At 56.2% G+C, this 117,944-nt stretch overlaps 5 protein-coding genes across 14 annotated transcripts; 4 read left to right on the forward strand and 1 right to left on the reverse strand.

The window, feature by feature from the left end:
• The first annotated feature begins 4,736 nt into the window (after positions 1–4,736).
• Positions 4,737–33,333, forward strand: CCDC136 (coiled-coil domain containing 136). 9 transcript variants are annotated; one of them, XR_009454699.1, is made up of 19 exons: positions 4,737–4,869; positions 5,526–5,633; positions 7,431–7,685; positions 7,809–7,883; positions 14,680–15,003; positions 17,871–17,982; positions 18,563–18,731; positions 18,949–19,089; positions 19,426–19,584; positions 19,836–20,006; positions 20,393–20,578; positions 22,142–22,336; positions 23,023–23,250; positions 24,585–25,037; positions 25,165–25,386; positions 26,535–26,798; positions 27,313–27,597; positions 29,417–29,477; positions 33,004–33,076. XR_009454699.1 is itself a non-coding variant. In XM_059711733.1 (19 exons), exons 1-18 carry the CDS (start codon positions 4,812–4,814, stop codon positions 29,470–29,472), a joined length of 3,507 nt encoding a protein of 1,168 aa, XP_059567716.1. In that variant the 5' UTR covers positions 4,737–4,811; the 3' UTR covers positions 29,473–29,477; positions 33,004–33,109. The 9 variants fall into 9 exon arrangements, 8 of the variants coding, with proteins under 8 accessions (XP_059567716.1, XP_059567715.1, XP_059567719.1 ...); XM_059711733.1 differs by having other exon boundaries at positions 29,371–29,477; positions 33,004–33,109; XM_059711732.1 differs by lacking the exon at positions 29,417–29,477 and having other exon boundaries at positions 33,004–33,333.
• A 6,750-nt stretch (positions 33,334–40,083) lies between these two features.
• On the forward strand, positions 40,084–68,018 carry FLNC (filamin C). Of its 2 annotated transcripts, XM_059711740.1 has the most exons (48): positions 40,084–40,729; positions 44,867–45,115; positions 46,621–46,718; positions 46,869–47,019; positions 47,114–47,232; positions 47,437–47,514; positions 47,670–47,832; positions 47,991–48,191; positions 49,573–49,710; positions 50,124–50,250; positions 50,393–50,529; positions 50,674–50,867; positions 50,959–51,072; positions 51,686–51,829; positions 52,037–52,160; positions 52,312–52,472; positions 52,702–52,792; positions 52,886–53,055; positions 53,593–53,710; positions 53,801–54,063; positions 54,444–55,041; positions 55,681–55,854; positions 55,960–56,122; positions 56,379–56,539; positions 57,294–57,461; positions 57,541–57,664; positions 58,153–58,309; positions 58,383–58,572; positions 58,751–58,774; positions 58,892–59,139; positions 59,585–59,665; positions 59,959–60,058; positions 60,364–60,504; positions 60,752–60,880; positions 60,975–61,148; positions 61,750–61,911; positions 62,002–62,205; positions 62,613–62,765; positions 62,854–62,976; positions 63,131–63,373; positions 63,541–63,810; positions 63,909–64,046; positions 64,330–64,445; positions 65,116–65,248; positions 65,343–65,519; positions 65,705–65,923; positions 66,812–67,021; positions 67,139–68,018. In XM_059711740.1, the coding sequence occupies exons 1-48, from the start codon at positions 40,375–40,377 to the stop codon at positions 67,324–67,326; spliced, it is 8,163 nt and encodes a 2,720-aa protein (XP_059567723.1). In that variant the 5' UTR covers positions 40,084–40,374; the 3' UTR covers positions 67,327–68,018. The 2 variants fall into 2 exon arrangements, with proteins under 2 accessions (XP_059567723.1, XP_059567725.1); XM_059711742.1 differs by lacking the exon at positions 59,585–59,665 and having other exon boundaries at positions 40,085–40,729.
• A 3,683-nt stretch (positions 68,019–71,701) lies between these two features.
• Positions 71,702–74,803, forward strand: ATP6V1F (ATPase H+ transporting V1 subunit F). The gene is made up of 2 exons (XM_059711744.1): positions 71,702–71,939; positions 74,338–74,803. The coding sequence occupies exons 1-2, from the start codon at positions 71,782–71,784 to the stop codon at positions 74,537–74,539; spliced, it is 360 nt and encodes a 119-aa protein (XP_059567727.1). The 5' UTR covers positions 71,702–71,781; the 3' UTR covers positions 74,540–74,803.
• Positions 74,804–74,946: 143 nt separating this feature from the next.
• Positions 74,947–77,912, forward strand: SPMIP1 (sperm microtubule inner protein 1). The gene is made up of 2 exons (XM_059711743.1): positions 74,947–75,776; positions 77,445–77,912. The coding sequence occupies exons 1-2, from the start codon at positions 75,356–75,358 to the stop codon at positions 77,552–77,554; spliced, it is 531 nt and encodes a 176-aa protein (XP_059567726.1). The 5' UTR covers positions 74,947–75,355; the 3' UTR covers positions 77,555–77,912.
• Positions 77,913–83,301: 5,389 nt separating this feature from the next.
• On the reverse strand, positions 83,302–109,500 carry KCP (kielin cysteine rich BMP regulator). The gene is made up of 42 exons (XM_059711745.1): positions 109,391–109,500; positions 107,059–107,225; positions 106,289–106,478; positions 106,124–106,200; positions 105,451–105,535; positions 102,926–102,993; positions 102,597–102,693; positions 102,380–102,462; positions 102,079–102,172; positions 101,229–101,317; positions 98,793–98,886; positions 98,583–98,662; positions 98,413–98,506; positions 97,993–98,078; positions 97,840–97,921; positions 97,472–97,624; positions 97,277–97,383; positions 97,108–97,201; positions 96,292–96,465; positions 96,086–96,168; positions 95,845–95,938; positions 95,564–95,752; positions 95,154–95,324; positions 93,731–93,907; positions 91,837–91,922; positions 91,485–91,575; positions 91,273–91,355; positions 91,076–91,169; positions 90,003–90,176; positions 89,687–89,769; positions 89,065–89,185; positions 87,870–87,949; positions 87,580–87,679; positions 87,081–87,169; positions 86,657–86,759; positions 86,422–86,573; positions 85,944–86,116; positions 85,756–85,867; positions 85,558–85,659; positions 84,714–84,878; positions 83,878–84,184; positions 83,302–83,746 (listed from the first exon to the last, which is right to left on the reverse strand). Exons 1-42 carry the CDS (start codon positions 109,467–109,469, stop codon positions 83,469–83,471), a joined length of 5,100 nt encoding a protein of 1,699 aa, XP_059567728.1. The 5' UTR covers positions 109,470–109,500; the 3' UTR covers positions 83,302–83,468.
• Positions 109,501–117,944: the final 8,444 nt, after the last annotated feature.

Raw genomic sequence — 117,944 nt, forward strand, 5'->3', positions numbered from 1 at the left:
GTTTCAGACAGGGACCTGGAGCTGCATTTCAATGCTCCTGGTTATGGGATATGTGGCCTCAGCCCACCAGAGATAAGGCGCTGGGGCTGGACCCCCTGCCTAAAGCTCAGAACATCAAAGATCCACCTTCTCCGTGGAAAGAAAACTAAAAACTACACACACCAGTCCACAGAAGCAGAGAAAAGAACCTAAGAGATTGAAGTCCCGAGTCTGAGCAAATGCTTGTATTGCATCCGGATTTACATTATCTGATTGATGCTGATTCTCAAGCAGAGAAGTTAAACAGAAATCTGGTTTTGGACCCTTGAAATCCCTAGGAATACCACACAGCCCCACAGAAGCAAGAAAGAGCTCTGTAAAAATGTTTTCATAGGCCAGAACATATGGGGGACTCTCTCTCTCTCTCTCTCTCTCTCTCTCTCTCTCTCTCTCTCTCTCTCTCACACACACACACACACACACACACACACACACCTGCTGTAGAAGAACTCACAATAAAATATTATAAACTAGACAAGGAAGTAATCAACCATAAGAAAGAGTCAGCAGACACAACAAACACGAATTAACACTCCCAGAACTGTGCTTAATAGAAAAACACTATATAATAAGTATACTTAAAAGCATTAAAAATTAAACACAAGAAAATAAACCACAATAAAAATATTGGACTATGAAAAAAGCAGCTTATTGAGAGGGAAAGGTAAAACATTAAGAAATGAAAGGCATATCATTGAAATTAAAGACTCAATGATGTATTAAACAGTAGACGAGACCCAGTTGGAAAGAGAATTAGTGAATTGGAAGACAGAGCTGATGAAATCATTAAAACTTTTGAGAGAAGGTGATAAGATAGAAAATATGAAAGAATAGTTAAAAGACAGGAGGGAAAGAATGAGATATATATTTATATACATGGCATATCACAACCCTATCTACATAAAAGCCTAATATGCAAAGTGTCCCCTCGGGAGTTCAATCACTCGCTATGACATGCGCTGACCACCAGGGGGTGGCGCGGAACAAAGGGAGGCCCTGGCCAGCAGCCGCTAGGGACCCTACCTGTGCACAAATTCCATGCACTGGGCCTCTAGTATAAAATAGGAGCTCCTGAAAGGGACAGGAAGAATGGGGGGGGAAGTACTATCCCAATAGATAATGGTTAAGAATTTTCCAAAATGGAAGAAAAACACAGGTCTCAGTTTGAAGAGCCCTGAGCTTATAAACACGTTGTGGCAAAACTGCAGAATACTGAGGAAAAGAAAAAAAAATCTTAAAAGTAACAAGAAAAAAAAAAAAGGCTTGTTTGCCTAGAAAAATAATAGTTATATTGGCTGACTTCTTTTTTTTTTAATTTTTGTATATTCCATTTTTATTCTTTTTAAAAAAATATATTTTATTGATTTTTTACAGAGAGGAAGGGAGAGGGATAGAGAGTTAGAAACATCAATGAGAGAGAAACATTGATCAGCTGCCTCTTGCACACCCCCCTATTGGGGATGTGCCCGCAACCTAGGTACATGCCCTTGGCCGGAATCGAACCTGGGACCCTTCAGTCCGCAGGCCGATGCTCTATCCAATGAGCCAAACCGGTCAGGGCTGGCTGACTTCTTATTAGCAACAAAATATTATAGAAAAAAATAAAATATGTTCAAAAGATCAAGAAAAACCTGGCAACCTCAAATTCTATGCCCACTAAGTTTCCATTGAAATGGTGTGAAGTAAGGAAGTTTTAAGACAGTGGCTGAGAATGTTTACGACTTGAAAACTTTCACTGAAATGCCACCAAAGGATATACTTAACAAGAAGGAAGGAGTGGAATGCAAGAAGGAATGGTGAGCAGAGAAATTTATGTTAGTGAATCTAATCAAGCACAGAAAGCCACTGGTAAGAGTGTAAATTGGTCAAACAGCTTTTTTTTTTTTTTTAAATACATTTTATTGATTTTTTACAGAGAGGATGGGAGAGGGATAGAGAGTTAGAAACATCAATCAGCTGCCTCCTGCACACCCCCCGCTAGGGATGTGTCTGCAACCAAGGTATGTGCCCTTAACCGGTGTCGAACCCAGGACCCCTCAGTTCTCAGGCCGATGCTCTATCCACTGAGCCAAACCAGCCAGGGCGGGCAAACAGCTTTTTAGAGCACTGTAGCAATAACTAGTAAAGTTTAACTAGTGAAGTTAAGCACATATTCTCTGACCTGGAAATTCTACCTCTAGGTATCTACCTTAGAGAAGTGCTTACATATATGCCAAGGAGGCATGCACAGCACTGTTCATGGCAGCATTGTTTATAACCCAGAAAACTGGAAACATTCTAAATGCCCCTTAGCAGAAAGAGGAATGAATAAATTGTGGTACCAGTATATTCAAACAATGAAATAGTATTCAGAAGTTAAAATTCATGAATAAATGTAAAACATTTTTGAGGAAAAAGAAAGTTTGCAGAATAATGTATGCAGTATGATACCATTTAGATAGATTTTAAACACAAGTCAATATTCTGTAGTGTTTGTGAATAAATACATAGAGAATAAAACTGTAAAACTATAACTAGAAGGGCTATCTCTGAATCAAATATGGCAAGAAATGAACAGAAATTGGATTTCAGTGGATATTTATTGTTATTCACTGTATCTCTGTATTTTTCTGCATGTTTAAAAGATTTACATTTTCCCCTTCTAACAAAGGGATCTAGGCATTTAGAAATAAGGGTAAAGGGGGATAAATGGCCGCATCAATCCTGAGAGGATGAGCGTTGGGATGGATTAGGAGGGAGGCTGAGTCCTGAGTCCCGGGATTACAAGGATTAATTTAGATCATCTCCCTCAGCTGATCACCTGACACCCCCACCTCTGCTGGCACTTGGGAGCTGCATCCTTGGGCCCTGGTCCACTTCCCCCATAGCTGCTGAGCCTTTCCCTCCTGCCCCCTAATCCTGCCCCTGCTCCCCCCCCCCCCCCGCCCCCATCCTCAATCCAGTGCTGGTCTGGCCAGGATTTGCCCACATTTGGGTCCTGAGAATAGATTGGTTCGGATCTCCCTGAATGCCCTCCTAATCGAGGGTGAAAGCTGACCTGCAGGCCAAGAGCCAGGGAGAAACTAGTCTTAATACTCAGGATCAGAGCTCCCTGAGGAGCGCTTGGACCCCTGCTGTCAGAGCCGGCAACGTCCTCCCTTGACCTTCCCTCCAGCCCAAAGGTCAGCAGTGAACACTAGCTGCTCACTGACCGCACTGGCTGAGGCAGAACGAGGAGCTGCACTATGGCAGACACACAGCCACGGGGCTTGCAGCACTGGCTGTCAGTCACCAGAGCTCTCTGCCGCCCACCCTCCCAATGCCAGCCCCTTCCTCCTCCCTGACAATTGTCCTGCTCCCCAAGTCTGGGCAGGTCTGATATCTGCAGCCGACCCTCCGGAAGGGTCTGGGTGGGCTACTTCAACAGCCTTTCCCGGACGGGATCACGTTGACCACAGGAATACTGATCTCTGGGGAGCAAATGAAACCTCCATCATCTCTCAGAGCACTCGGCTAGGGGGATGAGAGGGAGAAGGGAAGGAGAGGGAGAGAGAAGAGGAAGGGGAGGGGAGGGGAGGGGAGGGAAGAAGAGGGGAGGGGAGGGGGACTCTTATAGGACAACGTTATCGTTATTGGGCAACATTTAACTCCCTAAGCGTGAAATCATACTGGGAAGTCTTAGGAACCTCCAATACTTTTCTGGAGGCGCTGGGACGCCCCTGTTCCTATTGTGTGCCGCTCTGTCCCTGCTGGGACCGCAGAGACGCCTGAGGGACAGACAGTCCTTGGGTGAATAACTGAATCACTGGAACAAGCCCTTTGGGCTTCCACATCTACAAGAGGGAACATCAGCAGTTCCCACTCGAGGCGGCTACAGGGGTGGGTGCGTGCATCGGGGCTGGTGGCCCACGGGGTTGGGGCCAGGGCGGGAGGCCGGGCGGTGGGAGAGGAGGTCTTCGGGCAGCGCGGGCTGCGGGGCCACGGAGCGCTCCCTGGTTGGATTGGGCGGGGGCTCCGGGAAGGCAGAGACAGGGCCTGGCATTTCGCGTCCGTGGGCCTCGGCTTCCTTCCTCCAGCCTCGCAACTCCGGGGCGCGAGGAGCCGCTGCGGGGGCTCGGGCTGCAGCCCTGCGTGCGGAGTGAGTGTCTGCGCGCTTGGGGGGACAGGCGGGGAGGGTCTGCGCGCTTGGGGGGACAGGCGGGGAGGGTCTGCGCGCTTGGGGGGACAGGCGGGGGGGGGTCTGCGCGCTTGGGGGGACAGGAGGGGAGGGTCTGCGCGCTTGGGGGGACAGGCGGGGAGGGTCTGCGCGCTTGGGGGGACAGGAGGGGAGGGTCTGCGCGCTTGGGGGGACAGGCGGGGAGGGTCTGCGCGCTTGGGGGGACAGGCGGGAGGGCTGGTCCACCCTCGTCCTTCCCTCGCCGTCGCTGTGCGCCCTGAGGCCGGGCCCTGACCTGGCGCAGAGGGGTCCCCGCGCGCAGCCGACCCCGGCAGGACCCGGGCCAGACCAGGGCACCGTGCCGCTCCCTCGGGGCGCAGCCTCAGCCCGATTAGCCACGTCCGCCCGCCCGCCCGCTCCCCCGCCCTCCCCGCGCCCCGCCGGTTACCCAGCCGCGGTGCACGGAGGGCTTCCCGGCGGCGGCGGCGGCGGGCGGGGCGGTGTCAGGTGCCCGGCCAGGCCCCGCCCCTCGGCCCGCCCCCTCTCCCTCCCCCTCCCCGTCCCCTGCGCACGGGCGCCGGGTCCGGCCTCGCTGCTGCAGCGTCTGCTCCGGGGGACGGCGGCGGCGCGAGCGGCCATGGAGGCGGCTGCCGGGGCCGGCGCGGGCGCCGCGAGCTGGAGCTGCCCGGGCCCAGGTCAGAGCCGCCCCTTCCTCACTCTCCACCTCTGCTCCCTGCGGACCCAGGGTCCTCCTCCCCCCGTTCCCTCCGTAGTCCTCCTCCGTCCCACCCCCACCTGGCCGGGCTCCATCTTTCCTGGCTGGCTCTCCCGCCACCGCCACGCCTGCCGGGCGCCTCTCCCGCGCCCTCCCCGTCTCGTCTGTGCAGCCGGCGGTGCTTCCAGCCCTGGTGGCTCCGGACCCTGCACCCCGCCGGCCCGAAGGCTCCCGAGGGTGGGGCGCGCCAGGTCCCGCGGGAGAAGGGGGGCTGCAGGAGGGAGCAGCTCTGGCCTAGACCCCTTCCCACAGCCCCGCCCCCTGCACCTGCTCCCTCCGCGCACCACCGCACCCTTTCAGCCGCTCTTTTACTGGCTCCTGTCCTCCCTCCATCCTTGTCTCTCTCCTTTGGGCTGAAGAGACACACACCCTTTACGTGTGTGCAAGGGAGAGGAGGCTGGACCTGGGGGTGCCGAGGAGGGTGCAGGGCGGGGTCCCCGCAGGCGCAGCTCGAGAATTAAAACCCCGGGGCTCCAAAGGGCTAGAAGGCACGTCCCCTTCCGTCTCGGCCCTGCACCCAGCCCCCAGCCCAGCCGCCCCTGGCATCGACAGCGCCCCCTCTGTCCCTGCTGGCAGGCTCCACTGTGACCACTGTAGGCTCCTACGAGGGCTCTGAGGGATGTGAGAGGAAGAAAGGCCAGCGCTGGGGGTCCCTGGAGCGGCGGGGGATGCAAGCTATGGAGGGTGAGTTTTCCCAGGAAGCTTTATTTCTCTCTTCCCCTCGCCTCCTTCCGCCCTCTGACCCCAGAACTCTGAGCCAGGACACAGCTCCTTCCTCAGTTCACCTTAGCCCCCTCCAGCCCTCCTCGGGGCTCCGGCTTGGAGGGAGGTTCCAGGTGCGTCCCTTGGGGACCCTAATCCCCACCTAACCAGGCTGTGTGTCCCGAGGGAGCTGCCAGACAGCCAACAGGCCTCAGCTGGACAGAGCTTTTCAGCAGGGGTCTGTTCTTGCTGCCTCTCAACCCAGACCCCAAGCTGTCTTCTTGTTTTGAAAAGCTGGGAAGGGAGCATGTGAATTATGCTTCTCGTGCCACCATCAGGAACTTCATACGCCAGCCTTGTGGCTTTGGTTCTCTGGGATCGCTTACTGCCTGAAAGAGATGGCCTGGGAGGGGGCAGGCGGGAAGGCCAACCTCCCAACACTCTTGTGTTCCCACACACCCTGGGCCTTCGTGGGTGCTGCCGACACAGGCCCCTGAAGGGGTGCTGGTCCTTTTTCCGGGACGTCTGTGCACACTCAGTGTGGGCAACCCTGCGTCCCCAAGGGGGACAGATGACTCAAGGGACCTCAGATGAACCTTAGGCTGCTGTTATTGAAGAAAATAAGAGCAGGGATTCAGGTTTTAAAACGAAGCAAACAATCACAATCCAGATACGATGTTTGCTATTTAGAGGAACTGCATTGCAGCAAAGGAGAGGGTGCTCACCAACCAGAGGCTAGAGAGCAAGCACACCCCAGTTTCCAGTGCGTTAAAGGCTTTCTCTTACACACAAGCACACCCTCAGACTCCCCCCTGAAAAACTACACTGTGGTCACCAGGGGAGGAAGGGTCTCATTGCACTCAGGAGGGACAGGCAGGGAGGGCTGGGAGAGGGCCGACCCCCGCCCCCACCCCCGCAGACACTCAGCAGGGAAAAGGAAGGTGGACCTTGTAGAAAATTTCAAAAAGAGCACATTTGAAAGGGCCCGTGTTTGTCCAGTAAAACAATCAGAATCACTTCGTTTAAGTGTTTTCTTTCTCTGCCTGCAGACAGGCAATGCCTTTTTGTTACAGAAAGGCTAATTTCTCACAAGCGACCAGGATAATTTTTAACTTTCTACAAACCCCCAAACGGTAACTTGCCCCGTTTGGCCTGAGATATGCCCAGTGTCTGAATCCTTTCTTATTTTTTTTTTTTAAATATATTTTATTGAGTTTTTACAGAGAGGAAAGGAGAGAGATAGAGAGTTAGAAACATCGATGAGAGAGAAACATCGACCAGCTGCCTCCTGCACACCCCCCACTGGGGATGTGCCCGCAACCAAGGCACATGCCCTTGACCGGAATCGAACCTGGGACCTTTCAGTCCGCAGGCCGACGCTCTATCCACTGAGCCAAAACCGGTTTCGGCATGAATCCTTTCTTGACTACTTGTCCCACTACCCAGGGACCGGGACTGGAAGACGCAGGGGTCCTCATGCAAGCTTCACATGGCTGAGCCAGCGCCGGCTGCTCAGTTGGCCCAAAGGTGGTAATGGGAGGCTACCAGGTGCAGTAGGGGTCCAGAAAGGGCCCGGAAGGGGGATGGGCTACCTCCAAACTTGACCCTCACAACTGAAGACTCACGAGTGCCGGGCCTGCCCAGGGGGTCCTTGGGGGACACCAGGTGGCACTATTATAACATCTCTGCCCTGAGCCGGTGTGTTTGAGCGCCAGCCCTAGAAGGACCCTTGAAAGGAAATTGTCTCTGACTCCCTGGTGGGCTGGGTGTCCTCCCTAGGGGAAGTGTTACTCCCAGCGCTCTATGAGGAGGAAGAGGAGGAGGAGGAAGAGGTGGAAGAGGTGGAAGAAGAGGAAGAGCACGTGCAGAAAGGTGGTGGTATGGGCTCCCTGTCGTTGGGCAAGCACCGGGGCCTGAGCCTCACGGAGACGGAGCTCGAGGAGCTGAGGGCTCAGGTGCTGCAGCTGGTGGCAGAGCTGGAAGAGACCCGGGAGCTGGCAGGGCAGCACGAGGACGACTCCCTGGAGCTGCAGGGTGAGTGTCTGTGACTGAGGGCCTGGCACGAAGGCTCTGTGCTCACTGGATCCCAGGCCTGATGTAGGATCTCAGGCCTCATCCTGGATCCCAGGCCTGATGCTGGCCCCTGTCTCATTGCAGGGCTCCTGGAGGATGAACGGCTGGCCAGTGCCCAGCAGGCAGAGGTGTTCACCAAGCAGATCCAGCAGCTCCAAGGTAATTCCCAGAACTCAGGCTGGAGAGGAGGAGGTCTTCCAGGGACTTGTGTCTGGAGGGTTTGGCTGAAGCATAGCAGACAAACAACCTAATTCAGCACTTTCTCCTTTTTTTTTTTCCTCTACTAATCTCACCCTTTCTTCTCATCTCATCATTCCCCTCATTACCTAATTTTCTTTAAAAAAAATTTTTTTTAAATTGATTTCAGAGAGGAAGGGAGAGGGATAGAGAGATGGAAACATCAATTATGAGAGAGGATCATTGATTGGCTGCCTCCTGCAGGCCCCCTATTGGGGGCTGAGTCTGCAACCCAGGCATGTGCCCTGACCGGGAATTGAAACAGTGACCTCCTGGTTCCTGGTTTGATGCTCAACCACTGAGCCACACCCGGCTGGGCAATTTTCTTTCTTTTTGCATCTCTGCCTGGCACTTCTTTCTTCCTTTTCTCACCCTCCCATTTCACCCTTTCTCCGTGTGGTTAACTCTCTCCTTTTTCTCTCCTTCAGCCTCCTCCCTTCACACCTTCACCTCTTTTCCCTGGTTCTCCTGGTCAGTGCCAGGGGTAGGTGATCAGGACTGAATTCCGAACCAGATTGCTTTTCCTGGCCCTCAGAGGGCACCCTGGGAAAAGCAGTGAGCCCATGGGAAGTGGCTGGAGGGGACCCTAACATCTCTTTCTTTTAAGTGAAGCAGATGAAAACGCTTCTTTTGCTCCCTAGGACCAAACTGTGGCCCCCAAATCCCTTTCTTCTAACACCCACATTCCCTTTGTCTCTGGGAAGCAGCAGGGCAGGCGTCCCACATTCCACTGTACCACCGAATAAAGAGGCAGCTTTTGTTATTTCTGTGAGCTTCCGGAAGGTTTCGGGGGAGCTGCCCTAGAAAACAGCAGGGACTCTCCCAGGAGAAGGGAGATCAAGCCAAAAGAAGAGTATAAATGGAGAAAAAAGGAAGTCCAGGAAGCCGGCCTGGAGAGGACAAAGAAAGGGAGGGAGGCTGGGGGAGAGATGTAAGCAAAGGTAGATCCAGGAGAAGTCGACAGCTCACGGGGGAGGGGGGAGGAGAGAAATGGAGATGTGTCGCACAGGGCAGCGTGTGAGCAGTGGTCTCAGAGCACCTAGATTCTTGGGCTCAGCTCTGCCGCGAAACCAGCTTGGTGCTCTTGGGCAAGTCACTGTTATCTTTCTGACACTTGTTTCTTTATTTGTAAAAAGGGGCTAATTTATTTGTTTCTCAACCATTTCTGGAGTGCCTGTAGACCTGGAGGACCAGCTATGAACAAGACAGAGTAGATCCCTGCCCTAGTGAAGATGCATTCTAATAAGGAGAGGCAGAAAATAAACAACACATGTTCAAGTGGCAAGATGCTGTGAATGCAGTGTAACAATAGGATGGAGATGGGGTGAAAAGGGAGTTTATTTTTGATAGGGTAGTTAGGAAAATCCTCTTTGAGAAGGTGACATTTGAACTAAGACCTGAATAATGAGAAAGATCTGAGGAAAAGCAGTTGGGCAGAAGGAATAGCAACTGCAAAAGCCCAGAGGCAAGAATGAGCTTCCTGTGTTTGGAGGACAGTACAAAGGCCATTGTGGCTGTAACAGAGGGCATGTGGAGGACCCTGGTAAGAGAGTTCTGAGAGGCAGGCAGAGGCCAGCTTACAAAGGGCCTTGTAGGCCAGCTGAGAGGTTTGGCTTTTATCCTAAGTACAGCAGAAAGGTGTGGGAGGGTCTTAGCCAGGGCTGGGCTGATATACTGCTTTACATTAAAAAAAAAAGAAAAGAATAAAAAGCACTTTAGCCCTGGCTGGTGTGGTTCAGTTGTTTGAGCATTTTCCCGGTGCACCTGAAGGTTGCAGGTTTGATGCCCGGTCAGGGCACATGCCCAGATTGCCAGTTGAATCCTTTGTTGGGGTATGTGCAAGAGGCAACCGATTGATGTTACTCTCTCATATTTCTGTTTTTCTTTCTCTCCCCCTCTCCCTTCCTCTCTCTCTCAAAATCAATAAAATATTTTTTTAATTACATTTTTTTTTTTTTTTAAAAAGAACACTTTGTCCACTGTGTGGAAATTGGATGGAGGGAACAGAGTCAAAACAGTGAGTTTGGTCAGTAAGTTTTTGCAATCGTCCAGTCAGGAGGTGGTGATTACTGGGATTAGAGTAATAGAAATATAGATGATTCATAATAGATTTTGAAGGTCAAGCCCTCAGGATTTGTGATGAATTGGAAGGGGGATAAGAGATGACTGTTGGTTGGTGGTGTTATTTATTGGGATGGGAAGACGTGGGGGGGTTAGGGGAAGCATTTAAGACATGTTTTCTACATGTTGAGTTTGAAATGGGTAATGACATCCAAGTAAATATGTTGAATTGAATATATGAATCTAGAACCAGGGGAGAAATCAGAGATAAATTTGGGAGTCATTAGCATATAGATGACATTCAAGTCTATGGCAGAGCACCACGAAATCTCATGGAGCTACTGGAAGGGAAGAAAAAGGGTCCAATCCCAGGGTTACTCCAGTATTTAAAGGCCCAGTATAGAAGGAGAAATGAGCAAAAAGGGACTGAGGTAGGAGGAACTACTGGAGCCTTTCATGCCCTGAAAGCCAAGAGCAGAAAGTGCTTCGAGGAGATAACAACTGTGTCAAAAAGTTGCTTAGTCAAGGAAGATGGCCATTTAATTTTGCAAGATGGAGGGCTCTGAGCTATTTTATCAAAGATAGAACCTGATTGGGTTGGGACTGAAGAGGGAAGGGGAGGTGACATGGAGAAGGTGAGTACCGAGAATTCCAGCCGTCATGTTTTGAAGAGAGGCAGAGAAATAAAGGAATGAGACATAAAATCAAGGGAGAGTGTTTGGGGATATTTTATTTTTATTTCTTAGCTAGGACACACTAGATCATGTTTTTATGATGAAGGAAACGGTCCAGTACAGCATGAAAGGCCTTTGCTTAGATAAGGGACATTCCTTTCAAATAAGGGAGTCAGAATCTCAGTAGAGAGACAGGTAGGCAACAACGTGGGAGAATAAAGTTCTAGAGCAGTTTTGCTCAGTGGGACTGTCTCTAGGGTTAGATCTCAGCCAAGCGGGGACGGGGTGGGAGGCAGGGGCCGCAGGTCTGGTGCAGGCGCCCGTCTCCACCCGCGGGAACTAACAGACCGTCCTTGCGCACGCGCGCTGCCCGTTTCCGCCGAGAGGGGGCGCGCGCGGGCTCAGAGGTAGCTGGTGTTGGGAGGCCGTTCGGCCGCCACAGCCCCTCGGGGGCCGGGACCGGCCGGAGTCGGGAGGCCCCCCAGGGAGACCGCCTAAAAGGGGGGCCGGCGAGATGGAGGCCATAACCAGTAAGTGACCACCGACATCTCTGTGCCGCAGCCCGGACTCCCAGACGCTTGGCCTCGCCCCCAGCAGCCCCAGCCCCGCTGCCAGCCGGTGCCCCCTTGCTCCTCGGGCCAGGCCCGCCCAGCTTCTGGATAAGCCGCTCCCTCAGGCCGGCAAGCCCCGCCCCTCGGACCTTAGCGGGTCCTGCCCCTAACGAAGAGGTTTTTCAGGTGCGGGGAGACCGTCCTCGGTTCCCCCCGGACTGGAGCATGTCATGTTTGCGGGGCTAGACTCCAGAAGAGAATCTAAGGGAGATTGGACCCAAGCATCAAGGGCACAGTAGGGAAGTGGAGGTTGGTCAGCCTCCGCAGAAGTCCACCCCAGGCCGGAGGGCCTTTATCCTCATGGCCAGTTGACATGTATGTCTCCCCCACTAGATTCTAAGCTTCTGGGTCAGCTCCTCCCTCGGGCCTACAAGACCCGCCCCTGTGCTGTTCAACCGTGGTTAGAGCAAGGAATTTGTTCTTTCAAACTGGAAGGAGGTCAGAGAATCTCAGTGGAGAGAAGCTTGGGTGTGGCACAGAGGTGATGACCAATTAATACTTGAATAGACCAAGAAGAGGAGGCCGCTGGGGTCATTCTAGGGAAGGAACGACTGGCAAAGGATGTGCCGAGAGCTGCACGTGTGAGCTTGGGAGAGTGGGAATAGGGCAGGAGCCCGTTCCTCCTGCCCCTGAGACACCCTGTCCGTTCAGCATTTATATCTGCAGTATGTCTCCCATTTTTTCCTCTCGTAGTACTCAGTAAACGTTTGTTCAATAGATGACCCCCTGCCTCATTTATGCACGAATACAGCAAATACTGATCAAGCTGCATTACGCCAGGTACTGTGACAAATCCTGGAGCTCTAATGATGAGCAGAACAGACGTGTTCCCTGCCTTCATGAAGCTTATAGTCAAGGAAGTAGGAGAGCAAGGTTTTACACACACGCTCACACACACACACACACACACATACACGCTGCAAAACTACAAGGTGCTTTGAGAACATCTGATAGAGGACTTGCTTAGTTTTTTTGAGGAGGTGGGGGAGAGAGGCTAGAGAAAGTTGAAATCTGGTGAATAGAGTGAGCAGAGGACAGGGCAAGGGATAAGGACAGTGTAACTTGCAGTGTTTGTGGGAAGGTCCTGACCCTCCCAACCCAGTCCTCATTAATTCCATAATCCTGGCTCCCAAATTTTGAATTTTTTATTGGTATCAATGCCTTTTACTCTCTCTCCACGTTTAGGTTCTCCTAATCCCAGATTATCCATGTCCAACAACCCTGAGATGTGCCACAGATACTGAGAGCTCTGACACATTTCTTTTGTAAATTAAAAGCTATTATAAAATAGAGGCCAGTTGTGAAAATTCAAACAGCACCAATGTAGAAAGTAAAAGTCCCCATCATATGCTATCTTGTACTTCAGAAGGAACTGTTCTTTATGGCTGGCACACAGATCTTTCCAGACCTCTTTCTATGTCTTTGTATATTTGTGTTATATATTGTACATATAATTGGTTTTTTTAAAATGTATTTTATTGATTTTTTACAGACAGGAAGGGAGAGGGATAGAGAGTTAGAAACATCGATGAGGGAGAAACATCGATCAGCTGCCTCCTGCACACCCCCTACTGGGGATGTGCCCGCAACCAAGGTACATGCCCTTGACCAGAATCGAACCTGGGACCCTTCAGTCCGCAGGCTGACACTCTATCCACTGAGCCAAACCGGTTAGGGCCATACAATTGTTTTTTTGCAAAAATAAGGTAGTACAATATATTTTATAGCTGATTTTCCTTTCTAGTTAGTATGTATGGAAACCTTTTCATGCCTTTTCTATAAATCTGCCATTTTCTTTTTAATGGCTGCTGATATTCTATTTAACCATCACTAATTTAAACAATCTCTTATCAATCAACATGTAGGTTATTTTCCCATGTTTGGTTACCATGTGATGAACCTACATTTGAATTTCAGCTATGAACTCTAAATAGATATTATTTTAGGGCCAGTACTTACCACAGGCAGTTCATGGGGATTCTGAAGTTTTAATTGCTAAGCTCCCAGACTGAATACATGAGAATAGCCTGTGTAGATTTTTTTAGCCAGGGAATTTTTAACATATATATATATTTCAGAGATGAAGGGAAAAGAGGGAGGGAGATAGAAACATCAGCACAGTGGAAATAAATGCCTGTGTGCATTTACTGAGCCCATTTCCCCACTGGGGAATTGAGCCCGCAACCCAGGCGTGTGCCCTGACTGGTAATGGAACTGTGACCTCCTGGTTCATAGGTCAGTGCTCAACCCCTGTGCCATACTGGCCGGACTAGCCAGGGAATTTTTGAAACGACTCAGGACATAAGAAAAATATTGTAAGTTATGTTTGGCCTTTAATTCTTAGGCGATTCCATGGAAACACTAATAATACTTTCTTTTTGTTTTCATCCTTACCCGAGGAGTGAGGATTTTTTTTTCCCGTTGATATTTAGAGAGACTGGAAGGGAGAGGGGAGGAGGAGGAGAGAGAGAGAAACATGGATATGAGAGAGACACATCAATTAGTTTCCTCCCACACTCGCCCCCGATGACCGGGTGCAGGGATCATACCTACCCTTGACTGGGAATCGAACCCTCGGCGCTCTGGTGCACAGGCCAATGCTCTAACCACTGAAAACACTGGCCAGGGCACTGATAATACCTTTTGTTTTCAATAGCCTAAGTTGTTGCTTTTGGTGCCAACCCTCAAAAATCTACTTTTCTACTACCTTACTACATAGATTCACTCTCTGCTCCCTTCTTAGGTATTCTCTATTTCATACCAGATGAAACTATACTTCTCTGATGGGGTAGAGTCTAGGTCAGGGGTGGGCAAACTTTTTGACTCGAGGGCCACAATGGGTTCTTAAACTGGACCGGAGGGCCGGAACAAAAGCATGGATGGAGTGTTTGTGTGAACTAATATAAGTTCAAAGTAAACATCATTACATAAAAGGGTATGGTCTTTTTTTTCAATAGTTTCATTCATTTCAAATGGGCCGGATCCGGCCTGCGGGCCATAGTTTGCCCACGGCTGGTCTAGGTTGTCAGGGGTTTCTAGATAAGAAAGTGCCTCCCTTTACCTTTGTGCCTCTAGAGCAGGGGTGGGCAAACTACGGCCCGCAGGCCGGATCCGGCCCGTTTGAAATGAATAAAACTAAAAAAAAAAAAAAAGACCATACCCTTTTATGTAATGATGTTTACTTTGAATTTATATTAGTTCACACAAACACTCCATCCATGCTTTTGTTCCGGCCCTCAGGTCCAGTTTAAGAACCCATTGTGGCCCTCGAGTCAAAAAGTTTGCCCACCCCTGCTCTAGAGTCTAGATTAGAACGTGGTAGATTAATTCACTTCTCCTCTTGACCGTCCTAACCTTTGGGTTTTTTTGCAGGTGAGTTGCGGAATCTACGGGAGGAGATTTCCCTGTTAGAGCGTGAGAAAGAATGTGAACTTAAGGAAATAGAACGGGAGTTGCATTTGGCCCATGCGGAGATCAAGAATCTGCGACAAGCCGCAGATGATTCTGCGACTGAACATGAGAGTGACATAGCATCCCTGCAGGAGGACCTCTCCCGGATGCAAAGTGAACTTGATGAATTGGAGCGTGTTCGGAACGAGTATGAGCTGGAGATCACCTCCCTCCGTGCAGAAATGGAAATGAAGACCTCTGACTCATCTAATAGTTATACTCCCTCAGATTACTCTGAGTTGCAAGGTATGAGAGTGCAAGCCCTTCTCCTGGTCTGTCAGTAAAGTCAAGCGGAGGGAGATAGTGTGCAAGAAGATGTTGGAAGGTGGTCTTAGATAATGAATTGGGAAACTCTAGAAAAAACCTCCAGGTTGAATTCAAGACTATAAAGGGAGAAAAACTTACCCAGAATCCCACAGCCAGAGTCCATCATGGTGTGAGAAATAGCACCATGGAGATGTGCCCGGGGAACTCTTTCTCAGAGAGCCATCTGGTGTTTGTCGATTTGACTCGGCTAAAGACCTTCCTGGGGAGGACAGTTCTAGGTGGGAGTACGGGGCCGCCACCCTGGGAAACACTTCCTGCTGCTCCGGCATCATGGCGCTTTGCCTGGACTGCTTTCTGGGGGCCGGGGGGCGGGGCGGGGGGAGGGGGTCCTCCAGTCCTGCTCCCAGACCCTGAGATGCTAATTGTTAGGATCCTTTAGCCCTCCCCAGAGTAGAAGCTTTGGGGGCAAAAAGTCAGAGCACAAGCTGGAGACGAAGGGAGGTTATTTCTAATAAAACACGATGTACTCAGAAGCTCAGAGCTCAAAAGCTTTCAGACAGTGAGTCTCCCAGCTAGTTGCTAGGAGGCATGACATCAGAAAGTTTGCCTTTATTCTGAGGCTAGATTGATGATCTGGGTATAAGGGAGGCCTTATATTAGGCCAGGTCAAACAGAGGCAAATCAACAAGGAATCAAAGAAGTGCAAGGTTTCCCAGCTGTAACAAGCCTCTCAGAAGAGCCTTTGGATTGGTGATGCTGGGAGAGGCAGACAGCCCAGTGGGAAGGCCCGGGCTGGACCTACACAGACTTCAGTTCAGCATCTCAGCTCCACTGAGTAACAGAGTGAACTTAGTCTCATAATGATCTCTCTGAACCTCTGTTTCCATTTATATAAAAAGTGGTTAATAAAAAGAGGAGCTATTCAGTCGTCAGCTAGATGAGATCCTGAAACAGGAAAAGGACTTGAAGGAAAATGTAGATAAATATGAATAAAGTATAGAGTTTAGTTCATATACCAACCTTGATTTCTTAGTCATGACAAATGGACTCATTGTCCGATATTAACAGTAGGGAAACTAGATGAGAACTCTTCCAGGGAATTCTGCATTCTTTGCAACTTTTCTATAAGTCTAAAACTATTCTAAAATTTAAGGTTTATTTAGAAAAGAAAATTTACAGGGCTATTCTGGGGATTAAATGAAATGCCCAACATGTTGAAAGCACTCACATACTAACTAAACCCAAGGCTGAAACCATCAAGTCTATTGTTTAACACACGGTTGGTTTTCATTAAAGATTAGTTTCCTTCCTTCCTTCTGTGGTAATTTGCAGTATTTCAAGGACTTTGCTACATAGATCAGGACTTCTGATTGGAATAAACATTAGAAGTAAATTTCAGGGTGTTGAAGCTGACGGTAGTTAAGACACTTTTTAAATATCAGTAGAATTAATATTCTAAGAGAAATGATTTTTTTTTTAATTCTCACCTGAGGATTTTTTCCATTGATTTTTAGAGAGAGTGGAAGAGAAAGGGAAAGAGAGAAATGTCAACGTGAGAGAAACATCAATTGGTTGCCTCCTGCATGGGCTCTGGCCAGGGCCCCGGCCGGGGAGGAGCCTGCAACCAAGGTACGGGCCCTTGACCAGAATCGAGCCTGGGACCCTTCGATTCGCAGGCTGACGCTCTATCCACTGAGCCATATTGGCTAGGGCAAGAAATAATTCTTAATCATGAAGAAACAAAACAGATATGGGTATGTATCATAGCAGCATTGAGGGTGATATGTGGGTCTGGTTGGGATGTGTCCTTCTGATAGCAGATAAAAGATCATTAGAAAGAATTCTTGACCACATGCAGGCCAGAGTATTTGGTGTGGTGATAAAGGAAGTTAAAGGACCTTCAGGATGCCTGGATTGTCTCCAAAAGGCCAAGACTGGCAGTGTGACACCTGGCAGTTCACATCTCCCAGTGTTTTGTACTGAAAGTGAGGTAATCAAACAGTTCAATGGAAACTTAATTTTAAAAATTTTTTATTGATTTCAGAGAGGAAGGGAGAGGGAAAGAGATATAGAAACATCAATAATAAGAGAGAATTATTGATCAGCTGCCTCCTGCATGTCCCCTTCTGGGGATTGAGCCTGCAACCCAGGCATATGTCCTGATCGGGAATCGAACCGTGACCTCCTGGTTCATAGGTTAATGCTCAACCACTGAGCCATGTAAACTGGTCTCAATGGAAACTTTAAATACAAAAAAAAAAAACAAAAAAAAAGCCAAACAATTAAACCGTCACAGCCTAGCCAATTTGGCTTAATGGGTAGAGTGTCAACCTGAGGATGGAAGGGCCCCTGGTTCGATTCCGGTCAAGGGCACGTATCTTGGTTGCAGGCTCCTCCTCAGCCTGGGCCCTAGTCAGGGCTTGTGCAGGAGGCAACCAATCGATGTGTTGCTCTCACATAGATATTTCTCTCTGTCTTTCCCTCTCTCTTGCACTCTCTCTAAAAATCAGTGGAAAAATATCCTTGGGTGAGGATTTTTAAAAAATTAAAAAAACAAACCGTCATTCCTAAAATCTCAAGACCGTCTTGGTTGGGGTTTTGAAGGGGCACGCAGGACAAATCTGGGAAGATGAGAAGGAGCGCAGCTCTTGAAAGAGCACAGGGAGCCTTTGCAGGGTGGACTCCCTGGGCCCTGTCTTGGAAGCCTCTGCATGTGATATCTCTTCTGTCTCTAGAAAAAGGAGCTGATCAGCCTTCTGCTACCAGGTTTCCAGGCAGGAAAACGGGGGGCTGGTCATCAGTGTTTCCTCCCTAGGACCTCACCCCTCTCTCATCTTGTCCTGCAGAGGAATTGCAGCAACTGCGGGAACGCTACCGCTTCCTGAATGAGGAGTACCGGGTCCTGCAGGAGAGCAACAGCAGCCTCTCAGGGCAGCTGGCAGATCTGGAGAGTGAGAGGTACAGCCGGGAGGCGAGTGGGACCCTGTAGGACTGGGCTTCTCCCCGAGTAGAACTGCTGCTGAAGGCAGATGCCAGGCTCTCGCACGTCCCTCTCCTCCGGGAGGTCTGGTCTTTCCCGTGGTGTCCAAAGGATATGGACACCGCCTAGAAGAGGCATGGGGACCTAACTCAGTGTCTAGGACTAGAGTTGATTGACTTCAGAAGTTTAGTTTTCTTCTGTTCGGGGCATTAGGGGCTGGTTTGCCGTGCCCTACAGTAGCTCAGAAGTGATCCCTTTGTTGTCCACATGGACTTGATTCAGTCTGATGTCCTCTCTCTTGGAGCTGACTTGACATCAGAGCCAGCCTCAAGCTCAACTGGACTGGCACGCTTAGGGTCTCCCAGAGACAAACAGCTTTGAAGATTGAGGTGCTGGGGCCGTTGTGCCCTTCTAAGTGTGTTTTTTGAGAGGGAAATCTCAATAAGAGGCTCCTTACCATTTTTTGCCTAAAACAAAGACATCAGGACCAAGCACAGTTGGCAGGTGATTCTAGGCAGAGTTCTCTCCCAAACATGGCTCTGGGGTTCCTGATTGCAGGACACGAAGAGCAACAGAAAAGTGGCTGGAGTCCCAAACGCTAAGGAGTTTGATGTCAACAGAGTGTCAGACTGTAGAAATGGATTTCCTAGAGCCTCATCCGGAAACCCATTTGTTGCGACAGCAGCTGCTGGGAGCTGAGGAGCAGATATGTGACATGCAGAGCAAGGTAGGGGGATGCAGGCCCTTTTCGTTGTCCCTCTTGTACCTTCTCCTGGCCTGTGTGAGAAACATCTCCTTAGACACAGGACAGAGTTGACGAAGGCGGCGTGCGCTATGGCAGGAGATAGTACTCTGGGGTCTCGCTTGCCTGATGTAAATAGTCTTCCAAGCCTGCCCTTGGAGTGCACTTGTAGTAAGCCGCCTTCCTGTTTCGCTTCCCACAGTGTAAGGAATTGAGCTGTGAGTTGCAAGAACTACATCTTCATCGCCAGACCAGTGAGGAGGAGCAGAGGCGGCTGCAGAGGGAGCTCAAGTGCGCACAGAACGAGGTGCTTCGGTGTCAGACTTCCCAGCACGCCGCCCAGGTAAACACTGCCAGGAAGGGAGTTTGGGGAGGGCAGAAGGGCCTCCATGGAGTCGCCGCGTCCTTCCAGGAGGATGAACGCAGAGCAAGGCTGTGCTCTGCTGACTTGCCCTGCCACCAGGGGTAGAGTCTATCCCAGACCAACTGGAGAGGTCACCTAGCCTTGCATCCTAGAAATGGTAGTCGTCACTGAGTGTCGGCCTCAGAGAAGAAACCAGACCAGAGGCCTGCGGGAGCTCCTCAAGGTGTCTGCACCCGGAAAAGCGCCAGGCTGGTCTGGAGAGGGGCCTGCTGTTTCTTGAGAGTAACGGTTCCACCCGCATCCTTCCCACCACAGAACGAGGAGCTGAAGAACAGGCTCTGTGCCCTGCAGCACAAGTACGATGTTAGCCAGGATGAGCAGACTGAGCTCTTGAAGGAGCAGCTCCAACTTCAGGCTGAGCTCCGGCAGCTCAAAGTCACGAAACCCACATTTACAGAGAGCCAGAGTGAGAAGGTAACAGCAGCCAGAGGTGAGGGGCAGCCTAGGTGCTAGGAGGTTTGGGGAAGGTGGATACGAGTGGAGAGTTAAAATAACTCCAGCCGCCACCTGTGAGCACCGCAGGTGAACTCAGCCGCCCCAGCACTGTGCTAGATGAGAGGACAGCCAGTGAGTGGAGGGTAGGGAGGAGTCTGAGAGTGACGCGGGCAGAAGAGTGAGTGGGTTGAGGGTCCCGGGGGTACTGTCCAAAGGCCCCTCCACCGTAGGAGTTACGGTGCCGGCTGCATAGGCTGCAGCTCCAGTACGAGAACCTCTCGTGTGAGAAGGATCACCTGCTGGACGTGCAGCAGCAGCTGCGGGAGGACCTGCGGTACCAGGAGGCCGAGGTGCAGCGCCTCAGAGACATCGAGGGCTATTTCCAAGAGAGCAATGAGAAGGTAAAAGCAGCTCCAGGTGAGGGAGAAGGTGGCCCGGCCGAGGTGCCGGGCGAGGACGGGTGCAGAGGAGGAGCGGGGTGGCAGGAGGTCTGTGGAGGAGCCGCGGGTGAGGGCGGCCAGCGTTGCCCAGTAGGAAGGTGCTCTCAGCTTCCTTTGATTTTGAATCAGGAAACCAGCCTGTAAAAATGCACCCCTTTACTTTCACCACGCCCCCGATGGAAGCCCAGAGGTCTCTGCGTAGAGCCTGTTAGGGCCTTGTCCATCTCAGGAGCCTCAGTGGGATGGAATTGGGACTGGAAAGGACAGGTAGTACTCCCTGTGTCACTGCCTGAGAGGAGCGAGTGCAGCCGCTGCTCCGGGTGATGGCGGGCTGCTCCCTGCCCCAGAACGCAGAGATGCAGTCCCAGCTGCAGGAGATGAAGCAGCAGTACGAGAACAGCCAGGAGGAGCTGGAGCGGCGGAAGCACATGTACGATCGGCTGGAGCAGGACTTCCTGCTCTGCCAGCATGAGCTGGTGCAGCTCAGGACCACCCAGTCCATGCCGGAGGCCAAGAGAGAGTGTGCTAACAAGGTAATTGTGGTGCAGACAGGTGGGATCTCCTGGGCACTTCCTCTGGAGAAAGGAGGTTAGGGCGAAAGAGGAAGTCATCCATCCACCCAAGGGCGCGATGGGCTCTTGCCCATAGTTAGGAGACTAAGTACAGCTGAGTCCCATCACGGCGGAGTCCAGCGAGGCCGGGAATAGCGGCAGAGCCCCATGCTGTTCACTTTTAAAACAGTTCTCCTTGACCTGAGCCACAGCTTAGTAGGATCCGTGTATCTGGATCCAGTCTGAACACTGGGATGCTTGCACATAATTCCATGTGTAGTGGTATCTTGTCATTTGTGGAGAACATACGCATAGGCCCGTATATGTCACTTTTATCGTTAGAACTAGAAAGAGAAGGTCTCATTTTCTGAGGCAGATTGCAAATGCTCTTGTCAGATGGCATGGTCTTGTGCCCAGAACACTGCTTGGCTTTAGAAGGGCCGCGGCTTCAGAGTAGTTAAGTCCTCTGAACCCGACTCCTACTCTCTTTAAATTGAACAGAATACTACTCTTACCCACTTCCTTTCAGTGACAGATCCTGTAGTGATAAATAAAGCCTTCCTTACTCATTCTTTTCTTATCATAGTGTGTAAAATGCAAGTCACTATCAGTTACCCTGTGTTGAGCGCTTTAGGATCGCTGCTAGGAAGTGGAAGGGTGTTGAAGCATGACAGAGAACAGGCCCAAGATTCTCTAAAAGTAGTGTAACAAGTCACATTCAGCCAAAATGCTCATTAGCTCCTGCCACCGCCAACAGCCGGCTGTGTCCCCAGGGAAAGGCCTTCGGGAGACACAGAATTGGGGAGGTTATTTGTGTCACCACCACAGTCCACCTGCCTTTCTACTCCCAGGCTCACATTCCCCTCCCCCCATTCCCACTAAACTTAGGAGTGAGGCCATCTGTGCCTCCTCCCCTAAGGAAAGGAACCAAACGTATGCTGGCACACGGGGCCAGCTTTTCCTCTGATGATAAAACAGCATTGCGATTAGTCCGATATTAGAAGATTTAGGTTTTTGGAATCATAGGATGATTTTGTTTTCTTAACCCAAATTCAGCAATAGCACATACTTTTCTAAAGATTTTAAAAGATGATTACAAAAACAAAAATGGGGGGTGGGGGATTAGGGAGAAATGAAGTCTTTATTGGTAAGGAGCATACGTAGGAATAAAAGCAAATTGAGGATAATGAGAAGGATGGGGGTAGAATCCCCAGCAGGGTGAGAAAATGGCATCTACCAAAGGAAAGGGCCAGAAGAGAGGGAGGCGGCGGGGAATGAAAGGGGGGGTGGGTGGGTAACACTCCCGCTAAGAATGCTCTCAGAAGGGACTAATAGAAAAATTTCAGGCACAGCCTAACAGCCAGCCCAAGCAGCCTGCTGGCATTCCCAACTCGGCATCTAAAACTGGGCGCAGTGTGGCTTGGGATGATCAGTACAGGGTGGGCAACCCTGGTGAATCGGAAGAGGCAGGAGGACACAGAAATGCTCTGCTAGCCACACAGGCAGAGAACTACCTCAGGAGTAACCGCCCTGCCCCGCCCACAGTGTGATGCACTGCTGTCCAGACTGACAGAATTGCAGGAGAAGTACAAGGCCAGCCAGAAGGAGATGGGGCAGCTGCAAATGGAGCAGTGCGAACTCCTGGAGGACCAGAGGAGGTTGCAGGAGGAGCAGGGCCAGCTGCAAGAAGAGCTGCACAGGCTCACGTTCCCGATACCCAAATCTGGTCTCCTCCAGAAGGTAAAGGCAGCCAGCGAGTGGCTGCTCACTATGGAGAAGTGGCTTTGAGAAGCTTCCCAGGTGTGACTGTGCTTGAGAAAAAGGAAAGGTGGGGATTAAGATTTTTCTTTCCTTAACCAACCACTCCTTACTTTCTCACCAATTTCAAACCAAAGCATTCAATATAGCTGATTAGGGTTTTACTTTTTTTTTTCCCTCCTCACCTGAGGATATGTTGTTTTTTTATTGATGGAAGAGAGAGAGAGAAAGAGAAACACCGATCGGCTGCCTCCTAGATGCGCCCAAACTGAGGATTGAACCCGCAAGCCAGGTGCCCTGACCGAGAATCAAACCTGCCACTTTCCAGTGTAAGGGATGATGTTCCAACCAACTGAGCCACACCAGCCAGGGCTTGGGTTTTATATTTAAAATACATCTTATGCTCTGGGATCTGTCCTGCATTTTATATGTAGGTATTTAATCTGTCTGGAGAAAATATACTTGAAAGTACTTTGTAAACTACAAAATGCACCCAAACACAAGAGGTCAGTTCTACTCAACTGGCAGATCTCCACAGGACTCCCCCGTCCCAGATGGGGAAACTGCAGAGCCAATCAGGGATGCCTAAGGGGAGGGAGGGTCTCCAGCAGAGGGCTTTGCTGGTGACCACCACAGTCCCTGCCCCTTCCTTCCACTCTACCTCGCAGAGTTTCGAGCTACTTACAAAGTTACAAGACCTGTATGAACTACAGCTCCTCTACCAAAGCATGCAGGAAGAGCAGAAACAGCTGATACACAATCAAGAAAGTGTGTTAAAGGAACAATTAGAGCTGCACAAAGAGCTGCATGTTTTCAAAGACTCCCATTTCCAGGAAGTGTTGGAGAATCCAGAAGGTTCCAAATCACTTAAGTCCTCAAAATATGTCCAAGACAAGGTAACCATAGCTAGAGGCAGGGGAACGGTCTGGGGACAGGAGGGGAAGGGGCTGCACAGAAGGGACAGTGTTAGGAAGGCCTGTGAGGCCAGGAGTCAGGATGAGACTGAAGCCCTGACCTGCCCCAGCCATGACTGCCCATGGGCTGGCTCCTGGGGATGAGCCTTCAAACATGGCCTGAGGACCCACCACATGCATGCCCAGCCGCCATCCTGGGAGCACTTAGAACCGGGACGACCGACCCGGAAGTCTGTAATTGCCTGATAATTTGCCTCAATCCCTTTAGCGTCTCGTTTTCCAGATGTATAATATCATTTCAGTGTTTGGATTGCTTGGGACTGACTAAAGGTGTCATCCTTTTCTCATGAGATGGATTGAGAAGTACACTTTTCAGTGATAAAATCTATAACCTTTTGGTGTTCCACACGAGGCCAGTATGGGGCCATTCCTTTCCAAAGGAAGCGTCCTCGCATGGAGAGTTCTTGATACTGACCATGCTGTTTTCATCGCAACATTGGCCAGAACAGCAGCCAGGTCGGGGGGGTCAGACACCAGCAAGGTGTCTCTGAGGGCTCACTGGTGGAGATTTCCATTTAAGTCTCAGGTTTAGGGTGTGAATTTGGCCTGAGGGCTCAGTGAGAGCAAGGAGGAGCAGATAGACTGTTCCAGTTTGGGCAAAATGAAATGATTCAGATATTAGCCTGGACAGGGAGATCCAGGGGACAGCAGGAGTCCAAACTGAGATTTGGTCAGGTTCCAGGGCCAGCAGATTTCAGCCTAGATAACACAGAGACCAGGAACCAGGTATGAAATGTTTCCTCATTCAGGTCTCGTCCTGGGCATCAGTAGCCAAGAAGCCAGGCCCAGAGGGCCTGGGAAACATTCTCAGAGTCCAGATTCAGAATTGGGGCAGGGACTCATAGTGAGACCTTGATCCCCTCTTCTGAGGAATGCTCATATTCCAGATCAAGCTGGTTTTAGAGCTAGAGGTGGGTACAGAGTCCAAAGGTCAGGATGATGGTACACCTGACTGAGAAGAAGGCAGGTGTTCTCGAGCCCCCCTCAGCACTGCTCCAAGGAGAGAGGGATGAGTGCAGAAACAACAAAATCAGGAACCCGGAAACACTGGAGTATCTTTCCTGGGGACATTTTCCCCATGAGCAAGACACTGACCCATGCCAGTACCCGTAGGCTAAGTTGGCGGCCTACGCTGTCCTGAGACTGGAGTGAAGGTGTGCAGTTCTCTAAAGTGTGCTCAGACCTCTGCGCCAGGAGGGGCGCAGCTCGGACTGCAGTGCTAGAGTAACGATGTGTCTCCCACCCACTCCCGGCAGTCCAAGACGATCGCCTCCCACATGCAGACTCTGCAGGACCTATACGAGGCCAGCCAGACCGAGCAGGAGCTGCAGCAGCAGGAGCATGGCCGGCTCCTAGAGGAGCGGAAGAGGCTGCAGGCCGACTTGCAGCTCTGCCTGGAAGAAATGCAGTTGCTCCAAGCCCGGTCCCCTTCTATAAAAAGAAGCCTTGAGTCCTACAAGAAGAGTTATGGTAGCAGCATTGACTGCAGCGAGGGCCTCGGGAGCCCCCAGAGCAGTGAGGAGAACTTTCTCAGGAGCTATGATAGCGAAACCAGTACCAGTGAGACCTACCTGAAGAGTTACCGCACCAGCAGCAGCAGCAGCGTCGTCACCGTTACGAAGACCAGTGGCAATAGCTCGGACACCTGTTATCATAAGAGTTACGTCAGCAGCACTGACGACGAACCTGCTGAGCCGGAAGATCTAGAGGTACAAGTAGCCAGCTGGCACACAGGCGGGGAGAGAAGGCTCTGATCTTATTAAGGGAGGGCCTAGCAGAGCGGGGCGGAGGGCAGGGGCTCCCCAGGGTGCCGTCATTCCTCCCCGCCCTCCACAGAGCTTTGATGACATGGTTGCCGAGGTGCTGGTCAAGCTGCAGGGGGTGCAGGCCATGTACCAGCTCAGCCAGGAGGAGCACAGCCTGCTGCAGGAGCGGATGGGGACGCTCGTAGACCAGCAGAAGGAGCTGAAGGAAGAGCTGGATGCCTGTGAAAAGGAGTTCAAGGAGTGCTGTGAGGGCCTTGAGAAGCCTGCTGCCTCCCCCTGTGACAAGAATGAGGTAACTGCTCTCAGGGAGGCAGGGGTTCTTGGAGGAGTCCCTAGAGCCGAGGCGGTCGGAGCCATTTCAGAGAGGCTGAGGAGAGAGGGACGGGCTCGCTGCGGCTCTGTGTAGTTGCCGCCTTCCTGGTCAGACGGACACAGAGGGCACTGAGGTCCAGGAGGCCGGCAGTCTGCTGCGTCACGGATGGACATTTCTCAGGTACCCACCGTGCTGGACCGTGCTGGATTTACTGATCTTCAAGACTCGGAATTTTTTCCCCACTCTACCACTTCTGTTCTCTTGTTTGTACTATTCCCCAGAGCACTTCTGTCCAGTTGTATTTTTTCACCTGCCAATGTTCTTTAGTTAGTTTGTAAGCACCTCAAGGACAGGGCCCCGCCTCCTCCTGGATCTGTCCTAGTGCCAAGAAGAGTGCCCTGCATCCCCTGGCAATGGGACAGAAAGTGTTGTCTCTGAGCAAGAGCAGCCCGCAGTCCAGCAGGGTCGCTGGGTATGCAGGGGAGAGGGTCAGAGAGCAGACCCCTGGGCCTTGGTTGGCTAGTGTCGATGGCTACCAAGGAGACCCTGCTGTGCTGCCAGAAGTCAGGGAAGACAGGCCGGAGGTTAGGGAGCAGGATTGGGAATTGCCGCTCTTTCCATGGCCAAGTGCAGGTGCCCAGGTGCACTCCCAGGCGTCCAACACAGTTCCTTCGGTGATTGTACCAGTAGAGAGTTTGGGTGAAGTAGGAGTTCCCATCAAAAGTCATAATGGAATAGAATAAAGTCCGAGGTTCAGGAGGGGTAGCCCTATAGTTTATTCTCCAGACGGGTCACAGGAAAAATATTTAAATCATCTTTTGGTCATGTTAGATGTAAACCATCAGGCGCCTCCGGTGCGGGAAGAGTTCTTTGTAAAGCTGCTTTAGCGGCTCATTCCCCACAGTTTGAGGTTTTCTTTCTGTTTTAATAACTTGTCCCGTGTCATTAAATGGGGCTGAGATTTGAACCCAGGCAGCCTGGTTCCAGAGCCCACACTCTCTGTCATGATGTTCTGCCGCTAACTTCCCCACGTGCTCCCGCAGGGACAGCTCTGAGCCAGCGACCCCGGCAGGGCCCAGGTGGACTGCGTAGGCCAGGCTGTGGGTAACTGGCTCCACTGCCCACAGATCAAAGAGCTGCAGGCCAAGCTGCGGGAGCTGCAGCTGCAGTACCAGGCCAGCATGGATGAGCAGGGCCGGCTTTTGGCAGAGCAGGAGCAGTTGGAGGGGCAGCTGCAGTGCTGCCAGGAAGAGCTTCGCCAGCTCAGAGAGAAGCGGTCGTCCTCTGTTACCAACGGCAAGAATGCCAATAAGAACGTGAATAAGAATGCCAGTGGGGTTAAAATTAAAAAGGCGTCCAAGGCAAGCCTGGGGAGTTCTGAGAGCAGGCAGGTGAGTAGTAACCTATGAAACCAGAAGCAGAAAGGTAGATAAGATCCTGGGAAGAAAAATCACCTCCCACCATTCTGACCAAGTGAAGTATTAGCAGAGAGGTTTCTGGGGTCTCTAAGGTATTTAGAGCAGATCCATCATGGTGCCCATTTGATGTGCTCCCTTTTCCTGCGAAGTTAAGGGGAGAGTAGCGTGCAGACCACTCGTGTGGAGGTACAGCCAGCCCCAAAGGACCACAGCGGCCTCAGTTAACCCAGCCCACTCTCCTGGGGCCCTTGTGCTTCCTGGGTCACATGCTCAAAAGAAGAACCAAATGGATGAAAAGAGAGCAATTTATTCAGAGTAGTTGTACACACATCAGTGAAAGAGGAGTGGGTGAAATAGGAGTCACTGTGCAGGGGTAGAAAGAGCAGGCCAGGTGAGAGCTCAAGAATCTTTCGCGCTGGCAGCTGTCTAATGGCTGGTGGCCGGGCAGGTAACAGCATCCCCCATCCTGCCCCACCTCCGCCCGCAGAATGTGGACGTAGTGCTGTACTACAAGGCCAGCAACCCAGATGCAGTTAATCTACCAAAAGAGGAGAAGGAGAAAAGTGGAGAAGAACCAGAGGAGGAGGCCTGGGATGAACTAGTTTGTGAGCCCCCAGCTGCCATAGAAATGGAGCCCACAGAAGATGGGGAGGAGGGATTTGAAGAGTGCCCAGACCAGCAGGGTAAGGAAGAAGACAGACAAGATGAGGACAACAACCCTTGCCCGGAAGCGTCGGAGGAAAACCCCCTCAAAATTTCTGAGAGCAGAAAGGTAACCGCCGCCAAAGGCCGGATCGTGTGGGAAACGGGTCCTTGGGCTCAGATGCCCCTGTGTTCAGGGTGACCCAGCGTAGGATGGACTTCTACAGGAGTAGAGGCCAGTGAGCTCTGAGGCAGGGCACTCAGGGAAAGCGGAGATGGAGATGGAATTGGAGAGAATGGTCTCTCTGTGGGAAATGGCAGCTTAAACCAATTTGCTGCGGATCTGTATTGCAAAGACCACCTTTGCTGGGAACCAGGGTGGGGTTACTGGAATTCTATCTCTTCATTTATGTGGAAGCATGTTACTTATGTCCGAGGGTGCTCCCCCTGCCTCAGTGCATTAGTGCACTAGGGATGCTGACAGTGCAAGGCCTTCTGTCAGCAGGACAGTCATTCCGTCCCCATTTCCCATGGTGCCCTTTAAGTTTGACCTTTGCCGTTAGGAGAGGGTGGCGGGCTGGTGTCACCCACTGGGCTCTGTAGATTATAAGGTGTGAGGGTGGGGGCCTGGAGTGATCAGAAGTGACAGAATATTTCACTCTGGAGACCAAACAGTTCCCTAACCCTTTAGTTGCTGGATCTTAAGAGGTTGGAGTGGGAGTATCCTGAGTCATTTCCCAACAAAATAGAAAAGTATTTCTGTATGTTAATAACTAGTTCATCTGTACAGGTATGTACCCGCTGAACTCCTGCCCTGGTTGAGGTTAACTGGGGGCTCTGGCTCCCTGAAGAGTTTGAGTACTTCCTGAATAAGTCCAGGTTCTTTCCGTCCCTCGAAACACAGGGGAAGAAAACGAGTCTCTTGTGGTGGGGTGCCCCGTCCACTGGAAGGCTCTCTGGGATTTTCTGACAGGCCAGCCTGCAGCACGCACGGCTGAGGACCCAGCATACAGTCCTTGTTTCCGGGGGTAGCCCGTTGCTGAGGATGGGCAGTGGGAGAACTGCAGCCTCTATCCTGGTGTGGGTGTCGTATTTCTTTGAATTCATGGCATTCCACCAGGTGCTGGTTTAGAGCCTCAGAGATTTCCTGGCCTTGGGTGCCATATTTCTCAATGCCAGACCTGATATTTTCAAAGTCAAGCACTTGCTGTGGAGGTGGCCCTTTGGCCCAGGGGGTCCTGTCTCTTTTGCAGGCAGCTCTGTTGGCATCTGTGTTATCGCCTGCAAACACAGTTTGTCTCTGGAAGATGGTTGCCGGCAAAGAACTGGCCCTTCTCCATTTGCTGGCTTGTTTTAATGCATTTTGTCTCACAACCACAGCATTACACTCCTAGGGGATGCGAGGGACCAGAGCCCAGAGCACTTAGAGAGTTGGTGGAAAACAGCCAGAACAAGGGGCTGACAAAGGGACAGGTGGCCTGGCAAGAGACGGGCTCTTCCTAGGGTGACAAAGTATACATCCTTCTCATCTGGAGAGCCAGCTTTCCGCCTTGGAGCTTCACTTTTCCACAGTCACTGACCCGCAGGAAAGGTCAGGGCGCAGAGCACCCACTTGACTGGTTTAAGAGGGAAATGAAGCCGGAAAGCTGGATTCACCACCTGGTTGACACCTATCCGGATTGAACCTTCTGGAGGCTGCCGGTGGGAAGAACCAGGCCGGGTAGCAGAGAAGACACCCTGCTGCTCTCACTGACCAGTTATTTAATCTCTTGATCTCTCTCTCTCTTCCCTTTGTTTTCTCATCTTCGTTATCTGTTGAATTCATGTGTTTATGTCTTTTTATGCCACCTTTCTTTCACCTCCTGTCTCTTCTCGCGCTTCTTTCTCATTTGATATGTTACAGCCATCCCCTGCCCCCAACCCCCCCATCTTCTCCTTGCCTCTTGTAGGCCTGGTGATCATATCGGCTTTGCTCTGGTGCTGGTGGGCTGAGACATCGTCCTAACACAGGTACTGGTATTGTGTCTTCTTTGAGGGATCAAGGGAGGGTGCCCTGGCCTCCCCTCTTTTGCTTTTCTCTCAGCGGCTTGCTTCTTGCTTTTGGAAATCTGTGACTTCTTGGAGCATGTCTTTGTAACACATAGGGATCGGATGCCCACTGTGGACATGGTTTGAGCTTCTGTCTTCTGGGAAAAGTTTTGATGATCTCAGCACTGTTGCTACTTCCAAAGCTGCCCAGCTACCTCTGATGAGCTGATGTCTGTCAGTAAGGCTGGCCTGGGTGCTCTTTGTTAAGCCCCAGAGCCAAGCACTCACTGTTGTAACTGCCCAGGCTGGCAAAATAAAGACTCGCCACCGCCCCTGTTGGGTGAGAGAGGAGGTCTGAAGAGCTGTGACTCCTGTAGGGTCATGTGTACAAGGGTAGCCTCAATTCATCCTTCAACCTTGGTAAAAATGGAACTGAAACTCCTACCATATTATATACTTTCTACTGAGAAGTTCTCTGATTTGGGGCTTTTGGTCTTCAGAAAAGTCAGAATAGGAATGCCAGGGATTTTTTCCAGCTCTCTCTGTGGGGGCCAAATTCTTTCTCAGCTGGGCTTTCTGGAGAGAATGTGGTCCTATATTGGTGAAAAGTTTCCACCAACCAGAGATGCCAGTGTCTCAGGGAACCAAGGCTGGTATATTCTGGTTACCTTTCAGTTGGCCAGTCCATGTAATCTGGTACCAACAGGATACCAAATTCAGGAGGCAGAATGTGGCCCAAGGTAAAAACCCTAGGGTTCCCCCTGCCTTCGAGAACCATAAACTCTTCTCGACCTGTTTTAGCTCCTTTCTTATGCTCCCCCTGCTCTCTCGCACCCTCCTTCTCACTTCTCAGTTAGTGGAGTGTAGTTGGCTTAATGCATAGGTTCAGAGTGGCAGCTGAAGCATTTGCTGGTAGCTTTTATCACCATTTCCTTTTTTCTCTTCCCTCCCCACCCCCTCACTCTTCCCCCTCTTCAGCTCTTCTCCTTTTAGGCATTGCACTTACACCCCACAGACAGTCTTCAACTCCTTTAGTGACAAGTCTCTCCCTGTACCCGTTCTTCCCCTATATATGCCTCGATTTCTAAGTCCCTGGGATGAGGCCCAGAGCATTCAGCTATAACCTTTCTCCAGCTCAAACTCAGCCTGGCCCAAGCAGAGTGAGAGGAAGGAACTCCTGCTTTAGGGTCCTCTCAGGGGAGCTTGTTGTGCCCAGAGCCTGCTGCACCAAATATGCAGCTCCCCAACCAGGAATCGAGGTAGCATAGGTACAACCTGCCTGACAAAGTGGTCAGAGAACTTGGTTGCGTCTGTCTGTGCTTCTTGCAGCTTGGTCCCAGGGGGCAAAATGCATAATCTGAATGTTCGTTTCTTCAAATGTAAGCAAAAGATGGATGATAAAACCTCTGCCTTCCCCACTGAGGATCAGTTGAGTTCATATATGTAAAAGTACTTCACCATGATAAAACACCACATAAATAAAAAGAACATACACTTATATAATGCATACTACGTGCCACGGCTGTCCTAATCACTGTATCTATAGTTACTCATTTAAATCTTACAACAACCCTATTATTAATTTGGTATGTGATAAAACTAAGACACAGAGAGGCGTAGTTATAGAGCCAGGAAATTGTGAATCAGATTCTAAGGACTTAACATTAGCAACAGATAAAATTCCAATCCTGATTTCCCTTATCTCCTCATTTTGAGCCATTTTCCTTGGTTGCTTCCAGGTAATTAGGAAGATATCATACTTCTCTTTATGCAGCCTCCGATCGCATTGTTAATCTACTCCATGTATTATAAAACCCCTTTGCATGTTGCATATGCCAAGTGACATTCTCCCCCGCCCCCCTATTCTCTACCTGCAGTTGATTTTTGTGGATTCAAGACAGAAATTTTCATTTATCCCTATTAGAGATAATCCACTGATCTAACCTGTGGAGTTTGTTTTGTTTTTTCTAATCTCAACTCTGGTTTCAAAATATTTCCTTTCCCTACCAGCTTGTCATCCTCCAGGGTGACAAGGCCTCCCTCATATTCTCATTCACGTCACAGGTGAGGGCTGAGCCTCTCAAATGTCATCTCACCAGGCTTTTATCCAGCTCATTGGTCACATAACAAATGGTCACACAACAAGCCGTGCTGTCATCCTACTCACTACCTTCATGTTCTCTCCAAAGATATCATGGAAAACCTTGTCAAACACCTTGATTAAGTCCAGAACATGATTTTCTTGATCTGTGGATTTATTTTATTTTTTAAATTGAATTTATTGGGGTGACATTGGCTAATAAAAGTACACAGGTGTCAGGGGTACGATTCGTCTGTGGATCTGTGAATTTAGTGACCCAGTCTGAAAGGAAAGCCTGACATGACTTACCCCTTTGTGATACTCGAACCAGCCCTTTACTCAGCCAGCCTGGAATCTTGCCTGCGCCTGGTATAAAGGACGCCAGTTCCCATGCATGGGTTCAGCACTTTGCACCCTTAAAAACCCCAGACTGGCATTTTTAGCAATGCACATTAGGATGTAAGCATCTGAGCATGTCAGTATTTTTCCTAGCTCCCTTTATGAATTACTCTGTATACCCACCTCCAACACTGTTTTGCTTCTCACTTCATATCTTATGTTCTTTTTAGTAGCTGTTTTTACAAGTATACCAGTAGGCGGTTTTCTTTGCTCTTTATAGTTGGCTTAAAATCCTCTTTTTAGGTTCGTTATTCTCTGAGCAAATGCATTCTTAGCATTGATGGGCTATATTCGCCCTTTCCTAAAACTGTATTTCTGTTATGCCATAGCTTGCGACTTAAAACTCAAATTCTGTCTTTCAAGTAATACAGTAAAAAAGTAATAAAATTAGGAACTACTTCCCCGAGTATGTATTTTCTTATTCAGGATGTCATGTTCCCTAAATGAATCAGCAGGATTTACTGTGGTCAGCAGGGTCTGGCAGCCTCCCAGAGCCAGTGACCGGCTTCCTTGAATTTCCTTGAGCCACCATCATTCTCCACAAAGGTTTTTGGCTGCCTAGAACCTCATATTTGCCCACACTCCATGGTGTACTTCCTTCATTTCCTCTCAGTCTTCATATCCTCTTGACTCTGAGTTCATTCTCCAGGAACTAATGAGGTGCAGCTGCTTTTCTTAAAGGCCCACATTTACCCGCATATTTTTGCCATGGTAGCCAACCTCCCTCATTAGAACCATTTGGATACTCTAAAGTCTGGCTCCTGAACTTGCTCCTACACACAGGAACTGGTATTCTCATCCCATGGGGCATGCAAACAGGCAGTCACCTTAGGTGGGACACATAGGGTCGTTCAGGTGTCTAGTGGTGCCAGGACTCAGACCACATGGTCTCCAGCAGTTATCCAGGAGGTAAGGGGGAGTGGGCCATGGTGGTCCTGAGGTGTCTCCAGCACCAGTAGGCAGGGGATGTCTGGCTTAGGGAAGGGCTCAGGGGGCTGGGCACTCACCATTTGTCTTTGGTCCCCACAGAACATGCTTGGGATGTGGAAGCCTATGGTGTTCTTGGCTCTTGCAGCTGTGGCTCTGTATGTGTTACCCAACCTGCGACAGCAGGAGGCAGAGTTCTGCCTCTTGGAGTGATGGCAGACCTGACCTGGGCCAGCCGTGGGGGCAGATCCCCAATGGCTACTACCCTCGGCTTTGGGCAGGACACACTGTGCCGGAGCCCCACCCATCCACATGTCCCAGTGTCCCCATCTTTTTAGCCTCAGTCACTCAGGCTGAAAAGGCTGCTGGCACCCATCTCCTGCCTTGTGTAAGATCCTAGGTTCCTTGTAATTAAATGTCAACCTAACTACATGAGACTGTGTGGCTTCTGATTTGTTAAATACCTCACAACACAACCAGAACAGAGCTGTTTCCCTTAAACCAGGCAGCTCACACAAGGGTCTGACTCCTAACTATGATTTCTCACCCTAGAAATGACCTCAGAAATAAAGCTGGCTCCTGTGCTGCCAACCAAATCACAGATGGATTGGCCTGTACGCATCAACACACTCTCACGGAGCTCATCTGAGCATAGAGAAAGGGAGTGAACTGGGTACTTTGTGTGAGGGGGGCCCGGTGACCTGCCCTTAGGTTCTGTGCCCACACCCAGCTATTCGAGAAGAATGCCCTGAGAAGATCTGCCTGTGAGCCTTCGTGGCTTAGTCCTATGACTTCTCAAGGGGTTTGCTCTTAGAGAAAACTTTATTAACCACTCAGGGCCTGGCAGTAAACAGGCCACACACACAAAAGCTTTACTGAAAAGTTTAATGACGGGACAAGGTCCAGAAGGCAGAGTTGAAGAACTAGCAAGGAGTAGTGAAGTCCCCAGGCACCAGCCACAGTGGAAAGTGGCTACCATCCCAGGCCTGAAAAGGGGCCCAGACACACGTGGAGGCCACAGGGGGATGCGGTCCTTGTCAGAGCCACAAATAAAAGGGGGAGTTTATGTATCCCCACCTTCCTCCCACCCCCAGGCTCCTGTTGGTACCTCTCTTTGGCTGAGCCCTACTGGGAGCCAGAGAGCAGAGGCGCCCCATGTAATGTCATCTTTCAAGGTCAGCCTGGGATTCAGAGCAGAGCAAAGGATGGAGAATGGGCCTGAGTGGAGACAAGCAGAATGTGAGGATAATTTATGAGTGTCCTTGTTTAACGTTCATCCCCGTGGAATGCTTTGATTGGTGGTTCTCATCATGAAGTTTCCATATGAAAACCCTCAAGTGTATTCATAAGACCCCCATGACCACTGGTTTCCTGAGACCCCGCTCTACTTCCTTTTCACCTGATGCCAGAAGAGTCATTCACCCAAATATCCAAAGCAACCTATAGAGCATGTCTGGTGGTGGACACTGCTAGGCACTAAATGAATTCAGCAGTAAGGCCACTTAGAATTTGATTTTAAAATCGTGTGCAGCCCAGAGAAGGACAAGGCTGAACTGGGTGGGAGTCCATCCCAGCAGCCCTGAGGCCAATGCTGAAAACAAAACCAGCCCCTATAGACAGAGCTGCACCTAGGCAGACTGACGGCAGTGCCACGTGTCCCTTTTGCCTCCCTCTAAATGACTCTTTAAAGATAGCACTGATTTAGGGTGGCCTAGCTTCTAGCTACTCAAAGTGTGGTCCACAGATCAGCATTTTAGCTTGTTGGAAAGGCAGCATCTCAGGCCGCTTCAGACATGCAACATAGAACCTGCATTTAAACAAGATCCCCAGTTGATTAGTAGGCACAATAAAATTTAAGAAGCACTGCCCTCCGTTGTATTAGACTGTGTGTCCTCAGTTGTAACCTAATTGAAATTCCTTCACAACTCACTGTTGCCATTGGTCCCTGGCTCCTGGTTGTTTAGTGCAGCGAAGCCCTGCTGTTTATTGACTTTATTCTAGTCACCAGTTGGCTGGAGAACATATATGGTGGAAAGGACTGGAGGTTACCTACCACCGTGGATCACTGATTTACCTTGGAATTAATCAGAAGTCAAGATGGAGGTCATGACCTGGTAGGCAATCGGCCCCAGTCAGGACGTTACTGGCCCTTCCCAGGCCCGAATCCAAGCCTGAGCAATGACAGGAAAATGATCCTGCTTTTCCCCAGCCTTTTTGCTTAGAATACAGAGCTCATTTTTTAAAAAATATATTTTTGTTGATTTCAGAGAGGAAGGGAGAGGGAGAGAGATAGAAACAATGATGATGAGAGAGAATCATTGATTGGCTGCCTCCTGCATGTCCCCCACTGGAGATCAAGCCTGCAACCCAGGCATGTGCCCTGACTGGAAATGGAACCGTGACTTCCTGGTTCCCAGGTAGGTGCTCAACCACTGAGCATGCCAGCCCAGCTCATTTTATTTTTAAATATATTTTTATTGATTTCAGAGAGGAAGGGAGAGGGAGAGAGGGATAGAAACAATGATGATAGAGAATAATTGATTGGCTGCCTCCTGCTTGTCCCCCATGGGGATCGAGCATGTGCCCTGATCGGAAATCGAACTGTGACATCCTGGTTCATAGGTCAACACTCAACCATTGAGCCACAACAGTCGGGCCCATTGGCTCATTTTAGAAAGCCATTCTCTTCATCCTTTTGAGCTCTGACTCCTGGTCTTGTTAATACACTTCACCAGGGTGAAGAGGTCTCTGTGTTGAATGTATTCGTCACTTGAACTAGCTTTAAGTCTACAGGGCGTCTCTTAGAAGCCAGGGGAACATGCACCCAGGCTTAGGTACAGATAGAACCAAGGATTCCTTTCATATCACCTTCAAGGACCTCCAATTCCCCACTCTCCAGCCCTCTGCGTAACTGCTTCCTTTCTGCTCTCTCCCTGCACAACAGCCCCCTCTGCTTTCCCTTCCCGGGTCATGGGTCACGTGGTACAGTATACCACCTACTACTCCTGTCAAGGATCAGCTGCTATTGGGGGGCAGGGTGGGTGGTTCTAAAGATCAGAAGTACTCTGGTTCTGATGCTGGCAGGTGGAGTGTTAGGGTGCAGAGAAGGGAAGAAGGAAGCATGGTGGAGATCCCGGCTGTGGACGCTACCGGGGATCGAGACAGAGCTGGGAGGAAGACCTAGCTCCCCAGAACCCATAGGCTTTCCAAGGTACCAGCACAGGAAGCAAACTAACTTATTTTCTGATCACGTATTAGCTGCCAGGCACCATGCTCATCATTTTACGTTCCCTCCTTTCATCTTCACACATAAAAAAATCCCTACGAGCCGAAACCGGTTTGGCTCAGTGGATAGAGCGTCGGCCTGCGGACCAAAAGGTCCCGGGTTCGATTCCGGTCAAGGGCATGTGCCTTGGTTGCGGGCACATCCCCAGTGGGGAGTGTGCGGGAGGCGGCTGATCGATGTTTCTCTCTCATCCATGTTTCCAACTCTCTATCTCTCTCCCTTCCTCTCTGTAGAAAGTCAATAAAATATATTTTAAAAAAAAAATCCCTACGAGACCACTATTAACTCCATTTTATTTATTGATTGATTTTTTTAAATATATATTTTTATTGATTTTTTACAGAGAGGAAGGGAGAGAGATAGAGAGTTAGAAACATCGATGAGAGAGAAACATTGATCAGCTGCCTCTTGCACATCTCCTACTGGGGATATGCCCGCAACCCAGGTACATGCCCTTGACCGGAATCGAACCTGGGACCTTTCAGTCCGCAGGCCGACGCTCTATCCACTGAGCCAAACCAGTTTTGGCCATTTTATTTATTTTTAAATATTTTTATTGATTTTATAAAGGAAGAGAGAGAGAGAGAGATAGAAGCATCAGTGATGAGAGAGAATTATGGATCAGTTGCCTCCTGTACAACCCCACACTGGGGATCAAGTCTGCAACCTGGGCATGGGCCCTGACAGGGAATCGAACCATGACCTCCTGCCTCATAGGTCAACGTTCAACCACTGAGCCATGCTGGCTGGGCTATTAACTCCATTTTAGAGATGAGAAAACTGAGGCCCAAAAGAGTGACATCACCTGCCCAAGGTTACAGAGGCTATAGATCTTTCCATCATACCACCACACTGTCCCTGGCACCTGGGTCAGGGCCACAATCAGTATCACTGACTGATCAAAGGGCCTGCTGTGAGCCTGGCCAGCCTGCTATTTCACAGGTGACTGTGAACATGTCTCTGGCTCCAGAAAAACATGGCCCATTGGGCCTGCTCATCCAGACTCTGCGTAGACCAAGTTAAACATGGCCACTGTCAGTGGCAGAGGAGCAGTGTCCCTTGATGGGAGAACTGGGGCCAGGTGGAAAGCCAGGCAACCTGTTCCCCAGGGACAGGTCAGCAGGTGGTGCGTCAGGGGGCTATAAACGGCCTGTGGCCCCAGCCACCACTGCCCCACATACTCAGCTGATGAAACCCCCTGTAAGCCCCTCTATGAGCCCCCGCCTGGCTCAGGGAGGAACACATTGGCCCTCAGGAGGCCACTCCACTTGGCAGGCCCCAGGACCAGCATTGTGCACGGTCTGTTCCAGCCTCATGGCCGGGCCTGGGGCCTGGGCTCATGGGCTATATTGAGGGCTGAGTCACCAGCCTGCTCCTGGGTCAGGCTGCAGTGACTGGCTGGCTGGGGCCTGAGTCAGGCCCCGATTTATCCTGGAGAGCAACAGGCTCAGGTTTCAGGGGGGTAAGGAGGGTTCCGGGAATCATCCTTGGCACCAGGCACCTTGCTCTGTTGGACCACTCACTCCTCTGGGGTCTCACAAGGACCTCTCTAGGAGGGAGGGCGTGAGAAGCAGGAGAGAGACTTCTTTCTCCACTCGGCGCTTCCCTCTGAACATGCCACCCTAACAGCGGCCCTCAACTGACTGAGGGACCTCAGGTAACGCCCACAAAACAGGTCCATGAGCCACTAGGATGTGTACAGGGGCTGTTGGCTCCAAGCAAACCCACTTTCCCCTGTTCCCTCCTCCCAGCAGCTCAGAGAGAGGCACCCATCCTTTCTCAGATCTGTTCCCCCGTTTCTTCATCAAGGCTTCAGAGACAATATCACTGAGCCCTCAGCTGGCACCTCGGTGGGGTGTCAGAAGTCTGCCTTTACACACACACACACACACACACACACACACACACACACACACACACACACTCAGTCCCCTGTGAGACCTAGCTCTGTGTCATGTGTCCCCAGAGCTGGGCATCTCTCCACAGGAGAGCTCAGCCTCTCAAGCAGACAGACAGCCCTGATGCTTGCTGGCTGGTTTGGCCATGGGACAAAGGTGGTATGGGGTATGACGGTGCTGGGGATAGGGAGGGGGTGCCAATAGGAGAGCGGAATTCCTGAGCACCTCGTCACAGGCAGCGGACAGAACATGAGCCTGAGCCGCAGGCCCAAGCTATTTATACCTCGCCTGTCACTATCAGGGCCCCCACAGCTCCCCCCTCCCAAGCCACACACAGCAGGCCCCTTTTCTGTTTCTGGCCCCTTCTCTACTCCTCCCCATCCCTACCTAATGAGAAGGGAAACAAATCATTCATGGATGCCTCTCTCAATAAGCACTGCTCCCCACACCCCTGCACTTCTTTCTGAGCTCCATAACTAACGGGGATTGCCCTCATCCTGTCCTTCAGAGGGAAGACAGCCTTCGAAACTTCCCGTATCCCCTCCCCTTTCACGAGTCTGAGGGAAAAGAGGAATAAAATAGACAGATTCACCTATAAGGCCCCAGAACCTTCCCAAATTCCAATCATCACATGGAGTGAGCTGGAGGCCGTCTGGCCCAAACTTATTTGGTCTTGAAGAATAAGAAAGCTGAAAAGTATGGCCCGAAGTGGGTACCAGGGGTTATGGAATACATGTATGTTACAGAATTATGGAATATAAATTCTCTTAAAAATCTTTATTAATTTTTAGAGAGAGAGGAAGGGAGAGAGAAACATCGATTTTTGTTGTTCCACTTGGAATAATAAATTGGTTGATTCTTGCATGTGCTCTGATCACGATCAAACCGCAACCTTGGTGTATCAGGATGCTCTCTGGCCAACTGAGCTCCCTGGCCAGGGCCACATAGGCTTTTTTAAAATGTAAGTCTACTCTACAGCTCTGTCACTATCCGGGCCTCGATTTCCTTGCTGTCACCATTCCCTCGCCTCCAGCCGCCCTCTGCTTACTCCGGGCCCGGTCCTGCTAGGCGTCCTGGCTGGCTCCTGGGGCTCTCCCTGCCCACCAGCCTCGGTCACGTTTCTCCGTGGCTGCCCTGGGCACTGCTCTCCCTGTTTCTCTCTGGCTTAACCCGCCCTTTCACTGGAAGGACCTGCCCTGTGGCTCAAATGGGCACATTGCCCAGGGGGCTCCCTGCTACTGTGGGGCAGTCCCTCCCTCCCCTCTCATCGCCTTGGTTGAGTCAGACGGAGGGGGGGGGGGGGCACAGTGTGACTCACTGGCTTCTCTTTTCCTGAGCTCAGCTTCGTGCTGAGGGGATGAGGCCAAACGGGCCGGTGACAGGGACACTGAGTCAGGGGCAGCCTCCCTCCTCCTGGGACCCCGGATTTGGACTTCAGGCCAGGCTTTCCTACCTGTACAGTGGAGCACCCCCCAAACCTTCTCCCTAATCGCCCGCAGTGTCCCTCCTTCCTCTCAGTCCTTCTCTATCAGCACACACATTTCCCTCCCTGTCCCCGTCCGTCCGTCCGCAGATGGACAATTCCCTGAGCTGGGAGCCAGGGCTCCCAACTCATCCACAAAAGTCGGCCAACCCCACCTTAGTGTGTTCCGCACCCACCACTGGCCTCAGTTTCCCCATGTATGTCTTCAGTCCCGCGGGACGTGGAGGGGGCATATTTCATCTCTGATTGGCAATCCTCAGTTTTGGGGTGTTGGGTGCCCACCCCCCTACATTCCAGCGCGGCGCCCCGGGACCAGCCCCCTCCGCTCCCCCGCTTGGCAGGGGGCGGGAGGCCCCCTCGGGCGGCCCGGGCCGCGTGGGGGCGGGGAGGAGGAGGCGGGGCGGGCGGCCGTGCAGCCCCCACCCGCGGGCCGGGCGGCATTCCTGGGAGGCCGGCGCTCTGACGTGGACCCGGGGGCCGCGAGCGCGGCGGGGGGAGCGCGGCCCGGGGGCTTCTTAAACCCCCCGCCCCGGCCCGGCCGGCACTTCCCCAGCAGCACTGCTCCGCCCCTGGAGGGAGAGAGAGCGAGAGGGAGCGCGGCCAAGGAGCCCAGAGTCCCGCCGAGCCCCGCCAGCCAGGGCGCGAGAGGAGTGAAGAGCCGCGCGGCGCCGACCCGCGAGTCCCGCGGCGCCCCGACAGCGCTCGACAGCGCCCGACAGCGCCCGACAGCACCCCGACAGCACCCCAGCCCCGGCCGCAGCCGGCCCGCGCCCCGCAGGCAGCGCAGCCCCGCCAGCCCCGCCGGCATGATGAACAACAGCGGCTACTCCGAGGCCATGGGCCTCGGCCTGGGCGACGAGGCGGACGACATGCCGTCCACGGAGAAGGACCTGGCGGAGGACGCGCCGTGGAAGAAGATCCAGCAGAACACGTTCACCCGCTGGTGCAACGAGCACCTCAAGTGCGTGGGCAAGCGCCTGACCGACCTGCAGCGCGACCTCAGCGACGGGCTGCGCCTCATCGCGCTGCTCGAGGTGCTCAGCCAGAAGCGCATGTACCGCAAGTTCCACCCGCGCCCCAACTTCCGCCAGATGAAGCTGGAGAACGTGTCCGTGGCCCTCGAGTTCCTCGAGCGAGAGCACATTAAGCTCGTGTCCATCGGTCAGTGTGGGTGGGGAGCGGGGAGCGCCCCGGACCGGGCCCGCAGGTGCCGGAGGGCACGGGGAGCGGAGAGGGAGGCGGGCGGCCCGTTGGCACCGGAGGGGACCCGGCTCTCCCCCGCCGACCCGGCCCCGCGGGCACGGCCTTCGCGCCCCGCTCCGCACAGCGGCGCGGGGGAGGGCGATGCTGGGGTGATGGGGGGCCGCTGCAGGCTCTCGGAACCCGCCGCTCCTTCTCGGCCCACTTCTGCTATCGGGCAACCCCAGGCATGCCCAAGAGGACAGGGCCAGTGCCCGCTGTGTTACTGGGGGCGTCTCCCCCAAACAAAGCAGCGGCTCCCCGCCTTCTAGCAGCTCCACGGGAGGAGCGTCCTAAACTCTGCGGAGCCTCGGGTTCCGAGGCGGAGGGAGGACCGGGGCCCGCGTGTGCTCGGCAGCTGGGGCCAGGCTCAGGGCCCAGCCTCAGAAACCTAAAAAGGCACTGAGCGAGCGCGGGAGCGCGGCCTGCTGGGGAGGGGGCTGCAGGTCCGCCCGGCCCCGGCCCCCCGCCTAGGCCGGGATTGGCTGCAGCTAACGGTCTGCGCCCGGGGAGGGAGGGCAAGGCCTGTAGAAGGAAGTCATTGAGTGTAACCAGATTTGGAAGGTGTGTCTGCGCTGGGTGGGGGTGGGGAGGCACTCTCAGCTTGGGAGCCCAGAGGCCAAGGTTGGATCCTGCCTGACCGGAGCTTGCCCCGCCCCTCGCAGCCCTGCACTCTTCCTGCTGCCGGGGCCTGGGGGAGACCCGCACCCCCGTGGTGGCTCCTCGGAGACCTGCTGGGATCTGCAGGAACGCGTCCCTGGGGCTTCCACTCCGGGCCAGGTGCCTGCCTTGCCAGGCTGCCCGCAGACCGCTCCATTTCACTGAGTGTCTGTCTGCCCCCACTCCCCTCGGGGCACCTATAGGCCTCCTGAATTAGCAGCTGAGGTCAATCCGGGGCCCTTTGCCCTGTCCAGTCCCCTCTCTAGGCCTTACCTCCTCCTGCCCCAACACTGCCCCCTACCCCACCCGCCCTGGCCTGGAAATAGCCCTGCCTCCGTGACACAGCAGATGTCTCTGAGCTTTCCAGAAGGACAAGCCTGAGGACAGGGGTGGGGGAGGGGCCCGTGTGTGTGAGAGCGTGGGGGGGGGGGGGTCAGAGCGGAGTCAGCCTGGGGCTGGCATCCCCCTGCACGCTGGGATTTGACAGACGAGCTGTCCCAGGTGGGGTCTCCAGGGAAGAGCCTGGAGCCTCACCATGACTTTATAGGAAACTGCAGCCCTCCCCTCCCCTCCCCTCCCCTCCCCGCTGCAGGCCGCCGGCCCTGCTCCAGGCCTCATCCTTCCGGAGCGCACCTCTCCCCTCCCCCATGGCGGTGCCTGGCTCGGCCCCTCGGCTCCACGGTGAAGGGGCCGGCTCAGAGTAGAGGGGGAAGAAGCAAAAACTGGTTTGGGGGCGGGAGGGAAGCGCCTTGGTTCCCACTGAGAGGAAGGGAACCGTCCCGGTTTAGGCCAAGTGGCTCACTCGCGCTGATGAGATAAGCTGTCAGCAATTCAGCTGCTGGGCCTGAGGCTGCGGGTGGAGGGGAGGGGGCACAGGCGGCAGGGGCTGCCCAAACCTGAATGTAAAGAGGGTCCCCCCCAGGAGCCAGGGGCGGCTTCCTGCTTCCTCTGCTCCCTCTGTTCCCTTTCTTGGTGGTGAGGAGCTGTCCTGGGGGCCTCCTTTGTCTCAAGACTGAGACTGACCAGCCTCTGGGCACCTGGGAGGAGGGTCAAAGAGACCCCCCACTTCCCTGTCTAGGAGTGGGGTGGGAGCTGAAAAGTCCACCTGCAGGAGGGGCTATTCAGCAAGGACTGAAAGAGATGTGTGCCCATCTCACCCACTCGCTCTCCCCCCTCCCCTGTCTCTGCCCCACCACCCCCCTCAGCCCCTCGGAACAAAGAGACCTATGAGGCAGCTCTGTCCTGCAGCTGTTCCCCAGTTGCTATTCCTTCTCCCTCAGCCAACAGCCAAGGGAGGGGTGGAGGGGACAGCAGCTGTCCCGGCACCTCCCTCGACCGGCCCTCTCTCCTCCCCCTCAGTTTGGGGCCTGGGGTGGTTTCAGGGACTGGCTGTGGGGCCCCTCCTACCCCTTTGGGGGTATCCGTAGCCAGGCATAGTAGTGGCGGCTCCGCGGGGTGCAAGGGAGGAAGCCCGGCTTGAGCTGAGCTCTCCTCCTCTGCCTGGCCTCTGAGGAGGAGAGGGAGAGGAGGGTCATTTTTCCCAGCGTAGGGGTGTACCCACCCCTCTCCTGCCCCAAGGCTCAGTGGACCACTTGCTGTCTGGCCCACTGCCAGTTGCTGGGGAGAAACCTCTTCCTGCAGCAAATATGAATGATCTTCCCCCAACATATCCCCACCCCCAACCCGCGCAGCCTCCAGGCCTCGCTCCCAGGGATCTGGCTCCAGTCTGCCAGAAGCACTTCTGTAAGCACCAACTTTGGAGGCTGTCGGGCCAGTGAGAGGCTGTGGGGCGCTGGGTGTCAAGACCGTGAAAGTGCCATGGGCCTGTGTGTTAGGGAAGGGAGTGCACCGAAGCACCCACCGGGAGGCCGGGAGTGAGTGTGTCATGGAATCTGAAAGCTGCCAGACCATTGTGCTGCAGTGGAGCCAGGGGGAGAGGGGGCGGGCTGGGTTGCTGCTGGGGAAGGAAGGATGAATCAGTGAAAGGGTGGGGGAGCCTAGGGGGCCAGGGCCCTTGCCAGAAGGACAGAGAGGCTGAGATTCTTCCACTGGGGGCAGGTGGGGGTGGGGTGGGGATGCTGAGATTCCCCAGGCCCTTGATCTCTTCATTAAAGCTGTCCTTCCAAATCCTGAGAGGAGCAGGAAAAGATGTATAAGGGGCACCTCCAGCCCCACAAGGCTGAGTCTCCTACCCCCTCCCAACGTCTTAGAAGCTGTGCTCAGGGAAACGGATGGATTCAGGCGAGGATCACCTTTTACAATGAAGCTGGTTTCCAAAGACCTATACTCGTCGCCCCCCCCCCCCCCCCCCCCCCCGTGCTCCTGGATATTTCTTCTGACTGCTAAAGGGGAACTAGGCCTCCCAAATCTTGGGGAACCAGCTCTGATCCATCTTATTCCTCAAAGGAGGGAATGGGTGGAGAGTGTCAGCGTCTCAGACTTGCTTCCACATGGGGGACTCCCCCCCCCCCCCCCCCCCCCCCCCCCGGCTCTTGTGAAATCCTACTGGCCCCAGCATTTGGTAACACAATTTCAAGCCTTAACAGAGGATGCACTGTACCCCTTCCCTCCTCCCAGAAATTCATTCCAAAAGCCTTTTGTGGTCGTCAGAGGACGATTGGGTTGGACCCAGGTTGATCCTACTTCCCAACTTCAGTGTTTTCCATATTCATTCATTTATCCAGCATTTATTTAGACCCTACTATGTTCGAGACGCTGAGTGCAGAGAGACACAATACCATGTCCAGAATGAAAGAAGCCAGACAGAAAAAGAGTGCATACTGTACGATTCCATTGGTATAGCACTCTAGGTCCTAGAGTCTAGGAAATGCAAACGAGTCTGTAGTGACCAAGGGCAGATCAGTTGTTGCCTGGGAAGGGGGCACAAGGAAGGGCAGGAGGAGGGATCACAAAGGGAAGGGGTACGTGCAAAGGGATCACAAAGGAAACTTCAGGGAGCTGTGTCTATTATAGTGATGGCTTTATGGGTATATACATATTGTCAAAGCTTATCCAGATGTACTCTCTCATATGTGCAGTTTGTGGTATGTCAAGCATACCTCTAAAAACGGTCTAAAAAATGAAACAAGACAAAGCGCTGTCTGCCCTACAAAGACTTACATGCCAGATCACTGCATGGATGTCTGCAGCCTGATATGAGACCCACTCAAGTGGCAGAGGCGAGATTACCTGCTGTGGGGACGCACTGGGAAGCAGCCTCATTTTGAAGGGAAAAGGGGAGGGGCAATAAAGGATAAAGGGGTGAGCTTCTGGGCGGAGCCTTGCAGGAGGGTGAGAATTTGGTAGGAGGCAGGGGAGGGAGGGCACTGTGGGGGCAGGGGGTCTGGGCAGTGGTGGGTAGAGCCCTCCTGAGCCAAACTTGTCCCCTCCGCTCTGCAGACAGCAAGGCCATCGTGGATGGGAACCTGAAGCTGATCCTGGGGCTGATCTGGACGCTGATCCTGCACTACTCCATCTCCATGCCCATGTGGGAAGATGAGGATGATGAAGATGCCCGGAAGCAGACACCCAAACAGCGTTTGCTCGGCTGGATCCAGAACAAGGTGCCCCAGCTGCCCATCACCAACTTCAACCGTGACTGGCAGGACGGCAAAGCTCTGGGTGCCCTAGTGGACAACTGTGCTCCTGGTGAGTGGGCCCCATGACACTCATGGATCCTTTAGCCTGGAAGAAGAGCTGGGACACGCTGGTGGTACTGAGGCCTGGGTGGTCAGAGTGCATGTCTCAGGGCTGGGGATCAGGACCACTGTGGGGCTTGCCCCCTTCTCTGGCTGCGAACCCGCTGGAGTCAGGCCTTTCCTGATGGGTATGCCAGATTCTGCAGTGGCAGGAAAAGGTTTAAACCCCTCATTTTATAGACAAGGACACTGAGGTCCAGAGAGGGCAAGTGACTTGTCCAGGATCACACAGCTTGTCTGTGGCAGAACTGATCCAGAGCCTAGAGCCCCAACTTCCTACTTGCCACATGGCACCATTTCTGCCGAGCTGAGAGAAAGGAAAGGTGTTGGGACTTGTAGCAAGAAGCCCAGGAGTTCAACCCAGAGAAGGCCCTTCTTTGTGAGATCCTGGGACAGCATGGAGAAGGGGCCGAGGCTGGCGTGGCCCTGCCCAGTGGCAGGTGACCCAGCCCTGGCCTGGTCAGGTGGGGGCAGCCAGGGCCCATGAGACGACTGAGGCACCACAGCTGGAGCCCTGCCCCACGTGCAGCTCCCTTTCCGAGCTTCATCTCCTGAGAAGATAGGTCTTCTCCCCGAGGAAGCCATGGTCCCTTGGGGAAATCCTCCCCCAGCTTGGGGTCAGCTGGGGAGCAGGGGGAGACTGGGGCACCGGCAGCCTGGGAGGCATTCCCAGCTGCGAAACCATTGCCCACAGCTGGTGCGGCTGCCAGCAGTGAGCTCAACTGTTCCGGCCAGGCACGGATTCCAGCCTCTGAGTTGGCCCCTCCCCGCTAGTGAGCATCACCTCCCCCTCTCTAGGTCTAGCCTAGATTAGCACCCCCTAACCCCTGTACCCCTTCACAGGACTGGCAGGACGGCAAAGGGTGATCTGGGGCTGCCTTAGCATTCCTTTTGTTAGAAAAGCTGGGTTCTGGGTGAACATAGAGGAGAACTCATCCCCTCCCAGCAGGCTCTTCCATGCCTCAACTTCCCCAAGTGAGCAGTTAGGAAGGAGAGGGAGTCTTATGCCCTAAGGCTGATGTGGGGAGTGCTCGGAGACCTAGGACTTCAGGGCAGCTGTGAGGGGACCTTTTAGGGCACAGGTCAGAGGCTGACCTCCTCTGTCCACCCCTGAGGCAGAATGAGGTGGAGGGGCCTGGGAGAGGTGCCCTTACAGGGGTTTGGTGTTCAGGGTCTGCACTGGAGCCTGGACAGGCAGGAGGCTGGCTGGCAGGGCTGGTGCCAGGCTGCGTCAGCCAGGATAGAAAGGCCTCATTGTTGGTGCTAGGAGAGGCTGCCTGCCTCTAAACAGCGATGGGCATCCCAGCCGATGGGCCATAACGTGGGGGGTCAGCAGGAACCTGACTGGTGGGAGGGGGTGTGAATCTACAGCCAGCGAGGGTGTTGATGAACACATGTTGTGCCTCTGGCTGACCACTCCCCCCTCATCATTGTCGCTCTCCACCATCTCTGCAGGCCTCTGTCCTGACTGGGCGGCCTGGGACCCCAACCAGCCTGTGCAGAACGCCCGGGAGGCCATGCAGCAGGCGGACGACTGGCTCGGGGTGCCCCAGGTACACTCGCAGTTTGGGTCTGGGAAGAGGAGAGGGACAGGAGGACCAAGGGTGCAGGTTGGGTGTGCAAGGATAGCTGGTCAGGATGTGGGTGAGAACCAGGTTGCCAGGTAAGGAGGGCACCCTGTAATCCGTTCCTTCCTGTGGCAGGTGATTGCCCCTGAGGAGATTGTGGACCCCAACGTGGATGAGCATTCTGTCATGACCTACCTGTCCCAGTTCCCCAAGGCCAAGCTCAAACCTGGCGCCCCCGTTCGCTCCAAGCAGCTGTACCCCAAGAAGGCCATCGCCTATGGGCCTGGTATGTGTTGAGCCCCCAGCAGCCCTCCCTGGTCAGCTGGGTGCCTGCTAGGTTGGCTCTCCTTAAGTAACCTGCCTCTGCCTTTCCCCCTCAGGCATCGAGCCCCAGGGCAACACCGTGCTGCAGCCCGCCCACTTCACCGTGCAGACAGTGGATGCCGGCCTGGGCGAGGTGCTGGTCTACATCGAGGACCCCGAGGGCCACACTGAGGAGGTATGGAGAGGCCACGGGGAGAGAGGGGTTAGTGTGACATTGGAACCAGAGTCCACAGGCCAGCAACAGGAATGGCCTGGAGGCGGCTGCCAGAGCCACCCGCCATGCTGGAGTGGGGAAGCTTCACCATGGGGGCCCCCAGGCACTGTGGGGCCAGGAGGGGCTACAGCCACCCTGACTTCCAATCTGTTCCCTTCCCCATAGGCCAAGGTGGTTCCCAACAATGACAAGGACCGCACCTATGCTGTCTCCTATGTGCCCAAGGTCGCTGGGTTGCACAAGGTATCTCCCTCCCCCAGCCCTCTCCTCGCTCCCCATTCCATTCCTATCCTGGGCTCTGGCTGAGTGGACCCCCCTCTCAGATCACAGCCCACCCCCGACACCTCCTCTCAGATCTGCTCTCCCCTAGAAGCTAACCTTTGACCCCTGACCCCTAGGTGACCGTGCTCTTTGCTGGCCAGAATATTGAACGCAGCCCCTTTGAGGTGAATGTGGGCATGGCCTTAGGGGATGCCAATAAGGTGTCAGCCCGTGGCCCTGGCCTGGAACCTGTGGGCAATGTAGCCAACAAACCCACCTACTTTGACATCTACACTGCGGGTAAGGGCCGGCCTCGGGGGTGTCAGGAGGGCCCCTGACTGTGGGTGTGGGTGAGGGACTGGGGCAGGGTGCCAGCCAGGAGGTAGATGGTCTCCAGGTGAGGGGCCTCAAGCAGCTGCTGTGTTCAGGGTGGGGCTGACAGCCTTTGTCCGTGGCAGGGGCTGGCACTGGTGATGTTGCTGTGGTGATCGTGGACCCGCAGGGCCGGCGAGACACCGTGGAGGTGGCCCTGGAGGACAAGGGCGACAGCACGTTCCGCTGCACGTACAGGCCTGTGATGGAGGGGCCGCACATGGTGCATGTGGCCTTCGCTGGTGCCCCCATCACCCGCAGTCCTTTCCCCGTCCATGTGGCCGAAGGTAAAGGCCCTTCACCTGCCCCCGCAATCACCTCACTGAGGCCAGGACATAGACTTGTCACCAAATTCTCGGTCTGAGGATTTATGGGAAATGGAGCGCTAAATCCAGGGGTGGGTGGGGAGCCCGCTGAAGGCTTCAGAAGGGCAGGAGCAGCAGCCAGGGGCGGGGCTCCGGCAAGATCGCACGCTGATCACCTGTCTAATCCCTATCCCTGGGAAGGGTCAGGAGACCACAGGGAAAGATTACAGGGGAAGCCACAGGGCCACATGGTCGGGGCAAATATACACCAGGCCCTCAGGAGGTGACTCCCCCACTTGGTTCTCTCCCTGCCACTCAGAGCCCTTGCCCCTGCTCACCCTCTCCGTGCCCATCATCTACCAGGCCCTGAGAGTGGCGCTGTGTTAGTACCCTAGCCGAGGCGGGGCCAGGCTGGCCCTAGCTGACTGGCCTTGCCTGTGCTGGGTGGCATGGCCCAGGGGACATGGAATCCTCCCCTTCGGTGGCATTCTGCACAGGCCCCAGGTTCCACGCTATTGCCCGTGTTCTGTGGTAGATCTAGTGTCTTTGCCACTTGCCTGATGATTTCTGTGACAGGACCTATCCTGTCGCAGGTTCCATGCCATTGTATGTGTTCCGTGGCGGGCTGAGATCATGGGCTGAGATCACCATGCTTTAGCTTCTGTGTTCAGTAACAGGGCCTGGTTCATTGCCATGGCAGTGTTCTGTGGCAGGCTTCACGTTACATGGAATGCATTATCTCTTGTTCCGTGGTATTGCTGAGTGTTCTGTGGCATGACTTTGTTTCTAAAGCTGCTCTGATGGCTCTAGGTCAGTGGTGAGCAAACTCATTAGTCAACAGAGCCAAATATCAACAGCACAACGATTGAAATTTCTTTTGAGAGCCAAATTTTTAAAACTTAAGCTATATAGGTAGATACATTGTTATTAACTTAATTAGGGTACACCTAAGGCTTAGGAAGAGCCACACTCAAGGGGCCAAAGAGCCTCATGTGGCTCGCGAGCCGCAGTTTGCCAACCACAGCTCTAGGTGGATGGCCTTGGAGTAGGTGAAGGGCCTTTCCCTCTCTCTCTTTGCCCCACTCTCTGCCCAGGCTCTGCCATGCCTTTGTCCCAAGCAGGGCTGAATGCGAGCCCAGCAGGAATGGTTTCTTATAATGGGCGTGTGGCTGCTCCTTGCCCAGCGTGGCTCCTAGCAGCCCCAATTGTACTGGGGACACCAGGGAGCACTGGGGAAGGTTTGCATGGGGCAATGGACTTGTGAGGGGGTCAGGAGGACTGTAAAGTGAGGGGTGAGCAGTGTGGGGCTGAGTTTCTGTCCAGGACCCCTCAGCGCCCCAACCTCCCCACTCCTTCTCCCTAGCTTGTAACCCCAATGCCTGCCGTGCCTCCGGGCGGGGTCTGCAGCCCAAGGGTGTGCGTGTGAAGGAGGTGGCTGACTTCAAGGTGTTCACCAAGGGCGCCGGCAGTGGAGAGCTCAAAGTCACAGTCAAGGGGCCAAGTGAGTACCAGGGCTCAGGGCTGGAGGGGTGGGGGCGACAGGGATGGAGGTGGCGGGGTTGGGGGGGCAGGGAGGAATGTGGCCAGTGGCTCTTACTCCCTGAGAGCCTTGAGAGTCAGTACCAACCCCCCCCCCCCCAGAGAGACTTCAAAGAGACCCTGACCTGAGACACTGTGAGACCTCAGGCACACGGTCTCCTCTCTGCCTCAGTTTCCCAGCCTGCCCCTGGGAATGGTCCTCTCCTCTGTAGGTGCTGCTGAGGGCTGTGGTGCACAGGGATGACGTGGTTCCTGGCCGGCATGCGGCTTTGCCCACGTAGCAATGCCCTCAAGCTGGGCCTGGGTCCCAAGGGCTCCTCTAGGGGGGTTGAGGAACTCACACACCATTGATTCCCGCTTCCCTCCTGACCTCAGAGGGCACAGAGGAGCCCGTGAAGGTGCGGGAGGCTGGAGATGGTGTGTTCGAGTGCGAGTACTACCCTGTGGTGCCTGGGAAGTACGTGGTCACCATTACATGGGGCGGCTATGCCATCCCCCGCAGGTAAGCACCTGCACCCCTGCCTTCCTGTCTGGGTCCTCACAGATGGAGGCGGGAGCCGGCTGCCTGGGGCTCTGAGGGAACAGAGCAGGGGTAGCTCTGCCAGGTACTTCCCAGTATTGACACTGGCTCCCCCTTCCCCCAGCCCCTTTGAGGTACAGGTGAGCCCAGAGGCAGGAGCGCAGAAGGTACGGGCCTGGGGTCCCGGTTTGGAAACTGGCCAAGTGGGCAAGTCAGCTGACTTTGTGGTGGAAGCCATTGGCACGGAGGTGGGGACATTGGGTAAGTGACGGTGGGGAACGCTGGGGCGTGTTGGGATGAGACAAGGAGATGGACGTGGGGACAACTGGTGAGGGGTTGCTGGGGGAATGACAGGGTGTCCAAGCTGCCTCTAGTGCCCTCTGACCCTCCCCACCTCGCACCCAGGCTTCTCCATTGAGGGACCCTCGCAGGCCAAAATCGAATGTGATGACAAGGGAGATGGCTCCTGTGACGTGCGGTACTGGCCCACGGAGCCTGGGGAGTACGCTGTGCATGTCATCTGTGACGATGAGGACATCCGAGACTCGCCCTTCATTGCCCACATCCAGCCAGCCCCACCTGACTGCTTCCCAGACAAGGTTTGGTCCCATCTTCTGTACACCAGCCTGGGATGGGATGATCAGGTCCCCCTCCACTCCCCAACCCAACCCTCTTCTCCCCCCTGCTTAGGTGAAGGCCTTTGGACCCGGCCTAGAGCCCACTGGCTGCATCGTGGACAAGCCCGCAGAGTTCACCATCGATGCCCGCGCCGCTGGCAAGGGCGACCTGAAACTCTATGCCCAGGTGGGACATTGCCCATTCTCACTGCCCCCCACTGCTCCGGGCGGGGACCTGGGAGGGCGGGGGCAGGTGAGAGGCAGGGGCCCCCAGGCATCACAAGACTGATTCTTACTGGTGCATTAGAACTATGAAAAATTTAAAATTTTGTCTTTTCTTACTGATAATCTTTAAAAACACACTTTATAAAAAACATTTTTATACTAATAATTTGCAATTGAAAGGTGACTTAATAGAACAAGACATTAGTTTCCCAAGTGCATTGACCCCTAGAGGTTAAGGAACATATTCTTGGGTCCAGGAGGATGATTCTTCTTTAAAAGGCTCATTATTCGATTTTTGGAACATTGATTTAGCCCAGGCTCTCCCCTGCCAACACATCTCAGAGATGTAGGCTGGGAGACCAGGCCACACAGATGGCCAAAAGCCTGTCTCCTGGGTGCACTGTGGCCTCCAGAGCATGTGGTGCTAAGTCATGTGGCCTGAGGACTGGGCTGGGGAAGGTACCTGTGAGTGTGTTAGCTGTGGGCAAGGAGGACCGACGGCCGGCAGCCAGCAGAGGGCGGTGGTGCTCTGAGGAGGCCTGAGCCCTCCCAACCTTGCTTGGTGATGCCCACAGGACGCAGAGGGCTGCCCCATTGACATCAAGGTCATCCCCAATGGCGATGGCACCTTCCGCTGCTCCTATGTGCCCACCAAGCCCATTAAGCACACGATCATCGTTTCCTGGGGAGGCGTCAACGTGCCCAAGAGCCCCTTCCGGGTATGTCATCGTCCTGCCCTGCCCACTGCCAGGGGCCCCAGAGGGAGTGGAGCCCTGTGAAGCTGTCTTCTGTCCCTGGCCCCTGTCACTGCCCCCACCCCCCTCAGGTCCCCCTCAAAGATGCTAAGAGGCTGGGGAGGGGGCTGCTGGGGAAAGGGATGGGCCTTGAGGAAGGGCACTGTGCTCAGCTCTAACCCCTCCCTACAGGTAAATGTGGGAGAGGGCAGCCACCCCGAGCGGGTGAAGGTGTATGGCCCTGGCGTGGAGAAGACGGGTCTCAAGGCCAACGAGCCCACCTACTTCACTGTGGACTGCAGCGAGGCAGGGCAAGGTTCGCCCAGGCTGGGAATGGGAGTGGGGGTGGGGCCCGGGCAGGGTCTGGGCTGGCATGGCTAGTGCTCTGGCTGGAGCCCTGTGGGACCTGTAATGTGGGGGAGATTGTTGAGTGCCCTTCTCATGGCCTGGTGCCTGCCTTCCCCCAGGCGACGTGAGCATTGGCATCAAGTGCGCCCCCGGCGTGGTGGGCCCCGCAGAGGCTGACATCGACTTTGACATCATCAAGAACGATAATGACACCTTCACAGTCAAGTACACGCCCCCAGGAGCCGGCCGATACACCATCATGGTGCTCTTTGCCAACCAGGTACACCACCCTCAGTTTGGGGCGGTCATCTGCGGCCTGTACCCTGCCCCCCAGTCTAAGCGGGCAGCTTGAGATGCGGTCGTTGGGGACGGGGGTGGGGGGGTGGGGGACAATTCCACCGCCACTGATTGGGCTTTACCTGTGTATGGGCAGTGTGCCTCGGAGGAGACACGGGGGCTGTTTCAGAGGCTGCTGTTGTCCACCCTGACCAAGCCTTTTCTTCATCCAGGAGATCCCTGCCAGCCCCTTCCACATCAAGGTGGATCCGTCCCATGATGCCAGCAAGGTCAAGGCAGAGGGCCCTGGGCTGAACCGCACAGGTGGGTGCCTGGGCAGCGACTGGGTCCGGCTGGCTGCGGTTGGGGTTGGGTGTCCTCCAGGCCCTCACCACCGTCTTGGGGTGGCCTCTCCAGGTGTGGAAGTTGGGAAGCCCACTCACTTCACGGTGCTGACCAAGGGAGCGGGCAAGGCCAAGCTGGACGTGCACTTCGCGGGGGCTGCCAAGGGTGAGGCTGTGCGGGACTTTGAAATCATTGACAACCACGACTACTCCTACACCGTCAAGTACACGGCCATCCAGCAGGTATGCCCCACCCTCTCCCCTGCCCTGCCCCTCCTGGCTGATGAGGACCTGGGTTCCCTTCCTCTAAACCAGCCGTTCTCAACCTGTGAGTCGCGACCCCTTTGGGGGTCAAACGACCCTTTCACAGGGTTCGCCTAAGACCATCGGGAAACACATATATAATTACATACTGTTTTTGTGATTAATCACTATGCTTTAATTATGTTCAATTTGTAACAATGAAAATACAGCCTGCATATCAGATATTTACATGACGATTCATAACAGTAGCAAAATTACAGTTATGAAGGAACAACGAAAATAATTTTATGGTTGGGGGTCACCACAACATGAGGGACTGTATTAAAGGGTCGCGGCATTAGGAAGGTTGAGAACCACTGCTCTAAACTAATAGGGCCGGTTCTGGATCTTGGCCCCTTTCCTGCCTCCCATCCTTTGTCGCTATGGATCTTCGCGCCTCAAGTCCACATCTGCCAAGGCCATGTTGCCAGGCTATGTCTAAGCCACCCAGTTCTGACCCCCTGTTGTACCCAACAGGGCAACATGGCAGTGACAGTGACCTATGGAGGGGACCCTGTCCCCAAGAGCCCCTTTGTGGTGAATGTGGCGCCCCCACTGGACCTAAGCAAAGTCAAGGTTCAAGGCCTTAACAGCAGTAAGTGGGGCAAGAGATGCCCTGGGAGTGAGGGGTGTTGGGAGGATGGGCTGGAGTTTCCGCTCACGGTGACCCTTGCCCTCTATGCAGAGGTGGCTGTTGGGCAAGAACAGGCATTCTCCGTGAACACACGAGGGGCTGGCGGTCAGGGCCAGCTGGATGTAAAGATGACCTCGCCCTCCCGACGACCCATCCCCTGCAAGCTGGAGCCCGGGGGTGGAGCGGAAGCCCAGGCTGTGCGCTACATGCCCCCCGAGGAGGGGCCCTACAAGGTGGACATCACCTATGACGGGCACCCGGTGCCTGGCAGCCCCTTTGCCGTGGAGGGTGTCTTGCCCCCTGACCCCTCCAAGGTAAGGAGATAAAGGCTGATTGGAACTGGGAGTTGGGGGCTTGTAGGGAAGACAGGTGAGTCATAGGGGCAGAAGCTGGAGGGGCTTATGTCCTGGAGTGGGCACAGGCAAGGACCCAAGTCAAGGTGATCTCCCACCCCAGGACCTGCCCTCGAGAGAGCTTAGTTATTAAGAGCCTGGCCTTGGGTCAGACGTGGGCTTGAGTCCCAGATCCAGTAACTGGGACAAACGATTTCATCTCTCTGCCTGTTTCCTTGCCTGGAAGTCTTATAAGGACTCAGTCTGTAGTGGCTGCTACAGTTGAAGGTGGGTGGGAGCTGTGGATGGTAGGCACGGGAGAGCCAGGGGTAGGGAGCCCACATACTTGCTCCTCTCCCTAGGTTTGTGCTTATGGCCCTGGTCTCAAGGGCGGGCTGGTGGGCACCCCAGCGCCATTCTCCATCGACACCAAGGGGGCTGGCACAGGTGGCCTGGGGCTGACCGTGGAGGGCCCTTGCGAAGCCAAGATCGAGTGCCAGGACAATGGTGATGGCTCATGTGCTGTCAGCTACCTGCCCACGGAGCCGGGCGAGTATACCATCAACATCCTGTTTGCCGAAGCCCACATCCCCGGTTCGCCCTTCAAGGCCACCATCCAGCCGGTGTTTGACCCGAGCAAGGTGCGGGCCAGTGGGCCCGGCCTGGAGCGCGGCAAGGCTGGCGAGGCAGCCACCTTCACTGTGGACTGCTCCGAGGCGGGCGAGGCTGAGCTCACCATCGAGATCCTGTCGGACGCTGGCGTCAAGGCCGAGGTGCTGATCCACAACAATGCCGATGGCACCTACCACATCACCTACAGCCCCGCCTTCCCCGGCACCTACACCATCACCATCAAGTACGGCGGGCACCCGGTCCCCAAATTCCCCACCCGCGTCCACGTGCAGCCTGCTGTTGACACCAGTGGAATCAAGGTCTCGGGGCCTGGAGTGGAGCCGCATGGTGAGTGAGACAGGGGAGCCAGGAGCGGGTTAAGTCACTAGTCAGAGAGCCGGGGAGTCGGGGAAGCAGGGCTGAGGGCTTTAGGGGCCGATGTGGGCTGAAGAGAGGGCTTTGGGTCAGCCGGAGTCCTTAGGGCTCAGACACCCCAGAGAAGGAGCCCAGGGCAAGGGCAGGGCAGGGAGCTTTGCCTCCGCTCTTGTGACAAATTGCACCTGCCTGTGGGCATTTTTCTGGGGAAGATCCTCAACTTTCATCAGCTGGCGGGGACCCTGATCTGAGAGGGCTAAGCACAAAAGGGTGCTTTGGGGCAGAGAGGACCAGAGTCAGGAGATAGCTCAGTGAACGTGTTACCGCCTGCTGGGGGCTAACCCTGGGCCAGGTGTGAGGGGCAGGGTGCAGAAGGATGTAAGACTGAGACCTGTTCTCGAGGGGCCCACAGCCTGGGGGCTGACTGATGTGAACAGAATGTCACTGTATGGGGACAGGAGTGAAGGCAGGGGCTATGGGAGACAAGGCCTGGAGCTCACAGGGACAGAGGCCGGCCGGGAAGAAGCAGCCTTGGAGTTGAGGAGGGGTAGGGGTTAGCTGCTATGTGAAGGCTGCCCCAGCTCACACTGAGCTCTTCTCTCCTGGGACCAGGTGTCCTGCGTGAGGTGACCACCGAGTTCACTGTGGACGCAAGATCCCTAACAGCCACGGGTGGGAACCACGTGACGGCTCGAGTGCTCAATCCCTCGGGCGCTAAGACGGACACTTATGTGACAGACAACGGGGATGGCACCTACCGGGTGCAGTACACAGCCTACGAAGAGGGTGAGGGGCCAGGCTGCGCGGGCTGGCGGGGAGCTGACCCAGCATTCCCTGGGCGGTGGGGTGTGGGGCGGCCCACCCTGACCCACTCCGTGTGGCCGCTTCCAGGTGTGCACTTGGTGGAGGTGCTGTACGATGAGGTAGCTGTGCCCAAGAGCCCCTTCCGAGTGGGCGTGACCGAGGGCTGTGACCCAACCCGAGTCCGGGCTTTTGGACCAGGCTTGGAGGGTGGCTTGGTCAACAAAGCCAATCACTTCACTGTGGAAACCAGGTATCTTCCCCATTTCCTAACTGTGACCCTGCTGCTGTGGGTGCCCTGATCCCAGCCACTTGTCCGCCCCCTTTGTCCTCTGTGGGTGCCTCAGCACCCCCACCCCCCATCAAGGGTGACCCAGGAACAAACCTCCCCCAGCGTCCAGGTCAGCTGGGCCCCGTGGCCTGCTCTCCTGCCCCCCGCCCCCACCCACCCTGCTCCTCCATCCCCACTCGCTGGTTCCAGTGGTGCTGATGGGGGTGTCGTCTCGCAGGGGAGCCGGCACTGGTGGCCTAGGCCTGGCCATCGAGGGCCCCTCAGAAGCCAAGATGTCCTGCAAGGACAACAAGGACGGTAGCTGCACAGTGGAGTACATCCCCTTCACGCCCGGAGACTACGACGTCAACATCACCTTCGGGGGACGGCCCATCCCAGGTGAGCAGCGAGGGCGGGCGGTGCTCGTGGAGGGAGAGGGATGCCCGCGCCCTGGGTGGGAAATGGAAGGAAGTCGTGTGCAGATTCACCCCTAGAACAGGATGGCCGGGAGCCCAGCTCACGCGGACTGGGCAGGCACGGGCGCTGGGGCATTACCCAGAGGCAGGGCGGCGGGTGCTGTTGATGAAACCACCCCTTCAGCTCATTCCCAGGCGCCCCTGGCATCCTGGCCCTGAGCCTGGAGCACCAGGCTTCGTGGGTTCGGTCACTCAGACACAGTCCGGGCCACCCTCACTGGCTTAGTGAGGACAGCCTTGTGCCCTCGCCCTCCGTCTGTCTGTGAGGCCAAGGACCCCTGCTCTCCTGTGGGCTGAGCTGCTCGAGTGGGTCATGGCGTCAGTCATGGCAGAGCTTGGGTCTGCTGAAATTGGACACTTTCCCCCTTATCTGATTTCACAGTAAAAAACGGAATGTCTTTTTAAAACATTTTATTCATTTAGGAGGGCCTTCTTTCAGCCTGTGGCCCAAGTGAGTGAGGTTTGCCCGCCCTCAGTCTGCAGTCCAGTTTATTTATCCTGGTTTACATTGTCTTAGCAAGTTCCGAAGCGTCGAAGCTTTGGCACACGTGGCCTCCCGGGCGTTTCAAAGGCCGGGAAACATCACCCCCCGCCTCCTGCCCCCCGCCCCCCGCCGTTCTTCAGGGTGAGAGGCCCTCCCAGCAGGCGGGCGGGCTGATGGTCTTCTCCTTTTACAGGAAGCCCATTCCGGGTGCCGGTGAAGGATGTGGTAGACCCTGGGAAGGTGAAGTGCTCGGGCCCAGGGCTGGGGGCTGGTGTCAGGGCCCGCGTTCCCCAGACCTTCACGGTGGACTGCAGCCAAGCTGGCCGAGCCCCCCTGCAGGTGGCCGTGCTGGGCCCCACAGGTACGGAATGTCTAGGGCAGGGTGGAGGGAGGGGGGGCCTGGGTGCCAGAGCTCTGCTGACCCTGCTTCCCTTGCCCAGGTGTGGCTGAGCCGGTGGAGGTGCGTGACAATGGAGACGGCACCCACACCGTCCACTACACCCCTGCCACCGACGGGCCATACACAGTCGCCGTCAAGTATGCTGACCAGGAGGTTCCACGCAGGTAAGGACCAATCTACGGCTCCCGTGCCGCGCGGAGCTCTGGGTAGCTCCTGCCAAGGCCACACCTGCAGGCCACCGCTGGGCCCTGGGCGTGTCCCTTCCATGTGTCCCAGCTCCATCCCGCTCTTCCTCAGGGCTCCCTCCCTGTCTTCCCCACCCTGGGGGCAGCACAGCTCAGGGCCTCTCCCTGGGCTCTTTCCCAGCATGCAGCCCTCAGTGAGCACCTTGGGGAAAGGCGGGAGGCAAGAGAGGGCAGCCTGTGTGCCTTCCCCGTTAAACAAACCACAGCGTCTTCCCTGGATGGAGAAGTGCTCAGGCTCCGTCAAGGGCATCCCCCAGTGACCCCCCCACAAGACTCAGGATGCACTCTGACTCCTGGGAACGGCCCGTCCTCCCTGCCTCAAGAAGTCATCCCTCCTGCTCATGTCTGTGGGGAGGACTCCTGCCCCCTGCCCCCCAGCCAACTCTGCATCTCTTCTGCTCCTCAAGCCCCTTCAAGATCAAGGTGCTCCCAGCCCACGATGCCAGCAAGGTGCGGGCCAGCGGCCCTGGCCTCAACGCCTCCGGCATCCCTGCCAGCCTGCCCGTGGAGTTCACCATCGATGCCCGGGACGCTGGGGAGGGCTTGCTCACTGTCCAGATTCTGGTGAGTGCACGCCTTGCCCACCTCCCAGGTCAGGCTCCGGCACGGGCGGGCCTTAACCTCTGCTTCTCCCCAGGACCCGGAGGGTAAGCCCAAGAAGGCGAACATCCGAGACAACGGAGACGGCACGTACACCGTGTCCTACCTGCCGGACATGAGCGGCCGGTACACCATCACCATCAAGTACGGTGGCGACGAGATCCCCTACTCGCCCTTCCGCATCCATGCCCTCCCCACTGGGGATGCCAGCAAGTGCCTCGTCACAGGTGGGCACGCACCTGCTTCCTCTGCCTCTGCTCCCCATACAGCACCCCTCACAGCTCTTCCAAGTCTCTGGCCCAGTCCTCTGGGGACTGTTGGTCCGAGAACCCGCCCCTTCCACACCCTTGCCCCCACCCCTCCCTGCTGAGTGCTGCACGGCCTCACTCTCTTCTCTCTTTCCAGTGTCCATCGGAGGCCATGGCCTGGGTGAGTGCTCTATCTCTTCTCCTGCTGTCGTGGGCTGAGGTGGTGGGGGCAGCTGGGAATGGAGGGGGGCTGGGCACATGCCCCACGGACCCCTGACAGGGCTCTTCGGTGTGGCAGGTGCCTGCCTGGGTCCCCGCATTCAGATCGGAGAGGAGACGGTCATCACAGTGGACGCCAAGGCAGCAGGCAAGGGGAAGGTGACCTGCACGGTGTCCACACCGGATGGGGCGGAGCTCGACGTGGACGTGGTTGAGAACCACGACGGTACCTTCGATATCTACTACACGGCCCCTGAGCCGGGCAAATACGTCATCACCATCCGCTTCGGAGGCGAGCACATCCCCAACAGCCCCTTCCACGTGCTGGTAAGGCCCCTGCTGCAGCAGGGCCCGGGGGCTGGGCGGCGGCTGGGCCCTCGAGCAATAGCAAGGAATCGCAGAACCTGTCCCCACGTCTGAGGGATTCTGGGCCCAGAGTGCTCCAGAGTCAAGCCTTTGGTGTCCCTGCAGCCCCCAACCCGGGAGTTGAACACAGCCCTCCCTGCGGCCCCTCTGGCATCGGTCAGTTCTCTCTGGAGGAACTTGCCATGTTCCTCTCTGACCCTTGGGCACACTGTCCACATCCATCTCCCCACGGTGGCCCTACAGGATGATGAAGCCCTCCAGAGGGTAGAGCACCCTACATATCCATCCTGGCCCATGGGCAGCCCAGGATGGCAGGTCCCAGGGTCATTCTCTGAGTCAGCTCCTGGTCACTCAAGCTGGTAGGCTGGCCCGCCACATCCTGAGCTCTCTGTACCTTGCCTCCCAGGCGTGTGACCCTATGCCCCATGTGGAGGAGCCCTCCGACGTGCTGCAGCTGCACCAGCCTAGCGCCTACCCCACACGCTGGGTACTGCTGCCTCCCACTCCTCTGCCTTCATTTCTCCCTTCTATTCCTCAGTAGCAAGGGCTGGGCATGGTTAGGGGCCACTTGGGGAGTAGGTGGGGGTCAGGCTGGGCAGAGGGTTCCCTGAGCTGGGCACGGCACCTCTTCTCTTGCAGCTGATGCACCTCTCTTGCAGCCACTCTGGTTTCACCATTAACCATCTTGTTCTTGCCTCACTTTCTCTGACGTCAGTCATGGCTCAGGCCAAGCTCCCTAGGCCTCCCCAGCCAATGACTGCTCCCTCTCACCTGCCATAGGCCACAGAGGAGCCAGTGGTGCCTGTGGAGCCAATGGAGTCCATGCTGAGGCCCTTCAACCTGGTCATCCCCTTCACCGTGCAGAAAGGGGAGCTCACAGGTACTGACCTGGGGTCTGGAGGCATGATGGCTCAGGGTGGACACCTTTGTCCAGACCCAGACCCTTGTCTTAAGAGATGAAAACGGGCCCAGAGGCGGGGGAGTGAGCTCCCAAGGTCATGTAGCAAGTTGGGCAGAGATGAAACTCAAACTGAAGGCATCTGCCTCCCAGTTCAGGGTCCATCCCGCTGCCCCAGGCTGGTGCCTAACCTCTAGGGTAGAAGCACAACCACACAGGAACAGGGACAGCAGGGGGTGGTGGTCAGGGAAGCTGAGGCCCCCTACATAACTGGGTCTGCTTGGCAGGGGAGGTGCGGATGCCCTCTGGGAAGACTGCCCGGCCCAACATCACCGACAACAAGGACGGTACCATCACGGTGAGATACGCACCCACAGAGAAAGGCCTGCACCAGATGGGGATCAAGTATGACGGCAACCACATCCCCGGTGAGTCAGGCTGGGCCGGGCTGGACTGAGAGCACACAGTAACGTCATTCTTACATGCCTTCTTTCAACAAACATTTATTAAGTGCCTACTGTGTGCAGATACCCTGGGAGGCCCTGGGGAGGCTGGTAGCCTGTTGGGAGGCAGACTTGCACTAGTGGCAAAGATGCTCAGTAGGGAGGCTGCTGGATGGTGCTGGGGCCTGAGGTGGGCTCAGGCAGCCACTGTCCTCTTCTCTGTCCATCCCAGGGAGCCCCCTGCAGTTCTACGTGGATGCCATCAATAGCCGCCATGTCAGCGCCTATGGGCCTGGCCTAAGCCACGGCATGGTCAACAAGCCGGCCACCTTCACCATTGTCACCAAAGATGCTGGGGAAGGTGAGGGGAGCTGCGGGCAGGGGGCTGGGTGGGAGCCAGCCAGGTGCAGGGGTGAGGGCAGGACCTCTGATCTCAGCCCTGCCTTCGCCTACAGGGGGTCTGTCCCTGGCCGTGGAGGGCCCATCCAAGGCAGAGATCACCTGCAAGGACAACAAGGACGGCACCTGCACCGTGTCCTACCTCCCCACAGCGCCAGGAGATTACAGCATCATTGTGCGCTTCGACGACAAGCACATCCCAGGGAGCCCCTTCACAGCCAAGATCACAGGTGGGGGACGCGTGGGCAGACGCCTGACACACACCAGACACACAGCAGACATGCAAGCTCAGCATGTTCAAGTCACTGGGCTTTGGAGTAGCGCCCTACAAGGTGGAAGGGGTCATTTTTGGACAAATGCAAGGAATTCTATTCTCTATAGCCAGTAAGAAACAGCCAACCACTCCTGTGCTTGAAAACACATCATCACATTTAGTCTTTGAAGTAATTCTTTTGAGGTTAGGGTATTGATAATTCCTTTTGATAGATGGGAAACCAGGAAGCCCAGAGAGGTAAGCAACTTGATCAGAGCCACAAAGAGAGTAAAGGGTTAGTGTCGTCTGGTCCGGTGTAGGAAACCACGTGACTCAGGATAAAAATACGCAAATTAGGGATTTAACCCATTCAGGGCTGTTGGGGTGCAGGCCCTGTCCGTACTCTTTGGCTGCTAATGTCTGAATGAAGACTGCGCTCGCCCAGGCCTTGGGCGTCTCCGCATGTGAGGAATCGCCGGTCTGTTGAGTCAGTGGGATGTGCTCGGAGGTCTCCTGAGCCCCATGAAGGCAGGGCCTGCCTGGAGTCACACTGCCTGACACCCCAACTCCACCACCAGGCGATGACTCCATGAGGACGTCACAGCTGAACGTGGGCACCTCCACGGACGTGTCGCTGAAGATCACCGAGAGTGACCTGAGCCAGCTGACCGCCAGCATCCGTGCCCCCTCAGGCAACGAGGAGCCCTGCCTGCTGAAGCGCCTGCCCAACCGGCACATTGGTGAGTGCGCGGCCACGGAGGGGCTTCGGGAGGAAGAGGCCTGAGTGGGGCCAGGCCCAGGGCTCCATGTCTGACCCCCACTCTCCACAGGCATCTCCTTCACCCCCAAGGAGGTTGGGGAGCACGTGGTGAGCGTGCGCAAGAGTGGCAAGCACGTCACCAACAGCCCCTTCAAGATCCTGGTGGGGCCGTCTGAGATCGGGGACGCTAGCAAGGTGCGGGTCTGGGGCAAGGGCCTCTCCGAGGGACACACCTTCCAGGTGGCCGAGTTCATCGTGGACACGCGTAATGCAGGTGCTTGCCCTAGAGACCCCTCCAGTGAGGACTTGTCCTTCTTTCCTGCCCAGCGCCCCCTTGGCCACACCCTCCTCCCTGAACTTCCTGGCCCAGTCGCTGTTGGGATTCATGTTCTGGGACCTAATTAGGGGGAAGTGAATGTCCTCATGTCAGTTCTCTCATGTTTGAGAGAAAGCTCAGCTGTCAGGAGTCCGTCTCCCCCTTGCTTACTGGAACCCAAGCGGCCTCCCTTAGGGAATTTTCCAGACCCTCTGGGTCACTGCCTGGCTCCCCCTCGCCGACACTGCACCATCTTTCCTTAGTGGTGACTACACACCTTGGGTGCCCATTCCAGACGGAGCCTGCGGTTTGGAGAGGGGAGAGCAGAGTAGGGACTGAGGGAGACATGTCTCGTTTCCCACCAGGTTATGGGGGCCTGGGGCTGAGTATTGAAGGCCCTAGCAAGGTGGACATCAACTGTGAAGACATGGAGGACGGCACATGCAAAGTCACCTACTGCCCCACTGAGCCCGGCACCTACATCATCAACATCAAGTTTGCAGACAAGCACGTGCCTGGTAAGGCTCTGGGTTGCGGCTGGGTGGTGAGAGGCCAGGAGGCCCATGGCAGGTGGTCTGAGCTGCCTGACCATCTCTCCCCCTGCAGGAAGCCCCTTCACAGTGAAGGTCACCGGTGAGGGTCGCATGAAGGAAAGCATCACCCGGCGCAGGCAGGCGCCTTCCATCGCCAGCATCGGCAGCACCTGTGACCTCAACCTCAAGATCCCAGGTGAGGTGTGAGCCCGGAGGAGCCTGGGCAGGGCAGGGCGGGGCAGGGCAGGGCAGGGCAGGGTGGTGGGGAGGGCCTTTGGGCCTAGAGCCTGCTCCGAGGGCTCTTTGTCCGGCTTGCTCATTTTCACACACACCCCCCGTATGTCCCACAGGGAACTGGTTCCAGATGGTGTCTGCCCAGGAGCGCCTGACACGCACCTTCACACGCAGCAGCCACACGTACACCCGCACAGAGCGCACGGAAATCAGCAAGACGCGGGGTGGGGAGACCAAGCGTGAGGTGCGGGTGGAGGAGTCCACCCAAGTCGGTGGAGACCCCTTCCCTGCCGTCTTCGGGGACTTCCTGGGCCGGGAGCGCCTGGGCTCCTTTGGCAGCGTCACCAGGCAGCAGGAGGGTGAGCAGGCCTGGGAGGCCCGGCCTTTTGTCCCTGGGGACCAGAGGGGTGTGGCCGGCCGGCCGGCCAGGGCTGGTCTGAGTGGAGGAGGGGGTCTTACTGAGGAGGGCGGGCAGATCCAGGGTCAGGAGCAGCCCGTGTCGCTCTGACCATCCCCGCCTCTGCAGGTGAGGCCAGCTCTCAGGACATGACGGCACAGGTGACCAGCCCTTCTGGGAAGATCGAAGCCGCAGAGATCGTCGAGGGGGAGAACAGCGCGTACAGCGTGCGCTTCGTGCCCCAGGAGATGGGGCCCCACACAGTCACCGTCAAGTACCGCGGCCAGCACGTGCCCGGCAGCCCCTTTCAGTTCACTGTGGGGCCACTGGGTGAAGGTGGTGCCCATAAGGTGCGAGCCGGAGGCACTGGGCTGGAGCGAGGAGTGGCCAGCGTGCCAGGTGAGGGGCAGGTGGCCAGGAGGGGAGATGGGGGCAGGGCAGCCGGCAGGATGGGTGATGGTGCTGACGGGCCACTCCCGCCCTGCTTCCACCTCCAGCGGAGTTCAGCATCTGGACCCGAGAAGCAGGCGCGGGGGGCCTGTCCATTGCGGTGGAGGGTCCCAGCAAGGCCGAGATTGCGTTTGAGGACCGCAAAGATGGCTCCTGCGGCGTCTCCTATGTTGTCCAAGAACCAGGTGGGTGCCCACGATGGTTGGGGGCTGGGCCTGCCTGACCTCTCAGACTGAGCATCTGCTCACTGATCAGGCAGATGGTTGGGGCTACAGAACTGACTCTCCGCCTGCACCCCTGGCTCCCCCCGCCCCCCAACTTCACCTCCCTCCACCCCACACCCCTGGGAATGCGTGTCTGTCTCCAGAGCTCAGCCCTGACCCAAAAGCCTGTCCAGGGATGAGGCTGGGGTGGCTCCTCCCCTGTTGCCGACTCTGGGGCCTGTGCTGAGGAGCTTCCCCTCCCCAGGTGACTATGAGGTCTCCATCAAGTTCAACGATGAGCACATCCCGGATAGCCCCTTTGTGGTGCCCGTGGCCTCCCTGTCGGATGACGCTCGACGCCTCACCGTCACCAGCCTCCAGGTGTGTGTCCGGGGGTGGGGCCCTCTGCCACCCTGAGAGATGGGCAGGAGTCAAGTGTGGGGGGCCCACGTGGCCAGGGCTTTAGCAGCAGAGCACTGGCCTGGAAGAGCCAGTCAGACAGGCATTCCCTCTCTCCCAGTCTGTACAGCAGGGGGTTCCAGGCCCTCCTGTAGTTGCCGCTTAGGGTACTCTTCAGGAGCCCCTGTGCCTCTCCTCACTGCTCCCTGTAGAACTGGACTCCATGTCCCACCCCACGGCTCATCTTCACCTTCCGATTGGCCCACCTCCTCCGGGGAGGGACCTCAGGCTAGTCCAGCTCACTCTGTTTCATCATCTGAGCTACTGAGTGCTCGAAGTCCACACAGCACTGGCTTCTGTGCCATCAGGCCCACTTTAGAGGTCTGGGTCTGCCCACATCACCTCTCACCCTCCACTGTGCCCAGCACAGCCAGGTGGCCCCAGCTCCTAGCAGGTGGATCTGAGGACACAGATGCCCCTGCCTCCCATCTCAGCTTTGTTGAGAGCCTCCCTGAGCTGGGCCAGCAGCAGGGGCCTGGCTGGGATGGGAGGTGGGAGCCTCTGGACCAGGGCATAGTGAGAGCAGTGCCAGGCTGCGGAGGAGCACGCCAGGCCCTCCCAGGAGTCTGAGCATCCTCTGTGGTCTCTGCAGGAGACGGGGCTCAAGGTGAACCAGCCAGCGTCCTTTGCGGTGCAGCTGAATGGTGCTCGGGGCGTGATCGATGCCAAGGTGCACACGCCCTCAGGGGCGGTGGAGGAGTGCTACGTCTCTGAGCTCGACAGCGGTGAGCCGGCCCTGCCCTCGCCACTCCTGCCAGGCCAGGACCTTCTGGGAAGAAGGGAAGAACAAATGCTCACCCACTGACCCTCTGCCCACAGACAAGCACACCATCCGCTTCATCCCCCACGAGAATGGCGTCCACTCCATCGATGTCAAGTTCAACGGCGCACACATCCCCGGCAGTCCCTTCAAGATCCGTGTTGGGGAGCAGAGCCAGGCAGGGGACCCGGGCTTGGTGTCAGCCTATGGGCCTGGGCTCGAAGGAGGCACCACAGGTGAGTCCCTGGGGCTGGGGCGGAAGGGTGAATATTGGGGTGCTCAGCCTCTAGTTCCATATTGTCCTGCCCTGACACAGGGGCAGCGCTAATGAGGCCTGTTCTGGGGAGCCCGGGGTGGGGCCCGTCCCAGCTCTGGGCCCCAAGGCCTCCCTGCTTACAGCCTGGCTACCCCTGGCCCCCAGGTGTTTCATCAGAGTTCATCGTCAACACTATGAATGCGGGCTCGGGTGCTTTGTCTGTCACCATTGACGGCCCCTCCAAGGTGCAGCTGGACTGTCGGGAGTGTCCTGAGGGTCACGTGGTCACTTACACTCCCATGGCCCCTGGCAACTACCTCATTGCCATCAAATACGGTGGTCCCCAGCACATTGTGGGCAGCCCCTTCAAGGCCAAAGTCACAGGTGAGTGCTCTGGGGAGGGGAGGGGAGGGGAGGGGAGGGGAGGGGAGGGGAGGGAAGGTCCCTCCAGCCCAAACTGCAGCCCAGCCCACCCTGGATGGCTCCAGTGGCCATTCACATCCGGGTCATAGTCTGCCCCAAACACCACGATAAGGTTACCAGGAAGGAGAGGGGCCTGGCTTTACACAGCACACCATTCTCCATTTTCTCCATGTGGAGTCTATAGAATCATTGTTAAAAATCAAATCCTTCCTCTTTATTGTTGCCCATCACTGGTTTAATCTCTTCCCTAGGTGGCTCCCCACACAATAACTTTTTTCCCTCCTGGCTTCAAAAAACTTAAGAGCCCAGCCAGTGTTGCTCAGTGGTTGAGTGCCGACCTATGAACCAGGAGGTCATGGTTCAATTTGATTCCTGGTCAGGGCACATGTCTGGGTTGCAGACTAGATCCCCAGTAGGGGGCGTGCAGGAGGCAGCCGATCAGTGATTCTCTCTCATATTGATATTTTTGTCTCTCTGTGAAATCAGTAAAAACATATATTAAAAAATAAAAACAAAAACATAGAGCTCAGCAAATATTTAGCAAGCTCTCCTTTTGGAAGCTACGTGTTCCTTTTTAGAGCAAGACTCTTACCCTGTGACTTGAGTCCCCAGACAAAGCCCAGAAGGGCAAGGCACGGAGCCACCAGAGGCCCAGCCCTCGGGGTACACCTGCCACGGCACCCAGAGCCCAGCTCCCCTGTAATGGGTGGTTGCTCCCAGGTGCTGCAGCCGAGGAAAGGAGTGTGGCCATGACCCTGAGTCCCACGGGTGGCCAGTGCCGGCCGCGGGCCTGCTGCCTGGAGAAGGGCAGGCCTCTGAGCTCTCACGGCTGTCCCGCTCTGCCCTCAGGTCCCCGGCTGTCTGGAGGCCACAGCCTTCACGAAACATCCACGGTTCTGGTGGAAACGGTGACCAAGTCGTCCTCCAGCCGGGGCTCCAGCTACAGCTCCATCCCCAAGTTCTCCTCGGACGCCAGCAAGGTGGTGACACGGGGCCCCGGGCTGTCCCAGGCCTTTGTGGGCCAGAAGAACTCCTTCACCGTGGACTGCAGCAAAGCAGGCATGCTGGGGGGAGACGGGGTCTCCCAGCGTGGGTGACGGGGCAGGAGTGGGGGAGCGGGGCTGCTGTGGACAAGGGACCCTGGTGTGAGCCCACCCTTCCTGCCTCCCTCTCCAGGCACCAACATGATGATGGTGGGCGTGCATGGGCCCAAGACCCCCTGTGAGGAGGTATACGTGAAGCACATGGGCAACCGGGTATACAACGTCACCTACACCGTCAAGGAGAAAGGGGACTACATCCTCATCGTCAAGTGGGGCGACGAAAGTGTCCCCGGAAGCCCCTTCAAAGTCAATGTGCCCTGAATCACAGACGTGCCTCCCCCAGCCTCAGCCCTCACCTCCGGCCAGACACACACTCACATACACACACACAAATGGGTCACACCCAGATGCACACGTGCACAATCAGACACCACACACACCTGCCTTGAGGTGTGAAATGATGGCACTGCCGCTCCAGCCCGCTGAGCCCCAGGGGCTGGAGGCCTTGTCTGTCTCAGGACAGTATCCCTCCCCTTGAATGTGACATGAGGGCGGACTGGGGGCTCAGAGAAGCCCTGAGTTTTCTAGTGGGTCTGAGGCCAGTGGGGGGGTACATGTTTGGGGGTGTCTGCATGTGTGAGAGAGGGCACCCTCAAACCTCACTGCTGGCCAGGCCTCCTTGCACTGAGGAGTGCATCTGGCCCCTCTGGTGGCTACAACCCAGAGTGTGAAGGACTTGGAAAAGAAGCACAATCGTTGGAGAAAAAGGACCCAGAGCCAGCGGCAGCGTTGGCACATGGCCTGGCTTAGGGCGATGTCTATCCCAGCCAGGCTTCCTGGGGGACAATTTCTCTCTCTCTCTCTTTTTTTATGGTTGCACAGCTCTGCCCCATGGGGGGCCTTTTTTACACACTGCGAGGCCCAGCTTTCTGGGGGACTTTTGCACATGTCATGTGGCTCAGCTGGGAGCCGCTTAGGTGGAAAACTCCAAATAAAGTGCGGCCTGTCGCAGAGTCTCGGCTGTTTGTTCCCTGTGCGAGTGCTCTCCATGCTGGCCACCTTCTGGCCCACTGACACGAATTCAGGCCCCAGGGAGGCAGAGACCAGCTGGCTGTCCCCTGGAGGCCTGACCCAGGCCCAGGGGAAGGGCCTGGGGCAGCGGCCACCCTTCTGGGCCATCAATCTGGTGAAATCTGGGATGTTGGCAGAAAGAACCAGGGATGGGGAGGGGGTAGTTAAGGATATGGGATCGGTCCTCAGATTCCTGGAGAGCTGGTGGGTGGGAGAGGGAGGTGGACACTGTTCTAGAAGACTATCCTGGGACCGCTGGGAGGCCAACTGCTATCCACCCTGATCTCAAGGATGTTCTCCAAATTAGGACCTTAAAACATGAGCACTGCCTCAAACAGGAATGCTCCTCATCCAGCAGGCAGGCAGAACCATATGCAAAGCCCAGGACTCCAGCCAGGTCCTCCCCCTGAATCAGCCTCTTAACTTAGCTCCCCTGACCCACCAGCCTTTCATTGGCCTCCCTGGCCCACAGCCTCTCCCTGGCCCACAGCCTTTCACTAGCCTCCCTGACCCACCAGCCTCTCACTGGCCTCTCTGGTCCACCCGCCTCTTTGGTAGTCTCCCTGATGCTACCGGCTGCCTCCAACCTGCTCTCCACATTGCAGCCAGAGGGGTCACAGTAAAGGGATTATGCCCCTCTCCAATTCAGGGCCCTTCTGCGACTCCCTCCTGCTCCAAGCTAATGTCTATTCTCCCTAACAAGGCCTCCAGGTTCAGGTCCAGCTTCCCTACCCATTCCTTCCAGAAGCCCCCTGAGCCAGGCACTGTGCTCATTCCCCACTGCACCCTCCAGCTTCAACCCCTCTTCACAGCCTCTAGTTCCCCAGGCCCCGTGCTGCAGTTTGGGCCTCTGGCAGGAAACAACCTTGCCTCTCCACCCTCTTCATTTTCCTATCCAACAGGAAGCTTTTCTGGACAGGCTCCCAGCACCCATTCTCCCTGGGACATGTCTCTAGCTGCATTCACAATCTGCTCTGTGACCACGTATCTACCTTCCCCACCACACTGAGCTCCCCGACCCGGGCAGGTCTGACACAGACAGATGTGATGAATGAATAAATGAACAAGCATCTGAGTAGCCAGGGGGCAAAGAAGCATTTCACGCAATAGATTCCCCAATTCTTAGACCCATTCCTAGACATTTCAGCACATGCCGGTGGGTCAACTCCAAAGCCCCCTCCTCACCTTGTCACTCAGTAGCCTGCCTCCTTGCTCCTCTTTAAGTTTCTTCTTTTCCTTCGCCCTCCCTCATTCACTCTAACCTCTTTCTGTGTGTCTGCCCCGCTGCCTGGGACATTTTCCCCTCTCCTCTCAATCCTGAGGGAGCTCCTTGAAGACAGAAACTGTATTTTATCAATCTTGTGTCCGCGGCCTCTTCGCGGCCACATTTGATAAACGCCAGCTGAATGAGGGAGTGTGAGACGAATGTGACCAGCCCGGCTCCATACTTTATCGGACAGACCCACTGAGGTGGCATCTGTTCTCTTAAGGACCCACACACTCCTGGCCATTAAGGGCCAGTTCTGTGCCAGGCACCGAGTCAGATGTTTCCACACACACCGCTTCTCAGGCCTAGCTCTCCCTCTGCCTCACCCCCAGACGTGGGAGTGTTCCCGCATGAGCTGCTGTCCTCCTTTTGCGTACTGAGGGGTTTGTAGACACCAGCCCAGCTGCTTTCTCTGAGCCACAGGATAGCCCTGGGTACTGAGCACTTACGGGCTCCATCTCAATCCTAACAGCCTATGAGGGGGGCATACTGTTATCTGAAGAAACCAAGGCCCTGACAATGGTGGTTATGAACCCAAAATCATACTTCTAGGTAGCAGGGCAGAGATTCAACCAGGTGTTTCCAAATCCCCAGCCTATTACTAAACAAATAACCAGTAGACCAGACCATCTGGATGTTAAGTGCTCTAGACTTCCAAACACCATGCCAGGCTCCATGCCAGACACCTGCTTGTTAAAAGAGCCGAGGAAAGGCCTGGTTGGGTGGTTCGGTTGGTTGGAGCATCGTCCCTTACACTACAGTTGTGGGTCCGATTCCTGGTCAGGGTGCATTTAGAAGGCAACCAATTTAAGTTTTTCTCGAACATCAATGCTTCTCTCTCTGAACCCCTTCTCTCTAGAAATCAATAAAAACATATCCCCAGGTGAGAATTATAAAAAAGAAAAAGGGAGGAGGAAAGAGAGGACTTCTCCTCTTCAGCATGTTCATCTCACAAAGTTCACTCAGGAATATTATTCCTATCCATCTAGCTGCACAGGCCAGAAGCCTGGAAGTCCCCTGGGTTTCTCACTCCCCAAACACATCCAACCCCAAACCCAGTTTTGTCCATTCTAACTTGAAATATCTCAACTCCATCTGCTTCTCCTCATTCCCTATGATCACTACCCGAGTTCTGGCCACCATCAGCTCTTACCACAATGGTTTCTGCTCCTTCAACCTTGTCTCCACACAGCACGGTCACAAGGCTATCTCTAAAACATATATCTGGTAATGTCATTTTCTCACTTGACATCCTTCAGAGGTTTCAGGATAACTTTGCCCAGATTCTTTTTAAAAAATAGATGTTTTTATTGATTTCAGAGAGGAAGGGAGAGGAAGAGAGATAGAAACATCAATGATGAGAGGGTATCATTGATCGGCTGCCTCCTGCACTCCCCCTACTGGGGACGGAGCCTGCAACCTGGGCATGTGCCCTTGACCAAAATTGAACCCAGGACCCTTGAGTCCGCAGGCCGATGCTCTATCCACTGAGCCAAACCAGCTAGGGCTTGTCCATATTTTTTATCTTTTATTGGAGGCACTAAGCCTTTGCACAGGCTGTTCCTCTTTCCTAGAACACCCTCTTGTAGTAATTTCTATCCCCTTCACCCTAATGGCGACCTTTTGAGCGCCCCCTGCTCCCATGGGTTAGCTAGTTACCTCTGATACTTCCAGGTACTTGTCACATTTTAGCAGTTAACACACTGCTTTGCAATGGCCTGTTCACTAGACTGCACCTCACCAGACAGTAACATCATTAACTTGTTCACCCTTTTATTTTATTATTTAAAATATATTTTATTGATTTTTTTTTTACAGAGAGGAAGGGAGAGGGATGGAGACTTAGAAACACCGATGAGAGAGAAACATCGATGAGAGAGAAACATCGACCAGCTGCCTCCTGCACACCCCCCACTGGGGATATGCCCGCAGCCAAGGTACATGCCCTTGACCGGGATCGAACCCGGGACCATTGAGTCCGCAGGCCGACGCTCTATCCACTGAGCAAAACCGGCTAGGCCACCCTTTTACTAATTAAACAACCTGTACTCATTGTTAACTATGTGACCTATGTACACGATGGAGACCCAGACCTTGTCTTGGAGGACAGGAACCGTTTCTTTGGAGATCTCTAAGAGTCTTAACAGCAATATGCCCCACACTTTCGTTGAACCAACAATCGAACGTCCTTACGTCCTTACGTCCTTTGCCAATCCTTGGTGCCGCGCGGACTTCTGGGAATCGTAGTCTCGGGATTCAAGCCCCTCTTTGTGGCGCAGCCGTGGTAGTTCAGGCCGTTTGGCTGCAGATGCGCATGTGCCGGGAGGCGGGGTGGTGGGATTGCGCATGCCTAGAGGGTGCGACCTGTAGGCGGTGCGCTGTGGAGGCGGGGGCTCGGAGACTCCAGGCTTTCGCGGCTGAGCGGTCTGTCTGCTAGGATGGCCGGGCGGGGGAAGCTCATTGCGGTGATCGGAGATGAGGACACGGTGACGGGCTTCCTGCTGGGCGGCATCGGGGAGCTGAACAAGAACCGCCACCCTAATTTCCTGGTGGTGGAGAAGGATACCACCGTCAATGAGATCGAAGACACGTTCCGGTACGGTGGCCAGCGAGGCCTGAAAGGGAACCGCTGCTGCCCGGGGGAGGACGGGGGCGGCCGGGGCCGGCGGCGCGGGGCTTCCCGACCCAGGCCCAAGCTTAGGCCTGAGGATCAGAGAGGTCGGTCCGCCGACCCTTCGAGTGGAGGCCTCCGCTCCCCAAATTCCCTTTGTGGGGGGCTATGTCGGGGTCACGGGCTCCACCTCACATGACCGTGTGTCAGGAAAGGAGGGGAAGGGAGCTCGTGACGGACGCCGCCCCTCGGTCCCACCTACCCCGCCGAGGTGGCGCTTCCCGGGCCCAGCCCCTCTGCAGGCCTGGCGGGTTCACCCCAAGAGCAGGCTGCGGGCATTGCCAGCGCTCGGCTGGTTGGCGAGTTGACCCCTAAAGGAACCGCACCCCCGGTGAACACCCAGGTAGCCTCGGGCACGGGCTTGCTTATATTTCCAGCTCCCTGCAAGGTCGAGGGCATGATGCCCCCTTAGGGGCGAGAAAACGGAAGCTCAGAGATGACAGGGCACATGCGAAAGCCACGTACATGATGGGGGAGAGACAGGGTAGACCTGTGGGCCCCGCCCAAACCTGTCTGCCTCCTGAGCCGGGTCCACAGTCAGCCTGTGCTGTCCCCCCGGCCTGCCTGGGGACTTCCCGTTGCCCCGAGCGCAGTGGGCAGCATGTCAAGTCCCGGGACCCCCTCTGCAGGTATGTCCCCAACTTCAGGCCGTGTCCCGGGGACCAGAGCTGAGGAGGCCCCTGTGCTTCCCTTCACCCCTTCCCTGGGCCCCTGTCTTGGTTCCCAGGTCCCAGGAGCAAAGCACTCCCACCTGTTTTGCCCTAAACAGCCCAGTCCTGAGCTGCCAGTTGGGACTGGTTCCTGTTGCCTGGGAGTGACCCAAGTTGTCCTGGGAGGACACATTTTGCCTCAGGAACTTGCCTTTTTTTTTTTTTCCAACCAAAAGGGACCTCAGAGATCAAGTCTAACTTACCCTAGGGCAGTGATGGCGAACCGTTTGAGCTCGGCGCTGGTGCCGTGTCACATATAGACATTTTTTGATATTTGCAACCATAGTAAAACAAAGGCTTATATTTTTGATATTTATTTTATATATTTAAATGCCATTTAACAAAGAAAAATCAACCAAAAAAATGAGTTCGCCTGTCACCTCTGACAGGTGTGTCATAGGTTTGCCATCACTGCCCTAGGGTCTGGCGCAGAGTAGGTGCTTAGTCGGTAGTTTTAAAATTTTCTTTATTTTATATATAGATATATCCGAGAGGGAGAGGGAGAGAGACATAGAAACATCAATGATGAGAGAGAATCATCGATCAACAGCCTCCTGCACACCCCACACTGGGGCCCACACCTGCAACTCCGGGCATGTGCCCAGACTGGGAATCAAACACTGAGCCACGCTGGCCAGGCTATTTTATTTTTTAAAAATATTTTTTTATTGTTTTTAGAGAGAGAGGATGAGAGTTGGAGAGAGAGAAACATCCATGAAAGAGAAACGTCCATTGGCTGCCTCCTGCACGCCCCCTACTGGGAACATGTGTGACCTCTTGGTGCATGGAATGACAGTCCACTGAGCCACACTGCTTGGTGTAAATCGTTTTCTTAAATTATTAATGTTAAATTTATTGGGGTAACATTGGTTAATAACATGATAAAAATTTCAAGTGTACAACTTTATAATACAAGTAAATCGTTTTAATGGAGAAATTAATGAATGAATAGGTGGGTGATCACAAGAAAGGAAGGTCCCAGTGTCAGGTTCCCTCTGTGTGGAAAGTGTGATTCCTTCATGACTTATCTTCCTCTTACTACGCGGTGTTCCTGGCTCATGCCCAACTTCCCCAATGATCCATCCCTGCCCGCATCAGCATAGGCCTTGAGGCCTTGAGTGGTCTTATCAACCCCCTTTTTAAAAGTTCAATTTGTTTTACTTTGAAAAGTTAATTGTCCATGCGGTTTGCAAATTAATACTTAAAAGGTATACACATTACGAAGTCTCATTCTCATCCCTGTCCTTTTCTACCTCATTACCCCTGTGCATACCCGCTGAGCTTCTCCCCGCTTTTTCTTTGCGAGCGCAAAGGGGCAGACACGTCTGTTATCCCCTCCCTCTCTTACACAAGGCAGCACGCGGAATACACTGCACCGAACCTGCATGGCCAGTGCACTTGGAGCCTTCTCAGCAGGGGAGGCAGAAGCCAGCCCTGACCACCATGACCCTCAGTTTCTGAATGAAATTCCTTCTGGAGAGGATGGAGAGTTTAGTGTAGCAACCTTTACCCTTGTCTTCTGTGCTCCCTGGAAGAAGCCCATACCCCCTTGCAGCCGAGCCCACCGACTCAGAGTAGGCTGCCCTGGACTCCCTTCTCATCTCTCCCAACAGGCAGTTTCTAAACCGGGATGACATCGGCATCATCCTCATCAACCAGTACATCGCAGAGATGGTGCGGCATGCGCTTGACGCCCACCAGCGCTCCATTCCAGCCGTTCTTGAGATCCCATCCAAGGAGCACCCCTACGATGCCGCCAAGGACTCCATCCTACGCAGGGCCAGGGGCATGTTCACGGCCGAAGACCTGCGCTAAGGCTCTCCCCACTCCCCTGCTACCTCTCCCTGCTTGCCATCAGCCCCTCTCTAAGTTTTGAGCCTCTGATTTCCGATTCCCTGCCCTTTCCCACTCCATTGAGAGGCTAAATGAGGTGCTTCCACGTTGCTGGGGCTCTGTCAGTAAAATTAAGGCTGGTTGTTAGGGAACAGGAAACCTGATTGTCTTCTCTCTCCACTACCTCTCCCCTGTGCTGTTACAGTGTCATTGTTGATGTTAAATTAAAATAATGTTCTCTCCAAACCAAGTCTGGATGCCAGAAAGGATACACGTGGGATGATGCTCGTGGAGGGATTAGATGGGCAGGGCTGGAAAAGGTTCTGCCAGAGATCAAAGCGAAGAGAAGTTGGATAAGGAAGGTTGTGCCAGGAGGCCATAACTCAAAGACTGGTCCTCTGAATCAAAGACGACCAGTTCTGGCAGGGAGGATGGGAGGAGACGAGCCCAGACCCCTGGCTCCCCAACTTTAGTCTGTATTGGCTGGGGGGACCTGACCCAAGGGTTGGAAGTAGAAAGCACAGGAAACCTGGAAGCCTGGAATGCTAGCCTGGGCCTGGGTCCTGCAGAAGGTTTGGGGATCAAGGCTCTTAGCCAGAGGGCCTGGCCCGAGGCTGCCCCAGGGAGCGAGGCATGTGAGGTCTGCTGAGGGCATGGCAGGTAGAACCCTGGCCCTGTGTGAGGTGAGGCTTGGTTGCCTGGTGACTGTCCCGGGCCAGCCACCTGCTGTCAAAAGGACTCTGTTTGCTGTGCTCTCCCCTCAGCTGCACTCACCCTGGTACCTCTCCTCTTGCCACCATGTCGCGGCGACTCAACATAGATTCTGTGCAGCAGAACTTCTGGAAGGAGGAACTTATGAGGGAGCAGAAGTTGCGGTGTGAATGGCACCTCAAGTATGGGTCGATGGTGAAGGCCAAGCAGAAGGCTATGGCTGCAAACCGTCTACCCCTCAAACTGCCCACCCTGTACCCCAAAACCCCACTCTCACCCCCACCTGCCCCCAAAGCAGTCCCTTCCAGAGTCCCCTGCCCTGCCCTGGAGGCTCCTCAGCCGTCAGAAATGTACCCAGTACTGCCTGCCACTCGGGCCCTGCTGTATGAAGGCATCTCCCACGACTCCCAGGGGCGCTGGTGCTATCTCAACACCCGAAAACGGGACGTGCCAGAGAAGCGCTACCTCTTCCCCATCACCACCAACTTCACATATGGCTGGCAGCTGGGTGAGCCCCAACCTTCTGGAAATTCCCTCGCAAACAGGCATCTCTCGGGAGCCAGGCAGCGTGCTGGGCACTAGGCACATGGACACTCCTTTCTGGGGCGTCCACGAGAGCAAGAAAATGAGCAGGAGGTGGTCCCGGTGGGACCAGGGAGTGACAGGGTGTGTGCTGCTTTAGATGGGATTGTGAGGAAATGCCTGACTGGGCGCCTAAATGACAAAGAGGAGTTTGGGATGTATTCCAAGTGTGAGGGGAAGTCAGGGGAGGGTTTTAAGCAGGTAAGTGCATTGATTTATTTTTAAAAATCACTCTTAACTGTATGCAGTGGCTTTTCCAGGGGAAAGCGTAGATTGGCAGATGAGTTAGGCAGCTACTTTGAGCTTTCCTGGCAAGAGATGATAGCTTGGACCAGGGCAGTTAGCAGAACTGAAATATATTCAGTTTTGGAGGAAGAATACATGAAACTTTCTGATGGATTGAATGAGAGAAAAGAATGCACTGATGACAGCCAGGTGTTTGGCTGAAGCCGCTAGGAGAGGAGCAGGACTGGAGGGGGTGTGAAGACAGGTCAGCGCTGGCCATGTGCTGGAGGTCAGTGAGGCTGGGTGTGGGAGTTGTCCTCTGGAGCCAGGTGAGAGCTGAAGATGTGAATTTGGAGTCATCAGAAAATAGGTGCTCTTTAAAACCCTGAGATGGGGTGAGCTCGCCCAGGGAACTCCAGATTCTGGGGTCTGACAAGAGGGGAGGCAGGGGGCACAGGGGGAGGGAGATGGTGTGGGTGTCCCTCTGCACTGAGTTCACTTTTTCCTGGAGGCTGAGTCAAGGTCATCAGTGGGGGGAGGAGCGGAGGTTGTGATGTAGTTTGAAATGAAGAGTTACGGTGTGGGAAAGGAGCATGCCAGGGGGTGGTGCAGGATTGCTGGGTGATGCTGTGTCCCTTTGCTCTCTGCGGTCATGAGTTTCAAATGAACTAAGTTATGTGTCTCCAGCTGCTCTAGTGCCTGTGCAGAACAGGGGATGGTTGGTTGGGGATACACACCGTTTAAAGTTTGCCTAAAAAGTCTCCCCTCTTTCCCCAGAGCCCTAAAAGGGAAGTAAAGGGAGCAGTTTCCAACCAGCGCAGGAGGTAGAAAAAAGCCCCAGCTGTCCTAGAGAAGTCTAGCTTTGTCCCTGTGAGCAGGGCGGGGTCCTGCCACCCTTTTCCTGGATTCTGAGGCTGGGGGCAATGATAGCACACAGCGGAATGGCATTCTGCCATCTCTGCTGATCCGCCACCAGCCCACTCCATTTCCCCATGACCCCCACTCAGAAGCTCTATTTATTTATTTATAATATATTTTTATTGACTTCAGAGAGGAAGGGAGGGGGAGAGAGAAACATCAGTGATGAGAGAATCATTGATTGGCTGCCTCCTGCACACCCCCCACAGGGGATCCAGCCTGCAACCCAGGCATGTGCCCTTGACTGGAATCGAGCCTGGGATCCTTCAGTCCGCAGGCCGACACTTTACCCACTGAGCCTACCCGGCTAGGGCTGAAGCACTTTTTATTTATTCACGCTTACAAAGTGGATACAATCAGGTCAGATTCCTAAGGCTGGGTAGGCAGAGCTGCCATGTTCTGCGAGTTCCTTTCCCTGGAACCCATTCCTGGCCCTGACATCTTTCCCCAGGCCCCACTCTGAAGCAAGAAATGGCCTCCACCAAGATGTGCCGCGTTGACTCGTTCTTCCGCAAGAACGGGGCCTTCTCCTCGCTTGACCCCCGGGACCTGGTCCTCTGACCTGGGCCAGGCAGCGTGCTTGGGGCTGGAGGAAGTCTCGCGCCACCTGGTGGTGTGTGAGTCCGGCTCTCCCGGGCTCTGAGGCTGCGTTCTGGGCCTTTCTGAAACTACCTCTGATCTGCAGGCTGCCCTCTTGTTTTTCCTTCTCCTCCACCTCTTTCATCGTCCCTTTGAAGGCTCAGCAGTGGTTAGAGGGGGTGACCGCTACCCTCCGGGCGCAGGCTCCTCAGCGCCAGGGGGCAGAGTAGCTGCTGGAAGTTCTGTGTTCCTGGGGAGAGAGTGGCCTGTTACCCCAGATGCCCGGGAAAGCGGACCGCCACCCCGCTACCCCACAAGTCTCTCCCTGCCCCCTCACCTGGCTCCGAGGGCCCACTGCACCTGTTCCAGCTGCACCCGCAGGGCACGCCGCTGCCCGCCTTGTCCTGTGTGGTGCCAAGCGCTGAGCGCCCTTGTACCCCAGCCCACGGCTCGATGGAGCCAGCAGGGCGCAGCACCAGGTCAGACCCCCGCCGCCATTACCCTGCCCCATCACCATCCCCCAGCTGTGTGGGTGGCAGCTCCAGGGCACTTCGAAGGGACCCAGGTGGGCCCCCACCCCCTATCCCTGTCTTCTCCCAGGGATCTTGCCTGTGGTGGGAGCTGAGCTGGACGGGGTGGGGGCCCCAGAGGGGTGCACCCGGCAGTGGCGTTCCAGGACCTGGAGGGAGAGCCATCACCCAGCCCATCAGCGGGCCCTCCCGGTCACCCAGCCCATCAGCGGGCCCTCCCGCGCAGGCTGTACCCAGAGCCGCTGCTGCTGGCGGTCCTGCTGCGCCGCGCTCACGCCCGCCCAAGCCTTTTCCCTGCCCTGCGGTCCGGGCCACGCGGCCTTCGAGGCCTTGGGGGCCGCAGCAGCGCTCCTCCGCCCCTCGAGGGTGCCCGGGCACCTCGCCTCGCCCACTGGTTTCTCTGCTGGGCAGGGTCCCCTTGCCGGATCCTGCAGCCCAGGGTACCCCGGGAGGGCTGTGGGGCGCTCCTGCTGCTCAGAGCCCGCGGAGCTCCGCGCTCCTGGGCCCGGGCAAAGGGGAGCCAGCGCCCCCTCCCGGCCGGCGCCCTGCTCCCCCAGGGCCACCGCGGATTCTAGTCTCTGGCTGTGGGTCTTGTCCTGCGTCAGCTTGGTGCTCCTTCCCCGGGGCCTGGGCGCTCCCTTCCCCCAGGCTTCGGCGTCTGTCCTGCCGGAGACCTGCAGCCGTCCCTCCCTCGGGATTCCTAAGTCTTCCTCCTGGGGCTGTGCGGGCGCCTCGCCCTGAGCCGCCTCCGGGCTGCTGAGGTCGGCCTCCGCCTCCGCCTCCGGAAGGCTCTTCACTCCCCCTCCTGAGGGCCTCCTTCCTCAGGCACTCTGGCCTGTTGCCTTCTTCATCTTGAAGAGCATCTTCTCACCCTGAGGGGCCTCCCGCCCAGACGCACAGAGATCTCTTGTTTCAGAGCCGGCGTAGCCTCCCCACTCTGACCCTGGTTTGCCTTCTCTCTCTGACTCGAGGAACTTCTTGTGCTCCCCGTGGGGGGCTCCCCGTCCCTGATCCTGAGGGCCCCCTCTCTCCGACTCTGAGGAATCGGAGTTTCTGAAGTTCTGCTCTGTCCTGGTCGCAGCCCCAGCCCAGCCCCTCGGGGGATCCGGGGACAGTGGCAGGCCCTGGGCGGGCAGGCCCTGGGCGGGCAGGCTTCCGGATGATGGTGGAAGGGGGCCTGGGTGGTGGGCTCTGCTGGGCCCTCTCTTCCTTCTGGACCAGATTCAGGGAAGGATGCACTTTGTCCTAGGCTGTGAGGGAATCCCTGTGCCAGGGCCACCCTACCCCCCACCCCAGGGGAGCCTGGAGACCCCAGTGGCTGCTCCGGTGGCCTCCTTGCCATATGGCCCTTGCCTGACTCCTGCATTTGTTAACCCGTGTTATGTTGTGTAAACGGTGCTTCAGCAATGGTCCCGTCCACCTCGCTCTAGGAAGTCGCCCTGCCTCACCCCAGCAGCCTCTTCCACGGCAGAACCCACCCTGCCGCCCCCAATCTGAGAGGGCCCTTGCCCAGGACCCTCTGACCCCTTCACCTTGAATTCTGAGTTTGCTGGTTCCCCAGAGCTACTGCTGGTGGTGGGGTCCAGCTCTCATAAGCAACCGGAGAGAGAAAGATTGATGTAAGGAGCCCTCTGCACACGTCCCAGCCCCTCACACACACCTCACCTGGACTGGAGCCAGAAGCCTAGGGAATCCCCGGCAGATAAAGGGAGGGGCGCCCAGATAGCTGGTGTTTGAACTTTGAGTTCTCATAGTTCATCGGTCCACCTGTATTTACACAGCCTACTATGTGCCCGCTTGTCAGGTTTGCCCGCCTACAGCCGACCCCATCTTTCTTACCTTCCCCTCTAAGCCAGACCATCTCCCTGGAACCCCACACCCTCTTCCTCCACCACGGGATGCCTTGGAGCAGGAAGGGCCTCGTTAGGACACCCCTACTTTGTCCTGATGGGCCCATCCAGGCCCATAAAAAACCACTGCATGTACCCTTTTAAGCTCTTTCTTGGTTTCTGACAGCAAAATCAGACAAAATTCAAGAATTGAAATCTTAGGCCAGAGCTGAGCCTTAAAACTGCAAGTCTGCATAATCAACAAAAGGAATCTAAAAAGGGAGATGAGAGGTCGCTGCTCCCTTGCAGCTGTGGAGGGAGGCAAGTCGCTCAGTATCCTTAAAACGAGTTTAAAAAAACTTGATTTCATAAGGTCTTAAAGTGGGACCCTTCTTAAGAACATCCCATCTTTATGCAATATGGATGTGGGGATATTCATCACTGTAACAGAAAGAGAATGTTCTCTGTGAAAATAAATCTGTCTTTTGAAGAGTCTCTGAGCACAGGGGTCCGATAAGACTCCCACACCTTCAGAAATTATTGCAGCCCTAACCGGTTTGGCTCAGTGGATAGAGCATCGGCCTGCGGACTGAAGGGTCCCAGGTTCGATTCTAGTCAAGGGCATGTACCTTGGTTGCGGGCACATCCCCTGTAGGGGATGTGCAGGAGGCAGCTGATGGATGTTTCTCTCTCATTGATGTTTCTAACTCTCTATCCCTCTCCCTTCCTCTCTGTAAAAAAATCAATAAAATATATATATATAAAAAGAAATTATTGCATAAACTATGAAAATAGCCTCCAGCCCCTTCCTCTGAATATAACTGTAAAAATTTCTCTATCAATTAGACAATAGTCATTGCCACTTTCTTCCTCTCACACGTATGAAAGAACAATTAAAAGCCCACGCTCCTCCCACTCTCCTCACCACGATGACTGCCCCAATGTCACAGTGACCCCCCTGCCTCAGCCAAGCCCCGCTCACCCCACTCATCAGCTGCTCCGAGTCCCCACCCACCCTACCACGGGCCTCACTGCGCTGGTTCTACACACACTGGGCCTGGTCCCTCAGACCGCAGAACTGGGCCTGCGGAGGCCAGAAGAGGCCCAGCCCCGCCCCAGCCAGCAGCTCCAAGTCCCACAGGAGCTGCAAAAAGATGGGGTGCCAGAATGTGAGAGGGTACCCACCCTGCCTCTGCCACACCCCCAGGCAGCCCCTCCCTGCTCCTGGGCCGGCCGGCTCCATGCCATCTGCAGCAGCACAGTGGGCTGCTCCAGGCCTGAGGGACAGGCCCGGACCTCTTGCACCTGGGGAGGCAAGGTTGGGTCAGGCCCACAGAGGCCCTGTCCCCTCAGAGGCAATGCCCTGCCTCCCTCACCGGCCAAAGTGCAGCCCAGAGCTGGCCCAGGCCTGCAGGGCATCGGAACAGGTGCTGGTACAGAGCCAAGACCTGCTTGGGGCTTCAAGGGAGCCGTAGGCCCCCAGGTGTAGCTGCCTGCACCATGGAGTAGGGGTCCGAGCAGATGTCCCCTCCCCCTCTCCCAGTGCCACTAGGGACTGGAGATGGACAAACAGGAGCTGCTCACAGGAGCCAGGGACAAAGCCACTGAGCGCAATCATGCAGGACCCTGAGATCTGAGCCGTGGCCGGGGCCCACCAAGCCTCCTGGAGCTCTGACTCCGAGAAAGGTTTCTGGGCCATGGAGGGGGCGGTGTAGGGTCAGGAGTGTGATCCTTCCAGAGTCAGGTGTGTGCCTGTGCTTGTTTGCATCCCAAATGAGTACCTGTTTTACATCCACATACTTACATGTACATACGAGGCTGCATTACATAGGCACCTCACATGCTCAGCTCAACATGGGCAGCAGCCACCAACAGCCAGGACACAACTGCTCCACACTTGTGACCTTTCCTCGCAGCAACCTGATGAGGTAGGTCAGTGACGGCGAACCTTTTGAGCTCGGCGTGTCAGCATTTTGAAAAACCCTAACTTAACTCTGGTGCCGTGTCACATATAGAATTTTTTTGATATTTGCAACCATAGTAAAATGAAGACTTATATTTTTGATATTTATTTTATATATTTAAATGCCATTTAACAAAGAAAAATCAACAACAAAAAATGAGTTCGTGTGTCACCTCTGACACGCGTGTCATAGGTTCGCCATCACTGAAGTAGGTGCTATCATTCTCACCCCCATTTCACAGATCAGAACACGGGGCCCCAGAAGTAAGCCGCCCTAACCAGCAAGTGGCACTGCCTCCCTCAGCTGGAGATGGTGGCGGAGATGAACAGGCTCTGAGCCAGCATGGGCAGGACAGTGTGACCAGCAGGCCATGGCGGGTGCCTCCCTAGCGCTGGCTCCAAGCTGTCCCCGTGCAGAGTGCTGTTCATTCTGCTTGTTCCTTGCAATACGTCCGATGAGGACACAGCCTGCATAAGCCATAACTAGGGGAGGGAATGAAGACACAAGAGGCTGTGATCTTCGCCGCCCCTGCTGCTGCTCTAACCACTCCACAGGGCAGGGAGCCCAGAGAGCAGCCTCGGCAGAAGCAGCTGAGCAAGCAGACAGGTGACCTCAATCCAGCCCAACACTCTCCCCTCCTCCTGCTGAAATATTAGGGACCCAGCAATGAGTGCAGGGCCCCCTTCAGCCAAGGTCCCTAACACACCAAGGTCAGATAGCCAGTAGGAGGTAAAGAGAATTCAAGATAGAGTTCACTTTTAAAAGATGTTTTCCTTTTAAAAGAAATAGAGTGTTTCTATTTCAAAGCTCATGTTCTTTCCCCTACAAGGATGTCTTCAGAAACTGCACGTGTGTCCCCGGGCCACAGGCCCATCAGGGCGGGCGTGGCTGTGGATGCACACAGGTATACACGCTTGTTGTGGGGGGGGGAGGGATGTCTGTGCACCTGTATCTGTGTCTGTATTTCATCACGGTCCTGATCCCCACTCCAGGCACAGGGTCCCTCTATCACCAGCTCTGAGTGGCCCAGGAGGCCCCTGAGCACTTGGTATCCCCAAACCAAGAGAAAACAGGATGCCATGTGGGGACTGAGCACTTCAGCCCCTGCAGGATTCCACATGATCCACAGAGGGTGCCCCATCGGGGCCACAGGCCATGCCTGCTACCGGCAAACGCAGGCTGGGACCAGGTGTCCTGGCTCCGCCTGCCCACTGCAGGGCAGCACCAGGGTGTGGCGGGCGGGGGCAGCCCAGGGATGCAGGCACGGGAGTGAGCAAGGCCCAGAGCTGAATCCCCACAGCTGCCACCGCTCTGACTCTGGGGACCTGACTTCTGGCCCCCATGTCCCAAGCAGCCCATGTCGCCACCCCAGCGCAGGAGGAAGCCACGCACACACACAGGCAGCCTTAGGTCAGGCCCCGAGTTTACTGCTTCTGACTCAACACGGCTGGGGTTTTGTGGGACATGGGCCCAGGCTCCCAGTGCCAGCGCAGGGCACTCTCGCTGAAGCTCTGGCCAGGGTGGGAGCTGCTCTCCAAGGAGAGGCTTCTGGTCTGATGAGTCCCGGTCGCTGTCATCCTGGGTCAGGTGTCCCCCGGGACTCCTGGCTGGGGCTGAGCAGATCTCGGGGTGGCTGGTCCCCAGTGAGTAGGACTGGGGGGCAGGCCTCGGGTGGGATACAGTGGGCTTCATGCTCCACCAGGCCTGCGGGGCACTGGCAGCCAGGGACACAGGGCCTCACACAGTCCGCAGACAGCTCCCCCAGGGGGACGTGCTGGTTGAAGCAGGTGCGGGGGCAGGGCGGGCCACACTCATCGAACACGAAGCCACGGTCCAGCGGGCAGCCCACCCCTGCAGGCAGAGGGGAAGGCAGGGCTCCAGTCACCTGCTCACCCCTTGCAGTCCTCCCTGTGCCTCCCCCACCCAGATCTGGCCCTCTGTGCCACCCCCTTCCCCATGCCACCCCGGCACTGCTGGCTCACCACAGAGCGACGGGCCCCGCCAGGCCGGCGTGGCCCCTGCCTGGCGACAGTGGCTGGCATAGGCCTCCAGGGCGTCGCAGAGGCAGGCGTCAGCCGAGGGGCCGGGGCCACAGGCACACAGGTCGTACACACAGGCGGCGAAGAAGGGCTCCGGCGGCACCACGGCATGGCAGCGGCTGAACGGGGGGGACTTCAGCGCCCCGCACCGGGCGTTGGCCTCACGCCGGGCACGGTAGCCTGCTGCTCGGCAGGGATGCACCTCCCGGCCCTTGGAACAGGGCCGGCCAGGTCCCGGCCCCTCGGGGACCTGGGTGGGGAAAGTGGCCCTGGCGTGACCGCATCCTTGGGCAGCTGGCCTTTGCCTGCCGTTCTTCAAAGCATTTCCCACCCCATGTTTTGTTTGAGCTTCCAAAACCCCCTCACAAGAATAGCAAAGGATGGGGGGATAAGGACACATATGTACTAGTAATACCTTAATCAATAAAGGAGAAAAAAAAGAATAGCACAGAAAGCATGAGCTACTTTTCTTTTGTCCCCATTTTGGGGACAAACCCAGGCCCAGAGCAGGCAAGTAACTTGTTCAAGGTCACACAGCCTGTGAGTGGCAACGCAGGGCTTGGGGAGTTAGATGATGAGGCCTCTTTCAACAGGTCTTTCTGCCTCCTCCACTCCATGCTAGGCAAGAAGCTCCCGAGACAGCCTAAGAGTCCCAAAGCCCATCTTGTGTCCACTCGCTCCCCATGTCCACCCCAAAGGGCTGCTCTGAGACTCGTGCTCAACTGTGCCGTCTCCGGCCCGATCCCCGCCCCCAGGCTCCCGGCTCCTGCACCACTCACCTGCCAGCTATTCCCAAAGGCAGCCTCCGTGGGTTGGAGCAGCCCCTGAGGGCCCTGCAGATCATCCTGGGCAAAGCCATTGAAGTTCCCACAGAGCCCACAGATCTGGCCCCGGTAGGAGCCAGGCACTCTCACCTCCACCTGGGACTGCCCATCCCACAGCACCTGTGTGGAGAGGCTGGGCTGGAGAGAGGGGAAACACCAGCCCAAGATCCGCCCTGGCCGCACACACAGTGTCAGCGCGCCCCCTGCTGGAGGAGGGAGGCTCTCCATGGGGGAGGCGGCCAGGCTGCGGGGCTATGACAGCCAGCACAGCTCCCAGGAAGGCACCCGCCGTCAGCATCCCTGAACTGGGCCCCCAGGTGAATGCAGCCCACTTCCAGAGATACACTATCTCCCGGGTGCTCAGGCCTTACAGCGGACAGGACGCAGTTGGAGTTTGTATCCCAAGTGTAGCCAAGTCCTATTCTAGGAATTTGCAAAGTGTGCTTCTGCTGGATGCGGGGGAGTGCATCACACCTTGCCTGGGAGCTGGAGGGACTCCTGAAACCACCCAGGCCCTAGGAGACCTCAGTTGACCCTCCTGCGACTCCTTCCCCGATTTTACCAACGAGGAAACCGGCCCACAGAGGACTGGCCCAGGCCCAGGGCCCAGTGTGTCGATGGCTGAGCCAAGATTGGAAACCAGGCTCAGAACTTTCATTGCACCGAGGCCTCTGGACTCTCCCACCTCCGTGTGGCCCGGGAAGTAGCTGGTAACCCCCACGCCCTCCACGGACACAGCAGCCTGAGCAGCCCCAGGCCCCTCCTTCCCCCCACCCCAACCCCCACGGCCAGGCCGCACCTGGAGCCCCGGCTGGGTGTGCAGGATCACGGTGCCTCCCCGCAGCTCCGCGTACAGCAGCGGCTCCTGCAGGAAGGGCAGGGCCACAGGGCGCCCGTCCACCTAGAGGAGAGGGAGGGCGGGAGGAGGGGCGACGTAGGGACGGAGGCCTGGACGGCGGCGCGGGACTGCCCTGCCCCGGCCCTCCGCTCGCCTCACCGTGACCGCCCCGCCCTGCAGCAGCCGCACGGCCACGTCTCCCAGCAGCACCGCCACCTCCTGGGTCCAGGCCACGCCGCTCCGGCCCCGGTCAGTGTTGGTCACGTGCACACTGCGGAGCGAGAGGCCGGGCGCGGTGGTCAGCAGGAGAGGGTGCGGGGCAGGGAGCAGGCGGGGGCGCTGCGCACCTGAAGTCCCCTCCACGGCAGTGCCGGGCCAGCACGTAGCTGCAGCTGCCCTGGAAGTGCAGCAGGCGGCCGTCGAAGGTGCGGTAATGGGGGTCTCCGAAGGCCACGCAGGAAGCCGGCCGCGGCAGGCAGCGGGGGCAGCAGCTGCCGGGATTCAGGGCGGGAGCCTCGTCCTGGCCTCCGCCCGGGACAGAGTCAGACGCGCGGTCCCGGCGGAGCCCCACGCAGAGCCTCTGGGGACCGGGGCGCTCGGGCTCCCAGACGCACTGCGAGCGGGCTCAGGGCGCCGCCTCGCGGTCGCTCCGGGAACTGCAGGAGCCTGCGCCGCGCCCCCCCCCCGCCCCCCACGCCCCCCTCCACGCCCCCAGCTCCGCGGCCGGGGCCCAGCCAGGTTCCTCCTTCCCAGCCCGTGGCACCAGGCGGCGGTGCCACGTGCACACTCACCCCCCCCCCCCCCCCGCCCTAGACGGGCACTCACAGGGCCGCAGGAGAGCGGCGGGCAGCGCTGACTTTGGCAGCGCACAGCGCCGGCCACGCAGGAGCAGCTGGTGCAGGGGTCCACGGCCCAGCTTTCCCCGGAGGCCACCTCTTGGCCCTGGTGCTCACATGACTGGGCGGGAGCTGAGGGGACTTGGGGGGAGGGAGGGCAAAGGTCAGCTGCCCCTGCCTCGCCCTGGGTCTCGGTGCTGCTCCCTCCATCACCCAGCCCGCACCTTGGCATCGTTCACAGCACCTGCCAGTGTCTCGAACCTTCACCCAGCCGTGTGGGCAGGAGAGGGCCTGGCACTCCTCAAGGCGGCACTCCACGCGGCCCCGCTGAGGACAGAGGCCACTGCTCTAGGGACTTCCGGTAGGACCCGGGGTCCCTGGTCACACTTCTGGGGGCTCAGTTCTGAAGCAGCAGCCCCTTCTTCCTGGAGCTGCTCCAGAAGAACCACCACTTCCTGTTCAGGTGGGGCCTGAAGTCCAGCCCTCAGCTCCGTGCCCAGCACAGGGATGCCTCTGCCCCCTCTCACCCAGAGGGGCGCCCTTTCCTAATTACCTCAAAGACACACCCCCCCATATGCATTGGCCCAGCGTCCTGAGGCTCCCCTCTTCTATAAGGCCCCCCACCCCCACGCCTCACCCCCAGCTCACTTGGCAGGTACAAGTAATGCAGGCGTTGCTGGGGTCCTGCCAGCTCTCTCCATCGGCCACTGTCCGGCCCTCGGCCTCCACCACACATTCTGATGGGAAATGAGGCTGGGGGAGCGCTGTCCTTCCAGCTGCATCCCTCCTCCCTGGAGCGCACCCTGAAGGCCCACAGCAGGGGTGCCCCCCACCCACTTAGCACCCTGATGGTATTGATTTCTTCAACCACATGCAGGGGGCCTACTAGAGGACAGACCCTGCACCGGGGATGTGGAGAGGGCTCTGGAAGCCGAAAGAGCCGTAGGCTGGAGCCCTCCGCGGGCCTGGCTGCCAGCTGGGCAGTGCAATACCCTACCAGGGGCCTGTGGTACTGAGCCCACTGACAGGCCTCAGGCCAGGCCTTGAGAATCCAGGCTTCATTCTCTGCCTCCCTCTGCCTCAGGGCCTCTCCTCCACCCCAATGATAACCCCTCCGTTTCTACAAAAGAACGAAGCCAGCATTTACCCCCGCACACAGGGCAGCAGCCCCCAGGGGCGGTACGGCGCTCGGATGGGGGACAGCTGAGCTCAGGACAGGCCTGGTGAATGCAGAGCCAAGTCAGGTCCTGTGAAAGGGCGTGAGAACACGGTGGGTAGAGAATGGGGGAGGGAGCCGGCTCTTCGCAGAATGTGACATTCAGGACGGGTGGGCGAATGCCGGGTGAGTGGGAATCGCGGAGCTGCGGCGGGAGATTCGGCCCCAGCCCACAGAGGCGGTTCTTGGAGCTTCGGGAATCCCCAAGGCCAGGGGCTCACCTGGCACTGGCAGGTGTAGCAGGGGTCCAGCGGGACCAGCTCAGACCCCAGCAGGCCCTCCGTGCAGTTACTCAAGGCCTCTGTGTAGACAAGAATGCAATTGAGGCTAAAAGGGGGGCAAGGGATGTAAGCCCAGGGGATCGCACTCACCCACTCTATCCTCAGACCCATGTCCCCGGCCCTTGTCTCCAGGAAGGATAAATCCTTTCCCGCTGGTTCAGCAGAGAAAGTTTGGACTTTTCTAGAGGAACTTTGCTAGGCTACTGGGCGGAGGGGGCTGGACACTGACCACGTGTGGCTTCCCTAGCCTGAGGCCCCTCAGGACCACACGCCGCGCTGCCCGCTCCCCGCCCGGCTCCCTTCATATCGCCTGGCTAAAGCGGCACAAGAAAGCAGAGAGCCAGGTAACCCGGTTCCAATCCTCAGTGCCTGTGCCATTTTAGGCAGATCAGTCAACCTCTCAGAACCTCAGTTTCTTCATCTGTAAAAAGGGAATAATAATAATACCTACCTCACTGGGTAACTGTGAAAATTAAACGAGATACTGCTTATTAAAATCACCAAGCAGCGCCCTAACCAGTTTGGCTCAGTGGATAGAGCGTCAGTCAGCCTGCGGACTGAAAGGTCCCAGGTTCGATTCCGGCCAAGGGCATGCACCTTGGTTTCGGGCACATCCCCAGTGGGGGGTGTGCAGGAGGCAGCTGATCGATGTTTCTCTCTCATCGATGTTTCTAACTCTCTATCCTTCTCCCTTCCTCTCTGTAAAAAATCAATAAAATATATTAAAAAAATAAAATCATCAAGCAGCGCATGGCATGCAGGGGTACTTAATAAGTGTTCGTCTTTTCTCTGTTCCTGAAGCACAAGTGCTGATAAGATGGCTGTCCCCACCTCTGGAGCTGGGCCACCCACTGCCCGTCTTGACCTGACATCATTGCCCTCAAAAGCCAGCAGCTGGCACAACTGCCACCCCACAGCACCCCCTGCTGGGCAAAATGAGTCAAGAGGTCCCTGCCAGCTTCCCCGTTCCCCTTAGGGTGGTGCGAGCCTCACCCGCCAGGGCAGGGCGAGGGCTTCTAGAACAGTCCTCTGGACTCAGGAAAGGTCTGGGGCTGGGACTGTGGCAGAGAGCTGGCTGGCACTTCCGGTGTCAGTCAGGGGGTGGCAGCCCTGCTACCCTCTATCAGTGACTCACGGGCACAGGTGGGACAGCAGTGCTGAGGCCCCGGGGGCAGGAGCTGGCTGGCAGGGCAGCCCACCAGGCTGGGACACTGCCGTCGGTGACAGCGAAGGCTGGGAGGCCCCTCGGGCTGCAGCTGCAACGGAATGAGTGAGCAAGGGCTGGGCCCCAGACCCCTCCGTGTGCCTGCAGCACCTGCTCAACAGCCCCAGTCTGGCTCCTCACCCCTAATCCCCAGCGATGATTTCCCTTCCCCTTTCCAGTCATTGGGTCTGAACCGTCTGTGACCTTTGACCCTCCTGCACTCTCATGCCACCCTTTTCCCAACCCCACTGCCTGCTCCCCATTGATGGAGATTCTCAGTGGCCCCAACCACTTCCCAGGTGTCTCCTCACCCATCCTATTCACACCCACTCTATACTCCTGCCCGGAGGGTCTGCCCACTGCCTCCCCACAGTCAGCACCGGTGCCACGGCTAACCCCAGACTTCTGGGCCCTACTGGCTCTTCGCCCCAAGCCCTGCCTCACCTCCTGGCCACTGGGACACTCTCCTGTCTCTGACCCTCCTAGTGCCTGCTGCCCGCAGTGTCCAGGCTGCCCCCATGGTGCCCCACCCCTCAGCATGGCCCTCACCCACCTCACAGATGCACACTTCACAGGGGTCTGCCCCAGGCTGGAAGCTGTCCCCTGGCTCATACTTCCGGCCCTCATGCTCACAGTCTTGGGGGTGGAGTAAGAGCAGAAAAGGACCAGGGAGCCTTCAGGCTGGCAGCAATGCCAGGGGTGGGGTTCTCTGTCCCCCAGGGACCCCAGCCCCCAGGATTTGGGTGTGTACAAAAATGGGAGCCACTTCTGGAAAGGCTTGTCTCTGCCGCCCCACCCAGTGCCAAGGCAGGGAGATGCTGACCAGGCACTACCTCCCTGCCACCCACCCCACCCCAGGCTCCCAGTACCAGAGCATCGAGGGCAGCAGTCACTGGGCCCCTGGCGGGGATGGGCACAGGAGCTGACGCACTGGACTCGGGCGCAGGTGACAATACCCTCGCGACACATGCAGGAGGAGCAGGGGCTGTCCGGAGGCTCCCAGCTACTGCCTTCAGGGTGCTCCTCCCCGTGGGCCAGGCAGCCTGTCCCAGGTGGGCAGGGGTGACTCTGAGTCTGGGTTCTGTATGCCCCCGATGGCCCACCCTGGGTGGTCAGCAGGGCCTGGGGTCTGGCCTGGGAGGGGATCTGCAGGGGTGAGGTGGGAGGTGGCCTGGCAGAACTGCTGTCTGCGGTGGAGGGAAGACACGGCTGGGCTCGGAGCTCCTGGGCTGTAACCCCTGGCACGTCTGCTTGCTAAACCAAAGGCCAGGCAGCAGGCACTGCCTGTGGTAGCCCAGCATCAGCACCAGTACCTGGCATGCAGCAGGCACCTAACACATGCATGCAGAGTGATGAACGGTAACTCAATCTCTCCCAGCCTCGGACTCCATAGCTGTTAAACAGAATTCCCTCAGTGCTGCCCCCGCACTGAGATGCTGTCATGGTTCTGGAACCTAAGCCATGCTGGGCAGAGGGCAGGTCAGAAAGGCTCCTATTCAGGCAGCCTCGAAGCAAAGGTTGTCTCTGCCACCTGCCAGTTATATTACCTCTCTGCACCTCAGTTCTCCCATCTGTGAAATAGGAATAATAATCATAGTGCCTCCCTGCTAAGATCTGTGTGTGGATTGAAGTGCCTAGCTCCTGGTATATGCTCCGTAAATGTGATCATGATGGTGAATGGGGTGTGGTTAGGCAGGGGGCAGCTTTGAGGGGGTTCTACTAAGCCTCTGGAGGGGGAGATGGTCTGGGCAGGCCAGGGGCAGGTAAGAAGAGCTGAAGGAGGACAGGGGTGAAGTCTCAAGGACGGAGGCGTGGGAGGGCAGATGGGTGGGCAGGGAGGTGGGAAGACAGGAGGGGAGTTTGAGGAAAAGGAGGTGGGGCAGATGGAGGCGCATTGGGCCCAGGGGCAGAAGCAAGGGGCAGCCCCACCGGCCGGGCACACCTCTGCAGCGAGGGCAGCAGCTCCCCTGCTCGGTGACCTGGAGTGGGCAGGACAGGGGTGGGCACCGCAGCCGCACACAGCTGACGTGGCCGGCCTGCAGAAGATGCTAGGTCAGTGACTTGCTCCCTAGGCTGGGTGCCCTAGAGGCAGTGTGCTCAGCCAGCACCCCAGCCCCCTCTGCCACCTCCCGGCCATACCTGACAGCGACACCACTCGCAGCTGCCTGAGGGCCCCTCAAACTCCTCCCCATCCTGGTGCTCCCGGCCCTGAGAGAAGCATCCTGTGGGCGACATGCTTTCTGGGTGGGACGCTGTGCCACCTTGCCCTGTCCAACCTCAGGCCTGGCGAAAGGCAAGGAGGAGGGGCCGGGAGGGGCCCCGGGGGCCTGGGTGTGGGGAAGGCAGCTCACTGTGGCACACAGGGCAGGAGCAGGGGCCTGGGGAGGGGTGAGGGCAGAGAGCAGGTGGACATGGCTTCTTCTGGCAGCGCATGGAACCTTCCTGGGGAGAGAGGTCACACTGCCACTTCCTGATCCCCATGTCATTACACCCTCAACCTAGGCTCCACTCTGCCCCAAGATGGGGCACCGCCACCGGGCCTGCCAGGTCCAAACCCCCCTGGCTTGGCCAGGAGGCCTGAGTCCAGTCCTGTCCCACTTGTCACAGGCAGAGGTGCGCTGTGAGACTGGGGTGGAAGAAATAACCCGGCCAGAAAGGAGGGTCAGGGGTGAAGGTTCCCGGGTTCCCCAAGGGCCACCTCACCTGGCAGGTGCAGAGGGAGCAGGTGGGGTCCAGTGGGTCAGGGAGGGTCTCTCCTAGGGCAGCAGTGACTCCATGATAGAGGCATCCTGGCAGAGCAGGGAAGGCAGTGGGAGAGCTGCTGTCAACAGAACCGTCTCCTGCCTCACACACTCACACTCACACGCTCTCACACATATACACTCACACTCACATATACTCACAATACCATACACTCACACTCATACTTTCACACACACATACTCTCTCACATATACACTCACACACATACACTCACACATTTACACACATACTCATACTCATATACTCATACACATACACGCTTACACACATACACATATACTCACACTCCTACTTTCACACACACATACTCTCTCACATATACACTCACACACATACACTCACACATTTACACACATACTCATACTCATATACTCATACACATACACGCTTACACACATACACATATACTCACACTCCTACTTTCACACACACATACTCTCTCACATATACACTCACACACATACACTCACACATTTACACACATACTCACACTCATACACTCTCACACACATACACGCTTACACACATACACATATACTCACACTCCTACTTTCACACACACATACTCTCTCACATATACACTCACACACATACACTCACACATTTACACACATACTCACACTCATACACTCTCACACACATACACGCTTACACACATACACATATACTCACACTCCTACTTTCACACACACATACTCTCTCACATATACACTCACACACATACACTCACACATTTACACACATACTCATACTCATATACTCTCACACACATACACGCTTACACACATACACATACACTCACACTCCTACTTTCACACACACATACTCTCTCACATATACACTCACACACATACACTCACACATTTACACACATACTCATACTCATATACTCATACACATACACGCTTACACACATACACATATACTCACACTCCTACTTTCACACACACATACTCTCTCACATATACACTCACACACATACACTCACACATTTACACACATACTCACACTCATACACTCTCACACACATACACGCTTACACACATACACATATACTCACACTCCTACTTTCACACACACATACTCTCTCACATATACACTCACACACATACACTCACACATTTACACACATACTCACACTCATACACTCTCACACACATACACGCTTACACACATACACATATACTCACACTCCTACTTTCACACACACATACTCTCTCACATATACACTCACACACATACACTCACACATTTACACACATACTCATACTCATATACTCTCACACACATACACGCTTACACACATACACATACACTCACACTCCTACTTTCACACACACATACTCTCTCACATACACTCCCGCACATACACACTCTCACACACACATACACACACGCACACACAGCCGGCCTGGGACCTCTCGAAGCTTAGGGGTCTGAGAGGGAGAGAGGGTGGGTGAGGGGAGGCTTCACCGGGCTGTAAGTGGTGAGCTTTGCACGCAGGGAGGCGGTGGAGCATGGAGGTGGGCTCACAGAGGAAGGTGAGCGATGGGCAGGCCCCCCAGGCACCCAGGGCAGTGGGAATAGTTTTGAGTGATGTGCTGTTTTAGGAAGGCAGCAGGACAGCGTAAGAGCAGAAAGGTCTGGAAGCACAGGAACCAGTTATTTGGTGAGCCCAACGCCGGTGAGAGGGGACAGCAGGGACAGAGGACACAGACAGCGGAGGCGTGTGATGGAAACACAGGGTGTGGGTCTGCGGGGCGGCTGTCTCGTGCCTCTGGGCTGCTGGAGGTCCAGAAGGGGCGGGGCGGTGCGAGGGCAGGCGTTGCCCTACCCTGGCAGGTGGGGCAGCAGTGCCCAGATGGGATGAGCGGGTGGCTGCAGCCCAGAGGCTCACAGGGTCTGCGGCCGCAGGTCACAAAGCCTTCCAGGCAGGTACACAGGTTGCAGGGCGCTCGGGGCTCTGGGAACTCCTGGCCGCTCAGGTAGGACTCCCCAAAATACTCACAGCCTTGAAGAGAGGACAGGGAGAGGCAGGGTGGGGTGAGGGAGGGGTGAGAGGACAGCAGTCACCACTGTAAGCTTGCCCCTGGCCTGAGTCCAAGGCCTCAGAGACATGGCCACGGTGGGGAGGGAGGCCTCCATCCAGGCTGACGGACACAGAAGTGGAGAGTTGGGGGGAGAGACGGACTGGCCAAAGGGCAAACTTCCTCCCATTCAGCTCTTCCTGTCCGTCCGATCTATAGGAAAACCCACACGGAATCTGTCCCTAGGGTTGAATACCTAGCAGGCCACTGCCCGTCCAGAAGGCACCATTTTTTCCAACCTGACCTTAGAGCTGGGAGATGCGTGAGATGACTTAGGTGGCCTGGACCCAAGGCATCCCCTCTCCAAAGCTCTTTCAAGCCCTCTGATCAATCAAGGAGGGGCCGGGGCCCAGGGTGGGGCAGCTTGCCCTGAGTGGCTGACACTTTCTGACCTTTTTGAAAAAGAAGGCACTTTGGGTGATAATGACCTGTCAGTGTGAGCTCATCAACTGTAACCAATGTACCGCCCTGGTGGGGGGCCCTGATAATGAGGGGGGCCATGCGGGGGGGGGGGACATATGGGAAGAATCTGCACCTTCCTCTTAATTTTGCTGTGAACCTAAAACTTTTCTTTAAAAGAAAAAGTCAGTAAAAATGAGAAAAAGGGGGTAAGTCTCAGGCTCAAAGCCTTAGAAGGCAAAAGTATCTGACTTGAATTTAATATTTGATTTTTAATTGTATTCATTTTAATAGTAATATTCTACTCCTTGAAAATCTAGTTTTCCATTTACAGTATGATATAAAGCTTCCTTTCTAAATAAATTTCCATTTAAAATTTCAATTTGAAGAAAAATACTAAATAAATAAAGTTACGAGTGGTAGAGGGTATTGGAAACAATTGCTAAGATAATGACCGAAAACTGGTCTTGTTCAACTCTCTCTTTTTTTGCAGGAGTTAAGATTAGGCCCAGAGTCACACTTAAAAATGGTTGAGATGGTAAATGTTATGTTATGTGTTTTTTCAAACATTGACAGAAATTAGGCTCAGAGAGGTTATGTAACTTGCCCAAGGTCACACAGCCAAACAGCATCAGAGGCAGCAGCAAACCCAGGCTTTAGTCCAGGGCTTTTTCTTTCTTAGTGTAATAAGAATGGGGCCCTCTCGAGGCCAGTGAGGATGACCCTGACCCAGCCCTCCCGCCTCGCCCACCCCCTGGCCCTGGCCCTCACCGTCACAGGCAGGGCAGCAGTCGCCCCTGGCAGGGAAAGGACACTGGGCAGGGGCACAGGCCCTGGGCTCGCAGCTGACGCTGCCCTCCAGGCAGAGGCAGTGGTGGCACCGCACTGTGGGCGACGGGAAGCGCTCCCCGCTGGCCAACTCCATCCCCTCATACAGGCAGCCTAGGGGGCGGGACCGGCAGGGCGAGGGGCTGTGGTGGCTGTCTACCAGGCCCACCAGCTCCCGGGCACGGCCCCCCCAAATCCTGAGGGGGGGGCCAGGCCAGGAGGAGGGGGAGGCGGGGTGGCGCCCAGGCTGGAGCTGGGGAAAGGCGGCCAGGAGTCAGCGGGTGACCACGCGGGGGAGGCTCCCCCGGAGGTGGAGGCAGGGGTGGCGGGGGCGCTGCGGGCCAGGGCGTTACCGTCACAGGAGGGGCAGCAGGGCCCCTGGCGCGGGTGGGCGCAGGGCGCGGGCGGGCACGGCAGGCGCTGGCAGGACACGGAGCCGTCCAGGCAGAGGCAGCGGTGGCAGGGGTCCCCCGGCGGGAAGAAGTGCTCCTGGTGGCGCACGGGCTCCAAGCCCCCAGGCCTCGGGCAGCTGGAGGGGGAGGCTGAGGCCAGACGGCATGCATCCTGGGGCGCCCGGGGAGAGGCTGCAGAGCCCCCAACCCCGGGGAGGCGCGGCCCGGGGTGCAGCTCTCACCTGGGCACTGCGGGCAGCACTCTCGGGGCAGCAGGACCGGCTCTGCACAGGGCAGCGGAGGGCAGCGGCGGGCCAGGCACTGCACGTTGCCGCTCTGCGTGGACAGAGGGACCGCGGCGCAGGGTGAGTGCTGGAGGCAGAGGTGACCTCCACCCTTCCCCGCCCACCGCGTGGACTGCTCCTGGCCGCCCCCAGCCCCACCCCTGCTCCCCTGACCCCTCCCACCCCGCGGCGGACTCACCAGACAGTGACACAGGCGGCAGGGGTCAGAGGGGTGGGGGAAGTCTGCTCCGTGGGGGTACTCTTTCCCACCGAAGGCACAGCCTGGGGGAGGGGGCAGCTAGAGGCCTGGGAGAGGCCCTGCTTGCCCCAGGTCATGCCCTCCCAGCCCTAAATGCCCACAGGAGGGGCCAACCATCCAGGAGACCCCCCTCCTGTCCGCCTCACCATGGCAGTCGTTGCGGCAGCAGGGACCAGGCAGCGGGTGGGCACAGGGCGGCTTGGGGCAGGCCCGGGGCTGGCAGCGGGCGTGGCCCTCCTGACACCAGCACTCCTGGCAGGGGTCTCGGGGGTGGGAGAAGCTCTCCCCGTGTGCAAACACTTGTTCCTCCAGGACACAGTCTGGGCAGGGGGTGGGGAGGAATGGGGGCGAAGACTGAAGGCGCCAGGAGCCGGCAGACAGCTCCTCTCCCCTTGGAGCCCCGAGCTATGGTGGAAGCTGTCCCCACAGAGGGAGAGGAGGGGGCTGTGATGCAGGCATGGGTGTCTCTCTGAGCACACACGTGTGTGTATGTGTGAGCATGTGCACACACGTGTGTATAGTCCTTTCACCTGCAGGCACATGTGTGTGCCTTGAGGGTGAAAAGCTGAAGGGCTCCTGAGTGCCACACGCCCTAGCACACTCTCCAGGGGGCGGGGGCGGGGGCACACTGCATCCCAGCACCCCGTCTCCCTCAGGGCACACCCAAACGTGTGTGGCATGAACGTGGTGTGTGGCATGAACGTGGTGTGTTACACGGGCAGCTAGACAAAGATAGCCGAGTGGTGCGGGGCGGGAAGAGGAGACTTGGATGGGGAAGAAGGGTGACATGGGGACAGGAAGGAGAAACAAGTCTCCCTCCCACCCACGCCCTGTGCCTTCCAAGCTTCGCCAGGCTGAGCCTTGAGAAGGCCGTGGCCTTCTCAGGGGACTGCTGTGCCCAGGGGGTGGTGGGAGGGCCAGGCCTAGGTCCCCCGAGCCAGACAGGTCCAGTGAGCACGTACCTGGGCACCTGGGGCAGCACTGGCCTGGTCCACTCTGGGGCCTGGCGCATGTTGTGGGCGGACAGTCAGCCAAGGAGCACCTCACGGTCCCGTCCTGGGAGTGGGAGAGAGGGCAGAGGGGGTCAGCCCTGGGAGGGGCTCAGAGGGCAGCAGCCAGCCTGGGGGGTACCTCGCATCGGCAGGCATGGCAAGGGCTGTCTGTGTCCGTGAAGTTCTGCCCGTTGGCATACACTTGGCCATGGTAGGTGCAGCTCTCACAGCTGGGGCAGCAGGCGCCTGGGCGGGCAGATGGGTCAGAGCCCAGCTGATCAGGGCGGGCGGGGCACAGCAGGGGGTGGAAGGCAGATCAGGGCGGGGCACTCACCAGGTGTCTGGGTGGGGTGCTGGCAGGGGGCTGGGGAGCAGAGCACAGCCCCGCACACGGGCACCCCGTCCTGGCAGGAGCAGGCTGTGCAGGGCTGACCATCAGGCTCCCACTGGACGCCCTCAGCAAACTCCTCTCCACCAAGCACACAGGCTACAGCAAGGGGGCCGTCACCATGGCAACCTAGACACCTCCACCCGCCCTCCCCTTCCCAGGACCCCAGCTTTTCCACCCGCACAGCAGCCTCTGGCAGGGCTGGTGGCCTTAGCAAGGCCCCCCCCCTTTACTTGAAGGAACACCCCTCCACCTCCAGCCACTGGAAGCAGCACCCCTTTGCCACTGTTTCTCCCCTCCCCCCACACACACACCTGTGCACAGCTGGGGACCAGAGTCTGGCAGGGTGCAGGGGGCGACCGGGCACTCCTGCTCCTCACAAGAGACCTCGCCGGCCTAGGAGGGAGGGACACTGGGTGAGAGGCCCTCAGGAAGGCCGATCTGGGGCGTGAGACCGGGCCGCCTACCTGGCAGGAGCAGCGCAGGCAGCGGCCACCCTCTTGGAGTCGGAAGGTCTCCTGGCTCTGATAGTGGTGTCCCTGGTACTCACAGCCTGGACAGGAGGGTGGGGGACAGGACTGGAGGCTGACGGGCACGCCTCACTCCCCCTGACATCTACCTCCCACCCTGATGAAGACAGCCACCTTCAGGGGTCCCGGCCAGCCCCCCACCCCCAGGAGCCAGGGCCCCACCACTGTGCCCGTGTGCCATGAGAAGGGGACCTAGTCCCTCCTGGTGGGGACAGGAGCTTAGTTCCATAAAGGATTTCCTCTGGGCTTGAACTCAAGGGGGCCTCCTGTAGGCCCAAGGCAGCAACGGCACCCACCGGCCAGGGACTCTCCGGCCAGGGCCTGCCCCTCACCCAGGGCCTGCAGCCTCCCACTCACCGGCACAGACGGGGCAGCACTGCCCGGGGATCCTGCCCGGGTGTCTGCAGGGCGCAGCCGGGCAGGGCAGGGGCTCGCACTGGACGCTCCCGTTCTGACAACAGGGCCTGGTCAGCATTGGAGAGGCGGGCCCGGGGGCCAGGCCCTCCCTGCGGGGCGGCCACACTCACAGCACAGCGGCAGTGCGAGCAGGGGTCCCCGGAGCCCACCGGCTCCCCGCTGCGGTACTCCCGCCCGTTTAGGAAACAGCCTGTTGGGGAGAGGGTGCCTGAGACCCTCCTCAGGGGTCCCCCACTGCCCCGAGCCTGGCCTTCGTGGGAGCCCGAGCCTGGGCTGTCAATCAGCTTTGGAGCCCCTCCCGGCTCCACCCACGGACTCACCATCGCACACGGGGCAGCAGGTGCCCGGGAGGGGCCGGGCAGGGTATGGGCACAGGCTGGAGCATTCTCGCTGGCGGCACTGGATTTGGCCCTCCTGGTGGGGGCGGCGGATGAGGCCATCAGAGCTCAGCCACGTGGCAGAAACAGCATCTGCGTCCCAGCTACCCACTCATTAGACGTTGTTATGAGTGGAATTGTGTCCCCCACAGACACAAATTCATCTGTTGAAGTCCTACCCTCCATCGCCCTGCACCTCAGAATGTGACTTATTTGGAAATAGGGCTGTTGTAGAGGTAGAGTTAAGGTGAGGGTCATGCCAGGGTGGGGTGGCCTCTAACCCAATGCCTGGTGTCCTTGTGAAAAGGGGAAATTTGGACACACACACACACATAAACACATAGACACACACACACATAAACACACACACACATAAACACATACACACACACACACATACACATAAACACACACACACACACACACACACACACACAGGAAGCAGCACGGGAAGATGAAGGCAGAAGCCTAGGAACACCACAGCGTGAACCGCCGGAAGCCAGGAGAGAGGCCGGAGCAGATCCTCCCTCACAGCCCTCAGAAGGGACCAACCCTGACCGCACCTTGATCTCAAACTCCTGGCCTCCAGAACCACGAGACAACACGTTTCTGTTGGCTAAGCCACTCCATTTGTGGCACTGTGTCATGGCAGCCCTAGGAGACTCATGTAGATGTATAACCTATCTTGCTACGTAAGTCCTCTGTGACTCAGTTTATTCATTGGGAACAAAAGACACACTCAGTGCTCAATGGTTAGAGCGTCGGCCATCAGGCTGAAGGGCCCCGGGTTCAACTCCTGGTCAAGGGCATGTACCTTAGTTGCAGATTGATACCCAGGGCACGTGTGGGAGGCGACCAATCAATGTCTCTCTCTCACATTGATGTTTCTCTCTCTCTCCCCCACTTCCCTCCACTCTTTCTAAAAAAAATAATCAATTGAAAAAATATCCTTGGGTGAGAATATAAAATAAAAAAAGAGAGACAATAATATTCCTCTCCTCATAGCCCCGTTATGGGCGTGAGGTGAGGTGTCTGGTGTGGCATCGACCTCTGGAAGCTGGCAGCGACCCAACAGCAGCTGCTGCTACTCCCCCCGGCCTTGGCCACCTAGACCAGCCCTGGAGCTCACGCCCACACCTGGACGCACTGCCTCTAGCACCATCAGTGTCTGGGCAGCCAGTGACTCTTCTCACGGGTGTGTGAGGGGCCAGTGGGAACAGGGAGGGGAGCACATGGTTGTAGAGGGTCCATGGCCCTCACAATGGGCTCCTTAGTCCTTGGCAGGCTGTGCTCTGTGGCTGGCTTCAGGCCCATGAAACAGCCTTCCGCCGCATGCCCCTGCCTGAACCGTAGGTCTCCGGTCCCCACCTTCCTCCCCCAGCTTCTGCCCGGATGTCCCTGCACCTGGTGTCTCCTCTGCTTGGGCTGCTGGAAGTCCAAGATCAGGGTACCAGCAGTTGGCGAGAACCTGCTTTCTGGCTCATAGACAGCTGTTTTCTTGTCCTCACATGCGGGGGGGGGGGGGGGGGTGATGCTGAAGCCCTAAGGGCGTGACCCCATTCCCTCAGCTCCTAAGCGCCTCCCAGAGGCCCCACCTCCTAATACCATCACCTTGGAGGTTAGGATTTCAGCACATAAAGGGGGGGGCGTGTCTCAAACATTCAGCCCATAAGCCCTGGAGTGTCTGTCCCCAACCCCCCCCCCCCCCGCCGCCCCCGCTTAAATCCTACTCACCCTCCAAGACCCAGGTAAACACCACCCTCCATGAAGACTTTCTAGAGCTGTGCTGCCCCACAGAAATACAACACAAGCCACGTAGGTCACTGTAAACTCTCTAGTAGTCACATTCCAAAAAACAGAAACAGGTGAAACTAGATGTTAATGTTCCACTCAACCCAATATATCCAAAATGTTATTTCAACATGTGATCGGCACAGCGTATAATGAGATAGCGTGCACTCCTTTCTCTCGCACTCCGTCTTTAAACTGGTGTGTATTTTATTCTGAAAACCCGTCTCAGATCGGATGGCCACATCTCAAGGGCTCAGTGGCCACATGCCGTTGTGGCAACTGATCAGGCCTCGAAGTTCCAGGCACCTCAAACCCGTCTGCGTCTCGCCCTCCCTGGCCTGTCCCACCGGCCACATCCTGCCCGGCCTCACTCCTCTAGCTGCAAGCTCCTTGACCAGTTCACCAACCCATGCTGCACCCATGCGCTGCTCAGAGCTGGGCATGCAGACAGGCACGACCCCGCCCCAGATCAGGCCCTCTCCACCCCTGACCCCTCACAATGACGTTGGGATGTGCTCAGTGGAATGAAGGCCGAATATGGTGGGCCGGGTGCGGGGGGCGGGGGGCCAGGAGCAGGTCGGGGCTCACCAGGCACTGGCAGAGCCGGCAGGGGTCCCCAGGTGCAGTCCATTCTTGGCCGTGCTCCCGGCGAGAGCCACCTTCTGTGCAGCCTGGGGCTGGGGGGAGAGGGGCAGAGAGGAGGCCCGATGGGAGCCAGCCTGGACCCCAGTTTCAGTCTGCCCCCCCTCTCCTTTGAGCCCAGGCTAGACCAGGTCATGCCTCTGCCTAGACCTCTCTTGGCTGCCAACGTCCCAAGCTGGGCAAGGCCACGCTCCTGGCCCGCCTTCCATGCCTTCCAGGACCCGGCGTGCCACGCCCACTCCCCCACCTCCCGTGTGAGATCTGTCTGCTTGCACCTTCCCACCTACCATCCACCAAACTCCCTCTTGAGTGTCGGTCCCAAGCCTCTGCTCTAGCTCCCCCTCTTCCTGGGATGGCCTCGGCTTACTCCACCCGCCACCTGGCCAACTGCTCTTTATCCTCAAGGTTCACTCAAGACGCTTGCCCTCCTGAGCCCACCTGGGCTAGGACTCCTCCCCCTGAGTTTCCATGGAACCTGGTGCCTGCTTCTACTCCTGCTTTGGGGACAGTCTTGGTGTGTGACTCAGTGTCACCCTCTAGTGGTCTGCCCCGGGCCCACCGGGTCTTAGGTGCACACAGTAGGTACTAGTCAGCATTATTAAGGTAGCATATCATTACCCACACCCCACGGACGGGGAACTGCACAGAGCAACTCACTCAGAGGCCCCACCACAGTGCGGCACGGACAGAATCTGAGCCCCCGGACCCCCAGGCCCGAGCCAGCAGGGCGGGCTCTGAGTGAGGAAATGACGTGACAGCCCTGCCTGGAGCCGCCTAGGGAAGAGCCAGGGCTCACCTGGGCAGGCCGGGCAGCAGTGGCCAGGCCTCAGGACTGGCTCAGGGCAGGGGCTGGCCGGGCACTTCGCGGGCACACAGCGAACCAGGCTCCTCTGTAACGTACCAACTGCTGTAAGGCCTCTGGGCCTGGCTCCCAGAGAGAGCACGGCAGGCGGTGTGGGCACCCTTGGGAGGTGGGCACGGTCAGGCAGAGAGTGGAGGGCCCGGAATACATGTGAGGCTGAGAGCAGGGGACCTCCCAGGAGGAGAGGGGACCTCCCAGGAGGAGCAGGGCCTGGGCAGAGGGTGCAGGGACTCACCAGGCAGGAGCACTGGAGACAAGGGTTGGAGCTGGACGGGAAGCTGGCCCCCTCCTCGTAAAGCTGCCCCTCGTACTCACAGCCTGGGGAGGGTGCCAGGGTGACAGGCTGGTCAGGTGAGAGCGGGGTGGGCGGGCATCACCCCCAGGCATGACCCCAAAGAGGTGCCGGACCCTCGGGCTGAGGGGGCGGAGGGAAGGCAGGGTGGGGAGGTCACCTGGCCGGCAGACGGGGCAGCACTCCCCCGGTGGGGTGTAGCTCTCCAGGCAGGTGAGCTCTGGGCACGAGGGCCCCTGGCACCGCACGGTCCCTGCCTGCGGGGCAGACACTGAGCCCTCCCTCCCTCCCTCTGTCTCCACTGCAGGTACCTGGGAGCTACTCCGCTGGCCTGGCAGGCCTAGCGGGCTCCGGGCCTCGATGCCTGGGTGGCAGCAGCAGCCCTGGCAGGCCCCAGGTTGGGGTGGCGCTGCCAGGCCTGGGGGTCACCAGCAGAGCAGCAGGGACCTGGGTGGCGGTGGTGGGTGGGGACAGGCTCTGACTCCTTACCTGGCAGGTGCAGGTGACACAGGGCTCGGGTTGCCACGTCTCCCCAGCCCCGGGACCTTCGGGACAGCCTACAACACCAAGGCCCGTCCCCCAGTAAGAGGCCCAGAGGCTGTGGCCAGAGCACCCGGGAGGGCCCCGCGACAAGGGAGCACCTTCGGGTGGTGGACGGCAGAGATCTTGGTATTTACTTCCACTTTCCAGGAAATGGCAGTAAAGCGTCTGACTCTAACACCATCAGTCGATTTCCATTATTTACAGCTGATGGAAGTGTTGAGGAAGGGGTGCCTTTAAAAAATGTGTTTTTTTTTAAATTCTTTTTATTTTTAGAGAGAGAGAAGAAGGGAGGGAGAGAGAGAGGGAACATCGATCGGTTGCCTCCCATATGCACCACAACTGGGAATCAGACCCCAAATCCGGGCACATGCCCTGACCGGGAATCGAACCGGCGACCTTTTGGTGCATGCGACCCCGCTCAACCAACTGAGCCACACCGGCCAGGGTGGGGTGCCTTTTTTAAAAAAAATATATTTTTATTGATTTCAGAGAGGAAGGGAGAGGGAGAGAGAGAAACATCAATGATGAGAGAGAATCATTGATTGGCTACCTCCTGCACGCCCCCTGCTGGGGATTGAGCCCACAACCCGGGCACGTGTCCTTGACTGGAATCGAACCTGGGACCCTTCAGTCCGCAGGCTGATGCTCTATCCATTGAGCAACACTGGCCAGGGCAGGGTGCCTTAAAAAAAAAAAAAAAATCCACCCCTCACAGGGTGATCTGACCATGAGTTCCTAACTGGGCAGATCGTGATGGGTAGTAATGCCCAGGCATATAACTTCTTAGTAAAAAACTTACATATTTTTTCTTTTTTTGGTGGTGGTGGTGGGGGGATCTTTGCTTTTATTGTGCCACTAGGTTAACACACTTTTGAAATAAGCCAAAACCACCCTCAAGAGAGCACATAATCTTAACTATCTTGGAATCCACTTCCTGCCTTGGTTTCTCCAACCTTCCTTATATCCCCTCCTTAATTTCAAATGCATTAAAGAAGCTGCAAATCTGTTATGAGCCAGAACATTTGAGAGCTTGCTCCTCAGCTTATGTCATCAGTTTGGCTTAAACACACTCTTATAAAAATTATTTATGTGTCTGGATGTTTCTTGTGTTGACAAGATAAACAACTCATACTTGTTTAGTGTATGTTCCACGTTGCATACTTACACTAATAAAGCATGGCTTGCTTATCTGAAATTCAAATCTAACAGGGCATCCTGTGTTTTTATTGGCTAAATCCGACAACCCAGTCTCCCTGATCATGAGCTGGCAACAAGCCCCAGCAGCATGGCTTCTGCTTCCTCCCAGCTCTCTTCATCTCGCTGGCACCACTGCCCTCCTACTCCACCATTTCCTCCTTTCCCACTCGTCCGTGGGATCCAACCCGTCACCAGCTCCTGCCCGTTCTTTAGAAATACCCCTCCTTCTATAGCCCATGGCCATCCCTGACTCCGCTTTACAGTCCCCTAACTGGTCACTCTGCATCTAGCATATGCCAGATGACTACTCCTAAAACCGCTCTTTGAACATGCCACACTCCGCTCTTCAACTCTCCGTGGCTCCCTGTTGCCCACAGAAGGAAGTTCAAACTACATGGCTTCCAGCAATCTGTTCCCACTGGCCTTTCCAAACTGATTTCCTGCAACCTCCCTCCCCCCCCGCCCCCCCCCCCCCCCCCCCCCGATCTTGTGTCCAAAGGACCCTGCAGCACTGTCTCTTTTTGGTGACATCCCACTTTCGCTTGAAGATCTAGCTCAGACAACCCATTGGCACCTGATCTGGGTAGGAGTCCCCTGCCAATTACTGCCTTTCTACACCTCCTTTTAATCTGTTCATTGGATTTTTTTTTACTTTATTGATCTTAGAGAGAGAGGGAGGGAGAGAGAGAGAGAGAGAGAGAGAAAGAAACATTAATTTGTTGTTCCACTTATGTATGCATTCATTTGTTGATTCTTGTATGTGTCCTGACTGGGGATCAAACCCACAACCTTGGCATATGGGGACAACACTCTAACCCAGCGGTCACCAGCCAGTGGTCCTCGGAACACTGGTGGCCCGTGAGGTCCGAAAGGTTGGTGACTGCTGGACTGGGGGGAGCTGGGGGCAGGTGGAGGGACCTAGTGGCCCAGAGCCGACCTGCAGGAGGGGCTGCCTAGAGCAGCGGTTGCCAACCGGTGGCCCGTGAGGTCCGAAAGGTTGGCGACTGCTACTCTAACCAACTGAGCTACCAGCCAGGGCGTGTTCATTGATCTTGTATCTTCTCAGTAAGACCAGAAGCTCCCAGAGGGCAGTTGTAGCCCCAGGCCACAGTCAGGATATTGCTGACTGTGCTTCAGTTCTGGAGCCCTCTAGCCCTGCCAGAACGAGTGGGCAGGCACCCCCTGGGCCTGTGGCAGGTGGCAGGTGGCAGACCATGGCCCCAGGGCCCCAGAATAAGGTTGGGAAGTGGGGCTGGGGCTGGCAGGAGGCTGACCTGGCTCACAGTGTGGGCAGCATGCTCCTGGCTCCAGGCAGGGTCCCCTTGGGCATGGCTTCTGGGTACAGGTGATGGCTCCTTCCTATGGGGAGCCAGACGGGTGGAGCACTGGCACCACAAGCCTGAAGGGTGGGGCCCCCAGGACCGAAACCTCCCCCAGGCTGGGGCCTGCCAGGGCAGCAAGAGGCTGAGTCTGCTCAAGGGTCATAGGCAACTCCTGGTCCAAAGGCAGAAAAGAGACATCCGACCCCCAACCCCATCACTTCCCTGGTCCCAGAAATCATCTCTCCCAGGTGCCACCAAATTCCCAGAGTGGAGAGATCCTAGGCGGGGACCAAGGCCTTCCTCAACGAAAGAGTGAGGGACAACAGGCCGGGAGAAGGTGGCTCTGGAGGCAGGTGAGGGCGAACAGGTGGGTAGATGACAGGGGCAGTTGGACGAGCCGGGACAGTGAGAGTCCACAAGAGAGGGGTGATGCAGGAAGCCAGGCAATAGCATTCTCTTTGCCCTCCATGCGCATGGGGGTTGAGCCCCAGAAAGCAAAACTACTCAGAATCAGCTGAAGGCCACCAGTGGCCAGGCTTGGGGGTAGGGACAGGGCGGCAGCTAAAGGGAGGCAGCCGGGTAAAGGGGACAGGTATGGGACATTCAGGTGGGTCATGGAACTCACCAGGCAGCGGCAGGTGGTGCAGGCGTCAGGGGAGAAGGTCTCCCCATTGCCATAGGCCTGACCATTGTGGCTGCAGCCTGGGAAGGAGATAGTGCTGTCACTCAGGCCCCCAGGCCCATCTCCAGGCCCCGCAGCGGTGCAGCAGGCAGGTGGGATGGCACTCACCACGGCACTGGGGCAGGCCAGGCCTGGGGCCACAGAGCGCAGCCCCACCCTGGCAGACACAGGCTGTGCAGGCGTCAGGCTCCCAGCGAGCCCCCTCAGGCCAGGCCCGCCCCAGCGCCCAGCACTGGGGAGAAGCGGGCCGGCATTCGCAGGACTCCAGCTGCCTCACCCTCTCCTGCAGGTCCTTGTTCTGGAGCAAAGAGTTGAGGGGTTGGAGGTGCTGGTTCAGCTTCCCCCACAGACTTGTGGGTTGTGAAAACTGAGGCAGCATGAGAAGGAGATCTGACAGGTCCAGGTAGACGTGGGTCCCTCTCTAGTCAGTCAGCATCCAGCTTAAATCGTCACAGTTCTCACGACCTGAGGTCTGGATCGGACCCCAGGGGGGCATGGGGCCCCCAGGCTTCTCCTTTGGACAGAGGAGAGCCCATCCTCCCACCCCAACAATTGAAGTCCTTTATTCATTCAAAATCTTTCCTGGGGCTTTATATACACTTACATAGGTGCTCTATAATGTTTGCAAATACATGAAAGAATAGGAAGGTCTGGGTTGACAAAACAGATACCCTGGAGGTTCTTCATGTTTATGAAAGAAGTGATATTAAGAACTGTTCAGATAAGAATCTCTCCATGTACATTTAAGACAAAACTATTTAGGGTCCTTTAGTGCCGCCTCCCCCCAAGCCCAGCTCTTCTCTCCTTTCCTCCCACTACACAGGCCTGCCCTACCCCACGCGCACAGCACACAGCACACAGGCCCGCCTCCCACGTACCTGCTCTCTGAGCTGTGTCACCTCAGCCTCCAGCCTTTTCAGTGACTCCTGCAGAGGGCGCCACTGCTCCTGGGAGGCCCCAGCGGGGTCTGAGGAGCGGGCGGGGGCCTGCTGCTGGTAGTCATGGATGTCAGCAAGCCCCAGGGACTCCCTGGAGACAGCGCCACCTGGAGGCACAAGAATCCAGGGTGGGCCTGGGGTGAGGGGCTAGCAAGGCCCTGGGTCCTGTCTTCCCAATGTGTGCCCCTCCCCTGTCCACCTGCCCACCGTCATCCATGGAAGGAGACAGGTCTGTGAGGCTGTTAGAGTGAAGATCTGGAAGGGGAGGAGCCGGGAGGGAGCCCTGAGTGGACAAAGGAGACCCAGACCAGCTTTCCCAAGTAGCAGGAACCTTTCAGTCAGGTGCCAGCCCCAGGGATCCTGGGCCTCTGGGGGCACAGGGAGTATCTCGACCAGAGCCTCCCTGCACGTCAGGGTCATTCATCCTCACTTGGCCCAGGGACGTGGCCAGGGGCAGCCCGGAGCTGACATGCCATGCTGGGGGGCCCAGGGGCCGGCACAGGCTGAAGTGCAGGAGAGGGCGGCTGACGTGTGAAAGGCGGCTGCTTGAAGGTGCCGGGCTCTGGTGTGAGCAAACCCTGCCAGCCGCCTGCTGTCAGAAGGCGCCGTTCCTGGAGACTGTGTGTGTGTGTGTTGGGGAGGTGCTGCAACTCCACTCTCTGTTCCCACCTTGAAGACCTGCCACAGTGTCCAGGCTGTGATCGAGGGGCCAGGGGACCCCACATGGGGCAGGGTGGGTTCCAGAGAGTGAGGCTAGGCTGCATTCCCTGAAGGGTTTGGGGAAGCTACTGGCAGGGCCCCCTCTAGCTTGCAAGGCGCCAGGTGGAATGAAGACAGCAGACCCTGGTTCTAGGTGACATTATGTTGAGGGAAAGGGGGACCTCTGAGCTCAGACGTAGGCTTGGGGACAGCCACTTTCACCTCACATGGACTCCTCTCCTGCCGGCAGAGACAGAAAAGCTGTGGCAGGGGGCAAGCTAACTCCACAGTCACCCCACAGACCTCCAGGTGGGGTGGCAGGGCACAGAGGGGCGGAGGAGGGGGAGGGAGGGTCTTTCCTGCAGAAGCAGCTCATTAGTGGCTAAAAGGGTTTCTCTCACGGACACTAGTGAGGCAGGGGCCCAATGTCACCCACTCTCCCCACCACCCCGCTGCCATCACCAAGGCGGGTGGAGATTCTAGTCCAAAACCTACGTTGTCCTCTTTCTTCCAAACCTGCATGGCCTGGGTTCCTGGCTTGGTTAATGCCACCCCCACCTACTCAGAAACCTGGGGCTCAGCTCCCTGCACCTCCCCCACACCCCCTTGGCTCTGGTCCCACCCAGGCGTCCCCAGCCCACTCCGCCTCTCCTCTGCTCTCCCTCTGTCTCTACCAAGAAGACTGAAGACAGAGCCCTCCCGCCTCCAGCTGCTCCCCGCCCCTGGCACAGCCTTTCTAACCCACACGCCTGGAGGTTCCCAGCAGCGGGTCCAAATGCGACCTTTCACAAGTGCCACCCACCTTTTCAGCCGCCCTGCTACCCCCCACATCCAGGTTCTAACAGCCCAACAGATGTGGGCACCCAAACCTCTGGTGCATGCTGCCGCCCCCTCCCTGCGCAGGGCCACCTGGAATGGCGCTCTGCCCTGGCTCCTGCACCAGCTGCCTTCCTGGCCAGCCCGTGCAGGGCGTCCAAGACGGGGTCTCAGCATCTTACACCCTCCACCCCAGCTCGACTCCCATCCCCCATGATCCTCCTCCAGACCGGCCTAAGCAGGAATGGTTAGAGGGCCCGGGAGAGGCTGGGGGTCCCCTGGAGCCCCCAGGGAAGATGGGGCAGTCCCGTGCCCCGAGAGACCCACAGGAAGGGCGCCTGCGGGTTGCACAAAGCCTGGCTGCCCCCCGCGGAGCCGTCCTCAGTTCCCCTCTCTGATCCCTCTTTTCCCGCCTGTCCCGCTGGGGGAGAGCCAGACTCAGAGATCCAGTCAGCTCCCACAGCGGGCCTCTTTTTTCCTGGTTCTCAAGACAAATAATTAACTTCAGACTCCCAGATTCCAGGGCAGCCTCTCCCCCGCTGCTGCCTGCAGGAATTCCTTCCAAGGCCATAGCGGGAAGCCCCCTCCCGCTCCCGGACCCCACATCCCAGCCTCCCAGCTCCCCCACCCCGCTGGCTCCTCCAGCCCCAGGCAGGGCTGGGAGAGGCAGCTGCAGCCCCAGCTCCTTCCCTTTGACTGGTCTGAGCAAGGACGGGTCTTGCCTGGCCGACCCTAAGCCCTTGCCTCCCCGACTTACCTCTGCCCACCCCCTGGGCCTGCGCCAGGCTCAGGAGCCGGAGGAGGAGGAGCTGCCGAGCGGCCCCCAACCCCGCCATGCTCGCTCTGTCTGGCCGCTGCTGCCTGTGGTCTGGGCTCAGAGGCACTGGGGGAGGCGGGGTGGGGACACACCAGGCCGCCTCCCACCCAGTCTTTGTTCAGGGAGGGCTTCTGGAGTCTGTCATCCTGCAGGCTTCGCCTACCCCCCTGCTGGGCACCTCCACCCCGGGGTCCCATTCCGGGCCTGACCCAGTCCTGCTCCGGGCGGTAGCAGCCCCAGACGGGCAGGGAGTGGAGCGGGGCTGAGAGCGACTTCTGCATATGATGCCAGAGAAGACCCTGAACATAAACACAAATGCGTTCCTCTGGGGCCCTGAGACAGCTGGCCTCCCTGCCCCCTTGGGTTACTCTACCCCTGCGGTTCCCAGTCCAGCTTTGACCCTTCCTCGCCTGTGGACAGGAAAAGTGGGCTGAGCTGGGTTCAAATCCCGGTTCGGCCAATTCCATATGCCCTTGGGCAGTCCCCCTAACTTCTCTGTCCCTCAGTCTCCCTGTCTGTAGACTGAAGGTGATAATATCTACTATAGAGACTTGCAGTGCGGATTCAGTGCGATTATACAGGTAAAGAATTTAGGGTAGTGGTTGGCACATGCCAAGGGCTCAGTAAATAAATACCATACGTGCTACCCTCACTGAAATCGGGGGCTTCCAGCCGCCTCTTCCTTTCTCCACCTATTCATTCTTTCCTAGTCTCTACTCACTCCCTGTCCACCCAGCAGACCCAGGCTTGGTCCCAAATGCCAAGGCCTCTGTTTGCTGTCTGGTCCCAGCCCGTTTTCCAGCTCCTGAGCTCAGGCCTGCCCTGGGGGTGAGCAGTGGGCAAGGCAGGCAGATGGGGCTCAGGGCGGAAGTGAGGGAAGCTGGCCACGTGGGCCCACAAGTCTGGGAAACTCCTTAGTGCAGCTGGGAAGCAGAGGGAAGTAGGGTTGGGCCCCAGACCCACAGGAAAGGGACACTGAGGGTGGAGCCATGAATCCTGCCCAAGCCGTCTGCCTTCTGCCATAAAGGCCAGCAAACCAGAGGCCACGCCTCCCCCTGCCCAGGCAGGGACAAAGGTCCCCCAGCCCATTCTCCATGCACCTTAAGGGAGGGCAGCTTCTCTCCCAGGAGTGAGGGCCCCTTACAGGGCCTGAGCAGTTGGCAGCAGGGGGAGGGGAGGCTGTGAGGCCGCACTGAGCCCTGGCCTCAGCCGGTCTGGAGCGAGGCCCCTGGGGGCAGAGGAAAGCCAGGAACAGCTGGCGGAAAGGACAAGGAAGTGGCAGCTGTGTTTCCACTGTGTGAAGGCTGGTCCCTCGGGAGGCTGGGTGGAGGAGAGGCGAAGAGCTGCCAAGGCAATTCCTGGAGCAGACGCTTTCTGCTGGTGACCTCAGGCAAATCCTTTAACTTTCAGCGGTGACATTTTCTTAGCTGTGCCAAGTCGCTCTAATAGCACCTACCCCACAGAGTGTCTGCGAAGGTGAAGCAAATTAATGTCTGGAAAGAGCGCTCAGCGTGGTACCTGGCACATCGGCAATAACTTTTTTTACCCCTTAAAACTATGGTTTTATTGATTTTTAGAGAGAGAGGAATGGAGAGAGATAGAAAAATCGATGAGAGAGAAACATCCTCAATCGGCTGCCTCCTGCATGCACCCCTACTGGGGATGGAACCCAAAAACCAAGCACATGCCCTGACCAAGAATTGAACCAGTGACCATTTGGTTCCTGGGTTGACACTCAACTACTGAGCGGCACCAGCCGGGAGGCAGTAACTCTTTTTTTTTTTTTTTAAATATATTTTATTGATTTTTCACAGAGAGGAAGGGAGAGAGATAGAGTGAGTTAGAAACATCGATCAGCTGCCTCTCGCACATCCCTCACCAGGGATGTGCCCGCAACCCAGGTACATGCCCTTGACCGGAATCGAACCCGGGACCTCTCAGTCCGCAGGCCGACGCTCTATCCACTGAGCCAAACCGGTTTCAGCGGCAGTAACTCTTATTACTTCTCCTATGTGATCTCTACTTGTCACCCAGCCATGCAGGTGGGGGTGCGGGGGAAGCAGGGTTTGCGACTCCAAAATACATCTTTTGGGATTTGCTTATTTTAAGCTGTTTTTTTTTAAAAAACAAACAAAAAACTCAGAACTCTCGAACCTCCCCCTTTACCTGTCTAAAAGAATTCCGATAAAGACCTGCTTTAAGGAAGGGAACTGTTTATTACATTAGCACCATAATATGATCTGAATGCTAATTCTGTTTCTTAGACTCCCCTCGATGTCCCATTGTTCCCAGGTGACCCTGCAATAATTTGTTTACTAAATATTGAGCCTTCGAATCTACCTGTGAATCTGCCTTCCCTCTGAAGTCCCAGACCCCTGCCTCCCTCTCCTTAGTCAGAATCCTATGTAATATATTTATAATTGTCACCTTTCTGATGGAAATTAAATTAATTAAATTACCCTTTAATTATTTTTAAATATTTTTTATTGATTTCAGAGAAGAAGGGAGAGAGAGAGGAGAGAGAGAGAGAGAGAGAGAGAGAGAGAGAGAGAGAGAGAGAGAGAGAAAATCATGGATCAGCTGCTTCCTGCATGCCCCCTACTGGGGATCGAGCTTGAAACTAAGGCATGTGCCTTGACCGGAATAGAATCCGGGACTGACCCTTCAGTCCACAGGCCAACACTCTATCCACTGAGCCAAACCAGCCAGGGCTGCACCTTGAATACCTCCCAGTGTGTCCCCAGAGCTGGTCCTCTGCCCCCAGGGAACAATGGACTGTGGGAGCAGGGTTCACTGGACATGGTGGCTACCCATCTACCCTTCCCGAGGGCATCCTAAAATTCAAGGCCTGATGTGGGACCTGCTGGAGGGCAGAGGAGGGGATGAAGGGTAGAGTGAGGGGGGAGGGGTCTGAAGATGAGAAAGCTTTGGGAGTGGAGGGATACTGCAGTCTTCAGCTTTTCTGGTTCGGCTAGTGGCCCTGCTCAGAAAGCAGAAGGTCCCTATTAGAATCTTACTGTGAGTGCCTTTGGGAATGTTCAGGAATAAACCTGAGAGCCGCCAGCAGGTCGAGCATGGGACAAGGTGAAGACCCAGGGTCCCCGACACACCAGGGATCAGAAAGGGCCTCACAAAACTCACTCAGACTTCCATGGGCACCCAGAGTAGGGCTTTTGGGGTCAGAGTTCAGCCCCTGGTTGGTGGGGCCAGAGCTGAAGCATAAAGAGGGGCACTCTGTCCTTTACCCCAGACCCCTGCCCCTCACCCCAGCCGATGCCCAACAGCAGGAGACGCTGCCGATCAGGCTCTGGTCCAAGGAGGGGTGGCAGGATGATGTCTGAGGACCTCCAGGAGAGGCCTCTCAGGAGGGGACGTGTCCTAGGCCTCCGGCCACCCACCTTCCGAGGGTGGTAATGATTCTTGGCTGATGCTGGGCCCCGGATGCCTGGAAGTTCCCCAGTGGCTTTGTAACCCAGTTCATATCTCTGTAAATGTCCTCAGCTTGTGTCCTGCCAGGACCCACTCATACACCTTTAACCTGAAACCGCTCCCACTGAGGGTGGGCCCTTTGTCTGGGTCCCTGGGGCAGTTGGGGAACCTGAGAGAAGTTACCCAAGTCCCATAGACAAGGCTCTGCCCTGAGAATGGGGGGCGGGGGGTGAGGGGTTAGGAGAGGGACCAGCAGGACAACTGAGGCATGGGTCCAGGAGGGCCGGGGGGGGGGCAAAGCAGAGAGGGTAAGAGCAATGCACCTGCCTCTTTGTGAGGGGCCTGTTCTCTCTCTCTCTCTCTCTTTTCTAATTACTTAGAAGTTTTATTTTAGACTTAAAGAGCTCTTTAAGACATCATATACAGTATCTGCCTTTGCTTGCATAAAAAGGCAACTACAAACTACATTTATTAAGCTAGTCCTAAAACTTCTTGACATTTAGAATTTTGGTTTGTTTGTTTGTTTTGTTTTGTTAATTCTCACTTGAGAATATTTTCCCATTGATTTTTAGAGCGAGGAAAGGAGGGGGAGAGACACAGAGAGAGAAACATCGACGTAGAGAGACACATTGATTGGTTGCCTTCTGCACGCCCCGACCAGGGCTGGGGATCGAGCCTGCAACCGAGGTACGTGCCCTTGACGGGAATGGAACCCTTCAGTTGGAGGGGCCACCCTCTATCCACTAAGCCAAACCGGCTAGAACTTGACATTTAGAATTTGGATCTTCTGGGTCACTTTCAAAATTTTTATTTTTTTACATTTACCTGCAATAAAATTCACTCTTTTTGGTGTGCAGGTCTGAGTTTTGGCAAATGCGGAGAATACGGAAACCACCACCACAATCAAGACAGAGAACCAAGATAATCAAGATAAACTCATGCTGCTCTTTGTGGTAAACCCCGCCCACACCGCAGGCCCTGGGCTGTTCTTGGATCCGATAGTTTCCTAGGGGCCTGTCCCGAAGGGTGAGGCAGCTGGGGACTGGGCGGCCCCTCTGAGGGGCCACGGTCACTCCCTGGGCACATGGGCCCCCTTTTCTACACAGACAACACCCCTGGGCCTGAGCACAAGGAAGGAGACCTCCAGCAGGCAACTCCCTCTACCCTCCTAATGAAGGGAAACAGGGGGGACCTGTCAGGAGGAGTGGGTGCAGCTTGAGTGGGCCATAGCCCCAGGGAGCTCTGGCTGCCAGAGCATGGGGCCCTGTGTGCCTCCTGGCTCTGCCGGCCCCAGGGACTCGAGAGGACAGCCGGTCATAGTGGGGCAGCCACCCAGAACCAACAGAAGGCAGGATGTGCTCTGTGGAGCAGCGACTGCTGTGTTTATATTATTATCACTTCTGCTGCACACCCACATCCTCCCTGTGAACAGCAGTCTGTGCTGTTGACAGTACAGTGCCAGCTGCGCTATTTATAAACGAGGACCCTGCGGCTCAGAGAGGCCGAACGCCTGACCTAAGGTTAGCCCGCTAGGCCCTGAGCGCAGGTTTGTGTGGCTCCAAAGCGATCACGCATCACTCATGGTTTCATCTGGTTCAGACCCCAGCACTTCGTTTTCCTAGTTTGCTATGCGCCTTTGGGTGAACTGCCTCGCCGTTCTGGACTGCAGCGTCTTCATCTATAACATGAAGGTGATACATATTCCTCGTGCAGCTGTCCTTAGGATCAACTGTGGCCCCAGTGCTCGGTGCATAGCAGGTGACATGTTGCAGTATTGTGGGTTGAATTGTGTCCCCCGCCCCCAATGTACATGTTGGAGTCCTAACCGCCCCACCCCGTACTTCAGACTGTTACTTTATTTGGAATAGGGTCATTGCAGACGTAATAAATGAAGATGAAGTCATTAGGGTGGACCCCAAGCCAATATGATTGCTGTCCTTATAAAAAGAGGAAATTTGGACACAGAGCTATGACACAGGGAAAACCCCACGTGAAATTGGAGACAGGGAGCCGGGTGATGCCTCTAGAAGCCAAGGAACGCCAGTGATGTAAGCTGGCTGACTTGTTCAAGTTCAAGAGGTTGGCAAGGTGCTCGGCTTGCTGCTTTGTAAATGGAGATAATTCACAGTGGCTGGTTGTGGCAATGAAGTGCAATAACGTTATGAAAAGTGCCCAGCGGTGTCTAGATATGTTAAGGCTTCCTGCGTATTTTCTGGCCGTATTTACATCGTCAGCCAGCCCAGCAGGCGGCCTGCCCCTTCCAGAACACCGTGTCCATTTCCAAGAGGGCCTGACCCAGCATGGCCCCCCGGCCTTGAGCTGCAGCCTGGCGGTGACCACTCCTGGCTCTTCACAGCTTGGGATGAGCTGTTCCTCTGCAGGGGGCCCCCTGCCCTACCCTCTCCTCCCTGAACCCAAACCTGCACGACACAGGGTTGAGCACACTTGCTCTCTAGACAGCTGAGTTCCAGGTGGGACCCAGGTCCCTGGCTCACTGTCCCCTCCCCAGTCCTTTCAGTCACTCCTGTGACCTGCTACTACAAAGCAACGCCTTCTCAGTGAGTTGCGGCGGGGGGGGGGGGGGGGGGGCGGCAGTGAGAAAGCCCCATAAACTCTTTCCTGCCTGAGCAGGTACCTCTTTCTTTTTCCTGTCTCCCCAGCCTCCAACCCCACGATGTTCCCCAATGACAAGCGGTCAGGCCGTGTCGGCCTCCCTGAGGCTTTGGAAGTGCCTCAGGAGAGGAGGAGGACGGGTTGAGAGAAATAGCGAGACCCGGGCCTCAGACTGACAGATGGTCAGAGAGCCCTGAATCCCCCAGGCCCCCCAGCACTCGCATGGCCCAGTCTGCCCAGCACGGGGCCTGATTGGGCATCAGGGTCCCAGCCGGCTCCTGGCATGGAGACCTGGGAAACACTGAGGTTCCAGGACACTAGCCTGGTAAGAACTCCCCCCAGGTTCCCCTTAATTGCGGTCTGACAACCCCTCTTTCCTGAGAGGGCCCAAGAGAGCAGAGGGGGTCCTGCCCTCTGGGCCTCCCAGGGCCTGTAGCCCCAGGGCTCTCTGCTCTCTTGGCTTTCAGCAGGAGAGGCTACAGGAGCAGGAGAGCAGCCTGGGGGATGCCCCCCAGGGCTCTCAGGCCTGACCCCCACAGGGTTGTAATGTTGGCCCTGGGGTGACTGGCTGGCAGGAACCGAACACCTGTTTCCACAGCTCTGTTTGGCTACCAGCCCCCAAGGGCTCCTTCCCCTCCCTCCATCACACACACACACACACACACACACACACTCACACACACACACTGCTCAACCCACGACCCCACCCAGCGCCCCCTTAAGCGGTCAGAGAGGGGCAGCTAAGACATCCTCCTCCCACAATGAAGTGTTGAGAAGCCACCTGGGACGATTGTGGCCTCCCATGGCCTCATGCCTCAGCTTCCTCCAGAGTCCCGGAGGCCCCCCGCCACCCCCCCGAAACCCCCTCCATCCAAGGTGGCTCTGTTACCTCTCCACCACTTGAGGTCTAGATGTGAGCTGAGGAGAGCCCCTATGCCCTTGGGATGACCCTGACATCCTGGACAGAATTGAATCCCCCTCTTTCCCATCTCAGAGGGACAACAGTCCTGTCCCCTGGTTGTGAGCTATAGAGATTTAAGGTAGATCTGGCTGATAAGCCCTCCGGAGCCTGTGGCCACTACACCCCACATCATGATGCCTCATGCACCTGGATGGGACGCCTCCCCCGGGGGGCGACACCATGGGCCCTGGGCTTCAACCAGGTCTGTTTGGGACAAGAGAAGACACTGAGGCCCACAGCAGGAGCTCGTGGGAACAGGGTGGCCTCTGCCCCCAAAGCAGGGGCTCATGCATTCTGGCGGCAGGAGTCCCCGGAAGGCGGGGGTTTCCAGGTCAGACCTCCTCCTCTCTTTTTCCTCCTCATCCAGATGTCTTGTGTTCTACAGCGAGCCCTCCAGACAGGCAGGAAGGACAGAGGCCTGACCCTTTCCATGACGGAGCCCAGGAATGGGGAGGGAAGTGGTTTTAGTGAAACGCTGAGCTAAGCAGATTTGGGGAGTGTTTGAATCAGCCAAGTGCAGCTGGTGAGTGCGGAGGGGGTGGGGCACAATGAGGATGTGAGATGGAGGACATGAGGGGGGAGAATCAACCGGACCAAAGATGATTGCACTGAGAGGCAGGGCAGGGGTGAGGCAGCGACGGGTGGGGAAGATGCTAAGGGGCTGAGCTGAGCTAGAAGCAGAATCCCATGGCAAAATGAGGAGCCTCCACCACAGTTATTTAAAGGGGAAAGGATGGTGAGAAGCACAGGCAACCATGAAATTCCAGGACCTGAGAGTTTAAAGGACAAAAAAATAGTAACTGGAATTTCTGAGCAGTTCTGAGAGCTGTGGATCCAGAGCAGAATCTATGGAAAAGGGGCAGGAGTCTGGTTGCCAAGGATCAGGGAGAGGGAAGATGCTGACCAGGAAGGAAAGGGAAATAGTATTTGTTCCTAACAGGGTCAGAGGAGCAGAGAGCCAGGGCCTGGGACCCATGAGGGCGTGTGCGCTGCTGACTAGGCCTCAGGCCATGGGAAGCATAGCAAGAGCTGCACTGTGGGAGAGGTGGGGACATGCGACCTAGAGACCATGTGACAGTGCTGACGAAGTGGGGGACTTCCAGACTGTGCCCCAAAAAGCTCTGAGGAGGCGGCCGTTAGCAAGAAAGGGAGAGGAAACCCCAGCGGGGATGTCCTGGGCGTTGATAATAATAAAGCTACCACGTGTGTGTCAGAAACAGCATACACTTTAGAGGAGCCAGAGTGGCCGAGATGAAACGACCTCAGACCTTGTCACTGTTCAGCCTGTACAACGACCCACGAGGCACCCACCAAGTTTGTTACTTGAACACTTACTGTCTATCTCACTCCATAGAATGGGAGCTCCAGGAGGGCAGGGGTTTAGACAAAATAGATTTTATTTTTGAAATTACAACTTATTTTTTATTGACTTGAGAGAAAGAGAGAGAGAAACATCAATCTGTTGTTTCACTTATTTAAGCATCCATTGGT

The sequence above is a fragment of the Myotis daubentonii genome, chromosome 10 (genome assembly GCF_963259705.1).
Source record: "Myotis daubentonii chromosome 10, mMyoDau2.1, whole genome shotgun sequence".
In the NCBI taxonomy this organism is placed as follows: domain Eukaryota; kingdom Metazoa; phylum Chordata; class Mammalia; order Chiroptera; family Vespertilionidae; genus Myotis; species Myotis daubentonii.

Coding starts and splice junctions, on each gene's coding strand:
- CCDC136 (XM_059711732.1), top strand. CDS start 4,812: ATGGAGGCGGCTGCCGGGGCCGGCGCGGGCGCCGCGAGCTGGAGCTGC. Junction 18,732..18,948: donor TATGTGACATGCAGAGCAAG/GTAGGGGGATGC, acceptor CGCTTCCCACAG/TGTAAGGAATTGAGCTGTGA. Junction 19,090..19,425: donor CTTCCCAGCACGCCGCCCAG/GTAAACACTGCC, acceptor TTCCCACCACAG/AACGAGGAGCTGAAGAACAG.
- FLNC (XM_059711740.1), top strand. CDS start 40,375: ATGATGAACAACAGCGGCTACTCCGAGGCCATGGGCCTCGGCCTGGGC. Junction 53,056..53,592: donor AGTACACGGCCATCCAGCAG/GTATGCCCCACC, acceptor TGTACCCAACAG/GGCAACATGGCAGTGACAGT. Junction 64,047..64,329: donor CTATGTTGTCCAAGAACCAG/GTGGGTGCCCAC, acceptor TCCCCTCCCCAG/GTGACTATGAGGTCTCCATC.
- ATP6V1F (XM_059711744.1), top strand. CDS start 71,782: ATGGCCGGGCGGGGGAAGCTCATTGCGGTGATCGGAGATGAGGACACG. Junction 71,940..74,337: donor GAGATCGAAGACACGTTCCG/GTACGGTGGCCA, acceptor CTCTCCCAACAG/GCAGTTTCTAAACCGGGATG.
- SPMIP1 (XM_059711743.1), top strand. CDS start 75,356: ATGTCGCGGCGACTCAACATAGATTCTGTGCAGCAGAACTTCTGGAAG. Junction 75,777..77,444: donor CACATATGGCTGGCAGCTGG/GTGAGCCCCAAC, acceptor ATCTTTCCCCAG/GCCCCACTCTGAAGCAAGAA.
- KCP (XM_059711745.1), bottom strand. CDS start 109,469: ATGGCGGGGTTGGGGGCCGCTCGGCAGCTCCTCCTCCTCCGGCTCCTG. Junction 93,908..95,153: donor CTGCTGCCCTGCCTGTGACG/GTGAGGGCCAGG, acceptor CCTCTCTTCAAG/GCTGTGAGTATTTTGGGGAG. Junction 91,923..93,730: donor CTGCTGCCCCACCTGCCAGG/GTAGGGCAACGC, acceptor CTGCTCTGCCAG/GATGCCTCTATCATGGAGTC.